Consider the following 144179-nt stretch of genomic DNA (forward strand, 5'->3'; position numbering starts at 1 on the left):
AAAATCAGAAAACAGAACTTGAAAACATCTTAAATTCTAGTTAAATGGTCAAACCCCCTTCACTTTCAAGAGAAGCAGGGTGAATCAAATTGTAGCAAGACTACCTTTTTTCCTGAGGACCATCTGGGTTAGAGGGACTTGCAAATAACTAGAGAGAAACACAAAGTCACTATCTCATTAGTACCTGAAGGATGGATTCAAAAGGTAATTACCATATTCTGCTTTTAGCTGTAAAAATGAAAACACCAAGATGATCAGGGGACTGGAGCATCTTCCTTATGAGGAAAGGCTGTGGGAACTGGGGCTCTTTAGTCTACAGAAGAGGAGACTGAGGGGAGATCTTATTAATATTTACAAATATCTAAAGGGTGGGTGTCAGGAGGTTGGGACATCCCTTTTTTCTATTGTATCTAGCAACAGGACAAGGGGTAATGGGATGAAGCTGGAACACAAAAAGTTCCATTTAAACATAAGAAAAAACTATTTCACTGTTCAGGTGAGGGAGCCCTGGCACAGGCTGCCCAGGGAGGGTGTGGAGTCTCCTTCCTTGGAGGTCTTCAAGACCCACTTGGACATGTTCCTATGCAACCTAGGTGGACCTGCTTCTGCAGGTGGGTTGGACTAGATGATCTCTAAGGGCCCCTTCCAGCCCCTACCATTCTGTGATTCTATGATTTCTATCTCCTTTGTAGACAAGCAGACTAGTGTGAAATGTTAACAGAAGGAAAGCTATTACAGAAGAGTGCTGGACAGTGTCAGAAAGAAGAGCCTAGGACCAATATGACTGTTGTCAGAACATCTTTCTTGGCCATTATACTCCTGATCAAAAGCAGAATCCTGCTTCCATTTCTTTCTGTAGCAGCAGTTTCTACTTGTGAAATACAACACTTCAGAAATGTCTGGAAAAATTCATAAAATCCCTTTGGGGTTCTGAAATGTTGCACAAGAAAAGTCAGGGATGAGAAACTAGCACAGGCTTCTCCAGATCCCGTTTTAATCATCTCTGTTCTCTCTGTAAAAGAAGTTTCATCATCCTTTAGCATCTATAGCCCTAAAGCTTTCTAACACCATGGAAATATGTAATTAGACAAGAAAAAAGAAAATCCAGTTATACAAAGGAATGACTCTTCTACATAATGCAGTACCTACTGATTTGCTTTGGGTCATGCTGAGAAGATCTACTTTAAGGCACTCAATTCTTGCAGCCTCAGGTTTGTTTAGATGAAAGGAACACTTTTTGGCAGCTGCATGAGCAAATGAGTACTGAGTGATCCACCCTCATTTAGGTTATGCAAAACTTGGTGGGTGCAAGCCACACGTGCCTTCCGAAGGCAATGCCTGGGTTGCACTCCCAACGGCTCGCTTGGCTGCCAGCGCTGTTCTCCCTCCCACGTACCTGTGCTGGTAAAGCTCTGTTACAGAAAAACTACTTCACATCACAGGGTGGGACACAGTATAAACACTGTGCAATGATCTAAGCTGCCTCAAGCCATCCTGGCATTCATCCAGCTGTAGTCAAAAAGTATTCTTTACGTTCTAGGCGCTTTTTTTTGGTGTCATCAGCATATTATGCAAATATGGCCTGCTGTTTGAAGCAGAGATGAACATGATCACAGTGGTTTGAAATAGACGAGAGACGAGTAAGGGCCCTTTTATGCAGTGCAACCATTGTGTTGGAGGTCCTGAAGTAAACTCTAAGAGAACTTGCTTGCTCAATGAAGAGCAGTGGCATGCAGAACACCCAAACAAGCTCTGACCAGCCCAGCACTAGAAGCAGAAGCAACATAATCATGTAACTTGAGCTGTGCTATGGGGCTGTGCACTGGAGAGCAGCAAGGGCCAGCCCTGCTCTGAAGGGGAAGTGAGCCAGGAGCCGAGGGGGATGGGCAGGCAAGAGGGGCAACTGACTGACACAGGGTCTGTCCCACAACACCCGAACAGGACAAGAAAGGCAGGTCCAGGTCACCAGACAGGGCTACCGGTGGTGAGGCAGGTCTAAGGTAGAACCAGGAAGCCAAGTCTATAGGTCAGGATCAACTAGGGCACGTGGCCTGATGCAAGTGTGCCTGCAACATAGCTCAGACAGAGACCAAGCACAAGAGCCTCAGTTTAAGTACAGCTCTTCAGAGAGGGTGGCAAGCACATGGCTTCTTCCAGCTTTTTGTTGAGTGGCTGAAAGGCCAGCAGGCACTGAGGCCAGAAGCTGCTGGAGGCCAAAGTACCTCAAAGCTAGATGTCTGCATTATCCAAGTTGCATTGTCTAATTAAGCAACCAAAGCCCCAGAAGAGAAGGGAATGCACTTAGGGCACTGTCACTGTCCAGCTGACTTGGTGTGCTCTGCCATGTTGACTTGACAGGCTGTTTTATTTTGGTTGAACTGCAGCAGTTGGTGTGGTGGACTTGAAGTAAAAAAAAAAAACAAACAAAAAACCAACAAAAAAATAAGAGGATTCATCTCCTTCACTGGACAGTGGAGGAAGATGCCAAAGCAGAAAAATACCAGCTACGCTTACCTCTTTGCTCTGTGTAGATTACTGTCCCTCATGCAGAGTCCTACTAGCTGTAGTTTCAGTACTTTGTCCTACACAGTGGCAATTCTTATCAGAGATTACCACTACTTCTGGAAAAAAAAAACCTGCCAGGAATCTTGGCTGACTGGTGATGTTGTAACTACAGTCCTTGCTACTCAGCATCGCTGGTAGTGCCCCTGCTCCACTGTATCAAGCAAGAGCTGGAGAGTGACAGGTGTCTGGTAAAGGGACAATGTGTTTTAGTTGGACTGTGAGAGTTACTGGGGGGAGGGATGTACAGCTGTCAGGAAAGGACAAGGTTCCAGTGACTGCACTTCCCATTTCACATTGTTTCAGCAGAGCATTGTGTCATTACTGAGTACACATTACAGACCTTCTGGAACAATCCTTCAGACAAGACTCAAGACAGTTTGACTATGACTTAGAAGACCTGGATTTCAGTGCCTGCAACCAGTGAGAAACTGAAATATTTGGTATAAGTCATCGAACTTCTTTGTGACTCAATTCTCACTCTGAACAAGGGAAGACCTGTGTTAAGATGTGCCTTTATGAAAGTGCTATGACATTCCCACATGACAGGCACTGTATCATCATTCACACATTCTGTATTAAGTAATGACCTCTGGAAACAGATAATAGAGTAAAATATAAAAGCAGATCAAACAGCCAAAAGCACAGGCAGTCACAAGCACCTGCCACAAACTACCACTTGCACTAGCTGGAAAAAAAAACATCAGAAAAGTGTGACTGCAGCACACCACAGCAGGTCCTCCAGTTATGAAGTGCTTTCCACTGCTGTGACTGTAGAGGAGTTGCCTTTTTCTTGTTGCGCATGCAACAAGAACAGTGCACTTCTGTGAACATTTCAGGCTAACCTTTCTCTGCACTACTGCATCAACGCACACTTCACACTGCACACATTGCTGCCTTTGCCCTGCACCTTTGGAAGCCCAAGTTCTGCGGACAAGTGAACTCCTTCCATTTTCTTTTTTCCTCTCACTGTTTTTTATTTTCTTCAAAAACTAAGCATCACTCCTGGGGATTTTGACACTAGAGAGGTGAGACTGAGAAACTGATACATCAAATTGCCTTTTCCAAGAGTGGTTCATTTGTGATTCCTGCTGAGGGCCAGCGGATGGCCTACTGTTTTTAGAACATTCTTTGAATTAGACACTAGTGTTCCCACAGAAGACAGTATGTAATGAAAATTGTTAATGCTCAGTTAATAGGAGATCTAATTTCAAACATCCTTAAGGATGCTCAGCTACAGAACGTAGTCAGAGAAGAATGCAAGTATCTGGGACTGGCTCTGGGCTCTATTACTTCTTTCTCACACTTCAGAAGGGAAAAGCCCTAAGTTTTTTACAGAATCACAGAATCTTAAGGGTTGGAAGAGACCTTGAAAATCACCTAGTCCAAACTCCCTGCCAGAGCAGGATCACCTAGAGTAGGTCACACAGGAACTTGTCCAGGTGGGTTTTGAATGTCCCCAGAGGAGACTCAACAACCCATCTGGGCAGCCCGTGCCAGTGCTCCCTCACCCTCACAGTGAAGAAATTCTTCCTATAATTCTTCAGAACCTCTTGTGTTCCAGCTTGTACCCATTGCCCCTTGTCCTATCGTTGGACATCACTGAGAACAGCCTGGTTCCATTCTCCTGACACCCATCCTTTACATATTTGTAAACATTAGTGAGGTCACATCTCAGTCTCCTCCAAGCTGAAGAGCTCCAGCTCCCTCAGCCTTTCATCATAAGGGAGATGCTCCACTCCCTTCATCATCTTGGTGGCCCTGCACTGAACTCTCTCCAGCAGCTCCCTGTCCTTCTTGAACTGAGGAGCCCAGAACTGGACACAATATTCCATTTTCCAAAGTTGGGAACTGGGTGCTATTACCTTCATCTGTACTCTTCCACTTTGGCCCCTTCAGCTGGAGAGGTCTCGTGATAAAAATCAGTACAGGATGGGGAAAGACATCCTAAAGCATCATGCCACAATAACTGCTTCAGTGTAAGCAGTAGAAAGACTGAAACCAACGATTTCATTCCTGTTAAGATCTTGGACCAGTGGTTGGGATGATCCCTCAGTTTGCCAGACATTTGCATATTTAACAAAATCATATTGATTTGAGTATGTACAAATACAAAATTCATTTGTACCCACAGCAAATTCAACACCCTAGTACAATGAAACAATGACATCTATAAAGTCACAGAAGCAAGAAGTTGCCTGTCATTTTATTTAGTATATTTATATATTCTGAGAGCAGTGACTCTGGCTGTCACTTAAGTTTGCTTCCTCCTGGTATTACATAAATCACCAATATCAGGCTTTGGAATAGACACGTATCTAGACTATACTACACTCACTGGCAGAGATGCAAAACATCCCAAAAAGGAAGGCATCTCTGGATGAAATGTACTTCATCTTAGTCAACATATGCAGATGCAAGTCCCAAGATCACAACTGGATCCCCAGCATGTTTAGAAGAGTCTGAGGACTAAGAGTTTTCATTACTAGCCACTGCAGATGGTAGTGTATTTTCAGGGAAAGTCTCACTGTACACGGTTCTGAACTGTCATCCAACGTTTTTGTTTTGAATGTAAAAAAAAAACCAAACACAGAGGTGGGCATAGATTGTTTTTTGGTTTTATTGATCTTGTTAAAAAGTCAGCGTATGAATTATGGCACTATACTGTAAAAATGCAATGTTACTGAGTGCTCTAACAGTATGAGGTCCATTATGACAACATTTTAAACATGAAGCATGAGCTTCAATGTGGATTTCCAAATAAATACAGAAGCCTAAGAGGTAAACGGATTAATAATAACTGATTTATCTGGAATTTAAATACTAGGTGAATACAGAGTGGATTTGCAAGAACCAGATATATTTAAGACATGACAGTCAAACAAATCTTCTAGAAACTGAAGAGTAAATTCTCTTTTTCTTTGTGACCTACTAGAGGTATTTGTTCTGCACAGTAGATGAATGTTACAACTCTCCTAGTAAACTACAACCACAACATATCAGGGGGATTTGCATGAGAAAAGCAAAAAGCAAAACAAACCATTTTCTCCATGGCCAGTCAGAGAAAACTCTGTGCTTTCAAACTGTAAAAATAAAACCACCAAATTAAGAAAAAAATACAATAAATTCACATCTCCTGTGTGAATCTCCACCACAAGAAAACACTGATGACTATCAACTCTGTGCCTGGGGACTGAACAAAACGGTGGCACTATTCTTAATTCTGAAGCAAACCCAAACAACTGGATATCTATGGATATTATTGCACTTGTAGCAGTGGTGCTTTAACTGGCCTGAAAGCTACTTTCATTGTGTTAAGGAAAGTAAGGTGTTTTGGGGGTGGGGGTTGTGTGTTTTTTTTTTCAACATGTGTAACCTTACTCAAAAGATACATTATAAAAAAACCCAAACAGGTGTCCTCACGCAAACTGCCATACCCTTTATACCAAATCTGGCAAAAACATGAAGATCTTGAAATGCCTCCACTAGCTCAGAAAGTCTTAAAGAACAACATTTTCCAGAGGACTGGTAGGTACAGAGTACCAAAGAATGAGGAAAAGAAATGACAGTGGGCATCAGTTTGCCAGCAAAGGTATGTCTTACATCACACAGCAGAGCAGAAATAAATAAGACGAAACTTGAAGAGTCTGAATATAAATCCTTGTATGATGTTGCAAGAGTCACAGGTTTCACCAAACCAACATCAGTGTATTTTGTTAAGCACAATGCAGTTACTATATACAATATGTTTATCAGATAATGCCAACTAACAATACACTAAATTAATGGTTGTTAAAACATATGCTAAAATAATGTACTTATAAAAACAGATGGCAACCCCCCAAATATGTATAGTTACATATGACGAAGTCCTGCTCTCTGGAGTCCAATGGGTTGACCCCTTCAAGCATCAGGAAGCAATTTTCTGAAGTGTAAGATGTAATAAGACCATGTCAAGCTGTAGGGGAATTACTGTGAACAATATATCAAGTTGCACGACCAAACTCTCTGTAAATGTTACCACTGCATGGCTGCAATGGGGCAGGCATCCATTCAAAGCTTTTATGCTGCCACATTTCTTCAAAGGGCCTTCTAAAGGATGTGCTATTTAACATGGTGGTGATCTACACACAAACAAAACCTGTGACAAGCACAAAGCACTTAGGTTTAGAAGCACTTACGGAGGAATCCATGACATCTTTACAGTGTACTGTGTAGGTCTGCACGCACTATCAAGTTTCTCTTGCTTACTATTATGTGGCATCTTACTGTTTGTAGCATCTCTACATACTAAGAAGAGCCTTCTCCCCAAGACATCAGCTTCCCTGATACGGGAAGCCACTGTGCCCACATCTTGCTTTGCTACAGTAAGGCATGTACAGTGAAGGTGACAATGTCAAATCCTCATGGATCATGACAAAAAGACCCAGTTCTTCCCTTTGTTTCTTGCTCAGCTTCTCTGCTCCAGTACAACTGCAAATGTCAGTCAGCATTCACACGTTCTTGTCTAGTAAGCAGAGGCTTCCCATCTACATCACCGATCTTGCTCTGCGCCTCTTCCACTGCTTTCAGCAAAGCTGCTCGCTCCTGCTCAAGAGTGAGGATGGACTGCTTCAATTTGCCTTCATTGGTCAATAAAAGTTCTACTGTGGCCTCCAGGTTTTGGATCTTTCCGTTAGCCACCTTTCAAAGTAAGAAGAAAGGAGGACGCGAGGAGAGGAAGAAAAATAAAGAGAAAATTCATTAATAACTGAAAACAACAAAGCTATTTTTGAGATACATGAATACATATAAAATACTTTCCAAATGATGAAAGAATGAAAAGGTAAATGCAAGTATGAATGTTATCAGATCCACATACTTTAGACTCCAACTATGGTTTTGTCTACAACAAGAAACTTCCTTCTCTCAACTTGATTGCTTTGATTAGTTAAAAATTTAGCTCAGAATATAATGCAAAGTAATGAAATTAGAAAGTAACTAACTCTGCAAATTATATACCAAAGAACTGCAAGTTAAGACAGGCCTGTGTATGGGTCAGTTGGGAAGCATTTTTGGCCAGTCATTTTTGTTGACTTCATGTGCTTTCCAAAGCAAAGACAAACCAGCCTGTTGGTTGCATCCTCATTTCATCGAGGCAAACAAATGTCAGATTTGAAGGCAAATGGGGAGAAGGGGATTTACTGCAGTATGTTTCAGCACTCCATAACATTTGGAGACAAGAGCACTGGATGGTCTTGGCTTTCAGGGAAATAATTGTTTTTCTGATGAGTTCACTGCCCTTCATGTAATTATGGTGGGTTTAAGAGCTCAGACTTTGGGACAAAATATTGCCAAACCATGACTCACATGGTTTGGTGATACATTTTTCTCCCACCAACAAAAGGTCACCTTTCACGATAGGAAAGGAAGGCTGATGAAGCCCACCTCCAAGACAAAGGGATTGCTCTAACACAACAGACACTCATGTTCCTCACTATGATTTTGGGTGCTGACTTGCTGGCACTCAGGCGGAGATGATCTTTTGTAAGAAACTGCTTAGGGTTGCAGAGTCTTTGGGGCAGGAGGGGGTGAAAGATGTGGTGTCTATAAGACATCATGTGTTGAATGTCATGCCAGAAATCCCTCTCCCCTATGCTACATTCAACCATCTCCTTTCCCATGTGCCTGAGGCTTTATGAAAATATCTTGCAAAGGTGTATCTCTTCTTTGGACTTCTCTAAGGCTAACCTTAGAGCCTGATGTCCCTTTCTCCATCAAATCAAGTGCATGGTCAAAAGTTTTATAACAAATGTCATGCTATAAAGCTGCCAGAGAGCTGACATCCTGAACAGTTAAGCAAAGAATGATTCCTACAGAGATCAGGTGTACTGCCTCTGAAAAAGCTGTAGATTGAGCAGGCACCAAGCATCTATTAGAAATTATTATTTCACCTATTGTCTAAACAATCTGGAGAACAGTTAAAAAAATAATCTTGTAAGAAGAAACATATCTTTATCAACCATGTATCCCACGTCTGATGTAGCTCTAAATTGTGACACTGGCATTAGCTTTCCCACCCATGATAGACTAGTATCCCTGCTGTACTAAAGCAGCAACTGAAAATGTAAAAATGAAGCTGAGAAAGCACTTTGTACATTTTTAGTCATCTTCTGCAGTTATGATTTTGATTACAAGGGAAGAGATTGTGTGATGAATCAACTTTTTGCTAATTGCAAGTATATGTTCTATCCACCCCCTCTCAAAATTTCTTCTCCACTTAAAGGCTAAACTAAATAAAATTGCAAGTGGCTATGCTTAAAAGTCACTAGACCAAACACCACTCACTCTCTTCTGGAAAGGGGCACAAATTGGAATATTAATAGAATATAAGTTTTACCTGCAGTTCTTCCAGGAGTTCAAAGTTTTGTTTGCGCAAGCTACTGTTTGCCTTCTCTAATTTATCCAGTCTCTGATTGTCATTTAAAGATGAATCTATAAGCTCATCCTGAAGCACATGATATTCAACTTCATAAGCTTGCAACTGCTTGGCAATATCCATTTCAAACACCTGATGTATATAAAAACATTATTAGGTACTGTGCATATCAAAACCAGAGATCATTCAGTGCTTCAGAATCTATGGGTCTAGACTTAGATAGTCAATCACTGAATAGCAAAAAAGAGGACTTATATTTTGGCATTCCTATTTCCTACCTGAAAATGGCAAGACTGAGGCAATAGACTGCAATACATTAGCATTGGATCTATTTGAAAACTCTGTTACTGATTTGCTGCCTGACTTCAGCAACATCACTTAACACTATAGTTTTCAAGAAGTGTCATCTTTGTAGGGTATTTCCTTTTTTAGCTTTCAAATTTAATGCACCTCCTAGACCTACTCAGAATTAGATATCACTTCAGAAAAATGTGTTCCAAGCTCACGTGCCACACACAGTGTAAGATTAAATAGAATGAAAGCGTTAAATGAAAACCAGGAAACCTTGCTAGGTTTATTTATGATTCTACAGCAGTCTCAGAGAATGAAACAATACAATCTATCACAGAAACTTAAGGATGGGAAGGAATCTTGAAAGATCATCTAGTCCAATCTCCCTGCCAGGACCACCTAGAGTAGGTCACACAGGAACTCGTCCAGGTGGGTTTTGAACGTCCCCAGAGAAGGAGATTCCACAACCCACCCGGGCAGCCTGTGCCAGTGTCCTGTTACCCTCACAGTGAAGAAATTCTTCCTTATATTTCTTTGGAACCTCTTGTGTTCCAGTTTATACCCATTGTCCCTTGTACTATCATTGAACATCATTGAGAAGAGCCTGGCTCCATCCTTACACTAACACACTTACTGGAAACACTATGTAATGTCAAAGCAAATTTCTATTATTATTAACTATCAGAATCACTGAAATGAGTGCTTGGACTTATACATGAATATTAAGAAAACCTTTTATTTCAAAAGCAGATAAATAAATTGAGGTGCAGAGCGTGAGCCAAAGGAAAACAACTGCTATTGTATTTTCCTTTTTTTCTAGGTTTTGGTGAACATCTACCTTTAAATTATTCAGGAAATATGATTCTAATATCCCCAAGCTATTAACCTCCTCTGAAAGCAGTGAAGATGGTAGTAAGTTACAAGAACAAGCGTGACGATCAACAGGACATTGTAGAAATAAAAGTTGATTTAAAAATGCATCTGGAAAAGAGACCAAGAATAGAATTTCGACGGATATTCTTTATTTTTAAGCACCTTGTACTTTAATACTTTTGGAAATTAGTCAAATATCAAATTCTATCTTAAATACCTGTTGAAAAAAAAGAACTCATTCCCATTTTATTCATCTGCTTATCTACAGAAATTTAACTGGTGATTATAGTGCAAGAAAACACTGGTTTCCAGTATGTTTCTGACAGCTGTTACATATGCTATAAAAAAATTCTCATAGTTGTATAGCAGTAGAAACATCCATACTGAGCATCTAAGTACAAAAGGCTGAAATACAACTTTAATTCCAGTTTGATTGCACACATGAACTTCTATTTTCTGTAGATCTGAGCATCTCTTGAGAACACACACTGTTGGAATTTCAATAAAACAAAGTGCAACTCAGCAGGGCAGAATGCTAGTTCCTCTCATGACCTCTGCCACTTCCAGCCTCTGTGCTCTGGAGAAGAGAGGGAAATCCCTGCTGTCATACCCCAAGTATCAAATCTGAAAAGGGGAGTAAACATGAGACAAATCAAAAGCTTGACTTGAAAACTAGCTAACTGAAGGCACGTTAGGGCACGCAAACCAAAGGCCCCGCTGCAGAAGGCGTGAGGAGGATGGGGATTAGCTCAGGAGCTATGTATGGACTGCTCTCTTCAAAGGCAGCCCTGATCAAAGCAAAGGAACTGCTTTCCCTTCAACTCACTTTTACCTACTCACTTTAAATTTAGAGCAGTCAGAGCTGCATAAACAGAGTATCTCTACCTCCTTCTGCCTAAAGCTAATGGTTTTCTGCAGGTTGCCGAAGGACAGCAAATCTCCGCAGAGCTGTGCACTCCAGGCTTTCAGTCTGGCAGATAACATGCAATCCCCTTTGCCTCCTATAAATCACTTGCTTTCCTTTTCCTCACACAGGCTTTCTAGTTCTCCCCTCCTTTGAGATCAAGCCCTAGATGCAATTTTTCTGATCCTAATTTGAGCACATGTTCCCTGAAACCTTCGCTGCCAGGGATCAGAAGGGAGCTCCTCACAAGCACTCTGCTGCCGCCTGCTCTCTTTACCAGGCCACAGGCTTTTCAGATCTCCTGTAGCCCTTGGTGAGCGACAGGCATTTGCAGTTCTGCACAGTACACCCTCCACATCCTGGGACACAAAAGGCCTTCAGAAAACAGGCTAAAACATGCCTTCTGTTTGCCTGCTGCAAATTAGATGTCAAGTGTAACAGTTAAGATTTCTAAACAGGCAAGCCTTAACTGCAATAATATGTGATTTCTTCCACACTCCATAGTGTCTGGAGCTTTCTGCTAGCTTGGCAATAGTGCATCTTCTTCCTTGTCTGTCATTTAGAAAAAAATGGTATACCAAGGATTCCCAGTGTTCGCTGTCTAGAGTCAGTGCAAGAGACTGCACTACGCCACGTACTACTGCCAGAAATACAAAGGTACTGTTGTAACATTCTGCACCACCACCATAAAAGCCAGGACGAAGTCAACATAAGGAGGCTTCTCATTTCATTAAGGTCAACATCCATGAGGCTCTTCTAAGTCAATTTTTGCTTCTGAAAGGAGACTTGGACATCAAGATTCTTTGGAGATAGGAAAAGTTGGGAAGCTTTTAGCCAACCTTGCTGGGGTTTTGTGGAATGCACTGCACATGGACTGTAATATTGCTGCCAGTAACCAAGCGGTGTCCACTTAAACTAATTTTCACTAAAGGCTTCATAAAGTGACCATAACCAATATGCAGATGTATGAATACAGAGGTACTACACAAGTCATATGCTTCCAAAAGTCTTCAACATCTTCAGTACTACAATAACAGAATTCTCAACTTGAAGTCACACAATACACTGTTGTGGGGGTTTTTTTTTCTGTTAAGAACTTGTTAAAAAGAGCATTCCTCTGCACGGTACTCATATGTTCAGATTATTTCATACCTGACTAATGGTCTTTTCCATCTGTACCAAACCCAAGTTGGGAAGCGTGTTTTTAATAAAATCAACAATAGTTTCTAGGTGCTCATGCTGCAGAATCAAGGGCTTGTGGCTTCCCAGAAGGCTTAAAGCCACTTTAAATATAGCCTCTGATCCTTGAAGAAAGAGCATATCTGTGAAAACAAAATAAAAACAGAATACATCAAGCAAGCACATCTTTAGACAATACTATTAAATCAGTAAAATGCCCAAGGATAACAGCTTCTCATAGGCGCAATCTGGAGGCTAGACACACTGTGCCAGATATATGCTCTTGTTACTGTTGCTATGGCTTCAGAAGTTTTGTAGGACTGAGATTATTACTGTGAATAGCATATTTGACTAACACAACCAATTACTAATTTGTTCAGTGAGTTTACACCCAAAAAAATCCAAATCTATTTTAAGATAAGTCACAATAAACCAGTTAGTGAAGTTTGTCAGTGTTGTTACTTTCTGTGCACAACTTTTTTTTTGTAAGACTTTCGTGGGAATCTGAATTTGAACACAATTCTAATTGCAATGTAATTTAAAAATCCTAACACAAGAAAAAAAACTCCAGACCTGAGGGCACAATCAAAGAGCTGCAGTTATGATCTTTTCTCATCTGGTGGAGAAAGCTACAAAAAAAAATCTCACTTTTGAAAGACACTGAGCACATGAGGCTAAATGTGCACTTGCCAGCAGCCTCAAGTTTCATGTGCATGTGCTTATTTTTAGTATGTGTCTCAACCACTTACATTAATATTCTAATGACTACATTAATAAGTACCCTGAAACCTTAGTAATACAGCTTAGGCATTAATATTGCAGGTGGCCCTGCAACAACAGCACCTGGCATACATTCAAACACACTGAAACCACAGTATATAGTGATCTTTCAATGCCACTTCCTTTCTTTTCTTTTCCTTCACAATTTGCCTGTGTCTTTACAGAGGAAAGAAACAGAAGACTGCAATGAAAGCATCAGACAAGAAACCTATCTTCACAAACTCATCTGTCCACAGCGTAAGCATCATTGCCCTGTATTTCACTTTCCAGCTACTATAACTCAGAATCTACTCTTGGTTTTATTGAGGGCAAAAGCATCTAACACATGAAACAGTACTGATGGAGGTGGAAAAGGAAGAAAAGATACCATAGGTTTATTCCATATTTGCTAAATATATTTTTAAAGGGCTTCTCTTTGTTCTTTCCTTCCTCTGTGAAGCTGTGAATGAAGCCACAATCACTTCCAAGCAGCACAGTGACAGAAAATAAGTAGCAGATCTTAATGAAAAAAAAATTAAAAGAAAAAACAGAGAGAAAAAGGCAACACTACACAGTAAGGGAAACAACCACTAGCAAAACACTGGCTAACTGCATTTCCTAGTAAAAGCAACCTCTTTCCAAATTTGTATCACAATGAATTTCCCCCTTGTGCTCTTTTGCTTTTAATGTTGAAGCTGTAACTCATTTCACTACTACTCTCTGAGAAATAAAAGCTCAAGTTAGAACTGAGCTGGCACTTTTGTTGCCATTTGTCCTAAAAAGTAGGGTAAAATTCTTCAATTCTGACTCAATGCTAAGTCCAACAGCAGGAATGATTGAAAAGTGGTAACAGTGCAGACATATGCCTCAACTCTCTATTGAGACTGAAAACCATGGGAAAATGCTTTCAAGGGAAAGGTCTGTATTTAGACAGGGAATGCTGAAGAGCAGCTAGGAAACAAGAAGTCAAAAAACCCATAGAGCTGAAAATAACGCATATTTATGCTTCACCACCTGCCCCATAAAGACACATAGATTAACTCTAGGTGACCTGTAAGTTGTTAAGGAATGTCTGTATGAGCTGAGCTGGTAAAATTCAGCTGAAATGCCCGTCTCAGTTAAAACAGTAAGTACTTAACAAAGACTTGTTTGTTATCCACTCCCTACGCTTCCTGTTAAGTGGGCTGCCAGCCAACAGCAGTATAGTGAAGGCACCCAAATGAATGTCAGCATGACTGGCAGCCTACAGCATTAAAAAAAGTAAAATAAACTCAAGTTTTATCTATGATCCTGAAACTAGATGAACATTATTCTAACAAGTCTCCTCCATTAATAAGAAAATGGGAGTTATTAAAGAGCACATCTTTGTTAACACAGAAATTTCATTAGATTCTGCTCCAGAGAAGTGTCAAAAGTTTGGACAGATAATGAAAATGTTAAAAGGAGTTTTGCTATTTGACTCATAAATCATTCTCTGGGTTAACCTTTTTCTAGCCTACTTTTACAATACTGCTTGTAAGATGCTTCCAAAAAGCACACTCTGTGGAAATCTAAAGGAAGTGATCAGTAACAAATTATTAAATAACAGTGAGACGTCAAATATCAAGGGTCCAGAGATACCACGTTAGAAACCGGCAGCTCAATCTTACAGCCTTAGCAACCTATAGATGAGTTACTTCAACATTAAAAGGCAACAATCCTTCATCCCAAGAGTTTTGGTAAGTGAGCAATGAAAAAGTCACCAAGTTCTGCACAAGTGTGTGAACACATGGGTCACAACTGCTCAGATCCTAACTGGTCACGCTGCTAACGACAGCTTACAGCACAGTGACAACACAAGCCTTTTTTAGGTTGGTGCACTCTGTTCTGTTGCATAGAGAGTAAAATCTTATCTTCACCTAATGTAAAAGAATGTCCAATGTTCTCAACTTACATAGTTCCAGCAAACATTGTTTTAAAGAAATTTCTAAATACCTTGAAAACATAAAAACTGCAAGTGTTGGTCATGCTGGACTTTCTAAATAATATTGGACATCTTTAAGAGCTGATAGTTACAGTCACATCTATTTTTCTGTTCTTGACCTGACATCAGTTCTGTGAAGATCATTTATCTATGCCTTCTATTCTACTGCAAAGTCTGCTTTCTAAAGCCCTACAATCCTCCAGTGACAGATAAAATACTAATCTGTGTATTAGGGCAGCAATCCAAATATCCTGGATACAGAAGGCACTTCTATACCCTCACTGCAGTCAATTGCCCAATTAAAAGACTCTTATGTACAATCCTATGAATGTTTAAGAATAATTGAAAGATGAATTGATTATTAACTCTATACATAACACTTGCATACAGCACTTCCTTTAATTCCTACAGATTATTACTGTCAGCTAGATACTTATCATTGCACATCAGCCTACTTTGAACTCTTCCAGGAGAAATTTAAAAAAGGAAAAAGGCTTTTTCCTGGAGTTAAGATGCTCATCACAGAACATGGAGCTCTACTTAGCTAAATACCACCCTTTTCACTGAGATTTCTTCTAGCAGTACTTTTGTCATGTCCTTAAACAGAAACAGGACAGGATTCTTCTTGGTTCCTCCTGGAATCTACATTCATCATTTGTTAATGTTGTAGACGAGACTATAATTTTTTTAAGTCAGGAAAATATCAACATTAACTCCCTAATAATTACTTCACTACATCTCCTAAGTGAGACCGATTATGGAAAATGAAAACAGCTTCTCACTACAAGAGAGGAAACAGGGGGTGCGGAAGCTCCAGTCCACTCTGCTCATCCTGGATAATCCATTAACACATAATTGAAGTGAAAAAAAACCCAAACAACTGAAAAGGAAATAAAGTATCTTCTCAAATACCAAATAATCCATTAAATACACATCCCTAAGACAGCATCAAGGTGAATTCTTTATTGGAATTTAAAGAACCACAGTTTACTTCAGGAGATTCTAAAAACAGGTAACAGAAGTGACTATGGAGCAAAAACTCCACATTCTTCCCAACATTTCTGGAAAGTGAGATTATCAATCAGGCCAAAATTGTAAGGATAACAAACACTAGTTTAAAAGCCCTGTTTTTCTGCAGACTACACCCATGATTAAACTGCAAGAGCTATCTCTGTGTTTTAAAACGACAATCCTCAGAATCATTTTCTACTGTCATTGTTGGAGACAATGCTAATGGAGCAAATGAGCATCTTTCTCAGGTGATGTCTTCATTACATCTCTTGAAATTCATTAATTATCAGTGTTAAAGTGCCACTGTCATAACACCATACCTTCATGACATCTGAATTTTACATTCTCTATACAAGTGATTACAGAGTGGGAAAAGGTAACAATATGGATAAAAAATCAAGATAGACTGGGACTGTAACAGACTTTCCTTCTCTCTTTCCATTTTACTCTAAATACTGCATGTTCATAAGATAGGATAGTTGATAAGGTTGGGACAAAGGTTGGACTCTGATCTTAAAGGACTCTTCCAGCCAAAATTATTCTATGATTCTATGCCATGTTTTGTTCTTCTGTTCATTACCAGTAAGTAAATGATTTCTCCTGGGTATCTGAAACCTGGTCGGATAACAACACTGTTTCTAATTACAAGATAACAAGACTTCAAAAAGAAGAGACTGAAGTTTTATGAAGCATTACCAAACACTCTGGCCACAAATCCAAGGGGAAACTGGGAGGCAAACATGGTGAGAAACCAAGGAGCAGCATAGAGGCTGGGGCCAATCTCGTGTTCCTCTAGGTGGTTATAGAGATCTCGATGATAGTCATGAAGAAGTCGAGACAGTTGATACATCTGGATCTGCATGGAACAAGAACAATGAGACTAAAGGTAAACAAGTTCCAACACTCACAGCAGCAAATGCCATGCTTCACACTCTGATAAACAGACAGGGAAATACGTTTGTCAGTTGATGTTTGAGTGGAATTGTGTGAAGAAAATAAATACTCAGAAGCCACAAAGATGACCCAGGATGGGTAAGCTGTGAGCCTACTCCAGGCATATTTGCTGGGTATTTTGAACCTCAAACAGCACGTTTATTTATGGCTTTTGTAGTTTCCCCACGAGTCTCTTTAAATACAGTGCATTTAAGAAGATGTATTCTTTTTCCAGACTATCCTTCCTCATTTTTGATAACAGAATTTCAGTTCAAGTCCAGATTTTGACAATACTGCCTATATTGCATCATTGCTTTATCAGGATTTAACATTAGCATCCTTTTATTAGAAAAACTGAAATCATACCTGTAAAATTGTCATGTCAGGACGATATTGTTTTCTCAGGCCCATGTCAAACATGAGAAACTTCAGCATTTCAAAAGCATCTTCTTCACTCATGTGAAGTAGTAAAACTCCTGCTACAAAACTAAGGCCCTGGCAATATCCTACTTCCCGGTCCAGAAGTGAATAAGCCTTCAAAATATTGAAGAGTGAGAGCTGCCCCGTTCCCAGCTGTGCTGAGAAGTACGGATGTGTTGGAAATGTGCGCCCTGTGAAAACAGCTCAGGTTAGCAACTTAAAACTAAAAAAACAAACAACAGAAAAACCTCACCAAAACTTTGGCATGTTATCCAATTAACAGTCTTTCAAAAAGGTATATTTGAGTCAAGCCACAGGAAGACCACCAGAAAATTAACAATACAAACCAATCAACTTCATACTCTACTTCTGGTTTGTTATAGTAGTTCTAAAATTGATCTAGGAGTTGTCAGGGGGATGGGGACAGTCTGTTGTTTGGTTCTTAAGACTGACCCTTGATCAGTTTGGTAAAGGGTTTTTAGGGGCTAGTTGCCTATAATAATGGGAGACTCAATTCAGTGACTTTGATGAGTCACACAGTCCTCTTTCTTGATTAAAAAGTGTTAGCTTTTAGACAACTATTAAGATTCAGGCACAAACTTAGAATATCTGAGCTCTCTGGGTTGAGGTCTTTTCCCTTTCTTGTTTCTTCCTCCAGCAAATGATTCTCTTATCACCCCTCTTCTTGCCTTGGTCTCCCTCAGTTTTATGTCCTTTCTCCTTTCCTGCACCACAAAGCTCAGACTCCTCCATGAGCCAATCCAGTTCACTAACCTGGGAAAAAAATCCCTGTTTTCATGGGGTTAATTGTTCTGTCCTGTGGCTCAGCTGTGTCAATCAGCTTCAGGAGGTGTCCTGTGAGCACCAGCACCAGTGACAAGTGCTTGAAGTGTGTGAGATGGTTGCTGGAGCAAAACTTTCTCTTTGTAGCATGGGGCTGTGGATCTACATATCTCTTTAAATCCCAGCCTAAGGTAAACAACACTAATTGCAGAGCTGTAGGACCACAACTGAGACATTTTCAGTCCTTCAGCTTTAGAACAAGATGATGACTTCCACCCCACACTGGCTTATCTGTAAACTTTCTTACAGAACTGGGACCCACATGTTCTTAAACCAAACCAATCCAGCTAGATAACCTACACAATCAGTTTGACCCACAATATTTACTCAATGATTAAAAACTCCGTTTGTCTCTTTTTTTCTGCATCTGTTACAATACAAAGAATTTGTGTAGCTACATATGTGCTATGGTATATACACTGTGTACGTATTACATGAGAATATATCCAACAGGCAGCCAACAGACACAGTACTTTGTGCAGGAGACTCTGGGTTTTGCTTCTTTGAGCTTTTGAGTATCTGGATACTTTGTGACTGCCAAGTGACTCCTGGCAACCTGAGGGTACTGCTGCTGGCAAGTAAGACTGAGGCTCTGCTAAAGGTAGCTCTGGCAGCTTCTGACCAAGCCCTGTCAGCTCCCCTTGATGACAGGGTGTGTATAGCATTTGTGCTAGCTGACCACTGATTAGGGATGGTCCTTAATGACCTGGATGATGGGGTAGGGCATGACCTCAGAAAGTCTGCAGATGATACAAACCAAAGAGGAGTGGTAGACAGAACAGAGGGTAATGCTGCCATTCTGAGAAACCTCAACAAGCTGTAGGAATGGGCTGACAGGAACCTTCAGTAAAAGGAAGTGCAAAATCCTACACCTGGGAAGGAACAACCTCATGTGTCAGTACATGCCAGGGGCCACCCAGCTGGAAAGCAGCTTTGCAGAAAAAGACCTGGCAGCCCTGGTGGTTGCCAAGTTGAACATGAGCCAGCAATGGGCCCTTACAGCAAAAAAGGGCTAATGGTATCCCAGGCTGCATTAGGAGGACCATTGCCAGCAGGTTGAGCAAGGTGATCCCTCCCCTCTATTCAGCACTAGTGAAGCCACACTTGGAGTACTGTGCCCAGTTCTAGCTCTGCAGTACAAGAGTACAGACATACTGGACAGAGTCCAGCAAAGGGCCTCAAAGATGGTATCAAGAGACTGGAGTGTCTCTCCTGTGAAAAAAGGCTGAGACACCTGGGACTGTTCAATGTGGAGAAGAAAAAGCTCAGGGAGATTTTATCAATGTGCACAAATGCCCAGTGGGAGGGAATGAAGGAGCCAGGTTCTTCTCAGTAGGGCCCACTGACAGGACAAGAGGTAACGGGCACAAACTGAAATACAGGAAATTCTAACTGACTTATGAAAAAAATGATCTTTTTCTATTATAAGGGTGGCCAGACACTGGCTAAGGCTGCCCAGAGAGGCTGAGGAGTCTCCAGCTATGCATGTATGCAAAACCTAAACAAACATGATCCAGGACAACCTGCTTTAGATGACCCTGCTTTGAGCAGGGGGGTTAGACTAGATGACCTCAAGAGCTCCCTTCCAACCTCAACCACTCTGTGATTTTGTGAACACAGACATTAAAGGCATCACTTTTACAGATCTTTTTCAAAAAGGGAATATTTTCATTTTAGGGGAAACCCCCCTCCCCCTATCAGATTTCCCTTGTGAAATATCTTAACAGAGAAGATATTTGAATACTACTTTTGTTCTAGTATTAAGCAGAGCTTGTTTTTCATTTGCCCACTTGCTAAATGCCACCCCACCCTTTAGCTCCTGGAATGCTGCTGTGCTGCCAGATAATATCAGAGCTCCTGTTTCAAGAAGACAAAGCTGGGGGCAGAGTCCTTCTGCCACCTGGTAGCTGCTCTAGCCTGTCACGTGGGACGCTGGCTTTCAGCTCCTGAGCAGGTCTCCTCTGGTCAGGCTGTCAGAGTCGAACATTACATAAGAAATATTTCTAGCTTCCAAATGAGAAGGAGCTTTTGTTCCTTTGCAAAGGAATCCTCTGTTATTACAGCACACAACAAGGCTCCTTTCATGTAGTCATGAAGGTAACTTACAAGCTGAGCAAGAATAAAAATGCAAAGTTCTAAAAAGCAGTAAATGAAGGAGAAGCTTAATTGCTAAACTCACAAGCTGGTTTGCTTCTGAGTAGCCCTATGTAATGACTTAACTAAGAATTTTAGCTTTTACTTGTATGCTAACAACTTTTGGCCTCACTGAAAAGAGACTCTAAATGAACTGTGGTACCTTACAAACGCCAGAATGAGGCAGGTGGGGCCACAAAAGGAAACAGACAAAAGAGCCCTCAGGGAACTGTGGCTTTGCTCTTATCCATATAACAGAATAGTATTGTGACATGTAAATTGAGACAGCAAAGCAGCTGCTGTGCCTTACCTCTGCATCCAGATGTACACTGCTGTGCTCATTCTCAGAAAGCACTATTTACAGATGAATAGGCATGGATTCAACCAAGTGTAAGCAACTACCACTTTAGCTTAATACTGTGTTAGCAAGACCTCTTTAGCTTAATTTGGGAAAGCTTTTTAAAATATAACCATCTGTTGCAAGAACATAATTTTTTTCTCAAGGGAGAAGTAAGTGCTTTCACCTGAAGGATAGCCTTAAGCCTTGAACACAAGTTAGAACAAATTCCTTCTAGCTCCCCATCCAGTTATGCTGTCTGTTGTGCAGTATTATTCTATTTCAGTGTGAATCACTAAGAAACTAAGAAGTCTTCAGCTTCCTAGTTTTATCTTACTGAAATAATAGGGCTCAATCATTCTCTTAGCTAATGGGCTAACAAATAGGTCCCCAGCAAAAACAACACTGCATGAAAACCACCGTGAAGCTACCAATTTGCCAATACACATATGAATATGTTTCTACAAGCAGAGCACACAACTAAGATGAGAAAGTGTTTGTGTGTAGAACTAGGCAGAAAATATGACCAGTTTGCTGAGGCAGCAATCCCAGGCTGCTGTGTGAGCCAACCACAGAGATTGTGCTTCCTGCTGCCCGCAAGTTGTCCTACCCCTCTCTTCTCTGCTGAAAGTGTTCAATTCACTAATCCAGCATGAAACTATTCACCTGTTACCGAGGTACTTCTTTGGCAGGGGTATCAACACCAGCTTTGCTGACTTGACTGATAAGTACTTGCTGGTGAATGAACTCTGGTTGCACATACATGTATCTCAGAAACAAAAGACTGCTTCTGGTGCTATGTGATCCAGGGGAATTCCTGGAATTGATGTGACAAAGTCTGGAGGAAAACAATTTACCTACATTGCAACTGCCTGTTCCCACCTGGCATCAAGGCTCCTTACAGTATCACTTTCCCAGTGCCAAGCCAAAAGCTGACAGGCCTGCCAAACAGGCTAAAGTGAACGTGGCATCAACCACCACTCTCCCTAACTCAGGTCACACCACTTTCTGCAGAAACATGCCTGTCGCACCAGATTCTTGTTTTCTATGCACTGCCTTGATATTTTGATTTATTTTGCCAAGTCTCGCTAAAAAAGGAGAAAATATTTTAATTTACAATATAAAGTTTAGGTGACCATCTAAACTTGACACAGCCTCTCACAGATCAGCACCTGTTGAAGACAGTCTCCACATTCAGTTATTAAGAAACAGGTGCCCCTGGACAGCTCTGGGTACAGGTGATCCCTCATCATGCAGTTCTTCTATGTGGAAGAATGGGGTATAGCCTTTCATTTGGAATGAAAAATATAATTACTCAAATGACATTTGAGTAATTATAAAGAGCAGAAGTGTGACAGGACAACTCTGTAGTACTTTTTTTTTGTAAGTGAAAATAATACAATAGGTATTAATCATTTGGATTAAACTAAGTACAGATTTTCCCATACATTCTTATTGTTCTATCACATGACGTTTGGTTACTTGCACTGCACAACTTCTCCTAATGGAGTGTTTCATATGGCAAATTCATTTAATCAAACTTTGGGATTATGGACCTCTTAAACTGCCCCATACAACTCCTCAGACCCAAACCACAAACCCCACAACACAAGCCTGTTTTAAGTTCCATCATGTTTCTGAAGACATTATTATTTTTTTTACTTTATTAGGAAAAGTACAATGAACACCGAGTTCACTGTGAGATTATCCCCCTCACAAGAGATGGGATCCTCCTGGAAAAACATCAGTTTCTGGTTTCTCAGACAATAAACTGAATTAAAATATCCAAGGAAGAAGACAACAATGTCTTGAAATATATCCACACCTGTATATTCATGAGAATTATTTGTAGATTATCTGTAAAAGATTCCAATTCTAGTATGTACCAGAGATGTATTATAAACTTGAAACAGAGGACACATTCAAACACAAACCCTTTTGCTACGCTAAAGGTTAGGAACGTGAACATCTGACTCAATCACATACATTTGAGTAATTACTGTCAAGTTAGAAATGCTTTAATGACTGAAACAGATTCTACAGAATACTTAACCCAGCTGAGGAGCACCCATGTGCTACTTGGGGACACGAACGGAGAGAAAAAAGGACAGACTTCACAAGGGAAGGTGAAGGAGATGCCAAAAAGTACCTCTGTGAGGTCTACAAAAAAATGGCTCACTTCTGGAAGCTTTTGAGATGGAGAGGTTGCTGGTACTGATACAGATCTTAACAAAACCATTTGGGAGCAGCAGTAACCAGACAGTTTAATAGTGATCCTCACTTTGCAGAGCATACTGACATTTGATCTTATTGAACATTCCTGCGTTTTGTTAAGTGTCTTAGTCTAGCAGTGGCAAAAGCCAACAAATAAAGGACAATCTTACACAAGGAAAATAACAGATAAAGGAAGAATAACAGGAAAAGTAAAAGGAAGGGTTAAGAACAGCATCCTTTTCTTGAGGTATATGAAGACTGCTCTGTTACAATTACCTGAAACAATCTCTTTTGCTCCCACCAAAACACATTTCATACCATTTATATTTCTTTTCTCATGTTTCCTTCTAATACTAGAAAGAACTTTTTTGAGTTTTGAACAATAAATGTGAGGAAAAATGCAAAACTCTACTCAGGAAGACCAAGAACCTGCCTGAAGCCCACCAGTCACTTCAAATGTAAGATCCTTGGTTCCTAACCTCCATCTACTAAACTCAATGGACTATGGTACATGTGCTTTCACAGACCAAGTCACTGCCCCTAAAACAAGAGTCAGTTACTGCTTAAAATTAGTCAATGTGAGTAACCTACCTCAAAGGGAGCTCTTTTAATCATGAAAAAGAGTTTCTTTTGTAATTGCTTTAATACAAGTAAAAATACCAACTGCTAACAACTACCCATTAAAAAAAAGAAAAAAAAGACAAAAAGCAAAACTTCTGCATTATTTCAAGTAAAAGTGTTTAACAGACACAGCAAATACTGGACATCTGGAATCAACAGCATGTGATTCAACAGTTTGCACTTCAATGTTGACTTCCTTTCTTGCCAGTTCATACTTGACTGACCTGTGGAGTTCACTGTCAATATCTGAAATGCAGATGCATTAGTTCCCTCTAACAGCCTCTTATCACCACATACTGCAAAGGACCTCCATGCTTGAAATGCAGATTTTGCATTTTCCTAATAGTGTCAAGTAATAGTTCTCACATCAGATTAAAAGCAATTCTTACCAATAACCTATTATTAAGTGGTGGCAGGCTTTTTGTATTACCCTCTTTTCTTTCTCTTCCAGATATAACAAAAGTATTTGAGACCACTGCTGTACTTACCCAGATCAATTAGTATTGCATGTTGCTGGGAAGTTAGTTGTTTTAGGAGTTCTTTATAAGGCATGTCCTTTGGTGGTTGTTTACTCAGAAACTGATGTTTAAGATGATATTGCTCTGCTAGAAACTTCCAAATCTCCCCACGGTGGTGACGTGGTACTCCTGAGAGAAGGCATTAAAACAGTAATTTGTACTTGTAACAAAGGTTCAGCGTAACAAAGGTTCAGCTGTAGCTGAGCTAACAAGACTGAGGAACCAAAGAGCCCTGTCTGCAAGATCAGTATCTGCTATCTCCAGTAGACCATAGAAACAGACAAACTGCAGTGCTTATACTTCCTCAACCAATAAAAGATGTCAGCATCTTAACAGGAGAAATTTAAAGCAGAAACAGGGTGAGCTGCCTAGGTCTAAAGTTACTGCTTATATTCTGTCTGAGTACTAAAAGAGGCAGCAAAAACTGCAATACTTGTCTTTGAAAAGTTACATGCTTATCTCCCATTTTTCATGAAAGTACACAATAAAACCCTGCAATAGAACTAATCAACATTTTTCACTCATATAGCATGGACACTGATGTTAGGAATAAGTTTTAGGAAGGGAGGATGCAGACATATTGAAAATATGTACGAGTACAACCCGGATGTGATCTAGAGACTACACCAGAAGACACATAATCAGAAAGCAAGTACTGTATTTCCGATTTACTTATTAGTTTGCTGAATGACTGATGCCTGTTAAAGTGTTTTGAAGTCTTAATTTCTCTCTCTGTAAAAAGAGATGACATTACTTAACTATTTCACATAGGTAATGGTAGTCTTCATTTGTACCTATATGCAAAGCTCTGGAAGTAACAGAAAGGTTATTGTCATGCTCACGCTTTATTCAGCAAAATACTGGCACTATTGCATCATCTACACAAAAAAATCAATAGACTCTTCTTTGAGAAAGTATTCTCTCTAATCCATGATGTACTGGAACCAGATATTACAATTTGAAGTCATTGACAGCTTAAAGGTTTTTGGACTTTTTTCTTTTGGTATACACGTAAAATATGGGTAACAACAAGAAGAAGAGAAATAAAAAGTGACTCAAGCATACAACTTACATGGAAAGATAATAAAACAGCAATTTCAGTGCGTTCTCTTACATAAGCAAAAAAGGATATGATTTTTTCTCTGCAGTACTTATTTTACTACATTACCATAATCCAGAGACAATTGCTTAAAAACTAAATGCTAGTACAAACATGTAATATTTGAATTCATGTCACAAGTGTATTTTGAGAAGTTTCTGTAAATTACTTCAGGGAACTTAAACCTAATTATTGAAAAGTCTCCAACAAGAAACAGTGAGGGAAAGTACTATTTCAGACACTGAATGGCCCAGGTTCTCCTGTTTGGATACACATCTAAAACCCCATTAGCTCCAATGTGGTTGAATGTGAGGTAGAATTGGCTTAATGGTGCACATTTACAGCTGCAAAGTGAAAATGGATTATGACTCCCTTGAAGGAAGTAGTCTGACATTAAGTTTAGCTCTGTGTGCTGCTTTGTGCATGTATTTAGTTTACTACTTAAACAAGTACTACTATAGTATACTTTATAGGTTGATGCTACATATTTAGCCTCATACTTACTGTAATCTGCATTTCTTACTTGTTTTTCTGGCTTACTCAAGGTATTTTTAACAGTTTTGGGCTAAACTAGAACTTACTAAACTTAATTTAAATGCATTTTTAATTTCCACATGTGTATCAAATTTGAAATCACTCTGAATTCTTGTCAGAGTTTTGTCAGTTCACACAGGGCTTTAACTGGCCTCCAGAGAACAGAGCACAATTACAGCATCAAGAGCCAGGGATACTTTTCCCATCTATTACTCATATGTGCTTCTTATAATTAAATAAATAAAGTGGATTACTAATTTAGCATCACTCCAAGTTTAAGTTTTATTTTGAACTCCAACACAGACTATCATTTCTGGACTATGAACATAAACCAAGTTTTTCTCATGCTCAAATATTGACTGGACAGAGCCCTTTACCTACATCACTGGAAGGAAATGGTGGGAGAATGAGCCTTCTTTGTGCTGAAGTAATTTGTGCTTGGGGCATTTGGTATTGTTATAAATCTAAACCTACCTGGTTTAATTTGCTTGCATAATTGCATATAGGCAGGTACAATATTTAATATTATAAAACTTCTGTTAGTGGCAAATTCTTGATTCTTCCTTTACACACAACCACAGAATGGTAGAGGTTGGAAGGGACCTCTAGACATTGGAAAGCTTTGTGTAGAACTATGAAAAGCTTCTTGGAGTTTGTCATCTTCACTAGTGGCTACAAACAGCAATCAGCAGAAGGCCTTTGGGTCTAAACATGACACAGATAATGTTGACTAATAAGCCAATTCCTTAGAACACTGGAAAAATATGCTGAGGTTGTATTACTTCTGATGCAGTGGAGAGAAAGGCTGGTTGCTCAGCCCTGCAGTTTTGAGGAAGGCTGTAAGAGGCATTGGCAGGTACGTGTTGCTGAACTCAGAAAAAAGGCAGATCTATAGATATATATATATGCACATATACTGTGTGTATACACACTTACTACCTGGGCTGAAACAGAGAATTTCCAGGTAATAATGCAGGCAGCTTCTGACACAATTCTTTCTTTGGCATTATTCAGGCTTCTTTCTTGTAAACATTCCTTTGTAAACTTTTTGTTCAGAAAACCTGATTGCAACAATTGTAATATACTGAAGCACTGGATAGTTCTCCCCTAAGGACAAATGTTTTTAAAAAATGAATACCAAGTACTGTAACTCCAGTAAGGTAACTGCAGCTACCACTGAAAAGACTGTTATTTGCATAGGCATAACCATGAAGATAGCAAACACTATTCCTCGTTTAATCACCAACCTGAGGAACAGCTCCTAGTGAGAATGTGGCTATAAGGAGTGGTTAAGAGATCACCCTGTTCCTTCTCTAATAAAACTGACATGCATTCCAACAACTCAAAATAACAAGCTGTTCTTACCTTGCCCAACAGCAGAGTGTATTTTTTCCACATCAAATTTTGTAGTTGACCTTCCAGGTGTACTCAACATTTTTTCCCAAATCAAAGTTACATCTTTTAAGCATGGTGTGATTTCTTCATAGTCGAGTTTCAAACGTCTGTTCTGCAAGTTGTTTTCTGAAGCTAGGTAGTGATATAATGAACGCAACAGTTAACATCGTCTACTACTTGTAAAATGGATTATTTTAACCTAGAATTTTATCATGTAATCCACCTAAAAATGAAATCCTATGAATTTTGAAACACCGTATGTCTAAATTTTTGTGCTTCTGGGACACTTCCTGGTTTTTTTTTGTTTGTTTGGTCTGTATGAGAAATAGCATTGTCAGCAGGAGTAGGGAGGTGAGCATTCCCTTGTACTCAGTTTCGGTGAGGCTGCACCTTGAATACTGTGTTCAGTTTTGGGCCCCTCTCTACAAGAAGGACATTGAGGTGCTGGAGAGGATCCAGAGGTGGGCTACTAAGCTAGTAAAGGATTTGGAGCACGTCTCATATGAGAAATGGCTGAGGTATCTGGGGCTGTTTAGCCTGGAGAAAAGAATGCTCTGAGAGACCTTATCGCTCTCTACCAACTGCCTGAAAGGAAGTTGTAGCAAGGTGGGGGTTGGTCTGTTCTCCCTAGTAACAAGCAACAGAACAAGAGGAAATGACCTCAAGTTGTGCCAGGGGAGGTTCAGGCTGGATATTAGGAGGAATTTCTTTCCTGAAGGGGTTGTCAGGCATTGGAACGAGCTGTCCAGGGAGGTAGTAGAGTCACTGTCCCTGGAGGTGTTTAAGAGACAAGTGGATGTTGCACTTAGGAAAATGGTCTAGTGGTTGATAGGGCTAGGACAAAGGCTGGACTCTATCTCAAAGGTCTCTTCCAGCTGAAATGATTCTATGATTCTACATTTTAAAGACATTATATACAGTAGTCATTGTGTTTGGTCTGTTAAATTAAGTTCTACACAATTAGACAACTCTTAAATCTGAAGAAACATGACAGATGATGACTAATTAAATCAACATAAGATTTTCCTAACAGGATTTTTCAATTTCCCACCCCTTAAAAACAGCTAGTGCAGAGGTTCTACGCCAAATAAAAATACAAAGCCAATACAGTAATCTATTTCTTATGCATACAGCTCCATAACAGTAATGACAAAGTTAAACAATTACTTCAGAGGAGATCATTCATAAGATCACTTTTTACAGACTACATAAAATGTTCAAGTACAGAAAATTTCAGAACACTGAACAGAAATAGGACTATAAACACTATATACACATAGGAGTCTCAAGTCTCTACTGAAGAAATAGAACATGAGTCAATGCAAAACACGATCTGAAAAGAGACACTTTAGATCAGAGCTCCCAGAGCAGAGATGCACTGGAGCATCAGTGATTTTTTTCAGATTACAATTTCTTATAACATTGCACTGCATCTTCATGTGTTATCTGTACGGAATTAAAAAGACATAACTACCTGGGAAAGCAAAGAAATATGGCAAAAAAAAGAGGAAATTAATTCTGTAGTTGATTGTTAATTCCCAAGTTTCAAAATAGAGTGAAAATTTCAAACCAACTCCTGGTAAAGTTTTGTTTCTGTAGGGGCTTCTTAGTACAAGTATGTATCTGGAAGGTTTATTAATGGCACTAATGTAAACTAAATAATAAAGCACCTTTTAGCACAGTACATGAATTTGTGCAGGTCAGAAGACTGAAAAAATAGCTAAGATGGAGAAAAAAAGGTACGGTGCAGATGAGAGAGGAAGATGTCAGACATCTACTCCTAAAAGGCATGAATTGCTGAAAGAAAATGCTATCAGGAAACTGGGACAAAGCTACAAAGAGAGCACTAAGGAGCAACATAGTCTGTGGTAAGTCTATGAAGAATTAAACAAAAGGAGTACTTCAGTTTTTTAACTGGGCTGTAAATTTGGCTGAGGACTCCATGCACCTAGTTCCATGACAAGAGTCCTGGGACATGGCCAGCAGCTCTCCTTTTGCCAAAATGAGCAGAGAACAGCTTTAAAAGACATAAAGGACTTACATACTCTGTAGTATTAAAGTAAAAAATATCTCTCCTCAATAACATGCATAGAGAAAGTGACACATAACATGATCTGAGAGCAGGTTTATGAAAGACTGGATGATGAAGTGACCATGGATTTTAATTAAATTTCCGAGACGTACTCACGGTACTTCATTGTTGTGACATGCACTACCGTAATGTTAACCAGACACTCTGATTTTGAGAACATTCTGCTATACATGTAAGCCTACTGCAACTTTTGGTGATTTCATAGGATGAACTCAAAGTCACACTCCTACACAACACATTCTTGAGATATCTAGGTTAAAAGGATGTTAGTTTGTTAGTTTAACGCTCCATTGTTCTCATGTTCAACTTGTTTACATAAATCTACTAGGAAGTTAAAAATCACATGAAATTTACACAGCCCACAATGACACTAAAATAGTCAACACATTAAGCTCATCTTGTTCTGAGAGCTGTTCTGCAATTAAGGTTTTTAGATTATCAGATTGAGAGAGTCACAAGAGGTTAGCTTGTCCTGTACTCGCATTGGCTAAAACAAAACTAGATTTGAAAAACATGAAAAGAACAGTTTACATTTGGGAAGTATCACCTTACCACCTCATCCTGTAGTCTTCACATGTAAATTACTTCCTTCAGTGATGCCACTTAAGTGACTTACAATGCTACCTAAGTGTTTGCAAGATCTGGACCTCATAGCATTTAATTTTGGCATTTTCTAATTTAGTTTTTGGCTTTCCCACTTCAAAGTGGTATATTTCACTTTCAGACATTTTTTAAGAATGTTAAGAATTTTTTATATTTCACTTTAAGACTTTTTTGACTGCATGTGTACTGACACAATCTTTACCTATCCTGATACAGACAACTGTAGCTTAATTTTACTACCTCGCCTTTTTTTTGTTCCTGATTTCTTGTTGCTTTTGATTTTTGCCTGTAGATTATATTCATTGTTTAACCACAGACCCATGTAAATACAAGCACTGATAGCTTTATTATAGCTGTGTGTCCACGCTGAAAGTTATTCTATATATCTAAACTCTTTGTCAACTTCCTCTTATTTTCTTCAGGTCAAATACAGATCACAGCATCTTAAGGGTTGGAAAGGACCTCAAAAAATCATCTAGTCCAACTCCCCTGCCAAAGCAGGACCACCTGGAACTCATCCAGGTGGGTTCTGAGTGTCTCCAGAGAAGTAGTCTGTCTCCACAGCCCATCTGGGCAGTCTGTTCCAGTGCTCTGTCACCTTGACGGTAAAGAAGTTTTTCCTTATGTTTCTTTGGAACCTCTTATGTTCCAGCTTGTACCCATTGCCCCTTGTCCTGTCATCGGACATTAAAAAACCCTTAAAATACAGGTAGCATTGTATGAACATAACTTAAAAATGGCATTTACGTTTCAGCTTATATCACAAACTTGGAGAAATGTTTCAGTCTTCAGTCTTTTGCAAACAAGTGCTTTTGGTACTTGGAAACTTTTCAGACTTCTCATGCCACATGCAAAAATGTGACACTGGGAATGACATGCAAAGACTGAGGAGAAAATGTGTCATTATCAACAAGACTGAGCTACTGACAGTACTCAATTTCCAGTCTCGCACTTAAGCATTATCAGTAAAGATGCAACATACTGTACAATTAATATTTTGTTCAGTATTAAACAGCAGTACTCTGAGAATTACTACTGCATGTAACTTTCATCTTTACAGAGACATAAGTGTCAGAACATGTGACAGTACATTAAAAAGTTGTGCTCACTGCAGCACAGATATGTTTTTTTTCAAGTACTCTCTCACTATTGAGCTCTTCATTCAGCAGCTACCTAGGACAACTTCTTTACTCCATGGTGCGTTCTGCACAGTCTGGGTCTTCAGTCATGCCAATGCCCATTTCTTTCATTCACTAACTACCTTTACACATGCTCATCTTAGTGAATTTGTGATGGTTTTGCAATTGTTTCTCTTGTACAATAAGATGCTCCAATTTTGTCTGCCCTTGTTAAAAGTTCTATGGTTATTAGTGTCCAAAAACTTGCCTGCATGCTGTAGATTCAGATAACTTGAATACAAGAGAATTTTAACATAAATCAAGGGTATAAATATACACAACAGAAAATTTATTTCTAAATGCTAAATCCCATAAAATTCCAAGTTACAGAACTATTTGATAGAATCTCATTGATGAAAGCAATGTTCTAAGCTGAAGGGATTGTATAAATCATTGCTTTCAGTACCTGTTTCTCCAGATGGTCTTGGCCCCTTAGCCAAGATAACTGCATATTTGGTATATATTGCTGTATTTTGTTTTATAGGATACTGACTATTTCACATGTCTGGGACCTTTCTCTATTCAGTTGTTCTTTCTGGAAGACAATCCTTCCTCAAGTTTACACAAAGGCAAAGAGAAATTGCCATTTTCACACCAGGTATCTCACCCCCTGAGGATCCAGGTGCCTACTCCCTTCCTGAACAACCAAAATCAGACAGATAAACATTTCTATTCCCACCACTCATCTTTGAAGAAGCAGCTCTAAAGGGATACAATTTGTGATTCTGTATGCTACAATTAAGTATGTATTCTTAATCCATTGCATTTTATGTGTAAAAATTGCCACCACAAGAGATTTGTTGCAGGTATACCTTCATCCACATAAACATTTTGATTGGGGAAAACTGGAAATTTCAGTTTCTCAAGCTCTTTCTCATCACCCTTCTGACTGATTTGAGTCAACACCGCTCCCTACAAACCTTGCTTGTACAGTGTGTGTACTACTGCAGGCACCCACAGTTTCAAGTCCCCAGCCAGCTCCTTAAGAACTTTAATTCAACTTCAAGAGTGGCTAAACAAAACATTGTTAACAACCAATAGTTAGACAGTGACCTATGAATATGAATGTAGAAATGAACGTGATTGTAACGGTGCTGAATAACTCAGAGCTTCTATACACCAGGCTAAAATGCCACAGCCATGATAAAACTACGAGAGTAGCATTTAAGATCAAGTAAACAAATAATAAGCTGAAACAATAATAAAAAAAAGGCATAAATTATCACCTACACTAATTAATGTTGAGGGAGATGCTGCTAAACTGATATATGTGTACGTTCCTAAAACATTTAATTAAGGCTTGGTCCAATCCACTACCAAGGCCCCAGAGCAAATCAAAAAGTGAACTTGTATTGCAGTACGGTGTAATCAAGAACTTCACCAACCTTGTAACTTCTGGTTCTCTTTCTCCATCCTGAGGAGCAGTATCTGCTGAATAATGGCTTTCTTCCACAACTCACGAAGCTCACGGGGTGTCCGTTTCCTTTCCTCTTTCACTGGCCCAAAGGGGCCATCTTCACACACTGGTTCCAGTGGGGATCTGGGTGGAAGTTCTCCCAGCTCAGAGTAATCTTTAACAGAGAGAAACTGTTAGTGAACTGCTTAGATTTCATGAATAGGTGAATGAAGGGACATATTTTGAAAGACTGTGTATGTACATATCTACATATATACATGCACACACACGTATAAATACATATATAGAAGGCAGCAATATCAAGCAAGGTTTCCCAAATGAAAGTTTCAAGAAGACTCACAAGCTGCTTCTGCATAAGAACCTTATGGAACCTTTTTCTACATAACCTGATAGAAATATTGTACCATACACCAAGACCATGGTTTGCTAATTACAGCTTTACAAGAACAGAACTACAAGAAAAAGGCAAGTTGAGAAACTGCAAAAATACAACCTACAGCTGAAATTGGGCATGACTCAAATAGCAGATCAAATCAAATATAGCACCCAAATAACTTAAAGAATAAGCCTTAAACTATGTTTAACAAAGACAGCACACACCCTTAGCTGCACAAACACAGCACCACCTAAGGGCATATGACAGGATGATTACCAGTTCTTAAAGTAAGCATGAAGAAAGGGAGACAGACACCTGAGATGTTTGCTCTCACTTCCAAATTTTTAACCATATCATAACCTTCTCAACTTTTTCTTTCAGCTTTGACTGGTCTACCACAAAAGATGGCTTTTCATCAAGCCTACAAGATAACTCTAAGAAGACTGAAAAGACTACAAAAGAAAGTGAACATTAAGTAAGTCGCAGCCAAATTGACAACTCCTTTCTTTTTAGGGAAAGGGTTAACAGCATTGTTTTTCAGCAAGTGCTCAGCATAAGAAGTACATGTTCTTTTACTTCTTTTTCTTAATGCCCGCTGTAGTATCACTGAATTTTGTTTTACACAAGCTTCTCTGAAGGTTCAGTAGCCTTTGATATAACCTGTTATCTAGGAGAAAAATTACTCAGTCCACTGCCTTTAAGATGAATGGTCAAACTCACCTGTCTCTTACTACTAAATCCCAAATGCGTAGCCATTGCAACAGCACTTCTTCAGCCAAAAAGAATGCTGTGAAATGTCTTGCAAGGACAAGCTGACTAGTTACACATGCAAGCGAATGTTTACAAATCATGCAACAAATTGCATTTCCTCAGCTCTTCAGCCAAGGACATTTGTGCATGCTATTTGAACAGCTCCTGTAAAAGGGGCATTCCTGAAACAATTATTCTCATGGTTGCTCAATGGTCCTATTCTTTATCATTGCCTAGCATAGTGATAAAGATTTTGAATTAAACATACAGACATTATCTCATCTCTACAAACCAACAAAATAGGACGGTTTTCACCCCTTCAAATTCTGCTCAGACTGCTACCATATATTGATTCATACAGTTCATATGCAGCTATTCTTTGCTTGCTTGTTCAAAGGCACCTGCACAATCCATCTCAGATGACAAAGTAAGAATGGAAACATCCACAGCTGTTGAATTCTGCTTAAATTTCACCCCGTCAATCTTTTCCTCTCAAAGAGACAGAGACAAATAGGGTGTGGGTCCAAATACCTCTTGTTTCCTTATACAACATTTATTCACTTCCACAGTTAAATTCAAGGGATAAAATACACATATAAAAATAAACACAACACTTTCACTTAGCATCTACAAACTTGCATTCTGGATATAAGTGTAGATACCCTAAGTGTGAGTATCTGCAGCATTTCAGAGAACAGTGAACTTCATGGGGATAACAACTAGGCAAAGGAGAAATATTTGACACTTTAATGGCAATCACCATTTGCTGCAAAGAGAAGCAGAAAACACTGGCAGATGCACTCAGAAATACAGCTGATTATGAAAAATACAAATGCAATGAAGAAATAGTCATCCCTTAAAAGAAACTGGGAAAGATTAATTTTTTTCTTTACAAGTAAATAGAGAGACTTCTGTGGGCTAAGAGCTGCAACTATAAAAGTTCAGGTAAATGTCACCTAGTAGAGAAGGAATACACACTTGATAACTCTCAACTTCTGTTGAAAATGACAGGAAAAATTGTTTTGATTGTTGTTTCTGATGCATATACTATCAACAATGTCCTGTACATTTTCAAGTATAATGACTACATATAGTAAATTACATCCCAATTTTTCTTTCTGCATACAAAGTAACATTGTAAGGGAAGTGCTCTTAAGGATAATGACAGTGGAACTACCTTATTTTGCATGAATAAAATAATAAGCTTTTAAAATTAAAACCACCACTTTCAAGGAAAGTTGTTCCTTTCTTCCAAGGCTGCATTATATGCACAAAATATCAGCACCACAAGAAAGAGCATTTAACAAAGATGGTCACAAACATCAATGCAAAAATTAGAGATGACCTAGACAGGAACAGCCTTATCAACTGTATGCTATCCACAGTCTATTCACTTCTTGTTACATTCTCATAGCATCCAACACAGAATGCATGTACATCTTGGGGCAAACAAGTCTCTTCTCAGCCCACACATCCTCAGCAGTTTATGCATCTCCTTTAGGGTCAGATACATATTCTGGTTTTATGTAAGCATGTATAAATACATATATATGTTAGAAAATATCAGACTACCTACAGAGACAGTTTATGTTTACCTACTTGCAAAAAAGAATAGGCTGGCAAAACATGTGCAAGGAAATAAATTAAAAACATCACATTCCTAAAGAAAGAATGAAGATATCCAAGGCCTACGATCTTCCTGTCTTTAACATACATAATCTCTCAAGAGCAAATTTTGTGCATTGGTTTTCAACAAGCAACTTAACAGAAGATCGCTGTGTAATGTATCAGAGATGTTACTCATTTATCATCCTCTAGTGATCAAACTGTGGCAACACCTGAATCACTGCAAAGTGTTAACTAAATACTCAAGACCATGATCCTACTTCCACTTAGGCTGAAAATTTCTTGTCCTTTACTGACTAACCTGATAAGATTAGTATTTAGTGAAACAAATTTAACTCAGAACACTTACGGCTATAAAAGAAAACAGAAAGGTTACAAAATTCTAGAGGCTGAACAGTTATGATTATCAATCTTACCACTTCATTCCTCTGTGCAAGAGTCCTATGCTTGGTTTTTGCCTTCCAAATGGCAGCTCCTTTACTATATTTTATTTCTTTCTTCTTATCACTTGTGGACATTTAAGTCTAAAGTCTACCCTGATAAAGTTCAACATATTCACAACCTGCCTACACTCCCATCTCCATGCTGGCAGGAAGTAGAGAAACCAAAATGAACCTGTTTAACTGCTTGGGTGGCCTGTTTAAAGTTTGCTGAGTTGCATCAGCTGTTCGGCTGCTGAAGGAGGGGTAGGAATGAGGGATTACCTGTGTGTTCTACAAAGTAAAGTAAAAAACCCAGATGTCTAAGTAAGTCAACACTAACCCACACAACAAGGTGATCAACAGATATGCCATCCAGCTTACAAATCCAGAACACTAAGAATAGATACACTATAACCAAGGATCTGAGTATTTAATTGTTATGCACAAATAATTTGGAAGATAGCAGACATAGCAAAGATAAACAGTAGAGCAATTCAACTGAACGTAACTGGAAGCTCACATTCCACTGAATCAAACTGCCAAGTAACGCACAACCTTCAAAATTATAAGATTAGTAAGTGCACTTAAGCAGGATTGGAACACTTCAGAATACACTGAAAGACTGCTTCCCTGTTCATCTGCCAAACTCAACAGCTTTTATTGACTCCTGTTCCATGTTTGACTGTATACCTTTCAAATATGCTGCTCCCTTCCCTGCAACTTCCATATAAAATTCTACCTCCCATGGACATTACTTCTACAAGCCTACCACACTTCTTTTTAGGGTTCAGGACTCAATAATTATTATTGTATTTTATCAACATACAAGTTACTTTCCATTTGAAGTTCAATCTTGCACTACTTTTCAAGATGACTTCTCTGTGCAATGCACTTTTACATGTCTGTGAGTCCAAACTAAGTATTCCTAAAGAAATGGTGTATTTCATTGGCAAAGCCACCAGCTTTCCTATGCTTGTGAGAACTTCTGCAAAGTAATAAACTGCAGATTAAACTGCTCATGAAGCAGATGGAAGCGTTGCACAAATGTCCTAGTGCATCTATATGTACCCCAAAAGCACTGCTCTGATGTTTCTACCACTTACACTACCCAAGAAAAGACAAGGCCAATAGGAACAAAGGGTTGAGATGGAACTTTTACAGCAGATTCATTCATTTATACTCAGAGCTGTTAGACTTCACATGTCAGTCCTTCAATCCAAAGATGCAAAATATCCCTAGACCCCAAAAGGATCAACAAATGCATTACACAAAACTGCCACATGCAAAGATAAACCACAAAACTAAGTAAAAAATGATTATGAAAAAAGCAGCATGGTACATGCCTAACACTAAAGAAAGTTTGTAAATTAAAAGCTAGTAATTCCAATAGACAATATTTGACTGGTAATGACATGAATAGGAAATTTCATTAGCTCCAACAGAAGCTACAATAAATATAGAGCATTTGCTGGGACCTCTGGGAGGACATTAAAATATCCCAACAGTGAGTTATTAAAACTTTTTAGGAGATTTCTTTTGTACTTGACTAGAAAAAAATTAATAGCTTCTTACTCAGTCAACCTCAGTATTACACAAGGCTTTCCAAAACCAAGATGACAAAGGAAACCCCCTAAGAAAAACCACAAAGTGAAAAAAACAACAGAAGTGACAAACCCACCTAAAGCCTTAAAAACATTCTTTCAGAAGCACTTAGTCTAACCTGCCTCAAACATCAAAAACAAGGTAACAAGATTCATCTTTGACTAGAAGTTGCAATAATTGTCACAGAAAAGAAGGGCTTATTTTACTTTCATAGGAAGCTAATAGAAAGGAAGCTCAAATAAACTAAACTATTGCCACCCCATCCTCACTATAGAGCTGTTTACACATGGCTGTCTAAATGCAGTGTTTACCATGCACAGCTTCTCTCTAGAGTTAAGAAATCAGGTAAGATACAGTGAGAATGTGGTCAGAAAGATTCCAACAAGTTTTTCTTCTTCTACAATATACTAATTTTATTTGCTGCATTTTAAACATCCTAAAATTCAGCTTTGCAAACAAAAATAGTCTTCACAGGCGTGTAAGATGAAACTGCCCAGAAGAAAGAATTTTAACATCATCCTCAGTTCTCTTCAGATCTTTCATCCAGGTAATACAACACTTCATTTCATACACAATACAAAACTAAAGAACTGCAAACTTCTATAACCCAGGATATAATATTACTATTATTTTACACAGATGTCTGGCACATTTGACTTCACAATGCAATGCAGTAACAGAAGCCTTCTGTAACCAGAAAGCTTCAGATATGGAACTAAAAGAAGCAAAATGTTCTTTGAGGCTGAAATACAACTTAAGGCAATAGCTGAATAAGGAGTACCTGAAAAATTCTGTATTTCAAAACAGCTGATAAAAACCAGCTCTGAGAGATGCTGTGGAGTTTGATTTTTCTTTTAAAGCCAAGAGCTCCTTAAAAAGTAACCACTACCTCCAAACTTATCCCGTTTATTAATATCAAGCCCTGAGAAATGACTGACCAGACATTGCAAAGGAGACAGCTGTCCCACACTACCTGTGCTACATACTACTTATAGCCAAGTTCCTAAGATGCAAATCAAGATTATGAGCATATATTCGCTCTGAGAGTGACAGAACTGAGTAGTCAATTCTAACAACCTGGCTTTATTACAACATTTACAAAACTAGTCATTACCTGATGAATCATTTTGTTGCTAAAAAGGAACCATTAAAACAGCACTGGAGAACAAATACTTTACACCATGTAAACATTCTAAATACAGAATGCTCAAGCAACAGTTTACACTGCTTGCAACATTACTAGAAAATTATTTTAAAAGTACTTTTGCTTAAATAACAGAAGAGATAACCCTCACCACAAAGCAAATGAACAGACGAGAAGATGCTTCACATCTGATTTTAAGAATAACAGTTCTCCCAATCCAAACTTCTCTTCAGCATTTAGGATTTAAATGTTACCTCTTGTCTGCCAGAGGCTGAAACCCACTTAATTTTAAGGAACAGATCAAGGTGTTTTTTTCCTGTACAAAGATATTTGCACTTCATAAAAGATTGTCGTTCTGCAAGTTGAGTTGCAAAATACTACGTAGCAATTCTGTCCAAAGTTTCTTTTTCTTTAACCTGAGTCTACTTTCTGAGTACTGCTAAGCAATACCAGGCACCTCATTCCTCCAGATTGCAGTTTCTTCACTGTTCAACATGTAACTCGTCACTGCCCACCTTAAAACAAGTCACCTATTGCTCCAACCTAAAACTGGCACAACTACTATAAAAATCTTTCTAACACAAATGTTGCAGCAAGAAAGCTCATGACAAGCACCATCACTTTCCTACCATTTACTTCAGAAAATTGTTCACATCCCTCTCTTAAACCTACCACTTGGTTTTACTCTGCTGGGAGTTTCTAGACAATCTGCAAGCCAGGCCTCCCACTATGACCAATTCCAAACAGTCAGTGTGAAAATTCTAGTGAAAATAGTCCCCTGAGTGGAGATTTGCAGATGCTGAAGATAAGCATGCAAATATCCTGCTGCACTGCAGTGCAAGGTGAAGTTTCACCATCACTCTGCACTGATCTGTGTCCTGCTCCTGAGCAGGGGAAGAGCATTTACCTTCAGCTTCCCGACACATGTCCCTGCCTGCCTCCCTGTGCCTGCTCTAGTGCTTGTGTAATACTGTGAGTGGGACTAAAAAACACCCGATCCAACTGAAAACTAATAATCATCTTTGAGTTACCTTCAGCTATTTTAGGATAATAAACAAGCTGTTCCCTTCAAGTTTCTAACAGCAAACCCAAAGAACTCTGAAGTTCTATGCCATTTGCATAGCCCCAGAATGTGGCTCTAGTTAGGGAGACTCCAGGGAAGGATGAAGGTCTGGCTGCAAGTAGGGTGGGCAGGTATAAAGGTAAAAATCGAAGAACCGAAGAAACACTTCAAATATTTAAGACAGTGAGTGGGAGAGACAGAGACAATTTTATGTACTCATATATAAAAAACAGGCCAAAAAAAGCCTTAGAAAAAGAGAGATTAATGAAAATCTTATTTCAAAAGAAACACAGTATTGTAATAGATCAGAAGTGTGATCCATTTCCTAAGTGACCTGTGCTCCTCTCTTTCCATCTCTCCACTTTGCAGGACACAACACTCATTCCACCTCCACAAATGAATAAAAAAGAAAAATATCCAAGGATAAGATACCAAGTGTGTCTCAAGGTGGCAACGAGAGAAACGCTGCCCTCCAGTGCTCCACACCAACCACAGCAGTACAATCATTCCATGGCAAGCAGCAAACAGCAGATAAAACCAGACATTTGAACTGTAGCTTGCTACAATAGAACTAAGCATAATTCAACTCTGCAAACCTCCAGCCACCAGCTGGAAAACAATAAAGATGTCTACAGATCGTTTAACCTATGCAGAAAATTGTTTCTAGATCTCCAGACTGGAGATCAGCTTCACCTTCAGGCTCACCAGAGATAATCTGGCTGTCTTGCCAGGCAGCAAATCCTACAACGCTTCTCTGATGTGCCTCATCATAAAGTTACGTACAGAACCAGGGGAAAATAGTGAGGGAAGGGGGAAATGGCAGGACCCATGAGCAGAAGGTGGCTGGAAGAGGGCCTGCACTGGGCACATTATTCCCGTAATAACCAAAAGTAACAGTTTCCTGTACCCATGACTTTCTGCTGTCTCAGAGCACCCACCTTGCCTGAGTGTAGCTGGATGGAGTCCAGTTTCCAAGCAAGTCCAGAATCTAAACTGGCATGAAAAAACAGCTTCTTAGTGTACCTATTTGCAGTAATTTTTTTCTAACTCTAGTTATTTAGGACTGCTTTGCATTTTACTCCTCAGCTAGTAAGAAATTAACATCCTCCTTCGTATGTAACAAAAGCCTCCTTTTAAACAATGGCATCTGTAAAACAATGCTCTCTGCCTGTTACTACACAACACAGCCACCAAAGCACGGGTAGCAATCATTTCTCTCCAGCTGAGTTACAAGAAAAGAAGTTTTTGCTCAAACAACTTACGAGGGGTAGAAGTTTAAGACGGTGAGGCACAAAGCGCTGTCTTCACGTCAGCATCACTCAAGCCTATCTTCAGATATCTCTGAAGTTCAGAACTTCAGAAGGTCCAAAATTTCTGCAAAAGCTATGTATCAGTTGTCTGGGTTTCCCTTTCTTTGTTTTTTTTAAACTTGTAGTCGATACAACTTCATATCCTGCTGTGACAATCACACAGAGTGGCAATAAACATGACCAACTTGAGATGCGGCTCACCACTTGACACTTGTGATTTCATTTGTCTAGGCATTGTCTCTGTCTCTATTGCACATGCATACTGTAACTCAAAGAAGTTACAGCCACTGAGCAGTTTCATTTTGTTGACAGTGCCTGCCCAAATGTGGTCAAAGCAATGTGTAGTTCAGGCATACCAGTAAATTTTATGCTTAATACAAAGTTTATTAAGCCTATGCTAAGCTTGAAAAACTTTATAATCTCCAACACAGAGAGATCTGTGTATCTCGGTTGGCTGACTTACTTTTAGGGAATGCCTTTGTTTTTCCTGCTCTCCTGCGGTACCCTGCAGCAGCGTGTGGGCAATTGCAATTGAACAGAGAAACTGGTCAGTTGAAGTCACAGTCCATAAAGAGAAACTTGTGAGTATTTCCTTGTTTCCCTCTTCTCATGCTTACTTTTGATAAACAAGACAAAACATGTTATCTTTAAAACTTTCTTTGCCCCCTGTCCAATCTGGCTGAAACAGATCTTTTGGTGATATATCAGTTGTTTGCATGCATTCTGTTTCCAAAGGAAATCTGTCTAAAAAGAGCAAGAAAGACTTTTGAAAAAAAAAAAAAAGAAGGAAGTACATTTAACTTGGTAAACCCCACTGCATGTGCTGCTTCTCCTTCAGAAAATATGAGAGAAGGAGGAACGAGGTGATGAATGGTAGCTAGTTACATTTACATTGGACTATGGAGGTTATTAACTGTGGTTGTGAGTCTGATGTAAGATTACCTGTATAGCAGCTATCCTAAAGGCTACAAGGGCTGGATCTATTAGATGTGTTCCAGAAGATGCACCAATTTTCCCCCCTCTATTCATAAATTGAGTATGCACTTTGGAACAAAAACGGAAAAAGAAACTAAGAATGAAAAAAGGCCAGTTATTTTAATTTGCTTCTCCTATTAATAGCACTTCCTGTTTTCCATTTTGGCCGTACTTTTTTCTCCAACTATTCTGCTTATCCAGCTGAAGGTTGTTAAGATTTTATCTTGCAGCTATTATGTCTCAGAGGAAATGCTTGGATGGGCAGTTTAGGCTTTTTTTTCCTATTTAATATGGGAAAGTTTTGTGGCTTCCAAAAACAAGTAAGACTATTTCCAGTCACAAAAAGATGCATCAAACCAGTAAAAACAGTACCTTTATAGAACACTTGAGTTTGAACAGCTCCTTCATATGCCTTTAAGTATAGGAGAGCATTTATGTTTACACAACACACTCTTGAGACCACTTTGTTTAGAACTACACTAAACTTGAGAGGCATATGTGCCCATATACAGCTTAGCACATTGTCAAATTACACTGCAAGCAATACACTAATGCCAGAAACACTTGTTATATACTGTGTCCAGTTAATTGAGGTCTCTCTAAGATGCAAGAAAAATGTCTCTGAATGTAAGGTGGTTACTTTCTGCTACACTTATTATAAAGTATAGGTTTTTCCTGTTGTCTTGTACTTTTTCTTATTTCTTACACAATGTCCTTAGATATCAGACCGAAGGTAGAACTTGGAGTACTCAAGCTGTGAAATTCCAACCTTAGTGAGCCATGTCCATTACTTGGGTCACAAGCTTTTCTGATGCATTCTTGGCCTCAGCATGTGCTATGCCATCTGGCTCACATGAAGCAAGATGCATAAAATGATGCACCTGCATGCTCATGTCAGAGAACATTTTTTCTGGTTCCTTAGCTCTAAAGAATTTTAGGAAATAAATATGAGAACAGCAGATAACTATGGTTCAAGTGGAAAATGTCACAGACTGGAGCAGCATACACAAGGTAAAATTCACTCTGGTATGAGGTACAAGCTACAGAACTCAACTGAAGTAATTAAAAAAAAATCTTAACTCCTTATGCTAGGTCTTGATTTTTCTAATCCACAGTTGTATACTCCAGCATGGAAAAATGAAAGAGAAGCATTGCCTTTTCTTCAGAGTGATTTTTTTTTTCCTGCTAAAACTAATAAAAAGGTACACAAAAACTAAAATAGTACTTACTAAAATAGAACACACTTCTCTAGTTAGCTAATCTGACACACTTGGAACTATGTTGCATCTGAAGCTGAAAAATAAAAACTCAACAGCTGATGACCAAAAGTAGGTGTGAAACTGCAAAGACAGTACAAACAAGCAAGTATATTCACTTGGCAGACAAAATGATCCACACTTTACAGACTGCACCCACTAAACAAGGCTCATAGCAAGTAAACGTAGACTTTACCATCATATCGGCTGGGCGAGTCACATGCTTTCTGAGGGGTTGCCACTCGCAGGAATATCTGTTGCCTCCAGGAATGCCGCCGAGTCCTGACAGGGCTGTCGGCACCCACGGTCTGCTGGCTGTGTTTGGAGTCGTAGTCACTGGAATTGCAGAACACAGAATGGCTTGTGAGTAGGCTATCTGAACCTGCTGGTAACAGTCTTCAGTTAATACAACAACATCAACTAAAGAATGCAGTGTGCTGTGCACATGCTGGGTCAAGCTTTTTGTGTTCTGTAGGTGAAGCTGGCTTTGTGGTAGCAGGCTTACACAAGGCTGTAAGCATCACTTAGGTTCATTAAAAGAGGCTGGCTTTGTGGCAGCAAGCTTATACAAGGCTGCAAATGGCACTTAGGTTCACCAAAAGGGGCTGGCAGCTCTGTGCAATCTTTCTCCAGTTTTTACCTCTCTTTGCAGTGCTGTATCAAACACACAAAGCACATTGAAGACATACAAACCATAATGTATCTTTACCATTCTGCTATCTAAATGCCATCCACAAAATCTAGCAATTATTCGTAGAAGACATAAAGAACTGCTGATGCCTTTTATCAGCACACATCAAGGAGCTTTATAAACACCAAGTAAACTTCCAAGCCTCTGTGAACTGGGTATGTAATATATTCCTTCACAGTACACAGCTGAAGCAAAACTTTTAACCATTATGTTCTCAAGTCACTGTGTGAAATAAGCAACAAACCTGGGAACATTGTCTAGGAACCTTGGATATTACTCCTTTGATGTAATCCACAAGCTACATGCAGAGCTTTTCATTCAATAGGGTAAATTAAATAGTGAACAGCAATACTGTTTTCATATTACAAATCCCACTAATAACTTTCACTCATTACATCTTTAAACTAGTTATTGCTCTATTCTAGCCATGGCTAAGCAGTTGTATGAGTTGGTTGAAGCTCAAAAGGATAAATGCAGTTCAAACAGCTTTGGCAGCAGTTATTTTACAGGCCATCTCCAAACTGGAGGACACAGACACTGCTTAGGATGTCCCTTGTACATATTCTTAACTGAAAACTGCTAATACAGTCTTTTGGAAGGAATAATCACAGAAGTACATTGAAGGAAGCTGCATGACCATTAAAAACATCAAAATGGCTAATTCCTGCAATGTTAACAGGAGAGGAGTCTGGGATAGCTCCATCCTTTTGATAGCAATCACATGCAGAATACATGCAAGTGAACTGTTGCACACATCAGTTTTTTCAAGTGTGAGATGCATTTGAATATCTCAGACAAAGAAACTTTTGAAAACACAGTTTTACCTCCAGGCTTTAAGACAGAACCCTACCTTGTTGTGCTCCTAAAGTCAGAGGTGTTATTTTCATCTACAGGAGCCAGAAATTTTAAGAAATTTGGCACAGAAGAGGAAGAATGAAGCTTTTTCCTTAAGGCAGTACGGTAGGAGATGCTGAGAGTGCAGTTGGAAAAAGTATAGTTTAGAATAAAGAGGTATAAATCCATTGAATAAAAAAAAAAAATACACACAGCTAAGCTTCTAACAAAACACAGCTAAAACCTCAAGGCTTGAATATCAAGGAAACAGTCAAAATTGAAACTGCTAACAAAGTGCTACCTTGAAATACATACTTGTTTGGACACACTGTCACAATATAAACAAATTTGTTTCCAGTAAAGTTATTACTTTCTGCTATATCTCAACATTTTTAGTGCATGTTTCGAGTAAAATCCTTTGATTAATAGAGATCATAGCATGTTTACTTAAATATCAGTTTCAATGATTGATTAAGTTTGGGAGGAAAAAGTTAGGAAAAGGTGACACTGACTATCACTGTAAAATAAGATTTTGGCAAAATTCACTCTGTAAAGAATTAACAGGATTTTATTCAGACAAACTAGGAATTTTCAAACTAAAAAGCTGAGTTGATCATTTAGGATTGTGGCTCTGTTTATGCAACAGACAGGAGCACTAATCAAATTTCATCAACAGTCTTTTGGCCAATATAGTTTTGCTCTTTGTTTTAATATAACATGCCCCCAACCTACTCAGAAAAAGGTTAACAGAAGGAAGTGAGAACCACTCAGATAATAAAAGGTTTCTGCATGGAATGAAAGCACAGAAAGTTACTTGGCTGAAGACACTGGAGTACACAAAAACATGTGAGTAGGAGAATTTACTCCTGAAAAACTAAGTTTAAGAAAGAAATGCATCCGATAAACCAGAAAGATATATCTGGATGGCATTTAGTGCTGTCTCCTGAAGATGTCAATGGGATTGGTAGATACTCTCAGATAACCACTAGTATGAAGTGACACTGTTCTTGAGTGGCTGGTATTCCTCATGAAGAAGATAATGCTTCAGCATGGTGTGCCCTGCAAACAGGTTTAACTGGAAATCACACTGTAAATCCATCAAAACTTGTGTTTTCAGTCTTGTTGCTTAGAGGTTCAATATGGTGTAATCTTAAAAGACAAGAAAAAGGCAGAAGTTGCTATGCTTAGGCAGAATCATTACCAAATCTATTTGGAAAGGAAACTCCTGAGAATTTAACCTTCTCAAAATTCAAGGAAGTCTTCCTAAAGTGAAGCGTATAGAGGACAGTGATGATTCCTATTTCCTCCCCTGAGCTATGTACCACACTTCTGAGTTGAAGGTAATTAAAGAGAGATGGCAGTTAGTACTTGGCAAATTCAACTCAAGGAACCAGTGAAATGAACTTCTCAGTTGAGTATTTTCTCAGAACTGGAACAATAAGCACCTTGGAAAAACAGATAAACCTTCACCCAAGAGCACAAATCCAAACAATAGACAGCAACAGCAATAAAAATTGCTTGCCAATGGTCAGTGACTTCTGACAATGCTCACAATGACACTTGTTCTCTTTTGAGCTAAAAGAAGTAGTTTTAGCCGAGATGGTTAAGAAAGGGTTTCAGTTAGGATTTTTAGGGAGCTACTCGTTTCAGGTTCTCAGGAAAACGATGGGTTCAAGTCTTTCGCTTGATGTTCTCTACATGTATTTTTGTTATAAGTAGGAAGACACAAAAATATAATTTTATATTCCTCAAAGTAACCAAGACAAATACATGAGATGGAGGATTGAGTTTTTTCATTTGTTTGTTCTAGGTTTTTGGGGTTGGGGAGACTGTGTGTGGGGGGGTAGTTTGGGGGCTTTTTTGTATTGGCTTTTCACCGTTCTGATATTTCTTGCCTCATTTAAAAGTAAATTGATTAAAGGCATAGAAGAATATTAGTATGTTTCTGTGTTAGCACAAACAAAGCAGAACATAATTAAATGATTCAGGAGGGACAGAGTGACCTCGTTATCCCTCACACAACTTAAGCAGTGCTGCTGTCTGCTGCATAACAAGTTGCTTTGGAGTGGCTCTAAAGAAAAGTCATGTGTCCAGGTGTCTGAAATAACTTTATGTATTAAAACAAAACAAAAATTGGAAGTAGCAGCTCTACATTCAATAGTAGAGCAGTTAGAGAATTCTCTCTCACATAAGAATCTACCACCCTTGGTCCATATTAAACTGTTTTAATTCTTTACACTATAGAGCTTCATATCTATGATGAGGTAAAACAAACGCTACACCAAATTATGTACAGGTGCTAGCTCACCTCTTTTGTGCAAAATGCCCACTTTGTTCTCCACTTGAATTATGCCTTAGATATTTAAAGAAGTTGGGTGAAGAGGCCGAGGGATTAAGACGAGCTAGAGTAGGAGAACGTGCAAGCTGACCAGAACTTTTAGATTCGCTGACAGATGCATTCAAACCGTTTAGTGGGATTCCAACCAGAGCGATGGAGTTGAGGTAGCACAAAGAACAAAACAGAGCAAGAAAGGAAAGAAGGGTGAGAAAAAAAATAAAGTAAAATCTCTTCTCTAATCTTTGAAAGGGATCTGGCATATACAAAGTAACCATTTTCTATATTTTTCCACAGTTAATGAAGTAACTTTAAGAGGCTGAACACTTTCACCCAATCAACAAAATCACACACACACATTTCTAGGCTTCAGCAAGGGATTTCAGCATACAACTAAATTCAAATTCCAAAAAATCTGTCACTGATACACCCTTTTCTTCTTCATGCGTGCTTCCCCGATGAAGTGAAGCGTATGATCCATATGATCAACAGATCGATGAGAAGTGAAATGCTACATGAAAAACTGAAGTGATTTCCACTTCAGAAACAATTTATGAATTAAGGCAAGTTGTTCAAAAACACTCATATAAAGTACAATATTTGTTAAAAGTCTATTATTCCAGTGATTTTTAGAATCATAGAATGGTAGGGGTTGGAAGGGGCCTTTAGAGATCATCTAGTCCAACCCCCCTGCAGAAGCAGGTCAGCCTAAATCAGGTCACATAGGAACATGTCCAGGTGGGTCATGAAGGCCTCCAAGGAAGGAGACTCCACAATTTTTTTTAAGAACTTTAAGTATACTTTTTTCCTTAGCTTTTCATTTCCTCTGTACATTTAGGGCAGCAACAAAAAGGTAACCCAGGTTAGGTTTTTATTCAAATAGTATCATTCTCTATTTTTCAGTGTCATCACCTATTTCAGGCATGTTCATTTACAGCCATGCCTCCTGCCAAGAAAAATAAGCTGGAAAACATACAGATTTCCTACTGTCTAACTTGTGTAAATGTGCAATTTTGGCAGTAAATCAGAAGCCTACAGACAGAAATGTTTCCATGGTAATTGGAAAAAAGTCAGGTAAAGAGAGGGATGAAAATTGCCATTAAGAAGAGACTTTAGAGCTGTAGAGGCAGGCTTCAAAGGAGGATAGTTTGAAGAACATTAGCATGAAGGCAAGCAGTAGCTTGTTTTTGTGAGTCAAATCTACAGAGGCTCATTGAAAAGCTAGATGGGAGCCTTACCTCTATCAGCAATTAGCCAATCTATGTCAGTTTTGTGTATTGAAGTCCCACATGAATTCACTGACTACATAAAGTTTTCAGCATCACAAATGCTACTGGATTTTTCTCTATAAATAGAAACTTGTAAGTAGCATTTATTTATATTGTTCACAGATAAAAACAACTAAAATTAATTAGTATTGCTTGCAAAAATATAACTGAACCTCTTAGGAGCAATTCTGTGTTGTGCTTATACTTAGTTTTGTGACATATACTGTGAAACTACATATCTCATGTTTTCTCTCCCCTGTGGAGTCAAAAGGGATAAAAGTGGTTTTAGACAGAATACCTACACATCTCCAGAATGACACACTGCTGTGAAACATTTCTTATCTATTAAGAGGACATACCTGGTGCACAACTATCATCCCCAAATATGCCCTCAACAAATGGAATCACAGCCTGCTTTTAATAAGTCTTACTTTCTTTTGTGAGGAGTCTCTGTGCTCACTGAGTGATACCTCATAAGTTTCCTCTGGGGAACAGATGGCGATGTTTCAACGGGTACCAGAGATTCCTGGCTTTCCGTTGGTAAATGGCTCAGTGTGTTTGCTCGTCTCCGAAAGCTTTGCTGAGGTAATGCAACAGAATGCTCAACTGGAGAATCATCTGTGTCGCTGAAGAGATCACCCATTGATCCACTAGTCTTGACAGTGCTTTCTGTAGGAAGTCTGTCTTTCTCTTTTTCACACAATGGTGGTTCCTAGCAGTGCAAAAAATAAAGTTTTCAGTACATGCATTTAGAATAAACCTGTGAGGCTGCAGTCCCATCTAACTATTAACACCTTAGAGAGACCTACTTCAAACTTGAACGCTTTGTCATGGTAACTCAAAGAAAGAATCTTTGATGTTTTAAGTCTTTGTTATTAAACATTTAGGTCAGTAAATCACAGTCTCCATTTTAAGGAAGAAAAAGTAACTTTGATGGTTAATTGTATTTTACAGTACATTGAATACAACTCCGAAGAAATCGGGTCAGAATGGATGGGTCCGGTCTGGGTAACAGTATCAGCAATGAAAAGGGTGTGGCATTTTAGAGTACTGTATATTTAGCACCCTATCTAAAAATATTCCTCATTTACCTGAAGATTCACCTAAAAGATTTTAAGTCCTACGACTAGATGCCTGTTTCAGACCAGACTCGTGCATTTTTCTTCATTCCCCACTTCACTTGTTTCCTACAGAGTTGGCCACTCTCAAAAATATAAGCAGAAAGAGCAGAATCTTGATTCCTGAAGTCAGAGGTCCATAGGCAACTAGGCACTAGAGCAGAATCAACAGGTGTATCCAAGTGTGCTGAGTGCTAGGTTGCTTCCAGAGAAGACTTCCTGCTTCTATGCTGTTTGTTTATATTGTTTTATTCAGACTAAAAGCTCTCTAACCACACAAAGGGGAAAAATCACTTGCCTTGTTTTAGTTTTACGTGCCTTGGGAATGTAATCCTGCACTCACAGTATGCACTTTCAGAGCTGAAACCAACCAGATTAGGATCAGCAGTATGGTAACTATTGCATTTGTTTTGCTGCACACTGGGGCAAGGTTCAGATAATGTTATATAATATTTTACTTCACATAGATAGACTTGCATGGTAAGATACATAAACACAAAATGTGTTTATATACAGTACAAGGAGTTTCTAACTTACATAGAGACCCAATTGCATGGCTCTTTTTTATAACATAGGAAACAGAATGAAAGGCCTGAAAGTGACTTGAAACTTTTGGAGAACTGAAACACAGATTTACTATGAGTGCCATCTTGTCAAAAAACATGGAAATCTCTAGGGAAATGCTACACATTGCAGTATCTTGCATTTCACCGTTGTATTGATAGGTGGCTGCTATTTTTCAGCCTGAAACTCTGCTACTAGAGTAAAACTAGGAAATTACTTCGTTCAAGCTGTCACTCAGAGGTCACACACATTCTAATATGTTACACATATGAATAATGATTTGGGTAATCAACTTCCAAATTCTAACAAATCTCTCTCCAAGCTGGATTGGCAAGTGGCAGCGGGACTCTCACAGGTGGGAAGAAGAGGACATATCTACCCTCACTACTCCACGATACTGTTTTTAATCACACTGGTTGCTCTGGGGTTTATTTCTTTTCACACTTGATCAGTTAGCTGATCTAATCTCAAAACGTAATCAAAACCAAAATACAAGATGTTAGAACAGAACCATTATATAAGCAGTTGATAACCGCATTTCACATCTGACTAGCTGTTTCAGGGAATATTATCTAAATTCTCGAAACACTTACACTGACCTTACTTACTTTACTTGTGCTGCTTATGGTACTGGACATAGAGCTGTCCAAATCCACAGCACCAGAACTGTCCAGCGGACCTCTGGCTTTATTGCCCTGCAGAGATAAAGCACACCGGCAGTTAAAGATATGATATATGGGGAAATAGCAAAAAGAGATTTGTCTAGCACAGTCAGAATCTGTAATTTTAAAAGAGTATCAAATTTGATTTCCTGAAATGCCTAAGAATAGCCTTTGCACCTGTGAGAAACAGAGACTTCATTCAGGACAGTCACTAACATTTTGAAGGATCCTATGGAATTAAGGAATTCTTATGGGCAATGACATGCTTTCCATGATAAGTACTTAACAACATACTGCACATGTGTACAATAACTGTTGTTAAAATACATTCTGTATTCCAAAAGAAGAAATCTTCTTACCAAAACACAAAAAACCAAAAAGGATGTCTATTAGGAAAAATCTGTATGTATTTAAGTATAATACACTGGAAAACATAATTACTGGTATTACCATTTCAGTGCCTACAAATCAGAAAGCACAAATATCCTGGTATCATCTGTTCAACAGTACTTCTGTATCATTTTTTCAGCTAACAGTTTTATGTAATAAAGAGAATTACAAAGAAACCTACTGATCACAGAAAGGTCAGGGCTTGAAAGGGACCTCTGAAGATCATCTAGTCCAACTCCCCTTGCTACAGCAGGTCCACCTAGATCAGGTCACTCAGGAACGTGTTCAGGCGGGTTTTAAAAACTTCCCAAGAAGGAGACTCCACACCCTCCCTGGGCAGCCTGTGCCAGGGCTCCCTCACCCTCAACAGTAAAGAAGTTTTTCCTTAAGTGGAACTTCTTGTGTTCCAGCTTTTGTCCATTACCCCTAGTCCAAGGGATTCTTCTGTGTTAACACAATTACAGAACTTGTATCTTCCCAACCTTAAATGGTATAATTTTTTCAAGTTCTGAAATTAAGGTTTATGCTCTCTTTGAACTGTTATTCCAGGTAAATTGCAGTGTTATGAAATACTCACAATAGTGACTATTCTCTCCATGAAGCTCAGACAAAATGTTTTGGCTCAAACCTGACTGAAAATAAATTTCCATCAAAACAGCCATGACAGTGAAAATGCAACAATATATATACAGCTGTGCTTACATGAAGACAGTCAGGACAAACTGGTGAAAATTAAACAGCAACTACTACAGTTAGTGAAACAACACAAACATTTTCCCAACAGGTCTTGTTCATGAACATTACCTCATAAGAGATCAAGTTTTTTACACTACTAAGTATTGCCTGACACTGTTTATAAAGATATGGACATAATTTATGACCTTTGGAAGAAGGGTCATGAAGCTCAGGAGGACTACAAGGAGGCTCTGAGGTTATGCAGGGAGAAAATTAGAAGGGCCAAATCACAATTAGAACTTAAGCTGGCCACTGCTGTAAAAGACAACAGGAAAACAGTTTCTATAAATGTATCAGCAACAAAAGGACGGCTAAATGGAATTTTAATGGATGCAGGGGAAAGCAGGGTGACAAAGGATGAGGAAAAGGCTGAGTTACTTAATGCCTTCTTCATTTCAGTCTTCAATGGTAAAACCAGTTGTTCTCCGGACACCCAGCCCTAAGCCAGAAGGCATGGGCAGAGGACAGAATGAAGGCCCCTTAGTCCAAGGGGAAATGTGACCTGCTGCTCCACTCTGACATGCACAAGTCTACAGGACCAGATGGAATCCATCTGAAGTGGAAGTGCTTGCCAAGTCACTCTCCATCATCTACCAGCAGTTCTGGCTCATCCAGGATGTCTCAGGACTGGAGACATCCTCTCCAGTCCTGGCTAATGTGACACCCATCCACAAGAAGGGCTGGAAAGAGGATCATGGAAACTACAGGCCTGTCAGTCTGACCTTAGTGCCAGGAAAGGTTATGGAACACATCACCCCAAGCGTTATTATGAGGCATATACAGGACAACCAGGGTTCAGGCCCAGTCAGCATAGCTTTATGAAAGGCAGGTCCAGCATGACTAACCTGATCTCCTATAACAATGTAACCTGCTCAGTGGGTGAAGAAAAAACTGTGGATATGGTCTTCCTGGACTTTAGCAAAGCTTTCGACACAGTCTCCCAGCATCCTCCTGGAGAAACTGGCTGCTCATGGCTTGGATGAACACTCTGTGATGGGTGGAAAATTGGCTGGATAGTGAACAGAGTTAAATCCAGTTGGCAGCTGATCACCAGTGGTGTTTCCAAGGGCTCAGTGCTGAGGCCTGTTTTGTTTAATGTCTTTATCAGTGATCTGGATGAGGGGATTGAGTGCACGCTCAGTAATTTCACTGATGACACAAAGTTGGGCAGATGTCACCTTTAGGGCAAGAAGGCTCTACAGAGGGATCCATAAAGGCTGGATAGCTGGGCCAAGGGCAACTGTACAGGTTCAACAAGGCCAAGTGCCTTGGGCCACAAAACTCCCATGCAATGCTACAGGCTTGGGGCAGAGTGGCCGGAAATCTGCTCAGATGAAAAAGACCTGGGGGTTTTAATCGACAGCTGGCTGAATACGAGCCAGCAGTGTGCCCAGGTGGCCAAAGCAGCCAATGGCATCTTGGCTTGTATCAGAAACAGTAGGATTAGGGAAGTGATTATCTTCCTGTACTCAGCACTGGTGAGGCTGCATCTCAAATATCGTGTCCAGTTCTGGGCCCCTCACTACAACAAAGACATTGAGGTGCTGGAACGTGTCCAGAGATGGGCAACAAAACTGGTGAAGGGTCTGGAGAACAAGTCTGATAAGGAGTGGCTGAGGCAACTGGGAATGTTTACACTGGAGGAGGCTGAAGGGAGACATCATCACTCTTCACAACTACCTGAAAGAAGGTTGTAGCGAGGCGGGGATTGGCCTCTTGTCCCAAGTAATGAATGACAGAACCAGAGGAAATGGCCTCAAGTTTCATCAGTGGAGGTTTAGATTGCACGTTAGGGTTGTTAAATATTGACACAGGCTGTCCAGGGAGGTGATGGAGTCACCATCCCTGGAGACATTTAAAAGACATATAAGTGAGGTGCTGAAGGACATGGCTTAATGATGGGTTTGGCAGTATGAGGTTAGTGGTTGGACTCGATGACTTTAAGAGTCTTTTCCCACCTAAATAATTCCACGATTCTAAGAATTTTACTTGATGTAATACTGAGTAAATGTCTTCATATCTTTAGTACCTTCTGAAGTTACTTATAGTCCTTACCTTCAAATGATCTCTAGCATTTAAAAGTTCATATGTCCCAATCAGTTCTGTGTCACTATTAAGTACTATCTCATTAGGAATGCTTAGTCAGTTCCCTAATCATTTCCTTCTACATAAAGAGAAGTGAACAATTATAATTAATTTTTCTAAATCTGAAAAAGAAACAAACCAAGGGTCACTTCTAATAAGCTTTCATGCTCAATTTCATATTTATTTTTTTAAATGCCTACATATCCTATTTCTTATCTAGCAATTAGTTCTCTTCTTCTGGAACTTGATATTCTCTATACCAAAGTCCTGCCTTGTTTTGTCTTCCTCCAACACATACACTTACATATTTTTGTCATCGTGCCTTTAATAAACAGTTGTCTACAACCTGGAAGTGTAAAAAGTACGACTTTTATATGGTTCAAATAAATAAAACAATGAAATTACGTTCAGAACAATAAGCATGAAGATACTTACACGTGACAAAATACTTTCAAATGATTCAGTCAGAGATCTTTTTGCTTTGTTCTTTAACATATCTAATCTGAATCTTGGAGCACTGCTGGGCACTTCACTTACAGTATTCTCAGCAGGGGGCTGTGAAGCCTGCAAGTGTTTAAAAATAGAAATGTGAAAACAGCATGGAGCAGAACCTCAATGAATGGTATGAAGACTTCTATAACCTCAATCAATACTTTTTCCTGGACTCCTTGGCTTTTTCATGTCTTTCTCTCTGCTGATACTTATATTGAAGTTGAACAAACTATTGTAACATAGGACCGGGAAATCTCTTAAAAGCAATACGAAGCTTCAGCAGAATTGCCATTTTGACAGGGATTTATGTCTGTGTTGACAAGCTTTCTTCGACAGCAAAGTACAATTGTACAAGTTCTAAATGTTTAAATGTAAAAGATTAGAGATTTTTGATGGATTTACTTTTCTATAGCAAATAAATCAGTCAAAACTAATGCAGTTCATAACTAACCAGAACTCTCGAGTGTCTCCATGATATTAAAATGGGGCTATGGGCCAGGAAGATACGTAACAATCTTACTCTTCTATATATTTCATCAGTAGAAGTACTTACAGTGTTAAGCTAACAGCCTATTGAGAGTTTTGCTTTTGAAATAAAGATTTCAGTCCATTTTTAGTGCTTGCCAAGTCTGGTGCAGTAAATACCAAAAAAAACCCATAAGATACTGCAATGCAAATATTACCACCCAAACCTAACACCTGCAGTAGAAACAAGGACACAGTTTTCAGTGTTATTTTAGGGGGTTCCCCTTGAGGCTGCCAAGTGCCACAGCCCTCTTAACCTGGTCCTAATTTCAGAGATCTGAGTGCTTCATCTATATAACTATCAGTATGTGGACAGCTGAATAGCACATCGTCACCATTACCAAATAGTTCTGTCATATGTAATTTTAGAGCATCCTGTTTCCAGTATAAAGTTACAGGCTTCTGGATTTTCTTTTTACCTTTGCCTATCATATCCTCCCAAGACAAATCAGATCCTACCTGCTATTATGTTCGTATGAAAAGACACTTATCTGGAATGTTACCTCAAAGTAAAGGGAACAAGGACAACAGGATGTCATGGGTTAATGATTGTCAAGACAAATAACACTGCCATATATGTGTTCAAAGGTACCTGTTATTACACAGTTCTGAAGATAAATTATCAGAGTAAATATGAAATGTTATGCTAAGACAAATGATGGACTGAGGGCAAGTCAACTCTGTTCTTAGAGCACAGGCATCTCCCCAAGTGTCAGATTAACCAATTTTGATTCCAGGAAGCAAGCAAACAGACTGCAGCAGGCCTTAAGGATTTCCAAATCACACTCAAGACATATTAAGATACTATCTTGCTTCGTACATGCCCATTTCCAAGCCATTCATGACTGATGACTATTTGATAGTCATCTGGTATTAGACAAAACAAAAGTATTTTAGGTATGATGATAGAGGACCTCAGGCAATGTTTCTTCCTGACATCCCATAACTACAATGTGGTTTATGTTTTTTTAAAGCCCCATATTTCTAGGAAGATGCTCAAGACAAGAAATTAAACAAAGAAATGCACAAAGTTTTCTTCCTGCTTTCCCAGGGAGGTCAATGATCAGTCAGTAAGCCATAAAAGTAGAAGATGCTAACAAAGTGAACAAACAGTAAATAAAGGTTTGCTGCTATTTCTCCAATTTCTTCAAGGGTCTGACTATTTCATGTATGTTCATTTACTAGTTGATATCATAAATGGCTAACAGCAGTCATCACAATGGAATTAACAGCCAGCAGTGGTGAGACAGGTGAGATTTAAAGAGGTCAAATAATTGAAAATAAAAGTTTCCAAAAAATGGGTGCTGATGCTCTTTTAAATATCGAGCTTGTTGAGATTTCTCAAATTCATTAGTCACAAACTAAGGCATCCAAAATTATTAATCCTTTAAAAAAAAAAAATCTGAACTGGGCTATATAAATAGCTAGTTAAACAGTACTGATGCAACCTGATACAGAATGAAAGGGAGCTCAGGCCTTTGGAAATGAATGACAGTCTGCAGCTGTTTCTGCAGCAATCCTCCTCAGCTACTCCTCCTTGAGGCCACTTCAAATGGTGGTTTGCACACTAGAAGACTTCCAGCTACTGAGTAAATCTAATAGCTTTTATCAAGGATCGAATCCAATGCGTTGTCAGGACACTGACTCACACAGACAACAGGATGGAAAATGCCACAGACTGGCCAAAAGCAATTATAAATTCATTATATATTCTCTCACATACATTAAATTTTCATTGCAGTGGAGGAGAAAGAAAGAAACAACCAAATTAGTGGTCTATCTTGTTTGCATCTTGGGCTCCTAGGCCTGAAATAGGACTGTATTGGGTACCTCAAAATATGAGATATGCCTCTTGACACATGCCAATAGCCTATAAGTCATAAGCAAAACCAGTGTTCGTAACTGCCTATGGTTTGAAGTTCAAAATTCCATGCCTTTAAGAAAACATAAAATATAGAATGGAATCTCCATCTCCTCCTTACAGGAATTAAAACTGAACGATTACTTACCTGTTTTGCTTCTCCAACATGAACATGGTCCTTCTGTTTTTCTTCATACATGTTTCTCAAAATGGAGATAATAAACTCATTCTCTTTTTGTTCATTTCTTGGCCTTAATTTCTGTAATTGAAAACACCACAACACAGTAATTATACAACTGTGTAACAGTCAATATTTACTCTTTTCATTTTGTCACTATCGATAGGTCGTTAGTGTAAAAAAGAAAGTTTAACTTGGTTAATGCTACTACTCCAGTCCACCAGAGGCCACCAGCGTCCCAGGCAAAGCAGCTCCACAGCCAGAGAAACATTTGGCCTCACTTAATAGGTGACAGAATTCACATGAACAATAAAGGGCAACTGTACGCATATCAAATAGCCACAAGCAAATGAAGACTTAAAAATATTTTTGCCAATATGCTTTTGAGGCAAAGGAAACCAAAACACTGTAGTTATGAGCTTGTAGCATACATGAAGTATGTCTTGCGATTATGATGCACAGCCCCTCTCCTAGAAATCCTTCTCACTGGACATTTAATTTTTGGGAAATGATATAGGTATTTTTTAAATAAGTGCACAAGGTGAACATAGTTGTGTCTGCTGCATTCTATTTAGATCTGAACTATTGTGAGAGAAAGTGCTTTCAAGACATTTTACCCCAGATATTTAATCCCAGAAGCCTAACATTGGAAAAGCACAGGCCATTCATTCTAAGCCTAGTGATGTAACACAGAGTATGCATGCCGTAATGCTGTATGAATTAGTTAGTGCCAGGGTAGTGCATCAGATGAATCCTTAGAAAGGCAGTTACCTAAAAATGCAAATTGTGGCTACAACATATGGAGGTGTAAGGATGTGACAACTAAAATGTCAGGCAGCTCAACTCAAAAAAATCAGTTGAAAAATATAGGCAGGAGAGATGTACTTTACCTTTGTTTTTCCCAAGTTTCCTGTTTGCAGGATCTCACCACAAGCAATTAACAGTTTCCTGTGACGACTAGACGCTTTAGACCACTAGAAATGCGTGCAGAATACTAAAAGGCAACAGTGCCAGCTAGCTACTGTATGCTAAGAAATTACTTAGCCCATGGAATTGCTCCCACAAACTAACTTCCAAATTTGGTACTGGATGATAAACTGCCACATGAAAGCACACAAAGAAACTGAAATGACTTAAGACAGGAAGGAAACAGTGCTTTTAAAAAAAGCCTGAAATTTCCTCATCTTCAATAGTGCACCAAGCTCAATGACATTCCCTTCAATATTCATCATCTGTCTTAAGTCCAGCTATGCTTTCCTCTGTGCAATCCAGCCATGCCTTCCTCTGTGCTCTCCTCTGTGCAATCCAGCTATGCTTTCCTCTGTGCTAAAAGGGACTTTTTTTTAATAGAAAATATTTTTTTTTAGTTACTTTAACAGGTATTAAGATCTAGGATAAATTTTAGGCAGGAAATTTGCCAGCTTGGGAATTTTACCATAAGCTGGTTTGGTCAAAGTAACAGTTGAATGTTGTCAGAGTACAATTTACTGCCTTCATCCGTAGGAAAAAAAAAAAAGCTGTGCAGTTTTCTTCAGTGAGAAGTCAACATTTTCATGGAAAACGTGTAGCATTAGGGGGAAAAAAAAAAAGTGAGTAAAATAAGTCATTTTCATCAAAAGACAAGCTTTTGGTGCTTCACACTGATGTGAGTGAAAAAATAACAACTGCCTTAAAATCTTGGAGGAAACAGAGAGCTTACCTTAACCTCTTCAAAAATAGAGGCCTGCTCCTGGTTATTTAGTGTTGTTATATGCTTTTGTAGTTCTAGTTTAGTCTTAGAAGGGTGTAACCCTAACAAAGGAAACAAAAAAGAACAAATCACAGGGTCAAATTTGTCAGGATAAATCCATCACGTAAATATGCACATAATTTAAGCCACAGCTCATCAGTTACTTGAGCTGACCCGTTGCCCTGATTTCATAATATGGCATTACAAATAACTCTAGGTTAAAGCTACTGCTGCACTCGTCTTTAAAATGAAGGACACGAACTCTGCAACGAGGAGATTTACTCAGCACAGACCAGGATTACACTCTTAGCTGAAGATTCCATTATCACACAAGACAAAATAAACCCACAATCTACCGCATTTTGGCAGACTGCTTTGTTGGTGTTTTTGCTTGTGGTATAAACATATTTTTAATAGTTTTTTTCTCCCCAATTTCTATGCTTTGCCCTCTTCTGAAAAAGAGTAAATGTATTGCACATTACTGAAGTTCTTGCTTTGTCCCTTGCTGAAAACATTTACTTACAGTCTAAAGCATAAAGCAGACTACCCTCTCATTCAGATTATTTTTTGGTTTTTTGCTCTCATCCTGGATTAAATTCCTTTCCTCTGTTTTCTGTGGAAATCAGCAAACGTTAACAGTATTCTGTACTTCAGTTTCTGATCATGGCATTTCTCCTTCAGAAGCAGATGATAAAATAAACCAGATGGCACGATTAAAGGCATTAAGAATCATTTGCCTTCAAAAAATTTCTCAAAAACCATAGCCTGCTGAAGATCAAAATAGAGTGAAAAGTAGTTCTGGAAGTTCTCCAGTTTCATCAAATTAATACTAGATAGGTTTTAGTCCAACAAGCTACTGTCACATGACCTGACAAGCTGCTGTTGCCCTTTATTCACCCCAGATATTACTTAAATGAACAAAACCTAACTGAAATCTACTGAAATGCAAAGAGGGTCTTTTTGTCTCGAACTTGCTTTCTGGGCAACAACTACAATTCTCACCGCTGCATTTTCATGAAGGAGCACAGATCAACGTCACAAACATGAACAGCACATTGTTTGGTTGATGTTCAGTAGCAGTTTAACGCCAGTGTCCTAGTGTATTCCGCAGGACAGCAAACCATATAGCTACTGCAGTATATATTCTTGAGAAATTCCTTATATACAAGCCTCTGTATCTATGCACCTAATAGAGCCAGGATAGCTGTACATTTACTAATATTTAGACTCTTAATTAGTTTTTAAAAATTCAACTAAAATATGAGAAAGGAACTTAACTTTTGTTAGAAAATTCTCATGACCTTTCAAATAACTTGAAACTGCAGTCCTTTATATAAAAAGACTGGCCTTCAACCTCCACGCCAAATACCAAGCTCTTCTTAAGCACTTATTCCCTTAGAGTTTCAGATGTCAAATTATCCCAAATAAAATGGTTAGGGAAAAAAAATCTATTGACCAGAAAGTTATTTAAATCTCACCTTCTATCTTTTCACAGAGTTTGTGCAAGCTTTGCATAGGACATCCTTCACAGAGCTGGGGCTGTGCCTTGGAAGTCTGTTGCACGGCAGCTACAGTGAAAGCCTGTTTCAATGTCATCATGATTTCATCAACCTGAAGAGTGTGCAAAAGAACAGAATTTAACTTCTTCTCTGAGCCTCTGTTTTCTGTAACACAAACACAACTGTCCTTTAGAATGATACTGCTGCTTGTTTGGGAATATGGTTATGATTTAAAAAAAGCAGCTATCCCCATGCCATTTCTATGCACAAACACACAAACACGACAAAACTCATTCTGATGTCCTATCTCTTCCAGGCCACTCTGTTTTAGTACTGTGGTCTAATAAAAGATAATCTAGAAACCTCTTCTTATTTGTAATAAAAAAGTTTAGTGCAGTCATGATGCACTGTTCTGACCTGGAGCACAGTAGTGTAGTGCTGATTTTCTGAACCCACAGACTAAGAAAAAGCTCTTCCAAAAACGCAGTATACAGACTAATTTAGTTTGTGCAATGAAAGGTAATTTTATTGGATTTTAGAGGGGATTTTAACTTCAGCCTTCAAAAGTAAATTACAAGTTTCTTTGCAGGCTGCTACATTAATTACATTTCTGAAATAATTATATTTCTGAGTGGGATTTGAAGACATTCAGCAAACACAGAGAATGGAGCAACAGAAGACTTTTAGGGTCTAATATTCTAATACCGCTTTCTTTCACTTACCAGTGCTTCATCTGTACACTGAAACACGTAGCAAACAAAGTGAAAGCCTCCATTTTCTGAGGACTCTCTGCAGATGAATCCAAAGTGATCCACATGTCTAATTCCCTAGAACAAAAACAACAGTAACTAAGCAGTTTTTGCTTTCAATTTTTTGTACCTGTATTTACTCCAGCAACAAAAGCATGAAAGGCCCAACAGCACTGCTGACAGGACATGTGTCTTTTACAGCTACATTGAAGTCATCTGGCCATTAAAAATCTATTCTGTTACAGAACCTATTACTTCAGTCTTCAGATTTCACTCAAGTCAGAGGCTGTTTGTTGGTTTTGTGGTTTTTATTTTAATGACTGAATTATAATATATCCATTGGAAAAACACAGGTAAGAACAAATACTGCTCAAGACTTACCTTTTGCTTAAGTGGTCAACAATTGCTTTACATTTCTATGAGCAAATCAAAGCACAGTGAAAAACAGATTAAAAAATTTCAATTTTTTTAATCTAAAAACAAGTATGGCTAGTTATAAAATGAAAACTGTAAAATTTATTAGTTGAAGATGAATCATAGGAGCATTTATGTCTCCTAAAAGCATGCAAATCCAATGCTAAGAAGGTTTTTTAATTGCTGGGATTTTTTTTCCTTAATGAAAGACTTTCAGATGAGTAGAGTCCTCAGTACACCATTCTTGATTAAAAATACATAAACAAGTTATGGTGATGAATTATATGCACAGCGGTAGAGCCTGTTTATAAATGTAATTACAGCCAGCACCATTTTACTACCTTCTAGCCATCATGACATAACAATATTTGAGTAAAGAGAGCCAATAAACTGTTTTATCAAAAATTATGATGAAACATAGTATATGAGAAAGCTCAGTCAAACTTAAAAAATCTGAACATGCCAAGCAGAACTTTGTGTTGGGTTGGTTCTGGTAGGTTTTTGGGTTTTTCTCCCTTGTTAATATGGCAAGAGTTACTAAATACTCCTTTTCTTTTTATTGTGAAAACCACGAACAAGAAACATTTACAAAAAAGAGTTTCCAGGTGTCCCAAAAAAGAACATGTTATAGCATCATTTATCCTGTTATGTCAGTTGGGTTAATATTGGTATTGGGGTACAAAGGGCTTTTACCCCAAGTATACACAATTTGGAAGGCTTGATGGTACATTCTCCAGACGGGAGCAGAGAATTCATTCAGAATCTCACTCCTGCTGCTCTGAGAAGCACAACTGTCTACTGATCTTCAGGGCAAGTCAAAGTCTACCTAACTAGTTCCTGCCTAAGAAGCTGGCCTAAGGGAATATGGGGATAAAGACTTCTCTGTGATAAAGGTGCTCTCTTTAAAGCTCTTGATCTGACAACATGCAAACAAGTTATGTTTACTCAGAAACGTTCAGAACAGGTACCTGTATTTTTCATGACGAAAGCTATCCTCAAATTAAAACCCAAAGGAATTTATTAAATAAAAAAAAAAACCCTAAAAGCTAGAACCAAATACTAGCAAATAATATTCCTTATTTTTAAAAATGGACAAATAAGCCTACCAAAAAAGAAAAACAAATGCCTCAGTATCATTAAGACCAGAAAGTGTGATGCATTGAGCAGACCTGTGCTATGCAAATAAGCCAAGTGCAAAATAGTTCCCAGTGCAAGAAAGAGTGGTAAAGTCCACCTTGTGGTACACTACTTATTCCCAAGCCCGACAGTACACACAAGCAATGCATTGGTTTAATTCAAGGTGAATTATTTTAACTATTAAGAACATCCATTCCTCAATAAATATCAGTTTCTTTATATAATTGTAGTTGAGGTTAATTTCTGAAGTTAACGGTCTACAACATGTTGTAAAGGAAGTGTTCTGTAAGGACTCCATCCTAGTTCAACGAATTAAATTCCATTTCCCCTTCCACTTAAACTAAATCAAATGTGGTACACAAACAAACCACATGCAAATAATGTCCTGCTGGACAGAAAACAGCTAGTGAAAGACAAATCCCTACAGCATGACACTGGGTAGTTAACAAAAGCAACTGGTCTCTGAATGTCTTCATGAACAGTCATTTCAGTCTGAGCAAGTCTTGAAGAAGAGATCTCTGCTCCTTTGCATCAGACCCATGAGCAGTTAGTGCAGCTGCCCATACAGGAATGCTGTAATTGCCCAATAGTCCCATGTGTCTGATGGGATGGTGGCTACTCTGCCTTCACACAGCTGAGCTGCTGCAGCAGCCAAATGTGAATCACACACCTGTGTAACCTACACAATGTCATTACTGCATCTTCACACATCTAACTTGTATCTCTTTCAAAACATCACCACTTGAAATAAGTGATTGGATAAATTGCATTCTCACAAAATTCATGTAAAATCCATGTCAGAGCCATGAAAATGAGGCAGAAGGACAGGGAAGCAAACTCTGTGGTGTAAGGAAAAGGGATTAATAGTGAATGAGGAGGCTCTGAAACATGCTTGCCCTTATCCATCACACACATTACCTCTGTGTGGCAGATAGTTGTCTTCCTTTATATATATGCAATTCATACTCTTTGAGGTACTTTGAGGTATTTGTCAGATAACCTTTACATATATCCTTCCCCCTTCAATTAACAATTCTTGAAAAATCTGTCTCGGAGAATTCCAGACTTGCACAACTGTGAATCATACCTGCTGGAATCTCAAACCAGAGCTGATCAGAATGTTCCTTTTGGCTCATATTATTAACCCAATGCACACGGAAGAGAGTCTTTATCTCTTCATAACTATCTCAGAAACGACAATGCAAAGCATGAGGAAAGAATGACAGGTTTACAACATGAATGATTAACGAGCAATTTGTCAATAGCAATTACTGAAACCACTGGAATGAGAACTCATTTGGAATGCTAAGAGAAAGGAGTACATGAGCTTTCGGAAGTGGAGAATATTTAAACAAAGTAAGAGAAAAAGAATACACTACAGTCTTACCTGAGAACAAAAGGATATTTCTTTAAAGCTTTTTTCAATTGCTACTTTTTTAGTGTCAGGACTGATAAGGTAAACTTCAGACTGGCCAATCTGAAAAGAACAAAATAGCAAGATGATAACAGGTACTAGGAAACTATCTTTTGTCTTGCTATAAAAATGCTTCCTGAATTGTAAATATCACTTTTTTTTTCTACCTGTTAGTGTATATTTAGACCTATTAGTGTATTATTAACAGAGAAACAGAGAAACAGAGAATACTGAAACACTGATTTGGCATTCCAAACTCTGCACACTACTAAAGTGAGATTTAGTTTCACATTTGAGACAAAAGACTGAGAATAGTGTTTAATTAGATGAGAGTAATATTACACCACAAGTAACTTACTTTGCACTAAGAAAATATACTCGATACTCCCTTTCCTTATTTTCTGCAGACTTGGCACATATCCCATTCCCAAAAGCTACTTAATGAAATTGTGCTAAACTTAAATCCAAGTGTGTGCCTCTACCTGTATTTCAGCTAATTATTTTTTAGGATTTAAGACACACACAGTACTTAATTTAAAGGCTTTAACTCAAACTATATAAATGAGCCTATTGGAGTACATTTTCTGACTTAATCTGTAGGTCATTTGTACAGCAGTGCCACAAAAGCTGTTAACTTTTGATGGACAAAGGAGACTGCAGGAGGAATCTCATTACTATTTTAAAAATACCTAAATGGTGGATGTCAGGAGGTTGGGACATCACTTTTTCCTGTTGTATCCAGTAACAGAACTAGGGGTAATGGGATGAAGCTGGAGCACAAAAAGTTCCATTTAAACTAAGAAAAAACTGTTCCACTGTGAGGGTGAGGGAGCCCTGGCAAAGGCTGTCCTGAGAGGGTGTAGAGTCTCCTTCTCAGAGGTTTTCAAAACCTGACTGGATGTCTTCCTGTGTGACCTGATCTAGGGGAACCGACTTTAGCAGGAAGGTTCGACTAGATGATCTAAGGGTCTCTTCCTACCCCTACCATTCATTCTATGATTCTGTGTGAATGGGCATTTTAAATATTGTTTTCAATTTCTCAGCTTCTGACAACAGCTTTGTAACATTTCAACAGATTAAATACTCATGGTTTCCAGCACACTGGAAAGTCTTCTAGGGACAAGGTTCATATCAAATTTTAGGGAAAGCAGGTAGAATCTGTTTCGACTCATGAGCATGACTTAGACAAACCTGCTGAAGCTTCGACCACTACCAAATCCCCAAAGGCACACACAGAAACATGACCAGCACCAATATACTTGTAATTCTTAAGGAAAGGGGGAGAACCTTGTGTGTGAATGGATCAAGGGAGATATGACACCTGTGTGTGTCTAAAAAATGGTCCTATACATTCATCTTTCCTTCTTCCACTTCAATCAGTCACAATGACTCTCCTCAACTCCCTGGTCCTTTCCTTGTATTGTCCCCAGGAATGTCGTCGTATCAATTCATGGAGTTATCCTTTCCAACAATACTCAGTAGCTTCCTCCTGCTCACTGCTCTCTTCCCCACCTCTGCAGTGAGGGGCTCCTTAGCTTAGCCCCACAGTGGCCTTTCACACTTGGTCCAAGGACAGCAAGGATCACTCAAAGCCAACAGAATCAGGGGAAAAAAACTCAACCCAATACACCCCTCTTTCCCCCTGTGAATAAAGCCAGGAGCAAAGTTCAAAAATAAATTAAAAAAACCCGCTAAAATTCTAAGAAACTGGCTAGGAAAACAGTTCTTCAAGAAGAGATCCAAAAACAGGACTGTCTGAATCCCATGAGGAGAGCCAGGAGAGAACTCATTTTAAGGTTTTTCATACCTCATTCACCAACCAACTTCTGCTGCAGATAGAGTTAGGGGGAAATCCAAGTAAGATCTTAAACTGGGCAAACACAGACCAATTTTTTCCTCTGACTATAAAGTTACACTTCAGCATTTCATATATAGCCACATAAAAACTGATGAGCAAAGGTGAAGATCTGTGCATGCTGCATGCACACCGTTACTCAGAACTTGCTGAACACGGGGGACAGCAAACAAAAAATCTCAGCTCAGCCATGAACTGCTGCCTTGTGGATACTGGAGGCACAAACCACAGTTACTTCACTTCCTTATGTTCAGCTGAATTTACACTGGCTAAATGGCAAAAGAAAATAGCTGTGCATTCTAAACAGTGTTTTTCCAGGCAAAAAGCAACCCAAGATCAAAAGCCAGATATGGAGAGCTCCACAATTTGGCAATGAGCTGATCAGCAGGTGACTTGATATATTCAGGCTGAAACCCCACGTGTCTTTGAGAACTGTTGCCCCTATTTAATATATGTGAAAAATGCATGAAAAGTGAAATGTAAAAAAAGATAATCTAGAACTAAGCAGTCAATCTGTACCTCCCCATCTCCAAAACATGTGCCATGAATTAATAAAGGAGTCAGGATTTGTTTAAAAATCAGGCATTATTGTAAAGGGTGTCTATATTTTCTATGTGAAACGCATGCTCAGTGGAATAAGTTAAATACGCTATTGTTTTAACCAAGGCACAAAATTTCTCTCCACCTTCTTCCACTTCTTTCTGATGTCAGCCTGACACAACCTAAAAGAAGTTTTACATAAGGTATAGCTAACTACACCTCTTTCTGCATGTTACTCAGACAGACAGAACACTTCAGCAATCCTTCTTAAAGCAGCACTTCTCTCTCCTCTCTCCAAAAAACCCACTGTTAACTGCACTCATTCCATCCTGTTACTGTCCTTAAAAACTCCCAGGCTCAACAGCAGCTGACAGATCCAAGATGACTTTATAATAGCCAGCAGTCACAATATCAGCTCCAGGTTTGCATTATGTTCATAAGACACAAGACATAAAATGTTATGACTTATCTGAGGATTATAAGAGGAGCAAAAAAACCACAATCATTACTTGTTTCTCAGGTGCTGAAAACCTGTTTTGTTGTTCACCTATCAAAGCAAAGGCATTGCTAGCCACATAAGAGCAAGTCCTTGAGTGGAGGCAGGTGTGGAGTGGCCTAGGAAGTTACCACACTACTCCATCCTTACACAGATATGTTGGCAGCAGGAATACCTTCACAAATTTGGTCCTTCTGCTCTAGTTAACTAATTCATGTGGAAATTTATTTCTGGTGTTACTAATTAACGTAATTGTACATACCATTTTATAGTTGTGTAACTACTCACTTACTGTAACTTTCTAAAAGCTGTGTTCAGGAGCCCAACATTGCAGACAGTGCTGTTTTAAACTATTTAATATAAACTTATTTTGACTACGTAAAACAATTTACACTGACTAGTAATGTTTTAAGTTAAGCTCTGGCAATTGCAATTAAGTTACTAAAGAAGTAACTGCCATCTGGCAGAACATCTGTTTTGTTGTTTGTCACTCCAAACTCCAAGATGTGAAAATGTCACCAAGAGATGCAAATCTTGCTTTACCGTAAACAACATCGTCCGGTTTTCTGCAATGTCTGTTGGCTGCACAACACTGTGTCCATATATAAGTTGGCTTTTTAGGTTGAGTGAAATTGCATCTTCTTCAAAAGATCTGGCAAAACTCTTACTCCTATGGCTTCCCTCTTGCAAATCCTTCTTAAAAGCAAAGGAACGAAGCCCAGGCTGAGAAAAGGATTTCCTAATGGGCCTTTTCTCCTCCTCTTCACTGACCAAGGGCTGGAAGACAGATCGAAATTTATTGCTGAAAGAGAAGCCTCCCAAGTTATTGGCAGTTTCATGTTGTTGGGACGATGAGTTGGAATCTGTTTTCTTTGTACAACTTGCACGATTAAATTTCTCAATGCATTCATCTATGAGTGCTGGAGGTGCATTTTTATGTGCTACTGTCACCCGTCCACAGAACAGCACCTCAAACTTTTTGGCAAAAGGGTCTTCAACATCTGACAAATTATTCTGAAACTCTTCCTGACGAGCAATTTTTCCAGCTTGTCGAATAGAGCTTATTATCTCAGGCACCTACAGGAGGGGGAAAAAAAAAATAAACACACAATGTTAGCATCTGGTGCTTCATGACAAACAAGTTGCAACACTGAGAGGTGCTCCCTGCTGTTATTTTTCTGGAACAGCTGTTTTGGTTTTGTGTTCTGAAAGATCAGTGGAAGTGATCATCTTGTATGTGTTCAACAGACACACTATAATAGTTCTGAACAGACAAATTGTTCATTTGCTTCCCTACCAGGAGTTTATCATCATCAACACTTTCACAGAAGAGCTTTGTCTCTTGGAATGCTCCATGTTCTCAGTAAAACTTCTGCACCTCAAGGAACCAGTATAATGTGATAAATTCAACTTTACAGTGAAAGATAAAAATATTTAAGAAAGTGTAAGAGAAGCCTTATTAATTAACTGGGAAAGGTATTTAATCTCTGTTGTTCTTCACTCCCTTCTCTTACTCAACCATCCACATCATATAGCCTAACGAGTCTCTTGTAAATTTGCTTTTACCTACATAATAGCCAATAACACTGTTAAGTCAGTTTGGTGTTTGTGGTTTTTTTAACTGTAAATAGCTGTGGTTTATACATACAGTATTTTAGATGTTAATTTTTATTCTACCATCCTAGATGACATTCTCAAGTAACATTACTTCCACATACAGTACCACTCTCAGAGCGCATCTGTATGAGAGCAGTCTGCTACAGCCCACAGATGTTGTAATTACAAACAAAAACTGCCATCTGCTTTATTTTTAGTAACAGTAAATGGTCACAGTTTCTGACCTGGTAGGAACAGGCATATGCTATCTGCCAGGTTGCTCCAAAGCCAATGCTTCGTCACATCCCACTGCTTTGACTGGCCTCAGAGATTATGGAAACAGCACAGGCAGAAGAACTTGAATGACAAATGTGGGGCTATCATCTATGATAACAGATAATTCTGCCAATTTTTAAAGTTACTCAAATTACTTTGAGAAAATCCATGCTAAGTGTGCCAGTTTCCTGACAAAAGAAATTTCCTCTGTCAAGCCTCTGTTGGAGCTTGCTTACTTAAAGTATTTGTTTGCAGACCGTACAGAGACAAGTCTAGGAGCAGCAGACTAAAATAGCAGCCCAAAAGAACCAATCTGCCCTATGGAGAAAATGCGTCTCAATCTAAAGAATGCTTCAGAGACATGACCTCTGTCTTTTTCAGACATTTCTCTGGTTATCTAACACTTAAGCATTATGCAATAGAGTACATAAACCAATGCAGGAAACAGCAAAAGACTCCAAGGAAAAAAAAGAAAAAGGCAGAAGAGTGAAAAATGAAAGCTTATATTCCTTGGTGCTCAGAAAGACCTCAGAAGGATTCTTTTCATAGACATGAAAACACAGATTTATTGATATAGGTAGACAGACACACAACTACACACACAACTACTGGATTTAAGATAAGTAACAGCTTACAAAATGAAACAAAAACAGACCACTCAGGAAGCATTACTTCACCCTCAAGCACAAGGCATGAGTCACCAGCTAATCACTCAGCAAAGACAGTGGGAGAGAGGTAAGAAAAGTAGGGTCACGTCTTCAGAAGTCTGTTCTCAGCTATCTCATGAACCAGTTGGAAATCCCTGGGCTTGGACATCACGTTTAACTTCACAATCATTCCTAAGAAGAATATACGGTTATAATGAATCCTTATTACCTGAAACAATATGCTTTTGCTCCACAGTGAGCTCCACGTTCACTTTCATTTTTACCCAATACTCCTTCAGAGAAGCCATTTTTAGTTGCATACCATATCAGGATGACAGTGAAACAAAACTTTCTTCTACCTACATTTTAAGCTGCAACTGCTTAAGCATTTTCTAATAAGTATATTTTATTCTTGTGGGAGTGTCTGGACTCACCAGCCATTGGCAATTTTACTTCTGAGTTGCCCAGAAGACACAAAGACCTACGATCCCATCTCTGCCTTTACTGAGGCTGCACAGGTGATGGTAAAGGAATTAGGTATATTCTGGAAAACACTAACTTTATTAAAAGGCAGGAACATCAGCTCTCACACAGGCAAAGAGGTTAATCAACCTCAATCTGAACCAGGGTTAATGTACCCCAGCACCATCCATGCCGACAACTATAAGGATAGTTTCTGGCAGTACAAGGTGCTGCAAGGACTTGTAGCTAAGTTAGAGCCCAGATAAGACATTAAGGATCCATCACTGTTGTGTGGTTATTGAATTTGATTTCTTCAGTGTTTCCAGCTATCAAATTCTTTGGCTATTGACAAAATTGTTCTTCAGCAGTGGCTGGGCTTCACACGCAGACAGGAGAGAGGGCCACTACATCACATATACAATGACTTTGCAGTAGTTAATCTACTTCATGTTTGAGGAGACCTAGAGGGCCTACTGTTGAAAGGCAAGGGGAGTATTCCTTTCTTTGTTTTCATACATGCAAAGGCTTGAATTATGTAATTTATAAGTAACAGATGGTTTCCATGCTACACTTGATGAAAGACACGGACTCCTCCGTTCCTGCTTGCCAACCTAAGAAAGTTCACAGGCTGTTAATATCATTTCAATACTTCCGATTAGGCAACTGACACAGCATTTCCAGCAGAAGCAGCAACTAGCTACTTCACTTTCCCGTGACCTTTAAATGCATCAAACATTCACGTCTTTTCATTAGTTAAGACAAGATGCCACAAGGAATTAGAAAAGCACAAAATACATATTTCCCTGGAGCTGTTCTTGGCCTGATCAAGACTGGTCCTCTTCTCATCCACCTGTTCCATTCCTAGCCTCGTACACAAGTATCTAGAAATGAAGAATCCACACATTCCTGTGTGTCCTCTGACTCCACTCCCAGGTGACAAAGATCAAATAAGCACTCATTTAAAAATAAAAAATAATCTGTGGTATGTAAATTAATATAGAAATAGATAATAATTACTGCAAATTATTCAAATAAACAATGTACGCTCTATCCTGGCAAATATTATTAACCACAGTTTACATTCTTCCAGGTTAAGCAGCATGCCACTAGGCGAACAGTAACCACATCTCTTGCAAACCTCCAGCAATTCACAAAGATGTAAACTCAATCAGGTTTTATGGCTCTGCAGTTTGTATCAAAAAGCAGCCTGGATCAAGCTGCTTCCGAATTAAATTCATGTTACTTGAAGGTTTTTAAAAGTTGTGTGGTTCTTTCTAAATGTATGTAAAAGTCTTTTTTTATTGTCAGGGTGGCCACATGCTGTCAAAGATTGCCCAGAGAAGTTGCAAGGTCTCTGAACTTACAGATATGCAAACTTTGACTAGAAGTAGCCCTGAGCAACCTGCTGCAAGCGAACCTGCTTTGAGCAAGGTGCTGATCTAAGCTTCCAGAGGTCTCATCCTGTCCCACATTGGTGACTTAAATGCCTATATGGAGGTTACATCTACTCATCTGAACTAAGACAGTGTGGGGAGGACTGTTGCACATACGTATTATTTCTTCCTGTCACACAAATTCTCTTTTCTAGCGTACTTCTATTCTTGTTTTCTGACTTGGTTCTCAGTACAAGTATGTAATTAGTGGATTAAGGTGATTTCTGTAATCCCAAAAACAACTGCTGACTATATGCAATTATTTCCCTAAAACCAAAATACTACGTATAGAACAACAGTGTTAGCAGCCATAAAACTTGACCAAACACAGAACATTACTTTCTCATCACCCAATCCAGGCCAAACAGGACTGGTGAACAGAAGACACAACTGAAATGTATTAAGAAAAGTTTTTGCTTTTAAAGTGTCTGAATTAGATAGAGAAAAAGAAGTTGTTTCTATAACCATTTAGACTAACACTGGACTGTTGTGATTTTGTTTGTTTGGGTTTTTTTAAGTATACCATGTTATTTCTGCTATGATGAGAATGTTTGTTTTACAGAGATGAAGCAGTGAATCGAAATGCTGAGTATTCTTGTGGCTTGACTCTTGGGGAATAATGCAAAATACAAACCAACACCTAAAACTTCCTGATGTCTCTCACTAGACACACAGCTGTAGCTTTTACACTGTGCACCAAATCATGACAGAAGGTTGTAATTTTTAAGCACGCATAGGTTTGCTGCATCTGAAGAACAAAGGACAGCTCTTTCCCTCCACAGAAACCACAGTTGCAACCAGAAGTCGCCCTCTAAGTTTATATACAAGCATGCAGTAAGATCGGTGGATTTAAGAAAGAGTGAGAAACTATTTTAGCCAATAAAGCCCAGTAACAGCTGAACACAACAGCTGCCTTCTGGTAAACAAGACCAGACTGAAAAAAAAAGATTCCCTGTTTCTTTAATACACAGTGGGTAAGAAAGCAGAGAATGCCACAGAAAAGAAACTGTTAACACATCAGCTGTCCAGAAATAGGTGGGAGGGGAAGAAAAAACCCCACAAACCAAAACTGAGAAGACTTACCATTTTAGATGTGACACATTGTTTATATCTACAGTATAAACCTACCCATCCCCTCATAAGGCTTCAGGTGAGCAGAGGCCTCAAGCACAGGCTTAATTATTTCAAGGGAGTAGGTAGTTTTGTTTCATGTGAGACAGACTTATGTGTCAAGAACTGGTTTTATAGAATAGACTCCATAAATTCTTGGAGATTGAAAAACAGTAGGGTCAGTAGGGTTTGGATTGGTAAAACAGTTGAGTCAAACTACAGAAGGTTTCACACCACCTCGGCTGGAAAAGAGCCTTAACAATCACAAAACTCTTAGAAGCAGATGTTTTGACTGAGTTTCACCTGTCTACTCAGGTATGAGAGTACATCTGAATTACTTCTAAGTGTTTATACTTGCCTTTTATTCTGAGAACAGTAGGCTCAACCAAAGATGTCAAAAAATCTAACATACTGTTTGCTGTTAACACTTTCCTTCTATATGTTACTCCAGAGTGCCGTGACAGGAAAAAGAGGGTCCACAGCTGTATCTTAGGAGAAGCCACCTAGTTGTATCAGGATAGACAGCAATATTTTTGCCACTCAAAAGGCATTTATAAGCATGGAGTTTTTTGTAACAGTAATAGATGAAAAGGAAAATAGTTTGAGACATACAAAACATACACTAAAAGACGATTTGCATTTTTAAAAGACTGCATAAAATGATTGATTTCAGTACTTTGATACATACTAAAGAGCACTCGATCCCTTTTCAGCACGTTCCTAGCAGAACTGCTGTGCAGTAATAAAACAGATCAATGCTTCCTGTCCTTACCAGGCCTTAAAATCCACACTGGTGAAGGGTTTTCCATACAATGGATTTAAAGTTTGGCTTTTTTGGATCTAAAGCATTTAATTTAGATTTGAATAGTATTTTTTCCATTATTTTTAATTGAGCTACTGTACAATTTGTCCTTTCAGAATTACTGAGTACTTAGGATATAACTGCTGAAGGTGAAAGCCCCCACATAAAGTAAGGCGAACTTTTAAGTTAGATACGACTTCAGAAACTTATATGAAGCACTGGGAGTCACATCCAGCTCAGTACCAAAGTAACCCTCATAACAGCGACCCTATAGCCTCCAGGAAACCTACAGCTGCCAGAAAAAGAAAGGCAAGACACAATATGCTGAGGTTTCTTTTGTGAAAAGTCTTGCTCACTAGTTTAACCAAAGAACAAACTAAAACTCTCTAGCACAGAACCACAATCTCGAGTCTCACGCAAAAGTAAAAAGGTTTAAAAGTGACAGAATTTCTTCATTCCTCAGCATTAGGAGAAAGTCAAGGTAGAAGATGGTGGCAAACTTTTCAAGTTTATTTCCATTTCAGTGAGAGACTTTTTATATCCAGGTCTTACTTCAAGTGTCTTTATGGAGTTCTGTTGTTTTACTTAGCAACTGCTCTTACAGCCTCCTACACCTCTCACTGACTTGTTTCAGTCATTCATTTCAATTATTGTTTTCCAAATTTTCACCCCTCGACTCCTACTCAACAGGTCTATGGAGTACTTATTAGCTTTCCTCCTTTTCTGTTTGTTGACTTGTATTCCTCCCACAAAGTCACTTTCAAACTAAGATTTAATTCAGAAAGGGAGGCAGCAAGTTCCACATGTCTCTGGGTGACAACCATTTTCTAAAATTCCCCATCAGGTTTTTTTGTTCATAACAAATGCATCACAGCTAGAGACAAAGGGAGAGCCTTCCCAACACCTCCCTAAGTACTTAGGATTAGTGAGTGCACAGACAGAAGACAGTTCAGTTTTGCTTCATGAGTTCACATCTCAATGCATACATCCCAAAACCTTGCTGCTGTATCCTCACTGCTTAAAACACAACTATGAACTATGCCACTCTTGCAGCTTCGCTGTCTGCACGCATTGGTCTAGCTCATTTCTCTTCATTTAAAACACATTAAGTATCTCCTCTAACCAGGGAACTCGGGGATGTCTTTTGAGAAAGAAGAACAAGTCAGAGCACAACCAGAGAGCTGTGAAGGGTAGCCAGACAAGCAGCCAGCAGGGCTAAACCACCAGCACAGACGTGCTGCTCGGGATGGACTATGAAACCAGACAGACCCACGAAGGTAAGACAGAGGTGCTGTTTCAGCCCTGATATGGGAAAGCTCAATGGACAAATAATATTGCCATAGAACTATGAAAGGAAAAGCCATCGCACACGTGTCTATTTCTGGGTATGGTTTGCTTAGCTAGATTTGAACTGGCATTATACAGAGAATGGGATAAGTGAGGGTGAAAGAGCTAAGGCTCAAATTTTGCAGGGATGTATATAAGAAGCCAAATGACAAGACTGCACTAGAATTCAGCAGATGTTCTGTGCAGGGCAGAAGAGAGTCATCTGTTTAAATACAGTTCTTTTAACTCATAATATAGTGGATAAGTGATACTAGTGTTCTTTGACATGACTCTTAACACAGTAAGCACTGAGAGTGGAGTCCCACATTGCCATATACTCTTACAGCTTACACATTATCATAAAAAGCCATAAAGGTGACTATACTTGTCACGTTTGTCAACTTCTGCCTCCAGAAGACTGCTAAGTAATGCAGATGGATGCCACCAGTACCGTATGCCACTTTCACAGTATCACATTCCTTTTAACACTTCAGAAAAATCTCAGCTCAAGAACCAGATAAAATAGGTTACACTTTTTGTGAACTCATATGAGTTGGAGAACACTCCATGCAATTTCAAGAGGCACAAAAAGGTTTTTTCTTTCCTTTCTGAAAACAAACAAACAAAAGGCAGAATCTGTTTATAGATTATTGTAAACAAGCTCAGAAATAGAACATAATTGTACTCAGTGTTCTAGTTAAACTGGACTGCTCTATTTTGTGGTGATGCTTCCTCCCTGAGATGCATCAGGTTGCTGATATACTTTTTCTTTCACCTACTCTCAATACATACCTTACTTGAAGTCCAAAAATACAACAGAATCTGGTTACTGGCTATAAGCAAACTGCTGCTTACTTTTGGACTCTTTCCCATGAAAATAAATGCACGATCCAAAAACTGCAAGTGACAGAAGGCCTCCCTGGGCTTTTAGTGCACCTCCAACTGCAATGGTACTTGAAGTTCTACAGGGGAGATTCCTACAAAATTTACTTTTGGCAGCCTTTTAGTAGACTCTGCCTTGTATCTGGAGGGCTTATCACATGGTGTTCTCTAATGGCTTCTTCCTCAATTCACTTCTGCCCCTCCTACACAAGCCACTGTACTGCTTCATGAGGTCCTTCACCCAGTACTACAAATTTTAAGCAACAAATGTGAAATAAAGTCAACAGGCATTTCAAACAGTAACATCTTTACAATGTTATCTTCTCCATCTTTTTTTTCCCCCAAAAGTTTTCTTTTCACACAATTTCACAAACGAAAACAGCACTTGAAGATGTAACAGCAGTTGCTGGTCATAGCTGCAAGACTCCTGGATCACATTTAAATGGAACTATTTACTTTGTGATGTATTTCAGAAAGCAACACTTGTAATAGATATAAACGTCTTTGCTCATTCATTATTAACAGAGGTTATATCTTTTTTGGGGGGGAAATGGAATTGCAAGTAGCTCCTTTCACAGGGTTGAGACTGGCCCAGGGCAGAACTGGAGGCTATGGGGTGGGAAATAGAAAGAAGCCTATTCTTACAGCCTTACAAATGGAAAGACACAGCAATGGTGTTTGAAAGCTTCCAGGACAAGGCTGGGTTGGCTGTTTTGCAGGGGATATGAGTTTGGGGTTTGTTTGTTTTGTTTTGTTTTAATACTGAAAGGCAACTACAGGATTTAACACTGGAAATAAGTTACTAAGAACATTTTTGGGAAAAAAGTTATTTCTCAAATAAATTCCATTTATTCAATAGATGACAGGGTCTCTCCTGGTCTCTTTTGATCTCGGGTTTCTGTCATTTATCAAAACTGGTACAAGTGGCAAAATAGGGGCTAGCAAAACAGAATTTATTTTCAAATGATATTAAGCCTGAAAGTCTCTGTCTTCCTTAGCAACATTTCACAAAGACAGGGAGGTAAACTCCATTTATTATATGTTACAATTTAAGTTTTAGACAGTTGATTCAAATGCATGTCAAAATCCTGCTCCCCTCAAAATTTATTTTGAGGTTTTCACAAGGCCAGATGATTCTATGAATGCTTTTGATTCATGTGATGAGTAAGTTTTCTCTATTTGCAAGAGTAAACCATCTCCCTTACTCTTACAATATAGTAAGTCTTCCTAAAGTGACAGCCCCATGGTCCCTCTTCCTAGAACTGCTAGGGGAGAGCAGGGGGACAGACAACCTTTTTCATTGGAAGAACATCAAGACAACTGGAGCTATGAGACCACTCCTGCAAGCCATCCCAGAGCCAAGCCAAGCTGCTACCCCAGAAATACCTCAGAACAAGAAGTCAGAAAGTTTTATCAGTGCCTCCAGATTATAAAAACGCAATGATGATTATCCCTGCTGATAAAAAAAAAAAATCTCTTTTTTATGTTCTGTACTAAATTCACTACTGACCTATGCTGGCTGATCTCTAGATCTGCAGCCTGTGCCAGTAACTTAATTTTCGTCATCTGAGTTCAGCACTGTTACCTGGCCTATGCAGACAGTACTCATTGACGTCAGAAGCAGCATCCATCTAGAAAAACCCTAGTTACTTAAGAGTAACAGATGAAATTCATCTTTCTGTTCCCCATTAGCCATATTACAGTATTATCAACAATTCTCTTAAACCGCTATCAGCTCATTTACCTGCATCAGCTGATTCATTTAAATAAATGCCATAATAACAGCAACTAATATTCAAGTCCTACGTGAGGAGTGATAGGACTTTGGAAATACTAACGATGCCATTGATGAACAAGAAAAGGCATTCAGGGAATTTCACTAATTTGATTTCTTACTCCTACGTGAGAAAGAAACGCAGAAGAAAAAAAAAAAAGAAATGAAAATTCACAGCATGGAAAAGACACTGTGCCAGAATGAAAATGGAAGATATTCAAGATATTTGCTAAAATAATAGTGAAGGGAGAGCTTCATTATAGTCAGAGCAAGATAGCTGTACTGATGGGAAACAAAAAATCATAAGTCACCAAATAGACCTCAGTGTCTTTCCAAACAAAGTGTCTGCATGACAGCACAATACAAAGGAAACCATCATCAATTACAAAAAGATAACAAGTAAGAGTGTATACAAAGACTTTCACTAACACATGTTGGTGCATGAACATGAGCATTTCTGTACTGTTATCATTATTTGTATTATATCATTTGTATTATCAAATTTGATCCACATGATGTTTTATTCAGCCACAAATTATAACAATACATGCACACAAATTCAAAATCTGTTCTCTTTTAAGTATTATGAGATTGCTATTTTAAGCCTACCCAGTATTTTCCAACAGTAAATTTTCCATTATGCCTTTTTGTTCTTCTACTCTCCCCCACGAGGGTTTCTCTTGAAAATGGTAAACCAGTCTGAAAACTACTGAACACCAAATCGCATCTAAGCTAGACAGTGCATGCTGCCACTCCTCTTTCAGAGTGACTGAATTCTGACCTGCACAATTTTTCCTAAGCATTCTATATTTAAACCCTTACTCACCAAGGAAACCCAAAAGGGAGTGGTAAGTATCCAACATTTCTAAATCACAGATGTCACAGACTTACAGGATCTCCATGAGAAGCTGGACAGGGATACAAAGATGATGCTCTGCACTAACAGACTAGCTGAGAGCAAGCAGTGAGAAAGAAAAAAAAAAAAAAAAAAAAAGAAAAGATTTCAATAAGATTCCTTTCAATGCCAACTTCAGCCACACCTAGAAGTGGACTGGTCCTTTTCATGTTTATTTTTTTAAAACATACATGAAAATATTATCAAAAAAAAGCAGCTACCTAAATTACACCAAATTAAAATAAATTTGTATATGATTCTGCATTTCATAAACAAAACATAACATCAGCTCCGTGAACTGTGTTTGCATATAAAAGAACATTTTTCTTAAGTTTACATAAGTCAGCCTCTGATGATTGACTGGCAATCACTTTCATAGAATACTAAATCCTACAGGTTATAATACAGCAGGATTTATCCAATATCTGAAATTCCAGCATGTATTTTTTGTTCAGGTTCTAGGTAACTACAACAAGAGTTTTAAAGACGGGCCTCTTGTACATAATCGTCTAAAACTCCAAAGCACTTCTACAAATCTCCTTTTCCATGGCTTGCATTTTCAGGGGATTGGAAGCTACAAAAAGGTCCAAAGAAACAAAACCAGCATGAACTATTTAGTGTTAATTATCCAAATTCCCATGATAACGCTTCAGTAAACTCATCTCATTGGTACTATAGCAGCAAACCGGTCCAATAATGTAGAGGCAACTGTTAAGATCTAACAGAAGACATTTGTTTACAGAGCATCTTGAAATAAACACACAAAACTCTCAAAATGTTTGGCTGAAGAAGGGGCTGTTTAGTTTACTTCAGCTCTGCCATTTTCAGTAGCTGTGAGCATGCCTTCATAACTATGCTCTCCTTTCTCCCCAAACCTGCAATTTCACAGGATATCTGTACCTGAAAATCCTGTTTGGTTACTGCATATCAAAGGTTTCCCCTGGAAAAACCATATGTTTTTGATTACAGTGATGATGATGCAAAGGCACAATAAGAAGCATTCACATGTCCAAAGCCAGTAACTTCTGAGTTGGGAAAAAGCTTACAGATACTTCAGCCAAGATGAATTTTTGTTTTTCAAACGTGACCATCAATATGCAAGCTTACATCCACACTGCTCAGTGAGTGGCAGGCAATACTTGTTTTTTACTCTCTTCACAGTGCTTCACTTAAGTGACAGAAGTCTAGCTCACGGAAACTCTGAACCACCTCTTCAGATTGGCAGTAGCCAAAAGGTTATCACAATGAAACAAAAATTATCTGATGGGCCCTCATTCCTTGCATCAGAGTCAGTTAATGGAAAACCATGCATATGCTGTTTGTCCAGCTTTACTAACTGGATTCTCAGGTATTGTGCAGGTGCAAATACTCTATTGTTTTAATTTGGAGCAGATACATGTTTGAGGTCTTTAGAAGCCCCTTCCAGCCCATGAGATTCTGTAAGATCCTGTGAAAGTGGATTATCCCAGCCAACCTCTTGCACAATGGACTGACTGCATTGTGAAGCAGTTTTAAAATGCCTGAACTGATGAGATCCATTTAAATGGAACTATTTACTTTGTGATGTATTTCACTGTAAACACGTGCCTCGTCCAAAGTAAAACCCCCTCCCCTGAAACAGGTATACAAACTGTCCTCAGCACTAGCTGTTTCCCTTGTGCAATGTGTTGCTGTGTGCTACTTACTAACACAGATGCAATGTCATGGAGGCAAATAACTGCAGCTTTCACACACCTAGTCAGCCAATCTGACTGGCCTGGCCTTTCAGCAACTTGCAGACACGAGAGAAGAGAGGTAGCAGAAACCTGGCTGTTTACCTCAACAGGGTGAAGGTGCCAGAACATTCCTCTTGCTTTTCAGTAAGCAAACAATTTTTTTCAGAAATATTTTACTTAAAATATGTCCTATTAATTTTTTTGTATTCATTAATTTATGCATCTCAGGGTGTTACTGTAACTTGGTTTAAAAATGACCAAAACCAAGTCAGATGCAACTCAGTAAGATAACTCAGTGATAAAACCAACACAGAGCAGTTAATGTTATTCCCTGCCTCAGCTGCTGCTCTCAAGATTTTGTATATCTTTACAGATATGTAAAATACTAACAAAATCAAGGCTGAGAGATTTTCCCCCCCACTCATTGCTATTCATGAGTATTTCAGCTTGAACAGCTAGGCTGTAAAGGCTTCTAATTAAAAACATGAAAATTTATAGCCAAGCTGTAATTCAATTAACACTATTTCTATAGAAGATTTACTTGCTAAGTCACTTGTCAACTTCTGTACACCATAAAAAAACTCAGCTTCTTCAACTTTAAAAGTTTTTTAAGCCCTTTTATTTTAAAATCTTAAGTGTCTATTAGTTGTCACAATAAAATGATCCAACATCTCCTTAAAGCTGAGCTTTCTCAGAAGTGCTTCACCTTCTACATTCAGGACGATGGTAAACTGCAAACTGAAATTGTCTTGCAGCTCTGTAAAGGTGATCTCTGATGAAAGAGAACTATCTTTCTCTAAAAATATTTCTACCCAGACTGCTGCTTTTGTGTTCTCAGAAACACCTCTAGTGCATATAAAAGACTGCTTCATTATAGTAGCATTCAAAAATAGCAGGCTATGGTGTGAAATATTAATTTAGATAATCAAATGTAAGGCAAATAAAATTAAATTGCATTGCCACACACACATACATATATATGTATGTATGACAAAGCTAAACAAACCCCTCATTGTACCATCTGTCTCTGACAGGACCTGGAGTTTTCCCTGATCATGAAGGATTTAGTAATATTTTTGCTATTGGTTTGGCCCAAAACATATTAACCACATGCAGACAGCATACACTTCCAGAGAGCTTTTCAGCAAAGGAAAGCAAAGAGTTCTTGACTGGAGCCTGTAAGTTCAGTTTTGAATTGCAGAGGGCAGGACCTGTACAAAACAGCGAGCACAGCTACCTCATCAGGCTTGGCTCGTTGTTAAATCTGAAGGTCAACATGAATCTGAAAGTAGATACTCATAAGAAATTAATTAGAACGGCATAAATGATTCAAGAAAAAAATCGTGGTAAGTTGCAATCTACATGGCCAGGAGTACCACTATGTAAAGCCCTACTCCTTACTAAGCATACATAACATCTATTACAAATGCAGAGGACACTGCGCTACTACATCTGCCCAGCCACATAAAAGCTGTGTGAGCCAGACTGTATTCTGGCCCTTGCCCATTGAATCAGGAGCATCTAGGCAGAGCAGGTACAAGTCAGGCCTGGTACACATAAAAAGAAGTGCAAGGACGAAGAATAAAAGTGAACAACTCCAAAGGGAATGTAACTGCTGAGTTAACAGAGGGGTTTCACCACAGGACAGACTTAATTTCAAATGCTGAGCGCATATTCCTCAGCCACTGCCCAGACCCCTGTGGGGGAAGGTGGGGAGTGACTGGCATACAGAAACCAGAGCATTTGAACTGCTGGCATTTTGTCATAATCTGCTAACTTATCTGAAAGCTATCAATTGGTAACAACACTTGCCACCTAACAAACACTGCGCTGGAGAAACACACTGAGCAGCAACCTAGTGTTCTCTGACAGAGGCATTGTGTGAACTTGGGCACCAAACCCCAGCTCTGGCAGAAATCTGAACTTTCTCTCTGCTGCATTGCCGGCATCCGGCCCGAGAGACAAGCGAGGGTCTGTCCCTCCAGCCCTGCCTGCAGCGTTAACTGCTCCAAGGGGATTCTTCCACAAGTGAAGCTGTGCCGTTTAAAAGCCTCCTCTCCCTAATGATCCACTGACATTAGTTCTCTATTAAACTCTGATTGTTGATATAGTATCCAAGTACTCAAATTCACTTATAAAAAGGGTTACTGGGGGTAAATGCACTAGCACAAACAAGGGTTGTACACCATAGGATACCACAACCATTTATTCACCTCTCCAAATGACTAACCATCTTAGAAGTAAGACAGGATTAATATGCTTCAAGGTTTATTGGGTTAGTGTTAAAATGCCTGGTTATGAGAGTGCCTTAAGACCCCAAATCCAGATTAAGTTGTCTAAAATTCCAGCCACTCTATGAGGGACTGAAGACACCTAAAGGTACTCAACTTGGCTGGAAGCTGCGAGAAATAAAGGAAAGAGGCATGCCAGTACAGCTGGAATAAAACATCGTCATAAGTGACTGTGATAACAGACCAGGAATAAAAGCCAAGACTGCCCTTTCAGAACACTTTAAAAGCAGGATGTCTTTCTCAGGCTTTGTGATTTTCAGCCTCTCATTCCTTCTCTCTTCCAGAAGGCAAATCAATTTCATTTGTAGCTTCCGACCTATACTAAGTAGACTGTTACTTCCATAAATTCTCTTACAGAGGTCTACTAGACAATCTCTTATTTAGAAAATAGCAGAAATAACAGCAAATCATCAGAAAGATAAATTCTAGCGTGTTATTATTATTAGGATTCCAAGAAAAATAGGTGTCGTTTCCATTAGTAATTACTACTTCAGCAATGTCTCAAGGGACAAACCAAGTAACCAAGCCGTGCTGTACCAAATAGCATAAAAACTTTTCTTTGATGCCTTGAGAGCTCCCCAAACTGAAGAAAGACTAAAGGCAATTCTGACTCTACAGTCCTTGGGAAAAAACAGAACTAACTACCTTGTTCTTGTTTTGCTGTCGGGAATTTCAGAGCATCCATTATGAATATACCATAAAATCTGATCTTCAAAGGAGACGAAATCCAAGGACCAGTTTCTCAGTTCAAGGTCCAAGATCAGCCAAGCCAAGCTGCACTGTAAACCCACCCTCTTCTGCCAGTGATGGTGGCCCAACAAGGAGGTTCCGTGAGCTGCAGCAAGAAACCCTACTGCTCTCAGCTTCCCTCAGGAGGGAACTGGGAACATCCCCTCCTCATCTGTTGTCCTGCAGGTTGGAGGCAGCTGACCAGGGCTAATCAATCCCTACCAGCAAGTTCATTATAGGAGAAGCCTTGATTCAAGTAATAGAAAATAACTTTGCGTTTTAGCTTTTTTATTGGTTCCTTGTTGGTTCATAATCATTTAGACAAAATAAGCTGAAGCTAAACACAACTTTCATGTTTTATATTCCACTTTTGTAACTAGAAAGACACACTGTGTATAAATTGGACTAGCTGAGAATCTGGGGGTGCATTTACTTAAATTTTCTATGCATTTTGTAACACTAAACTGTTTCTTTCTTTCCATTTCTTCATCAATAAAGTTTTAATTCTGGTTTCTGTCAAGATGCTTCTGAATAAAAATTGGGATTATAAAAATATTGTTGTAGACAACCAACACAACTTCTTTTTCTTACTTAAACTAAGGCTGTGTTAAATGATGGAAACAGAAATAAAATTATTCTTCACAACTACTACCGTATTATTATCCTCTACTCATAAATTCATGGTGTTCAAGTACACTATAATCCAGGAAACATCTGCATTTCTATCTATTTTTTTAATTTGCAGACTGAGAGCTTTGACATTTTTCAACTCTAAAATTATTTCTTCACTTTTGACAACAGTTAGTTCAGTGAACTAAACTGAATATACATTAAAAGAGCTCCGTGTATCTACAAAAGTGACTGTGTTGTCTTCCCACAATAGTGCAAAGTTCAACAAATTATGTTTAATGTGCTTAGTCAAAGGTTGCCTTCAAGTCTAAAAAAACCCCATTGTCTAGGACAAACAGGTATAACCATTCTTTTTCATTTAAATAATTTTAGGAGACTAAAACAAGTCAGTACTTAAGAACTTGTTATTCACCAAGCCATCATTCAAGTGGTTTAGCCAGCATCCGTATACCCAACGTGGGCAACACCAACCCACACAAGATGCAAGCAGGGCTTTATCCTCCTGCCCAGAACACACCCCACAATCCAGCCTTGCAGCACTGCAAAACTCATCCCCAAGGACCCTGCATGTAGATAGGAGACATGCTGAGTTAAACAATACATAAAAACCTGAAATGAAGACATGTTAAAAAGTAATGTTTATACAAACACTAGGGATCAATTTTATAGCACGTGGGAGTAAATTAAAGTATCTGCAAGCCTAGGAACTTTAGGAACTTAAATGGTAACATTAAACACTCATGTTACTGGATGGGGGGTTTTAATAATTTTTAGTAATAGGTGAAGGAGGACAGCTTTGTTTTGAGAGGGCAGTTTCCTCCCCAGACACTCAACAGTCCTTCCCTGTTCTAGAACAGGCCACCATCTTACAAAAACTGCATTTGTGTTGAAAGCCTGCAGCAGTAATTCCTACATTTTTACTGATCAGATTTTGGCAGGCAGGAAAGCCTTCTCGATTAGTAAGTCTCATTATATATTTCTAAATACCCCGCTTTACTTTCTCTCCCAAATTAATGGACATTAAAGGAATAAAACTAAACACTTGCAAGGAACCAGCACTGCAATAACTAGTTCTGAAAGCCCAGAAAGCACTCCTGAAAGCAGTTAGTGAGCTTCTGCAACTGCTTCTGTTACTCTCTCTAGAAATGTGGCCAAGTCTGCACACTACAAGTTTTGCCTTGTATCTCCTCCAAGACTAACTTCTCTCTGACTAGCTGCTTTGTCCAGCTGACAAGTGAATAAGAAGGGGGGGGGAAACAGACCACCCCTCAGTGGCATCCTGAAGTATTCACTCAACAGCTTTGCTCATTTTTTGACAGCAACCACCTGTACAGAAGACTGGCATATATTTAAGACCTGGTATGGAAATTAGCTGCTATCATTCCCTCAGATAACACAGCAAATCAAGCCTTACATCACCCTCGAGACACAGACACAGTGATGACAGGAGAGGGAACTACTTTAACACCAGACTCACCTGAGAGCTATTTAAACAAAGGAAAAAAGCCAAGTGGGAAGAGGAAAGGATAAATCTGTATTTTTCATGGCAGGGCTTAAACTAAGCAGACTCTTTGTACGATAGAATAGAGCAAATACTTCTAATTGAGAATCTGAATGAAGGTTAACAGTCATACATCACACATTTCCCTCTTACCATCTTCCCAGGGTAGTTTTTTCACTTGTTACATATTCAGGAAGAGGGATGAATAACAGTGGTTAAACAACTGGCCATTTATGCTGGGCAAAACAAAAGTGAGAAACAGGTTTTTTGCCCTGTGCTTAGTAGGCTAGGCTGTCTGTTAGTTTAACTTCAAGACACAGTCCTCTTTTTTTGTTTGTTTTCCAGGCCATTCCTCCAATTCTTGTCTGTCATACACATCTGCTTCATCCACTTGTCCTATCCTGTGTTTTCTCTTGTACCCCATGACAGAATATCATATACAGGCCATTTTAAATTCAGAATGACAGTTTGGAAAAAAAGTAATTGGTTTTTGAAACATCAGCTCAGAACTACACTCCAGATTTCTTTGACCAGTGCTGCTGTTTTGCCTCCAAATGCAGTTTCATAGTTACAGTGCAAGATCCCACTGAAGCTCTACACATACATAGAACCCAGCACATGACATGCATTGCCATACTTAAAAATACAAGCTCCCTATCATAAGCTACTTCAGAGTATAAGAAAAACCAGGAAAAAAGTCCAGAACAAGCAGTGGGAGTGCTGTTACACATTCTCCAGAGCACACAGTGTTAGACTTGAGCAGGCAGCATGACCACACCTTCTGTGCAGTTTTAATTACAGCTCTCTCCTCCTACAGATCCACAGCAAGGTAGAACAGACGGCCAGAACCGCAGCTTTGTTTTTAACCCCTCAACCCAAGCCCTGAATTACATCAATTTTGTTGTACTGTTCCCTTCGAATGCTTCTCCTTTTCCCCAGCTGAACAATACCGCGCAGGTCCGCTCCCTTCGCAGAGACGGCTGACCGGTCTTGAAATGCAAAGCTAACGCCCGCAAACTCTTCGGATAGACTTTATTTGCCTGGCGCGGCGCCGCGTACCTTAGCCACCCAGCTGAACAATGGTGACATCCTACGAGCTCCGGCGCGGCGGCCGCCGGCGGTCCCCGGCTCCGGCCGCTCCTCTCCGTCTCCGTCTCCGCCTCTGCGCTGTGCCTCCCGACTGCCGCTCCCGCCGCCTCATGCGCCGGGAGGGGAGTCCCGCCCGGCCTCGTAAAGTTTCCCTGTCGTCGCCTCCGGGGGCCGGGCACCGGCTAGCGGGGCCGTGAGCTCGCCGCGCCGAAGACTGCCCGCCGCGGCGCCGATTGCTTCTTTGGGGCGGGAAAGAGGAGAGGAGTGCCGGGGCCGCGTCCCGCCTCCGCCGCGCTCCGCCTCCGCCGGGGCGCCCGGGCCGGGGCGGGTGGGAAGGCGGGAAGGCCGGGAGCTGGCCCTCTGGCACCACACCTCACGGCCGTGCCCTTTCACGTCATTCTGCGCTAAAGGCAGAACTCGCGACTGTCAAAAAAAACCCCAAACCAGATCCCCGTCGATCTCTGTAACTTATGGGAATACGCTGGCATCGAAGTCACACGGGATCGAGCAAAAAATCGTCTATTTGAAACCACTGTGAAATGTAATGCTTCCAGTCAGGCTTGCCATTCATATTGGCTAATGGCATTTGACATCACACACTAGTAGTTGCACTACTTCCATAAATAAGCTGTTAAAGAAGAGGAAAAAACCAGAAGGAGGGCAGAAGTCAACAGCATGCATGCTTCCGTCTGGTCAAGGGCTGTTAGCTGCCATCCAGCCAGAAAAGGTGTTCATTCTTGTTGCTCTGGCTACACGGCCTGTGACACATATCCCTACTCTAGCTGTCGGGCTGCCTGAAAACAACTCATTTGCCTTAGTTTGGAGGAAGGGTGCAGAACTAAGTGTGTGTGTGTGGGGGGGGGAGGTGTCTTGGAGTTCACAGGTAATGATCGACTGGGCCCAAAACAAAAAGCCCTTTATTTTCCATCACCCCACAGAAACAAAGAAAATAATGAGATTTGCAAATGGTAACAGGAAAACATAGGGGTCTGTTGTGCACTTCTTCCCAATAAAATTTAACTGCTCAAAGTTAGACACTGAAGTGCCAAATGCAGCTTTTTGCTTTGCCCAGCAACACTTGCTGACAGTCACCTCACTAGGTGAGTGTCCTGCATGTGCTTGCACTTGCATGCTCAGGGCCAAGGGAATAATCTCAAAGTTTACAGCTGACACTGACCTGCTTGTCCAAGTTATTAAACGACATGAGCAAAAGACTGACACCCATGCAGAAAGGCTGGGGAGAGAGGCAAAAAAGAGACAGTTTTGGCCCCTGCTCCAGACAGCATGATCCTGCAGCCTTGGGTTTGGGTCATACAAAGCAAATGAGGGAGCTGGTGGATGAGCTGTATCACGTCCTAATGCTGCACCTGTCAGCACAGCAGTGCTACCTGTGTGTGTAAAATAGGCCACAGGGGGCTGAGGGCACAACACAAAAGCAATTCTTCTCTGGTTGTACCTGCAGCATCCACAATACCTAAGCATGACCCTTCCATCCACTTACATGTAAGGAACGGAGAATCCCAAAACAACAAAAAAAAATGCTGATGCAGAACAGTAACACCTACCCTGAAAAGGTGGCATGAAAACAAAGGACTGCGACAGTGAAGCGTGATGTCTGACATGGCTTAACACATCACTGGTAGCTCAAGAATGGAGGTATCTGACTGTGGAGGATGCACAAGATTGTACATAGAAGCCCACAGATAGACCTGGTACAACCCAGCAGCACTGCAGCCCAGCTGAGCTGGTGGTGGTGGGACTGGAGAAATCTGCTGCCACTGGATGTTAGCACTCTCTAGCAAAATATTAATTTACCCTTCAGTAAAATTAAATCTCGAACAGTTTCATTGGCTTGCTCAAGGGGATTAAAATTGATACAGGAACTTGAAATCCTTTCCCTGAGAAACATTTGACAGGGAGACACAAATTAGTAACCAATATGAGCTAATAAACCAGCATGCAACTTACAGTGACTTTCTCATGGTTGGAGAGCCCAGAGTTTGCCTGGAGCTCATTTTTAATCAACTTGAAACCTACACTGCAGTTTCGGGAATTAAAACCTTGACAAATACATTTAATATTTTCTTTAAAAAAGAGATCCATTTTCTAATAGTTTTACATGTTAAATTAGAGGTGATTCACAAGTATTGACAGTGACTCATTCAGTTATTATGACAGTGGTAATAGTGGCCACTGACAGTTTGATTGCACACGTGTTCTTAGCTGTAAGGCTGATAAATTACCAAATATGACTGACTCTCCTTCTGGTGGTGATCCCTAAAGGTTTATGGGCATGATAAACCAAGAAATTTTCCCTGCTTCTATTGTTCGTGATGTACAGAGCACATACATGAATAAAGTGCATCTGTTCTCAGGGCTTAAAACTAGGCACCTTACAAGAACATGAGAAGTATTACCACCTAAGTACAGTACAGAACTAGGTCTGCTTTTATCTCATAGAGCAGCTGAAGGCAAGAGCAAAGCAGAATATTCCACTTTTGGTGTCAGCATTAGTTTAATTTCTCTAACACTAAGTGTGAACTACATTATTTCTAAGTAATTATTTTTTCCCCTTTCTCTGAGGAGATCCTGTCTCCTTGGAACAGGCTTTCCTGACTGGCATCCCTCCATAGTTTTGAACTAACAATATACAGATCTCCTCTAAGTCCATATTAAATACTGATGTCATCCACGAGATCTGGCTTATCACCCTGACTGCAACTGGCTCAAAGAGACATTCCCAGTATGTCACTTCAACACTACACAGCTTCTAAACCTGTTGCATTCAATTGTTAGACAGATGTATGACTTGAAATGCACTCTGAAACCTTCTACATGCTTCTGTTGAACTGGGAGAAAGTGTAGTCTCGTGGTAAAGACACAATTAGGAGATAGTCAATTAATTTTCTCTGCTTTAGTTCATCTGTTAAGTGGAGATGATATCTGCCAGCCTTGAAGGAAGACGGAGTGGGCACTCTGGCATTTGGGAAACTGCTGGCAGCTACACCTAAATGTTCTGATGTAAAAACATTTGGTAATGCACAAAATTTTTCAGTGTAAATTAAAAGGTCACTTCCAAAAAAGGTTCACCTTCCAAAAAAGATAGATTCAGTAATGTGGTAGGAACAATAACTGCATTCATTTTTCAGGATGTTCAACTTTCTAAAAACAGAGTAGCTGTATTTTTTCTATTTTAAGTTTGGCTTGTGCAAATAACTGTCTCTCCAAAAATACTATACATCCATTTTAAGTAAATGGAAAAAATTCAGGGACAGGGAATAACATCTGTATTGCATAAACAGCAAGTAGCACTTGACACCATCTTATCAAGTGTATAATCTTTGAAAAAACAAAACAAAATCCTCATTCTTATGAACTATTCCACGTTATCATGGAAAGTATTAGCAAGATATTTGTGTCTGTTTTTAAAAATAGTAGCAATTAAAATACGTCAAAGGCACAACTTGAAGCTTACACTGTTAAAGATGATCTATCAGTTTTACAGATGTCCTTCATAAATGTACACATACACAAACACTCCCATTACTTCTCGTCCACAGAGCTCTATATTAAAGGAGAAGATGTGTGAGATATAAGGAAACAGGAAGAAGAACGGAGGCTGTGGTCAACCTTTTAATTCCAAAGAGGATTCTCCTCAGTTTTCAGGCATAAATTATCTTAGCATTTGATTCAGAAATTCAGAGTAGAAAGGTTTTGGTAAAGTCCTTAAACAAAGGACTGGAAGAAATACTATTCATGAGATATGTAACCCATCATCCCATAAGGGACCTCTTTTTACATGAGTGTTATAGAGAATCTAAATCCAAAGAGAAGTAGTTTTATCTTCAACACCTGAAATGCGCTACAGGAGGAGAAGCTGGTAAAAGGACACTTTCAGATGTACAGCATCTGACCAACAAACATGACACATGCCAAAGGTACTAACAAAATCTCTGTACAGAGAGGAAAGAGAAAGAAAGAGAGGTAACTATGGCTATACATAATAGATGTTAAAACAAACACAATCTAGCTTTAGGGTCCTAGTGTCCATTCATAAACATCAAGGATGTCTGATAAAAAGTGCTCCTCTGGACTGAAATCATCTTGCCAATGCAAACACAAAAACATTGATGAGTAAACTTTGGATTGGCAAGGTTTATTCTGGATTAAGTATTTTTTGGCTTCACACAGACAGAAAAAAAAAAGAAAAGAAAAAAAGCAGAAAGCTTAAAGTTGTCAGGAGCTTTGCCATGGGTTCTGACTAACTCCACTCAGGCATGATCAGATGTCTGCATTTGACCGAGATCAAATGTGTGGTGCTGAGTGATCCAATAATGATCAGTCCATCAGATCTCTAGAAATGAGAAAGAAATCCACAGTTAAATCCAGATAGACTTCTGAAGAGATAATTTAGATCTGAATATTTGGATGAAAAAACCTCACAAGGATAGTGTGGCAAATGAGCAATGGAGGAAACTCAGTGCATGGTGGGGAACTTCTGCATGGAGACGTCAGAGGTTCCACACATTTATTTTGTTCTGTGGGGCAGGGTTTTCTGGCAGCTATCAAAACTGGAGCAGGAAAAGTAGAGCATGGGCAGAGCAAAGCTGCAAACTGCAGAAGGAGATGACTGCAAAACAAATGGTGATGCTCCCAGTGTGCAGTGACAAAGACACTGGTCAAGCCCTTGAGATCATCAGCTAGGTCTTGACTGTGGCAGTGGGAAACCTCCAGTTCTTCTCCCTGCAGGGCAATATTTTTTTGCCTTCTCTGTGTCACCAAGCTGAAAGACAACTAGCTGAGCTCTCCAGACTGCTGAGATGTCTCTGGGCAAGAGTGGCAGCTGCCACAGGGATGATACACACCTGCACACACACCTGACACAACTGGATAAACCATAAGATATTAATGATGCAAGAGTGCTTATTTTAAAAATCTCCCTGACAATGGGATGTGAGGGATGTGAGAATTAAATAGGAATTACTGTACCTTGGCACTAGATACATGCTCATGAGGGGACTTTGCACCCTTTTCCTCCAGCCTCCCAGTGCTTCCTTGTGGCGAGCACTGAAGCGTCTAAGGGGGAAAAAAACCTCTCAAATTTTAAGAAGTATTTTCTGAAATGCAATTAATCAGAGTTTATACTTTAAGTGTTCCGTGATCTTGAAACTTCTCTGATTAACTCAAGTTACTCAGATGAGAAGAAAGATACCTAATTTGAAAGTATGTCTCATTTCCTTTGTGGAGAAGCACTCCCTCACAATGGAAAAAAAAACCCCGTAAATACTAAACTCTTCTGTGTCCAATAATGGATGAGTTACATAGAAAAAAAAGTCTAGAAAGCATTGAGGAGAACCAGACTATGAATGAAAAATTACAAGTTTCACTTGACTGCTTAAAATCAAGCCATAATTAAAAAACTTACCGATTCCCCATGTGCTATGAGATACATACACTGTGAATGCCTATTTCCATTACATGGGACTTCATGTTAAGATGTCCATATTCACTTTATCAGAACATTCCAGTAATGAATAAAACTGATTTTTGTACATAATTTTACAGAGTTACAGCCTAGCTCTTTGCTCACATCATTCACTATGAAAACAAAAATAGTCCCACTGCCCTAAGCATATTATTTTGTGTACTCCAGTTCCAACAGTAGGAGACTAGGAACGTATATTGAGTTCCACCGTATGGAGAGCCATGCAAACCAGACAGTCTTCTCAGTTTACTTCATAATTTGTCAATGCTATTAGATTTATTTTCTCAAAAATTAGTTCAGCTGCAACCCCCATAGAGAGTATACAGATTCTACTGGACTTTTACTTAGTTCAGATAGTCTTAGAGCAACATACACTTCAGTAAATTGAAAAAAACCCGACAGAATAAAACTCCAAGTGCTAACCATTCCACTACCAACCCACAATGTTCTTGGTTTTGCTGGAAAAAGCTTAACAATAAAAAAAATCAGTTCAGGTTTAGCTCAGCAGGTGTAGGGTCCAGAACTTTCCTACAGTCAACAGAGTTTATTTCAATTTACATATGATGAACATTTGGTTGTAAAAGCTATTCATTTGAGAAGGATCCAATTCTGCCCCTACTAAAATCACAGACCAAGTTGCTACTATATCTTTAAGCATCTTAAACATAGATAACAAAAAGAGGAAATAAATACCATATTGTCCTGTTCTTTTCCAGAGTCAAGCTGAAAAAATTTTAGTTTCTGTAATGTTGCCCTCATATCATAAGCCTCCCTGCTCCGGTGCTCTTGGACAAAACCTTTGGAGGAGAACTGCAGCAGCCCCTCACAGCTGAATAAGAAGTGCACCCAGCAACTCGCTCAGCCCTCGCTCCACATAGCTTCTCATCACCAGACTTATATTTGATTACAAGCTGCAGCACAGTCCTTCCCTAGGTATTTCCTGTGTAATATGGAATTGAGAACACCACTGGAACCTACTGACTAATTGTACTGAATAATTGTACATGTATGGTAATTTGATATACTGTACATAAATCTGCCTTTTAATGAAATTATCTGTGATTTCTATTTTCTCATGTTTTGCTGTTGATTATATTCCTTCTCAGCAGTCTTGAAAATGGAAAAATTTTATCAGCAATGTTCCCTTGCACACATTTTTAACTTACTGTTTCTTATCTCTCCCCTTCCTGCTCTGTTCTTCTCAGGGCTTTTTAACCCATCAAGTGTAACTTTGGCAGTGATGTGGACTCTCTTGCACTTGTGATTTTATATCTTTTTGGCTAAGCCACGCTCTCTTTCAATTACAGCAAAGCTACAAAATGGCAATAAACCATTTTTCAAAACCAACAGAATAAAACTATTTACAATTAAAAAAAAGGAAACAAAACAATCCAAACCAAACACTTTCACCACAATTCAGTTAGCTTTTCATTCATAAGTTTGCAGCTCTTGGTTTCATTACGAACAACATTCCACATTTAGCTATTTTAAGCCAATTGTGTTTTGACTCCTGAACACACGCTGGAAAACACTTGTGAAATATAACACACAATACAGAGATTTTTAAAACATAGCAACAGGATCTGTCGTTATAGCTTTCTTGTGGTTTTGATAAAGCTGCATCACTTCAAAGGGCGCAGGATATGTTACTGTAAAAGACCACTGCACATTTTGGCCACATGTGCTGACTGCACTTCCGCTTCTCTGCCAGAACAATGGAAGCCTTCATGTGCTGAGTCAGCTGTCCTACAGCCACAGATCCACACTGAATGAACGCCTTCCCTCACTACAGGTTTCTTTAACCATGTCTTTGCACTGAGAATGCTAATAGCTAGCTGTATCATTTCATGTTAAGACTCCTGTAATAGGTAAAATTTAGGAAATGTGTACATATTTTCAGCAATAAAGCCCAAATTATTATTTGATGTGTGGTGCACTACTGAAATAGATGTTACAATAAAACAATCCTGGATCAATTCTGCTGTTTCCTCCCTTCTGGGCATTTCGAGTACCAACTGAGAAGTCTGGCATTCCAGGAGAAAGCAACACACAGCTGAACAGATGGGCTGGGCAGCTGAACTCTTCACTGAAGTTTATCTGGCAAGTTTAGATAGCACTGCAACTCGTGAGTCTGAGCTCACGTATTTGAATGTGCTCACAGACTCTAAGACCCAAATGAGTAAGTCTTTTACCCCGGGATGTAATAAATGCTCAAGTCTCCTGTCAATTTCAATCATAGTTTATGAGTAGAATGTAGGCCAGCTTTAATTAGTTTTCCCAGTTTGTTTCTAACATGCAAACAGCTGTAATATGCAGCCAAATGGAAAGAGATAAAAAATAAATAATCAAGTATTACATTCTCTCATTGTAGATCCATACTGTCATCACCATATGTGTACTTTCACTCTCAACCCAGTTGGGACTGAACTGTAGTTAAGCCTACCACCTGGAAGTCTAATTCAGCTGACATCTCAAGTTGGCATGAAGACTTTCCAAACCGACTGACATGCCTGTGCATACATATGTGTGTAAAAGTCAGGTGACTGAGGGTTACCCAGGTAAGGAAAAATTGTCACATAGGTAGCTTTTATACGGCTTGTTGGAAGTGCAGAGTCTCAACTTGTGTCGAGGGACTTATCCCAAGACCTCGACAGCTTGTGTTCTGTGACTTTAACAAGGAATATATCTAATAATCAGAAACCTATGCCTTGCTTATTTGAGGTTCCTGAGAACTTATCTAATTTTTTCCCATCCTAGCTTGCATATGCATAGTCTATTAAAACACAAAAACTGAAAAAGAAGGGGAATAAAGAAGACTTTAAGGAAAAACTTGAAGCATGCCTTCTGCTGAAAGCCCGCTGAAAACTTCTTCCCAGCAAAAAAGGAAATCTGCACAAAAGCAATGCACAAGTTTATTGTCCCCTGTATCTATCTAGTTCATTATGGAACTAGTAACATTAATGTAAAGAATATTCTGAAGTCCTGCAAGTTTCTAGAAGAAAAACTTTGTCCCTTATCCAGATACAAGCATATTACAGCTCAGAACATGACTGAGAGCTAATGTTTTCACATCTATCAGATATTCTGAGGGGGAACAGAGACATCCCAGCTGATGCCAAAATCTAACCCCAGTTAAGCACATCTTGTTTTGTGATTTTTAATGCCTAAGAATAAACTCCAGACACACTAGTATTTCGGTTATAGACAGCCTCTTTACTTACTGTTGGTTCTTGTGCTAGCTCACTGCATAGAAAAATAGCTACTGATTACAATACCTTTACAGGAATATTTATTGCACACACACACACCGCGCTCACCGCCCCAAGGAGAATCCAAACAGAATTTCAAAAGGACAATCTGGAAAACAAAAGTGTAACAGTAGAATGGCAGAGAATGGCAGTACTGAAATTCTTATCAAAAGCCCAGCAGGGTTTTTAAATTTATTTCAACCAGTCTTGGATTAAGCCTTCAGTATCTCTAAGATAAGGTGAGGAATTCTCCCGGAGGTGGGAAGCAACAGCAGGAGAGATGAAAACTGCCAGAGCTTTCACAGTATCTTACATTTGCTGTGGACAGCCACTAAGTGGCACCTGAACACCTCATCTTACACCATGGTAAATCTATAAACTGTTGTGATGGGGAGGGTGGGGAAGGAGTTATGTACTCTGAGGAGTAATCTCTTAAGAACAATGAAGTTCACTTCCTGCAATTACAGAAACTTTCTAAGGACCTGACAATGTATGAAAATGTTACCAGCAGGAATGTACAGTGTGTTGCAGAAGCAGAAATACCACACAGAGCTCTGCAGAAGTAACTGTTTCCCCTGCTTCCTAAATCCCAGACCCTCTTTGGGAATCTGAATGCTTGATTCCAGCAGATCCTTACTCACTATTGTGCCATTTTAAAATATGCACTTAAACCAGGAAAACTGAAGTGTCTCGTTGCTGCTGGACTGCAGGTCAAACTGATGGCTCTCTAATGTCTTAACATAAATTCTAGAAATTCCTCTGAGTTCAGTTTCAGCTAGAGATCTCTGCAGGGACTGATGTTATTTGTACTTGCAAGAGGCACATTAGAACAGCATTTTAGTAATCATCAGAAAATCACAAGTAATGAATGGGGTTTTGCTTTTCTTAAGACTTTAGCACATTATTATTCCCTAGACATCTTGTACTTTCATTTGCATTTTTAATCAAAGAAAGAAACTATTGTTTTTCTAGTAGTGGTGGTGAATCAACTGTTAATCATCCTGAACATGTTTATGCATTATAGCTATTTTTATCTGGTTTTAAAAGTGCTTCTGTTTCATGTAAAATCTTTCTAAATTAATTAATTACAGAAATCAGAAACCATTTTTTTCCTTATATGAACAACACAGTTATCATTGAAAACAATCTGAAGATAAAAATGAAGTATAATATAATGTGTTTTAGGTGATAACTAAGCATCTACAAGCGTGTTCCATGTCATTGCAAGCATTTCTGTTGCCCTCAATGAACTAGCTGGAATTTAAAGTGCATACAGGTTTTCAGCATCAAAGACTCGGAAGATTTATGTACTATTTGCTTTTTAGACTCTCAAAGGGTAACACCTCCAATTCAGTTATCCACAGGTTTAGATGTAAAATACGCCACCAGGTACTAGATGCAAGTTCCATGTTTCACCTCTGTGCTGAATGTGCCCTCCAGAAATCTCAATACTGCCTTTTATTCTCTTGTCAAGTTCTTTACATTATGATTAGAAGCAACAAAGCAACTCAACAAGTCACAGTACCATCATGATTACTAAGAATACATTTTTAAGCACATTCTCCATGTATGAAGCTAGTTTTGTGGGACTCTCAAAGGCTGAAACAAGCAGCTTGCAAATGAAAAGCATTCATAGAATCATAGAATGGTAGGGTTGGAAGGGACCTTTAGAGATCATCTAGTCCAACCCGCTGCAGAAGCAGGTTCACCTAGATCAGGTCACATTCAATCAGTTATGCAAAAGGATCAAACTTAACCCAGTGCAAGAGCAATCACCAGCAGGGAAGCTGTTTTTATGACCAGCCATAGATCTCAATTATTGTCACTGTGGGAAAAGTGGGAGGAGGGTGGGAAAAAAAGAAAGAATTCCACATCAACTGGCACTTTCATAGGAAGGACAAACCAACTATAAACTGGCATTATTCACTCAGTCCTTGTATCAGATCCTCACTGATCAACCTTTAGGGCAGATACACATATCCGTTTAAGCCTTTATTTGTCCAGTCATACAAATCATTCTTTAGGAAAATATTTCCCACAGCCCTTCCCATAACTTGACGTCCACAGAGAGGGTAAAAAAACAGAAATATAGAACAACTGTGTCTATGCCGAGCAAGGGAAAGCACTGATTTTGCAACAGTGATTTGTTACCATTATTCACTGTGACATACAAGAGGATGGGAGACTGTGCTGCTAAAGTAAATATACTGGTTATATATGCCTCCTCTGCTTTGGTTTTCTGCTCCACTACAGTTAAAAGAGCCCACATCTGATGACCTTAAGGGCACAGCATAAATGTCAGCCTGATGCAGGCAAAACTCTAAATGAAAAGCTGATTGCAGCAAAAATAAGGAGCTATTCCAGGAGGATGATTTACTCAGTATTACAATTTATGAATTGGCATCTTCATATTTTAACATGGATGGCTTGAATTTGTCTATTGGGGCCATTTTAGAATCTAAACAAAAAGAAAACAGAATTGTCTGAACATGAATGTCCATGTTTCACTAGCTTCAAGTGAGCTAAAGCCCAAGCTTTTCAGAGAAATGTGAAGCAGAGAAAATTGAAAGGTTTTGGTATTACCGGTCTTGAGGAAACATCACTGACCCATTCCTACAACCTGATTCACACCACAACCACCTTTAAGTCTGTCTAGAGAGACCATAGAACCTACATGACAGATATGGCCTTTGTCTATTTATATATTTGACAAAAGTTATCTTCCCACATATTTAAACAAAGATGCTACACACTCTGAATATTGTGTTGTACTAACTAGATTACACTGTCCTCAATATGTTATTGTACTGTGTGCTATGAAAACAAACATAGTAGTGGGTAAGACTGATTTTTTATTAAAACTGTTCTTTTTCAAAGCAGGGGTTTTTTTTCCCCTCCAAAATATAGTTTCTGGCTTTAAATTGCATACAACTGTCACTGCACCATGTACCCACAAAATTAATTTAAAAACATCACAACTGTACATACTTTTTATTCCTTAAGATAGTTTATTAATTCAATGAAAAATAAAAACCATTTTCTGAATCTAGATTAGACTTTCTGACTTATGTTTAGAGGTCAACAGGGTGGCATTCTTCCAGAAACTCTTGTCTTAAATTAACTTCAGCAAGCCACAGCAGTGAGTAACTGCACAAAATACATTAGAGTCACTTTATAATCAATTATTCCTCTTTCTAGTATCATACGTTCAGCTTCATATTTAATGTTGCTATAGCTCAAACTGTATTTTCTGATCTCTAAATTTTCTGTATGCAAACTTTTCCACAGGTGTAACTCATATCTTCTTTTTTTTATTTAGCCAAAATTTTCTGCTGTCTGTGAGCTGGTTTGAAGTGGTAGGTTTACTAGGCTGCAAGACGATGAGGAGACCCATTCACTTACTGTGTGTATGTTCCATCTAACACCTTGTCAGAAGGCAGACTTTACAACACCACAGTAAGGTGAGCTGAATAACTTTGCTGTTACCTATTCTGTTATTGTAACCGCTTCTGAAGCTGGGAACACGATTAGTGCTGTGGCAACACGTGGGCAAACACAGCCTTACAACTGAAGACCTACACTGTAGTTTGAGAACTGTGTGGATTCAATAAATTCCCAAATTTTCACATTCATCTTCCACACTAAGTTATCATCAAGCTTTTAAATCAAATTTGAAGACTACAACATCACCAAACTCTTGCAAAGTTTACGAAGTTGCATAGGGTTAACTTATTTCTTGGTGAGAGTATTGCTATTGCTCAGCAAAGCAGAAAGAAATCACTTCAGCAGATATAAGATAAATAAGGTTAAGAGCAGGCTTCTCTTTGGTGTGATATGTGAGATATATAAGGAAACTCCTCTGTGTGAAGAGGAAGTTTCTGAAGGAAACTCTACTATAACTCTGGATGATGTCTGGATGTTACGGTTCCTACTGCCTGTACTGGACTTGATAGGCCACAAGCAACACACCTTGTAAGCCAAAAGAAATGGTTACTAGTCAGATGAGAAGCCATCACAAATTCACTAATTATGTTTTAGCTGCAGTTCTATTGTTTTTTATTTTTGCTACAATCCCTGGAACAATTAATCATCTTGACATGAACTTCGTCTCTAAAATGAAGTGCACATGACAGCACAGTCACACCCCATTACTTTCAATATTATTTAAGTTGAAAAATACTCTAACAATGTTCATCTAACATAGAATACTGTTGAAGTCACAGTAAGAGTTCTTATTAGTCATTCTGCTGTAGAATTTCTGTATGATTTAAGAGACTGAAGAATCTCACAAGAGGTTATTTTTTTAATGTTACTGCCACTGCAAGAGTGGGAATTGGCATCTCCTTTTATAAACCAAGTGATTAACTTCATCTTACTTGGTAAGACATAATTTCTGACTTTAAGTCAGGATTGGTCACTGGTATTGCACAAATTACTTCCTCCATGTGGCAATCACACATAAAGTTGAGGGAAATCACACAATATTTATTATAAAATGAGGGTGAATACAGGAGCACTTAGCTGAGTCAGGATGTCACAAAGTCACTCTAGGTTCTGACGAGCCCCACAAGGCTTGGGATAATAGTGCTAGGGACTGGGTCACTGGCCACTGAAGCTCCCTGAAAGGATTTACACACATGAATCATTTGAATGGATCCCAGGAGAGCTGGTGTAGTCACAGTTATGCTTTAGGCTCATGATAAGGATAAAGCCTGATTAAATGCGAGAGTGTTCAAAGCACAGCTGGTTGTTTGCATTACACAGGACACTCTATTAAGATTTACACAGCTAAACTTTGACCTACTTTATAGACTGGACTATATATGTACATAAATATGTATTTCATTTTTCATTTGTTCTATTGGACTTTTTTATTTCTGGTTTTTGTGTTAATTTCTCCAGTTAGCATCTGGGAGACAAGAGAGACTTTCTAAACCAAAAAGCAGTGCTAGCAGTTTGCACTTATGTAGATGGCACCAAAAAAAGACAAAGTTGCATATGAATATGAGGCAGAAAACAATCAAGTTAAGGTCTCTGTTGTACTGAAATAAGTCCAGTGACCTCATTTTCTTTCAGTGTTTTCTGCTTTTTGCAAAAGAACCACATTTTAGTCTCCCCAGATTCATCAAGCAGTATAATACAGTAGAAAAAGATCACCTCTATCTTTTGAATTATCTTGCCTGAATTATTTTAAGAAAGAGAAATGGTGCTACTAAAAACTGAGATACAGAGCGAGGCTGTATCTTAAGAGTCTACTGTGAGAACGAGTTGTGCAAGTATCATCAGTCACGAAGCCAAGCCTCACAACAACTGTTTTGGAGTTCACTGGGCCTCTGCCGTTCCTTTTATAGATGAATAATGTGAAGTTCACTCACAACATCATCTCTGTGCAGCCACACAGTATGCTAAATGTCGATCATCTGAAACCGGCTTCTGCAGCACATAATCAGATCACAAAGAACATGTAACAGAGAGTACTGCATTCCAGGTAATACAGCATGAGCTACTTAAGTGCATAAGCTATTGTAATTCATAGAAGTAGGTGAAGGTTGTTTAAAAATATAATAGCTGTTAAAGTAATTGTCACACCAAAAAATTGAAGACATCTGACAAAAAGGAAAGATCACTGTTGTAACCAAACAGCTCAACAGCAGGGAAGGTGATATATTCTTTAAAGTGTATCAGCATACAGAGATATGGCTTATCTGTGTGTCTGCTATGGGGCAGATTTGGCACAAAGTCAATGAGTCTCAAGCAGGTGTCCAGTCTGCGGCAACCATATGGGCACTGCAACTCTCATGGCAACAATACTGCAGCTGCCAGAAGCCCAGTTCCTGGGCCAAAAGCTGTCCCTGATTTATGATGTGACAGCACAAAGATTTAGAAGAAGCAAGCAGTCTTGTGTATGTCTTGTGCAGCTGCAATCCTGCTTAAATCACAAGCAACATTTCTCTATAAAACAGGAAAAAAACAGATCTATCCAGTGTTTTCCTATTATAGCATTAACATCTCTAGTAAACACAATTATATATCACAGGCTGTTTTGACAACTTGTGTCCAGACTCTTGGGGGAAAAATAAAAAGAACTAAATGTAACCATTTCAAAATCTGAGTGGAACATTTTAATTCTTTTCATACTCTTAATCCTGCCTGTCATTGATAATGTCACTGAAGTATTTCTTCTTACAAGACATCATGGTCAAGTTCCTAGGCTCTCCCTCAAATCCTCTAAACCTCCAGTTCATATCACAGAAAGAAAAAAGGAAACTTTCATTCTGAGTATCTGCATCACTTTAAATAAATGGCAGTACTGCCTATTACCATTTACTCTGCATATGGAATTTCTTTCAGCCCTGTGACCAGGAGGAACAGGTGGATGAAGCACTCTACAGACAGCTAGAAGTAGCCTCACATTTGCAGACCCTAGTCCTGATGGGAGACTTTAGCCACTCACTTATCTGCAGAAGAAACAACACAGCAGGGCACAATCAATCCAGCAAGGTCCCAGAGAGCATTGACAACTTCCTGAGCCAAGTGACAGAGAAAGTGATGACAAGAGTGCTCTCTTGGACCTCATACCAACATGGAAGGGCTTGTTGGGGATATGAAGGTCAAAGACAGCTTTGGCTTCAGTGACCACGAGATGGTAGAGTTCGGGATCCTGAGAAGCAGGGCAAAAAGCAAGATCCCAGCCTTGGACTTCAGAAGATGAGATTTTGGCCTCTTCAGGGATCTACTCTGTGGTGGTTTTGTCTGGGCCAGGTTTTGGTAGCAGGGAGCTACAGGGATGGCTTCTTTAAACAAAGAGCTGCCAGAAGCTTCCCCTGTAGTTGACAGGGCTAATGCCAGTCAGTTCTATGATGGACCTGCTGCTGATCCAGGCCTGGCCCGTTAGCGATGGAAGTAACAGTTCTGTGATTAACATATTTGAGAACGGGAAGAAGTTGCTGCACAGATGTTAAACTGCAGCAGAAGCAGAAGGGAGTGAGAATGAGAGAATGACATCTCCACAGGCACCAAGGTCAATGGAGAAGGAGGGGGAGGAGGTGCCCACGCAATGGAAAAAAAGACTCCCCTGTGACCTGGGGCGAAGACCACGGTCAGGCAGCTGTGCCCCTGCAGTCCATGGAGGCCACCGAGGAACAGAGATCCACTCATGGGAGGACCCCACACCGGAGTGGGTGGATGCCTGAAGTAGGCTTGCTCACCCTGGAGCAAGTTCCTGGCAGGATCTGGGAGTCTGTGGGGAGAGAGGAGCCCACACCAGAGCACGTTTGTTGTCAGGACTTGTGATTCCATGGTGAACCCACGCTGCAGCAGACCATTCCTCTTCCTGCCAGTGTATGACTCACACTGGGGTAGTGTGTGAATAGATACCCCCAAGGGAAGGACCCATGCTGGAGTAGTTCATGAAGAACTGTAGCCTGTGGGAAGGACTCATGTTGGAGAAGTTCATGAAGGACTGTCTCTTGTGGGAGGGACCCCACACTGTAGCAGTGAGAAGTGTGAGAAGTCACACTTGGGAAGAAGCAGCAGCAAAGTCCATCTGTAATGAATTGACCACAATGCCCTTTCTCCATTCCCCTGAGCCGCTGGAGGAGAAGACAGGAGAGTTCTGGAGAGAGGGAGGGCTGGGGGGAGGTGTTTCAAGTTTCAGTTTTATTTCTAATTTCTCTACTCTGTTCTGATTGTTCACTAATAAATCAAACCATTTCTCCAGAAGTTGAGTCTGTTTTGCCTGTGACGCTAATTGCTGAGTGATCTCCCTGTCCTTAGCTCAACTCACAAGCCTCTTGTTTTATTTTCTCTCTCCCCTGTCCAGGTTAGGAGGAGGAGTGATAGAATGACTTGGTGGGTATCTGGCACCCACCCAGGGCTAAAGCACCACACACTTGAAAAACTGCCATGGAATAAAGGCCCTGGAGGTAAGAGAGTCTAAGAAAGCTGGTTGTTATTCAGAGACCACCTCTTTCGTGCTCAAGAGCAGTCCATCCAAATGACCAAGAAAAAATACCTGCATGGATAAGGAGCTCCTGGCAAAACTCAAGGCAAGGACAGGTAATGTGAGAGGAATATAGACACTGTCAAAGTATGTAGAGACATGATTAAGGAAGCTAAAGCCCACCCAGAGCTGAGTCTGGCATGGGATGTGAAAGGCAATAAGAAGGGCTTCTATAGCTACATAGGTGTCAAAAGGAAGACTAGGAAATATGTGGGCCTGCTGCTGACTGGAGCACAGGACTTGGAAAATGCTGAGGTAGCAAATGCCCTTTCACCCAGACTTCTGCGAAACCATTAAGTTTAAAACTGTTTTTCTTTATTTACAATAAATGATCTTTAGAGGTCCCTTTCAACCCCTACCATTCTGTGATTGTGTGATTCTGTGTGACAGTACAACCTTCACTTGTCTTAAATCTAAACTAGCTCCAGGGCATTATCAGGTAACTAGTGTCCAGTATTCTATTTGCCAGCCAAAACACCCATGAAACAAGATTAAACATACCTAAGTAAACCAAATCCTTTGATATACCAATGAAAGAACAACGTAATAGCACACAAATTTGTCTTCCAAACTGTCGTGGTTTGGCCCAGCTAGCACAACAGCACCACGACAGTTTCTTGCTCGATGCCCCCATTCACCCCCACCCTCGTTAAGATGGCGGAGGACCCAGTGAAATGGGAGTAAAAAGATAAGCAAGATTGTTGTGGATTGAGACAAGGGCAGGGAGGGCTCACTGCCAATTATGGTTCTGGGCAAAACAGACTCCAGTACTCGACTTAGAGAGGAAAGTAGGAAAGTTTATTCTACAAGAAACAGAACGGAATAAAAGCAAAAAGGGAGTAGGATGATGAGAAAATTACAACCAGCACTTTAAGATCTCCCTCCCCCATCCCTCCTTTCTTCCTGGGCCCAGCTCACTGCTCCCGATATCTCTACCTCCTCCCCCCGCAACAGCTCAGGGGGGCAGGGAGTGGGGGATGTGGTCAGTCTCTCACAGATGGGCTTTGCCGCTTCTGTCTTCTCAGATGAGGATGACTCCTGGCATTCTTCCGCTGCTCCAACACGGGGTTCCTCCCCCGGAACACAGTCCTTAACAAACTTCTCTGGTGTGGGTTGTTCCCAGCAGCTGTGGCTTCTGCCGATACAGGTTCCCTCACACGGGACACAGTCCTTGGTGAATATCTCTGGCGTGGATTCTTCACCGCGGTTGCAGTTTCTGCAGTTGCAAGGTCCCTCTCTTGGGACAAGGCCTCTTCTGGGCATAAGTTTAATGAGCTGCTTTGTCGTGGGTTCCTCCCCACAGTTGCAGCTGTGGATATTGGGTCCCTTCCTCGGGACAGGGCCTGCTCCGGCCATAGTGATAAAGGGCCCCTCCTTCGGGACAAGGCCTCCTCCGGCCAAAATCACTGTCCCTGGCTTGGGGCCTTTAATGAAGTGAATCGCTGCCACTGGTCCGGGGTCAGCTTTAGCAAAATGAGTTTCTGCCCCTGATGCGGGCTCATTATCAGAATGAGTCTGTACCGCTGATGCGGGGTCTTTAAAGAAATGAAAATAAATCTCAGCTTCACCAGTTCTCTCCATAGAATGCAGGGGAGTCTCTGCTACAGTACACCTCCTCCCTTTCATCACTGACCTTGGAGTCCGCATGGTTGTTTCTCTCACCGTTCCTACTCCTTGCACCACCACCAGCCAGAAGAAGAGAAGAAGGGGCAGAAGAAAGAAAGAAGATGGAGAAAGACACCTCCCCTTCCGGCTTCTTCTTAAAAAGTGATCGTGGAGGCGTCTAATTGGCTCAGCCCCAGAAGTGGGTCTGGCTCAGAGCTGGGGAGAGTTGTGAGCAACTTCTTACAGGAGCCATCTTTGCAGCCCCTTCCCCCTTACCAGAAAAGGCTGTCATGTCAAACCATGACATTCCACCCCTCGCCTTCACGAATTGCTTTTTAAGGAGGTGTTAAAAATCCACCCCTCGTCCCTTCACCAAAGGTAGAACCACTTAAAACCTCAATAGTCAGCAGTACAGTTCATGTTTTGCCCGTTACCACTCCCAATTAGTATCCTTGTCTCAAATTTAATCTGTAATGCTCCAAGTCCCACAGACTCGGGGCCCCACGTTGGGCGCCAATAATGTCGTGGTTTGGCCCAGCTAGCACAACAGCACCACGACAGTTTCTTGCTCGATGCCCCCATTCACCCCCACCCTCGTTAAGATGGCGGAGGACCCAGTGAAATGGGAGTAAAAAGATAAGCAAGATTGTTGTGGATTGAGACAAGGGCAGGGAGGGCTCACTGCCAATTATGGTTCTGGGCAAAACAGACTCCAGTACTCGACTTAGAGAGGAAAGTAGGAAAGTTTATTCTACAAGAAACAGAACGGAATAAAAGCAAAAAGGGAGTAGGATGATGAGAAAATTACAACCAGCACTTTAAGATCTCCCTCCCCCATCCCTCCTTTCTTCCTGGGCCCAGCTCACTGCTCCCGATATCTCTACCTCCTCCCCCCGCAACAGCTCAGGGGGGCAGGGAGTGGGGGATGTGGTCAGTCTCTCACAGATGGGCTTTGCCGCTTCTGTCTTCTCAGATGAGGATGACTCCTGGCATTCTTCCCCTGCTCCAACACGGGGTTCCTCCCCCGGAACACAGTCCTTAACAAACTTCTCTGGTGTGGGTTGTTCCCAGCAGCTGTGGCTTCTGCCGATACAGGTTCCCTCACACGGGACACAGTCCTTGGTGAATATCTCTGGCGTGGATTCTTCACCGCGGTTGCAGTTTCTGCAGTTGCAAGGTCCCTCTCTTGGGACAAGGCCTCTTCTGGGCATAAGTTTAATGAGCTGCTTTGTCGTGGGTTCCTCCCCACAGTTGCAGCTGTGGATATTGGGTCCCTTCCTCGGGACAGGGCCTGCTCCGGCCATAGTGATAAAGGGCCCCTCCTTCGGGACAAGGCCTCCTCCGGCCAAAATCACTGTCCCTGGCTTGGGGCCTTTAATGAAGTGAATCGCTGCCACTGGTCCGGGGTCAGCTTTAGCAAAATGAGTTTCTGCCCCTGATGCGGGCTCATTATCAGAATGAGTCTGTACCGCTGATGCGGGGTCTTTAAAGAAATGAAAATAAATCTCAGCTTCACCAGTTCTCTCCATAGAATGCAGGGGAGTCTCTGCTACAGTACACCTCCTCCCTTTCATCACTGACCTTGGAGTCCGCATGGTTGTTTCTCTCACCGTTCCTACTCCTTGCACCACCACCAGCCAGAAGAAGAGAAGAAGGGGCAGAAGAAAGAAAGAAGATGGAGAAAGACACCTCCCCTTCCGGCTTCTTCTTAAAAAGTGATCGTGGAGGCGTCTAATTGGCTCAGCCCCAGAAGTGGGTCTGGCTCAGAGCTGGGGAGAGTTGTGAGCAACTTCTTACAGGAGCCATCTTTGCAGCCCCTTCCCCCTTACCAGAAAAGGCTGTCATGTCAAACCATGACAAATAAGAAACCATGAAAATAAGAACTGAAATTATTCTTCCTTTATAATGTTTTGGCTATTTTGTATCTGCTGGAGAAGCATATCCTGTGACAGTATGCCCTTAGCTTCTCATTATCTCTCTCTTTCATTCCTCAGAGTGAACAACAGACTAAAGCGAGGTGTCCTACAAGAGGAGAGCAGTGCTGTGTTTGTGGAGAATGAACTCGTGAAGAAAACAGCAGACCTCACCTGCAGTTCTAAACACTTTCAAACTACGCAGACTACAAAAATGCCAATAATTTGTCGTGTAGGTAGTTTTCAACAACAGCGATAGCATCGCAGTTCTATACAATGTAAGCAAGTGTAAGCAAGGTAAGAGGCCCCTGGGAAGACACATAGGCTGGTAGCATGTATATTTTGATTTAAGCTATTGTACTCCTACAATATCCAAGCACCCTGGCCAAGCTGTTCATCTAAGTTGTGTTCTTAAGACAAAGGTACTATCCTGCAAGCACAGATTTACTGCAGAGTTAATTTTTCCTCAGCTTCCACCATTACTCAACACAGCATGTATAATCCCCACGTGTGACCTATTAGTAAGCTCCCTGCAGGCGACAGAATTGAATCAGCTCCATTCCTGAGCACCTATGAGGAATATGCATTAATGTTCCAGCCCCATCCTCAGGCAGAAATTAATCATGAGGCCGCATCAGAATTTTCACAGAATGAGGGTGAAGAGATAAGAAACTCCACTGTCTGTAACTAATGGAAACTTACTGTGGTTACAAATGAAAAGAAGGAAGGAAGGCTCCAGAATCCATATCCCACAGATCTGCTTAGAGAGGGAACTCTAATCCATAAGAGAAGCTCTCCCTAGGCAAAGTAAACCTATGCTTTTAGTACTAAGTGGAGCAGGATGATATCTGTATGCACATGCTTGTTTTCAAGTAATGTGACGAGAAGCACTTTGCCAGGAAAGCTTCTCTCATCCTTCCTTACTTAGTGCTACACCAGCAAGGACGTGGTCCATGTACTGCCATCATGATGCACGTATTTATCAAGATCTTACAGACTGAAGACAAAGATCACAAAAGGGTGCTGCCTTTTCTCTCACTTCTGAAGTGAAGCAGAACAAAGAACTCCTTGCAAAGAATCCCGACATTATTTAGTATTAGTTACCTGTCTATTAATTTCTTCCCTAAAGTGAGTATGTTAGTAATGGAGCAACAATGAACCAACTGCCCTGTAGTCATACACAGGAAAAACACTGCATGAGTTTCCAATTCTAGATTGAGTTCATCAATTCAAGATTTCAGCTAAACATCATCCAGCAAAAAAAACTTCATCTCCCATTAATAAAATACTTTTATATTAAACAGTAAAATAAACCCTCACTAATCAAGTGTATGTTCTTGCTCAATTTCTATATATAAAGGAGTTCTATATATAAGGAGTTAACTACAGTTAATAGACTGCAGGTATCAGCAATGCTGATGCTAAAAGCCCAACCATTCCTCATTTTCTGTACTTTCTACCACCTCCTGTGCTATATTTGTTACAAGGTATAGGTATACAGTACACTTGTGTGCTTTCAAGATGGACATCTGCAAAACAGGTAATATCAGTTCACTCCTCTTGATAAATACACAAACACCAGTTAGCTAAAAGGCACTATATGACAATTATCAGGGCAGAGTAACAACACTTTATAAAACATAAGGGACAAAAGGTAAATCAATCAGAAATTACACTGAATTTAAGTAAAGGGCTTCAGTTTGGAAGATAAGAACACTTAGCATTTCCATTATTCCTTTGTTAAAATTTAGGGCCAATCAAATTTAGATCAATCAGAAATTACATTGAATTTAAATAAAGGGCTTCAGTTGCAAGATAAGAAGACCTGGCATTTCCATTATCCCTTTGATAAAATATAGGGCTCATTAAATGTCTAATGGTTATTAAATGTCTACTTCTTAAACCGCAAAAAAGTCAAGCAAAACAACCCTTGGAATGAAGGGAAGTTAAGAGATTGGGTGGAGGGTAGTTCTTGAAAGGACAGATAGCTGTGTGAGTCTCAGGTTAAGTAAAGTAGGCATCCAAAAATTCAGGGTGTTACCTCCAAAAACATGCAGACATAGCTGCAAATTTAATTTAAAACTTATTTTGTTCACTTTAACTTAAAAAATGTCAAGGAATTTGATAAAACATGAGGAAAAAGTTCTTCAATCTTTTGCTGCAAAAGAAATGCAAAAAAAATGTACTGGAGGTGATCGGTACTGTGTACTCACCATCATCCTGTGAAATCACAAGCAAAAGTAAGTGCAGAAGTAAACTGCAAAATGCATCTACCAAATTCTAGTTAATCCCAGGTTCTGGAACATCTATTCCTTATTTCTGCTCCTTTACATACATAAATTTGGTACTCTACATTTTAACTTGATGGGATTTCTTAGTTGAATGTTTGTGATTTACAAGACATTTGTCTTCTAATTTACCGGAACTGCCTTTTTATCTGGGGGGGAATTTAACTAAAGCTGTTTCCGTATGTTTTGAGCTCTAAGCCTGAGACCATGGATTTGGAACTGCACGACGTTCTGCTATTGGGCAGGTTGGCAGAAATGCCCCATGTGATGTATACTCACATAACACCTCCAAGGTACTTCAGTAGGACAACTATGAGTCAAACATGCAGCTTGTAGAAAGATGTTATTTTCCAACACTATAACTAGAGTTTACAATCAAGAAGTGAAGAATATGTTGCTATTTTGTCCCCAGTAGATCACAGTAACTTTGTGCCCAACCCTACTCACTTTATTCATTCATGAGAGTTATTGTCGCACGTTACTTGCAAACAAAAGAAGAGACTGACTGTTTTTAATGCTTCCACCTTTTCAGCAAGGACACAACCTGCTCCTAGGAAACACAGACTGAGCCAGATCTCACCCACCACGAAACATGCATACCTAGCTCCTGTCTTAGGCCATGCAGCAGCAAGCCTGCATGTCAGAGTCCCACTGTGGCCTCTCTCCCTTCCTCTGTCACCATCTTCCTGTGGATTACAGAGCTAGGGACAGGTTTCCACCATGTTCAGTGGTTGGAGATATGCTACATATGGAGGCTCCACTCTACCCACTCCTTCTGAGAAAGGAGGTGTCTCTATTTCTCAGTCACATAGCCCTCAACTCAGGAAAACAGAAACCTGAGAGGTCCGACTGTAGGATTAGATAAAGTTCACTGTGACTCAAGGGTGAAATCCTAGCCCTAGTAACATCAACATAAAAACTCTCACTGACTTGAGGGCTAAGATTTCAGACCATATCTCAAACTGAAGTGTTTTTAAAGCCAAAAAAATTCAGGCTCTGATTGTGCAGAAGATTTACACACTCTTCACTTCACATACTGAGCAGTTCAAATTCCACTGAACCATTAACATCAAGTAAAGTGACGCTTGTCGGCAAGTTTTAGTGAGATCCAGTCTCTAATTGCAAATACAACCTTAAGATCTTACACTGCAGTGAAAGGTTTCAGACAGCACAAAAGCAGCTCCAGGGTTACTTGCTTTTTTTGGTTTTTTTTGGTTTTTTTTTACTTACTTTTGTCTGATCATCAGCTTTAAATACATAGCAGATACTTTGCTGATTTGCAGCTCCATCCTTTATCAGACAAGCAAAGTAGCTTGGATCGTGGCTGTTGTGAATCAGTTTGTGGACATGCTGTGGCTTGTATTCAAACAAACTGGAACAAATCAAAGGATCCCAGAGCTGGATTTTCCCTGTGTCTGGTTCACATCGCAGACTCGCTGGTGAAACATGAAGTCGGATTTGGCTGAAGCTAGGCTCTTCTTTGGAAGACTTTGTACTGAGCGTCCGGATCTCTGCCACAATCCAAGGCAGCATTGACATGGTGGTTAGGGAATGCACTGGCAGAGAACCAACAAGCTGGAGACTGAAACTTGCTGAGAAATCACTAGGTGTTTGATACTTTTTAACTTTGAATGTTATTGGCTCCATTTTACAGTCCTTCAGGCAACCGAACTACTTCACCAGTCTTTTAGTTCCATGGAATGATGATGTCTGGACGGTTCCTTTACTTAGGAACAGAAAAGTTCTGCAAGGAAAAGAAATAGTTATGTAGGAGCTGGAACCCTATTAAAAATGAACTGTCAGTAACACAAATAACAGCAGAAGAGGCATACCACCACGACCTAATCTAGCACATTTCCCCTACATTAGGCCTTACTATTTCAGGTCCAACAAACATTACTGTACTAAATGCACTGCTTGGAAAAACGTCAGTACTAATTTAAAAATTGTTTTACAAGTACCCTTGCTGAACCATCTAATGAGCAACTAAATTCAAAAATGTGTGTTCATTTTAGCCTGTGTCTGTTCCGTGGGCAGGCATGTGTGGATCACACTGGCATATTTCAATCCTATTATCATAGAAAGAACCCACCTGAGCTATTCTGACCTTCATGACAGGTAAGTCAGTGCTTGCTGAAACACTTTCACATTTGGGAAGAAAAAAAAAGGTCACCTTTCCTGTTCATAAGTGGACAACTTTAAATTTGGCTACTAACATGGAGCTATTTCTCTGAGTACAGTTTGACAAGTGATCACGAGCTGTTACCAACCAGACTTTTTCATTAAATAACACACCAAAAATCATTGTCATATGAAAAAGCTAGCAGCGGTCAGCCGACTGATCACTGATAAAGCTGTCAGATAGCAGAGATGAGCAACAATCCCGACAGCATCCCACTTTTTTTAAAAAGCAGATCATGGTTCACGATTCCTGATGACATTTTAAGGAATACTTTCTGTTTGCCACATTGATATTGTACTATTTTCATTTGTTAAAATATCAAATGCAACCAAGTTACATGCAACCCAGTTATAACCAGCACTGCTACCACTACTACTACAACATATTAGTAGTTTTAGTAACAAAATCCAGTAATTGCATTTATCTATCCATTTTGGTTTGCAAAATATAGCCTATGAAAACACACAGATTGGCATTTGTTATACCACCATGTTTTAACTCCTCATCAATTGACCTTGGTTTCAGCTGTCACATGATTTTGTGCGAGACTGATGAGAAGCTGACAGGCCTATAATTGCCTGTGTTTAAATACCATGACACTAGTTTACTGTCAGCCTTCTGAGTTTCCCATGAAAAGACCTATTAAAAACAATATAATCAGTCCAAAGAATTCCTTACAAAACATTTTTAATTATATTTGAACAAGTATTTAATTAATAGCATCTGTTTACTCTGGCAACAATATTTCATGTCTTTGTTAATCCACAAACATAATCAAAAATAGCAGGATTTTTCTCATGAGTTTTCATTAAACTTTGTCCTTTAGTTGTCCTTGTAAATATAATTTCAAGCTAAGTTTCTAACAGTGTTTCACCTTGTTGAAAATGAAAGGAAATCTTACGATTAAAACAAAAAAACCCTTTAAAAACACACTTTAAAAAATCAAGATAGAAATTGATTTTGTACTAAACAAGTGTTTTAAAATACAACCAATTTTCAGATGGCTGAGTGGGGAGAAATGTGGCAAACTGTGAAAACGAGAAAACAGCAGAAACCACATGTTTGGGTACATCTACTTTTTTTTTTTTTTGGAACTTCTGCATCTTTTGATAAATGAATTCTGTGGCAACATTACCGGTTCCAAGGATACAAAATTTAACAAGAGATTCCAACAATACAGGTTTTATAGACAATACATGAAGAAATGATCATAAGCAGCATCCTAAATGCGTAGAACAATTTTTTTAAAACCCTTTTTATAAAGCAGGGCAAGGGAGAGGTATGGGAAAAAGAGCAATGAAAATCCAGAATTTGTATGCCTTGTTTCAACTACACTCCAATTCTTTTTCAATCTTATTTTGTTTGTTTGTTTGTTTCACAAACAAGCAAGAAAACAACCATCTTTAATAAAATAGCATTGCATTGTGTGGGATAGCAGCTTCAGGAAACATTTTGATATCTTACCAGTGCAGACTGCTAAGCATATTTATCATTATAGTTTTACATCTGTCAGGAATCAAACTGGTCTCTTCTTCTTTCGCAAAGTATTACAATTTTTTTCTCCTGAGCTGTAACAACGAAAAATTAGTTCATCAGCTGCAGGGAAGAAGACTGGATTTATTTGTAAGTACAACGGTGTGTAGTCTGAGACACATAAAAATTGAGCTTTTACCTTTCAGCACTCCTGGCGTTTAGTGGCTTACAGAATGATCTTAGGATATGAAAGCCTAAGAAAACTCCATTCTAAGTTGAAAACAGGAGAACAAAGTACTGCACGGGTGACGATCTATTAGCCACGTACCTTCTGTAACCATATTTCTCAACTGTGTTTTCTCAGAACTCTTTTAAACAAAATGCAACTAAATAAAATGCATGTAAAAAATACAACAGTCACCCTAATTTAAATCAACTTTCCAAGGAAGGTAAGTTTCCTTTGGATTACAACCATCTACCATGCTCTTTTATCTCTGACATACAAGGCACTGCAGGCTCAAGTAGAAATAAATATCACAATGCAAAGCAGTATTTGCATGCTAACTCTAAGGTCTGAACAGTATGTATAAAAAAACCCCCGATGAGTTGATACTCTGTCATGTTTCAACAAACACTGTACTGCTGGAATGTATTTAATGTAAATGCAAAGTCAACACCATAAATACTTCAATGTCTATCTTTGTTACTTCTAAAGAAAAGACAGTTAATACTAAATCAAAACAATTGACTAGAAGTCACAATGCTAAGTTTTTTTCCCTACTGTTAAGAGGGGCTAAAAGTGCAGTTTCTCAGAGCACAAATTTAGCACTATCAGAAAGTCTCCTTATCTAACTTGTATTGCTCTGTATATTACTGTTCTGCATGTTTCATCTCCCTTTTCCAGCCATTCTTTCTTTGTTTTCTCCTCATATCATCTTAATTTACATGACAGTCCCACCAGAAATTATATTGATTTCATGCTGCTGGCATTAATGTCCTTTAAATTTATACCAAAGACTAAGTTTTACTTCAAGACTACGAAGTATTTACACACATGCTTAATTTAGACCTAAAAATAGTTTTGTTCATCTCAGCAGACCTACTCCCAGACATAAATTTGGCATACATTATGGCCAAAAGGTGTCATGCCCTGAGCCCACCCATGCCTGCCCTTACTCCACCACTTGGAATTTTGGCACCTCGCTGGTTGCCACCACTCAGTTCATCACCACTTGGCTCTACAGGTGCAGTACCCATTTACCACCCATATTAGCAGAGTAGGCTCAAACAAGTTTCCTCTTCCTCTTAAGTGTCTGACCAATTAACTAACCAGCAGCTTCTTCAGAGCAAAAGTTTATTTCCCCTTTAATCCAACACAGAACAGAAGAGGTTGTTTCCTTTCACCTAAACCTTGATCTTCACTTGACAGCTTTAAGTGCTGTTCAGCTGGGTTACTCTGGGCTGGGAGAAGACTGCCAGGCATTGCTTGGCACATAGGCTGAATGCTGTGCTCATGGACATAACTGGGGCAGCTTCTCTTTCTCCCCTCCATCAACATCTTCTGAAAGACTTCCATTGTTGCTGCACTTAAGAGCTGAGAGGAGCCTGAGTGGCACTCCTCAGCTAACAGCTTTGCTGCTGTCTGAGAAATGTTAATATTCTCCAAATTCTATGTGAATTTGGTCACTGTTTAACCTGCTTTGATTTAGCTCCATTTGCTCCACTGGCATAAAAACAGACAGGCACACTGTAGTACATATGATATTTACACAAACCACACTAACAAATCTAACCCCTCTTCCTACACTATGAGAGACTGACTCACTAATGTGAAAGACAGTTAGGGTGACTGACATACATGAACTCTCTGTCCTCAACTTCTCTTTCATTGTGATCAACCCAGTCACTTTGCACAAGCAAAGAAAATGCTTAGAAAGCATGCAAAACTACACTGACAGTCCTGTTCTAGCAGAATTTGACACTGGTTTCTTTTTAAAATACAAAAATACTCTCTCTCAAGCTCCTGTTCTCCCAAATTAATCTGTATTCTTATCATGTCATCAGAAGCTAAAAGGGATGCCTTCAGAGAGAAGTTGGGGTGATGGTAGGATATCACGACGGGGACTGCTACAAAAATTAATTCTACAGCCACTCTGGACCCTGGGTTCTCCCTGCATGAAGGCACATGTCTACATACAAGGTACAAGCAGTTGTGCATCATGTAGGACAACATTCCTCAAAACTCAACATCTCTCAAGAAAGCAAAGATTTCATCATAAGGACACAGTACAGGCCCTGGGTGTCATTTGGTTAGATGGGTCTGAGTCAGCTCTGAAGTAAGGAAGGAGAATCTTCATAGGGATATAAAGAATAGGCTGTGTTATTAACTGGGAGAGTAGGGCCCTGGAAATCAGGTTTTGGTAGTTGGGTGAAAACCAAGCAGATTTGGGATGGACTCAAACTAATACAGAAAAAAAGGCAAAGAAGGGAGAGAGATTGTTGTAAACCTGAAGAACATTTTTTTAAAAAAACCAAAAGAAACGGCAGAAATGACAACAGTGGTGAAGAGTTATCCTCTGTTGTTTCTTCTGGACTGGACTAAATTCCATGCAGACAAGAGGCCAAAAGTTTCAGATCTTTATTCAGAATACAAGTAACTGTTGACCTAAGCAATCCTTCACTCCCTTCCAGCTCTTCCCCTTGTTTGGTAGCAACTGGAGTGCAAGGAACACCGCAAAACTGACAAGTTTAGAAGATACATCAAGCAAGGAAGCTAGTCAGAGCTTCCACAAATCAATGATCAAATGAGGAGTTTGACCTGAGTTGTTGAACAGAAAGATTCCAGCTTCCTCAGCCTTTGCAGTTCATCCAAGACAACTGTGCAGTTACTCCACATCAGGCTGCTGACAACAGGCTTTTTTCTGTAAATCAGTTTTCTTTCTCCCCTCCAAGAGGCCAAGCAAAACTTCCAACCATATAGCAAAGTCTTATGAAAAACAGATGGTCTTAAAGAGCACAAATTTGTTCAGCTCTTTTCTGCATAGCATTAGCCCTGCTGACAAATGGAACCAGAGGCACTGGTACTGACTGCACTTCACTGCCGACTATTTTAGCAGAAATATCATACTACTTAAGGATTATGAGGAGCCGTGGCTGGCTGCCAGAGCTCTGGAACGCAAGCCAGAACTAAATACCACTCCTCTCCCTCTCTGTCTGATCCCTGACTGAGATTTACATTGTCTTCACTCATGCTGACAGACTTCTCTATCCACCTAGCAGGATATATTCAAAAACACAAATGGAAGTATGTATTTGGCCTGTCACACAGTCACTGCTGAGGTGAGGTCCTTTTCTGTTTCCATCAATATGCATGAAATGACTCTCTTCTCTGGTACCACAACATAGCATCCATTGGATCACTCCGTGGGGCAGCTAGTTGCAACCTTTATCTTTTGTTCTTGAGGCTTCAAACAACATTTTTGCCCTGTTTTTTGTAGCTAAGATTGTTTAGATATACCTCAGGTTATTCTTAGTTTTAAAATAGTTTTAACCTAACTCAAACTGGCACTTGCAATCATGATTTGCCTTTCTATTGCAAGGGTGTACCTCATAGCTACTTGTTACCTGCTGTTTCCTTCTAGAGCTATTGGCAACAGCATGTGCAAATCCAGAAGTCCATTCACCTCAGAAGTTATTTTTACTTTCCACTCTTTTTTCACTCTTTTTAACAGTACTGACTGTTAAAAGATTCCTTTCAGTGCCATCATCAGCTTCAGACATGGCCCTGAATAATGTGCAAAATCATTTGGTTTTGTGTTTAAAATCACACCTGAAATATTTACCAATACTGACAGCATTCGTATCACTCCTCAAATAGGCTAAAAAAATGTAAATAGACTATTAATTTCAAAATATTCTGGCAATATCGTAATATTGTAAACATATAGGTTTACAGTCACCTATCAAATGAAGTAAATAGCTCAGTGCTCCTGCCCTTGATGCCTGTTCCTATTTCCTTAATAGAGTCCACATAAATTAATACACCAACGATTGAGGTCTTCTGAGTCAGCCTCATAGAAACTTGGGTCGTTCTACCACCACAGTGCACCGAAAAAAGGATCTTTGTAAAAGATTGCTCACAAAGTAAATTACATTCTTAATGCCATTCCTTTTTATTCAATTGCATATCCACAGCCAAAATATTTGCTTCCAACTTTTCAGTTAACCAAATTATCAAGTGAAAAAAGTGTCAAGTCATCAACAGATCATTGAGTTAATTCAGTTTCACATTCCTTCCAGCCTGTCATTTTTCTCACCTACAGGCATTTCTACTTTTGCATATCACCTGTGACTTTCCACATTTCCATAAAACAAGCTGTGACAAATTCCTCTTTCAGCACTTGCAAATGTTAAAAGTATAAACGTATCCAGCTCAGATGTATTTGCTATTCAGGAGATGTATATTTTTATTAATTTTGACCCACAATGTTCTATTCAATCTCTGGGCTTAAGGGCAAGCACAAATCCCACCATCTGTACTACTAAAGGTTGTTACAGCAGATCTGCCATATTTGTCTGTTTCCCAAATACAACGAGCGTATGAAGGTCTCAATCTTTTCAAACTGCGCTATAAATAACCACATGTGTTTCATACCTTTCACGAAGAAGGTTTCAAGCGATCGTTCCCCTGTTAATTTAGTCCACAAAGTTAAAGGGACATAACAATACTGTGCCTGTGTGTGCGGATTTTCACGTTAAACTCAATTCTCCTGCTGTACAAAAGGTCAGTCTTACCCCTATGGGAAGAGTCGTGCTGCTCTAAAAAGGAGGAGGTTCTCTGAGAAGAGCTACGCCGAGCGATTTTGCATTGGTGGGTGAGGAAAGTGCAGGCAAGAGTGAGAAAACGAACTAAAAGCACATCAGGTCAATCGCAGACGAAATTCAAGCAGGTCTTTCGGTTACTCTGAAGAGCAGCCAGCTCTCCCAGGACCCTGCGAGCAGAGAAGCGCGGCCCCGCTGTCCCGCCGTCCCCGCTCCGCTCCGCTCCCGCCCGGCCGCGCCGTCCCGTCCCGCTGCCCCACAAGAGCACTCCTACAGCAAGTGCCAGGACCCCGCCGTGGGCTCCGTGCCGCCCGGCAGCGCGGCCCTGCCCGGAGGGGAGGCGGCAGCCCGCCCTAATCGCGCCACGGGCACGGAGCGGGACCCCGGGCCTGACCCGCCTCACGGCAGTTTTGCTCTCAGCCGGCTGGAGGCTTCAGCCGCCTCCGAGCTTGGGCACAGCGCAGCCCCGCCGCCGCCACCCCTGCCGGGGTGCTTCATTTCTTGCCTCAACTCCTTCACTTCCTCAAAGCTAAAACCGCTCTTCCTCCATCCCCCTCCCCTCCAAAAACGCAGCTCGACCCCTCCAGCGCCGCTGCTCCGGACCGGCCCGCAGCGGGGCTACAGCCGCCCGCACCGCCGCCCCCGCGGGGCCTGCGGCGGGGGCCGGGGCTGACCGGCCGCCGCCACCACCGCTTACCGCCGCCTCGCCGGCGCAGGACGTGCTCGCTCAAGGAAGTGCCTTCGGCGGGCTGCGGCCACGGGCTCCCGGGCGCCGCCTGCCCCGCGGTCCGCTGAGGGGAGAGGGGCAGACACACGGTAATAGATGCCGGGCCGGGAGCCAGGGAGGAGCACGCCCGCGCTCCGGACACCAGCAGCGCGGGCGAAGGGGCTGCTCGCCGCCTCCTCTGGTCGCCCGCGCCGTCTCGCCCCGCCCCGCCCCTACCTGCCGACGGTCCAGGCGGGGGAAGCGCAGCCGCCACGCTCCGGGGCCGCCGCTCGCCGCCTCCCTCCTCCCGCACCGCCGGCGCGGGCAAAAATAGCAACAGGCGGCGGGTCCCCGGCCCGGCGAGGGCGGAGAGGGACAAACGCCCGGCAGAGGCGGCTGGCGGCAGACCGGAGCCCATGCGACAGCGGCAGCGGCAGCTGAACCCCCGCCTCCCGGACCGCTTCGTCCGTCGCGTGGACCATTTCGGCGGCGCTGCCCCATATGTCTGTCACGACGTCTTCTCTCCTCTCACAAGTCTTTGCCGTGGTGAGTCCGGCTGGTCCGCGAGGCTAGCTGAAGCTGCGGACCACTCTCTGGGAGAAGATTGCTCCCAAAACTGGAACTAGCCCGGCACCTGGAATCTGAAGCGGTGAAGTCTCTCCTCGGGTCTGGGCCCTGCCCTGGCCGCGGGGCAGCCTTCTGCAGGCTCACCGTCTCTGAATCACATTTCCACCTTCCTCCCACTTCCTCTATACACAGAAGCCACGCGTGTTTATATACATATGTACATATAATCACCGTAGGAGTGGGCACTAGTTGGGCTTTCAGTTGTCAGAGAGGATAAGGAATGAAGGCTGATAACTTTCTACAAATAACTGAAAGGAGGTTGTAGTGGGATGGGAGTAAGTTTATTATCCCAAGTAATGAATGATAGGACAAGAGGAAATGACCTGAAGTTGCACCAGAGGAGGTTTACGTTGGAGATTGGGAATAACTTTTTCACTGGAAGGGTTGTAAAATGCTGGAACAGGCTGCCCAGGTAGGTGTTGGAGTCACTGTCCCTGGAGAAATTTGAAGGACATGTAGATGAGGTGCAGAGACACGGTTTAGTGATGGGTTTGGCAGTGTGAGGTTAGTGGTTCGACTCTATGATCTTAAAGGTCTTTTCCAACCAAAACGATTCTGTGATCTGCAGTCTTAGTTACACTCCTCTGCAAGTGCTCTTTTCAGATGATCAAGGCACCCTACACACTGATTCTGCAAACCACTTCTGCACTCAATTAATTTTGAGTCTTGGCAGCAAGATCACCAATTTACTTAATCCTAAATCTGTGTGCATTTGTAGAATCAGAGCTTTATTAAGGAAATTTGCTCTGCTGCTGCATGCATGCTGTGCTGGGAAGGAAACAGTCAAGTAAGCCATCAAATGCAAGCACAATGTTGGTCCAGATTATGAAAAACAAGTTACATTTTGGTATGGAGGCTCTTGTAGAGTGTATGGTGGTAGTATCTACACAGCTTTTGCTTGTGAGGTGTGCTTTCATAGGACCGCTGACATGTGAATCAAAGCAGGAAAGCAGCAGTTCCCTCAGAGCACTTGTTCCCAGTCTGTACTCAGTACATGGTTTGCTGCTTCTCCTTCAGACATAGGAATAGCTACAACTGCTTCTTTTCAGTGACAACCCTTACCTTCCTTGAGAAAAAGCATGGCACCTTTTGGCAAACCCCACCTGTCTTATGTTTTTTAAACCATCACAGGTAATGCCCTTAGGCCAGTCATTACCCACCAACCTCAGTATCTGAGACAAGTGTGTCCTTTGCTCATTTTAAGCCTGTTGCCTGAGCATCACTTGCCTCATAATCATGTTCTAGAAGGTTGTGAACTGTAATCCCCACCCAGAAGGCTCCAGGACTTCAGTCAAGGCTCATGCTTTCCCAGATTACCAACCAATGATCTTGGGAGACTTTTTTTACTGCTTCACTGTTGCCCTTCAGAAGGTGATAATGAAACAGTCTTGTAGGATCCTACAAGACCATTTCCTGCTGCTTGGAAAATCCTTGAACAACAACAGAAGTCAATACTACAGCTTCACAAATACAAATCCTTCCTTCCTTGTCCTCTTTGATAGCTGGGAAAGAAACCATTCTGTGCTTGAACTCATTCACAGGGCCCTCTATCATTTTTCCTGTTTGTCATGGTTTAAAATTAACTCTATCCCAGCTGAAACCAGGACACTGTTGTCCTGCTCATATGTTTTAATTCTTTGCCTAGCAGAGGAGGTTTTTTTGTCAAACTACTCATGTTCTGATACAACATTTTATAATCAAAGTGAAATACTTTGGATAAAAACTACACTTATATTAATAGTTCCTTCTGCTCTCCTTTTGAAAAAGTTGCCTTAAAAAAAAGTTGAAATATTTCCTTACAGTTAATAAGAGAGAAGACAAACCCGAAGTGTTTATATTTGGTAAACACCTTGAAAAACTTTTCAGGAACAGTAACTCATTATCTGTTTTAATCCAGCCAGTTTCTATAGTTCTTATTGGTAAGGTGTAGTAAAAATACACCGAGTGCCACAAAAAGAAACCAACTCGACAACAGATTAAAAAGTCATAATAGGAACAATGTATTACCAATGAAATAGAGTGGAGAAATGCAGAGGTCACAGTAAGCATCTGGAGCAAACTCCTCCGTGTTCCACAAGGTCTGGATAAGTGACCATTGATGTCAGTGCTGGCACTATGGACTTAAAACAGTGCTATGACAGACATAAAGCTGTTTGCAGAGAAATAATACACTAGGAAGAGTTTGTCAAAGTTTAAAGCTGTATTGTATGAAACAAAGAACATTTAGATACTAACACCCTTTGGTGTGAGTGGTGATGACAAGGGGAAAAGAAACAACTCACATGGGACAAAAGAGTGCTTCGGAAGAGCCATGTAAAAAGTAAAGCTGCAACTGCTCCTTACGATCTGTCCTTGCAGTAGAAGGGTATTTGAACCTTACATAGCTCATAAGCTGCATAAGGTGTAACAGAAATGTAGAAAATGGGATTGTGCATAAAGTCACCTTATCTTTCTGGACTTGGCACCCATCAGGTCTGTAAGCTGCAGTCCCTCATTCTCATGATCCAACATCCATGCTTTCCTGAAGACAGGTATTTAGGCATTTTATCTGAAGAACAAAAATGTCCCTCTGTCTTTTATGTCTGTTTATCCAGGATACAGGAAGATCAGTTTGTTTTCTATGCAGGTTGTGTTCAGCTTGCCTCTCATGAAAGTTACCTTATCATCAGCCTCCAGGCTGCACTGGATAGTGTTCCTTCCCTTTGCTTCCTGATTAAACTGTTACATATGTAGTGGGGAGGAAAAAAGTTTAATTTATGAAAACAAAGAGAACCAGAATGGAAGTGATATGTTCCAGTCCCTAATAAGTAAACACTTTCATGTGTTCCAGGGACTGGAATCTCTTTATTCAGGGGAAAGCCCTCATAATTTTCAGTTTTCTGAAACGGTGAATTTCCTTCACAGGCTAGTTATTCTTTACAGTAGCCTATTAACTAGGACATACTACCATCACATTAAGTTCTTCAGACTGAGGAGGAAAATCAGTCTGAGTTTCCCATATCTTGCAAACTTGATCTAGAAACACCAGTTTAGTCATTATCCTTTTGTCCAAGTATTCTGAAAAAATCAAAAGAAAAGCATACCACTGCCTTTTGTACAGAACCTGAATGTATAGGCTTGCTATGAGGCACACTGCAGGAACACGGAGGCAATGAAGCTTCTCTTCCAGGCTAAGGAGGAGAAGCTTCCATTCACTTGATCCCAGTTGGTGTGAAATTGTAGATCGGTACAAGTTTGGTCTGAATGTGTCTGCCCATGGGTGAGGGCAAAACTTGGGGCTGCTGTGACTGCCTTCACCCTTTGAGGCAAGAGGGGAGTTTTAAGTCTCCACACAAGATGCTTTGAGTTCAAATTGCTTCACAGTCAAGCGCAGGTAACATTCTGAATTATGAATTTGAATGGAGGCACCCACATTGTGCTTCAGTTGCATTATAAGCCTCTGTGCTTTTCCCCTTGGATTACCCATAACCATGAATTTCTGTTACTTTTATATAAACCAGTCTAAGTCTTTATTTGTGATTTGTTTCATGTAAGTCTGTTCAGTACCTTATTCAGGGCATGATACTAACTGCTTTGCAGTCCTTTGACTTAAGGGAGCTCTGGATGAAGTACTACATTCTTATCCAATGACATTGTCTCTCCAGATGCTATTTATATATAGTTCCAGACATTTCATAAACAAAATTTGAATGATAACTGTTACTATAGCACGTTTGCCTACTTCATATGCTGTAGGAATGCATGCCAGCGACGTTAGCTAGTGATTATCTTTGTAGACACAAGGCTTTCTGTTATCACTGATCATGAGTAAAGAATAAAGAGTTGAGCTACTGTTGCAGATCTGCTGCTGTCTGTGTGTTTTTGCACATTTCAGATGTCATGATTAATCCCCCCGCCGTCTCTTCATTCCCATAAACACATTTGAAAATTACTTAGAGAGATTGTGCAAGTATTTTAAGCTTTTCCTGTCATTTCGAAGCTGCTGTTCCTATGCCATCATTTATATTACATTTCATTTAGGTGGGTGTTAGGATATGATTGGACAGTTTAAATAGGCTCATCCCATTACGCACAGTGTCCTGATGGTGCATGACCTTGTTTCAGTTACCTGGTGATTGCCATACAAAACAGGAATGTCAGCTGTCACTTGGAAGTTTAACATAAATACTCTCTGAAAGTTTCTGTGCTTATGTATTGCAAAAAATCCTACTATGAAGGAAAGCAATTCATCTGAGTTTCATTACTGTTGACTACTGTTGTACTTATGTGCACAGAACAATGTTGTTGGTGATTATTTTTATTTACAATTAATTTTTAGAATTTTATATTTATGTATGGCATTGAGGTGCCTTCAGCCACAGAATCCTAAAAGTCCCTGATCTTGTAAAAGCTGGTGCTTAACAAATGTTGATTTAATATAATTTAAATCACAGAATGACAGAATCACAAAATGGCAGGGGTTGGAAGGGACCTTTAGAGATCATCTAGTCCAACCCCCCTGCAGAAGCAGGGTCACCTAGATCAGGTCGCGTAGGAACACGTCCAGGCGGGTCTTGAAGACCTCCAAGGAAGGAGACTCCACACCCTCCCCGGGCAGCCTGTGCCAGGGCTCCCTCACCCTCACGGTGAAATAGTTTTTTCTTATAAGTGAAACTTTTTGTGTTCCAGCTTCACCCCATTACCCCTCGTCCTGTTGCTAGATACTATAGAAAAAAGGGATGTCCCAACCTCCTGACACCCACCATTTAGATATTTGTTAATGTTATAAGATCCCCCCTCAGTCTCCTTAAGACTAAAGAGCCCCAGTTCATGCAGCCCTTCCTCATATGAAAGATGTTCCAGTCCCCTGATCATCTTGGTGGATCTGCACTGGACTCTAGAAGTTCTCTGTCCCTCGAGCTGGGGAGCCCAGAACTGGACACAGGACTTCAGATGAGGCCTCACTAGGGCAGAGTAGTGGGGGAGAAGAATCTCCCTTGACCTGCTGGCCACACTCTTCTTGATGCATCCCAGGATGCCAGTGGCCTCTTGGCGACGAGGGCACATTGCTGGCTCCTGGTTAGTTTATTATCAATCAGGACTCCCAGGTCTCTCTCTGCAGAGCTGCTCTTCAGCAAGTCAATCCACAGCCTGTACTAGTGCATGAGGCTGTTCCTTCCCAGATGCAGGACTCTGCACTTGTTGTTCAACCACCTCATCCTGCTGGATGGCAGCACAGCCTTCTGGGAAATGTTGCTATTAACAGTGTCTGTTAAGCAAGGATACAAGGTTTGCTTATTGTTAGTGTGTCAATAAACCTCACAGCTACTGGAACTTCAAAAAGTAATAGCGATCTGGAAACTTTATTTACAGAAACTTTGTAGGTGTATTATTTAAAGATTTAAGCATACACCTGTACAATATAAAAATAATTGCTTATATAGTAAATATTATTTTATAGTGAATTCCAATTATCCTTGTAAGATTTGCTGTTATACAGCAAAAGTCTCAAATACATCCTCCTGCAGCTCAAGTACAATACTTGTGGGTTTTGTAATACACTGTGGACTGAGGGAAGTGAAATGTATTGATTTCTAGCTAAACTTTTTCATAAAGTTTACTGAAAAAAAATGAAATTCATAGGTGGATTTAAGTTGTGACTAGTAAATAAACGAATAATCTTCAAATGAAGTCCATAGGTCTACTCTTAAAGCCTAACCAAGTTTTGGGCAGAGTTTTTATCTTTACTACTCAGCTAATAGTGGCATTTACCCCCTAGCCCTGTAGGATTTGATCCCAATAGGATCAAATGTTTACAACTTTCACTGATTTATGGGTATTCCTCTGTTATTAAAAAACCCATAAACCTTTTACATGGGTTTGGTAACTTAGATATGTGTCCTTCTCTATGAACAGCCAGGGATTCCCTTACACTTGAGTTCAGTCCAAGCTGCAAGCAGTCTCTACTCTAGCTGCAGCAATGTCCATTTCTGGATAAAATATTAGTGCCTCTGCTCCCAGTTCAAGGCTGGTTATTCACAAATTACATTTGTCCAGTTTTTTAATGTCTCTCCTAGGACTAATAATCTCTAAATTGGCTTCACTGTCTTACACAACATTTTGATGGAGGAATTAGGCCAGTGAGAAGAAGCTATAGCTTAACACCCATTCCAATTTGCAATACTAACTTCTCTTTTTGCTATACTCCTACCGTCTTTGTTTCGGTTCTTTATTTCTGTTCTAGATCCTCCTTCTGTGATGCAAGACAAGTCTCTAGCAACAACAAGTTACATCTTGTAATTCTGTAGTTTGTCGTAATTGTTCAATCAGCTTGATACACCACTGTGGGGTTCTTTTGTTTACCCCACCCAAAGTTGTGAACTTCTGTTTGGAAGAGAACATGGAATGGAGCAAGTAGATTCTTTGTCCCTGGGAAGACAGAATGATACATGAGACACATGTGGAACATGAGAGGGGGATGAGGAGATTACCACTAAACAAGGAGAGTGGTGAAGACAGTAACAACAGGGGCAGCAACGTCATAGTGGCTCTACTATCAGCACGTTGGCAGAACCAGTCAGAGAAGCACCCATGCACCCCAGCACTACCAGGGACTGCCTGCTCCAAGGAGAGATGACATCCTTTGGAGATCTCCAGGCAGGACAGAAATAGTAATTAACACATGTACATGATCTGCAAGTAACAGCAACAGCTCAGCAGAAATCCAGCCTGTCACAGGAATCTAAGGAACAGACCAGGCCATCTGGTTTTCCTTAGTATCCCTCAACAGTGAAAACACCTTGACAGAATGGCCAAGGCTGAACACAGATAGCTTTCCTAGAGAGAGGAAACATTTGCAAAATCCAGATCCAGGCTTGCCATATAGAGGCAGATGTAAAATAAACATGCCTCTCTAGCCTGTGGAGATGCTCAGATAACAGAAAACAGTAACAAAAATTCAGGACGTGTAACTCTACAGTCTTTAGACCTTCCCCATGAATTCAGTAAGACATCCTTTACCACATTGTGTAACAAAAGAAATATGAGACTTCCTAATCTACAAATGAAAATAATCAGTGAACTGTTTGGGTTGGAAGGGACCTTTTTAAGATCATCTAGTCCAAGTCTTCTGCAATGAGCAGGGACACCTTCCACTAGACCAGGCTGCAAAGTCCCATGCAACCTGGCCTTGAACACTTCCAGAGAGGGGACATCCACAAGCTCTCTGGGCAACCTGTTCCAGTATTTCATAACTGGAACTGTTACCTTTGTCATAAAAATCTCTTCTTCATATTCGATCTTCATCTATCTTCTTTCAGTTTAAAACCATCACCTCTTGTCCTGCCACTACACACCCTGGTAAAAGTGTCTTTCTTATGAGTCTCCTTTATATATTGAATGGCTATAACAAGGTGTTCCCAGAGTCCTCTCATCTCTAGGCTCAACAATCCCAACCCTGTCAGCCTTTAGTCAGAGTAGATGTGTTCCAGCCCTCTGACCATTTTTATGGCCCCCCTCTGCTCTAACAGGTCCATGTCTAGGCACCACAAAGCTGAATGCAGCACTGTAGGTACTCTCACAAGAGCATACTGGAGGTGGAGAATCACCTTCCTAGACAAAGCCCGGGACTGCAGTCTTGTAGAGGTGCACAAAGCCTCTCCTGCCCGGGGTACAGCTCATCAGCACACAGCCTGAAGGCACTGCCCCTGTCTGCCTCCTGCAAAACTGCTGCTCTATCGGGACTCTTCAGCCTGGGGCCCCATACACCAACGATCTCGGCAGTAAAGTAACACGGCTGGCGCAAACAGCTGAAGAAGTGCATCCACCCACATTGCAGTTAAAGGTCAAATACAACTGTGGCCACAGTTGGAGGCTGCAGTGCCCAGACTACGTGCCATGGGTTTGTGGCACCACTCATTCTCTGCCTACTTAAGCTGCTGAGGGAGTGTTTTAGGTATCGTATGTGGAATACAGCTCTTGCTTCAGCATTTTCCTTTTAAGACGCATACCCTAGATTGGTATGCTCCTGCTGCTGTGTCTTCTGGTAAAGGTGGGCTGCTGGGTGGCCTGTCTTAATCTTGGCTCTCAGTCCAAGGTGATCAAGCAGAGTCTGGATTCCAAAAACAAGTCAGTCCCAGAAGCACTGACCAGTATGTTCTGACCAGACAATAAGCAGTCTGGGTTGGGAGCTTGTGAAAAGCCATATGCTTTGAAGCTCAAGATGCAATGCAGTGCAGGAAACCATGTTTTGCAAGGGTGCCTGTGACTTAACCACAGGCCACATGTTCAACTCCACCAAGAATGAAATTCAGGCCCCAAAATAGGCCCGTTATTCAGTGAGTACCTTGAAATAAGGCCCTTTGCTCTGTTCTGGGGACCATGTACCTGTGTTCCCCCTCTTCTTCACAGTCCTGATATTGGGCTAGAAACAGGCACCTTCTTTTCATGTCTCACTCCTCCTTCCATAAATGCCCCTTCATAAATGAAGGAAAGCAGGACTTCATGCGCTGAGGGGCAGCAGGGAAAGAAGGAAAGAGGAACTTTTGCAATAGAAAGGTTAGGGAGCATTGGGTAAGGTTCCTGCTTAAGTTCTCTTCTCAATTCTTGCCACGTTGAAACACATCACAGAAATCTCAGAGATTGTTTATATTCTGGTGTCACGAACTTGTACCACACACCTATTACTTCCAGGTCTCAGGCAGCTGGGGATCCAGCATCACAGATACTGAGGAAGCAGAAGAAATGGAACAAGGCAACATCTACTATTGAGATGCACTTTCAGATGTGGACTATGTCAAAAGCTAAAGTTGTTAATTCATTAATGGATTCGTTAACAACTTTTCGTTAATGGATCCATGTTTTGATACCCCTCTCTTATGGATGGTCCTGAAATCTCATCTCAGTTGTAGATGCTAAGGCATGAGTTGGACTTGGAAATCTCCAAATACTTACAGAGACAAAAAAAAAGATGACAAACCCCAACATTTTAGGAGACTGGTCATGTTGCTTTCAGATTTCATGAGCAAAAAGTTTCTTTAATCGGAGAAAACCCAGATTAATGAGACTTTTCTTCCACAAGATCAAACAGAAAGGTCAACAGGTGGTCAACCTGTCTCAGTGTCTTAAGGAGTTCTACTTACCTTTTGAGAATTAGTTCAGATTTACAGTATGCCAAATGCACTGCTTTAGCACATTTAACACGCATGAAAAAAAATCTAAAATACTATATATTTATTTTAAGCCTTTAATTCGTCCTTAGGTTTATTTTCAGAAGGAAAGGACAGTGAGTTGGTATGTGCAGAAGTTTCACGTAGTGTGATGAAGCTGATCCCACTGAAGTCAATATTGAGATTCCTTTTACAGTTCTTACTACATTCAGTAGCCCCTAGGCTGCTATTTAAGATGGACTGGATGGATGCATTATTCCAAGTGCCAAATAAACATGTATCAATAAAAACATGTCTCATGTTTGGTTAAGTATAAGAGAAATGGAAACAGAAAAGTGGAGGGTGTGAACAAGCACTTTCTGCACAAATAACCTATGTTCTAGCCTTCTGCTCTCAAGGACTAGGATTAACAGCACACTCACTTCCCTCAGTAGCTTTTTTATTACTTTATTTATTTTTTTGTGCCAGACAGATAGACCTCAACACGAAGGATTCCGATCCTACCTTTGACTGCACAGCCAACAAAACGCAATGTGACAGCCATAGAATGTAGGGGCTACTCCTTTCTTAGTGTTCTTTGATGGTAACTGTAAGGTACACACAGGCATCTGGTGTTCTCTGCTAACCCTCTTAGCTAACAAGGTAGGCTAACCTTGAGAAGAGAAGACTGAGGGGGAATCCCATTAATATTTACAAATATCTAAATGGTGAGTGTCAGGAGGTTGGGACATCCCTTTTTTCTACTGTAATTAGCAACAGGACAAGGGGTAATGTGACAAAGCTGGAACACAACAAGTTCCATTTAAACATAAGAAAAAACTATTTTACTGTGAGGGTGAGGGAGCCCTGGCACAGGCTGCCTGGGGAGGGTGTGGAGTCTCCTTCCTTGGAGGTCTTCAAGACCTGCCTGGACATGTTCCTACGCGACCTGATCTAGGTGACCCTGCTTCTGCAGGGGGGTTGGACTAGATGATCTCTAAAGGTCCCTTCCAACCCTACCATTCTATGATTCTAACTATTTACTGGAGATGAAATGGCATGTTTGTTCTTTTATGATGAATTTGCTAAATTCGATCCACGCTTGGTCTGGCAACTAGCCATTCTCCATGGAATACCAGAAGTACTTCTGGCAGAGAGGTTTCTTTACCCAAGAAGTACTGGGGCTGTTAGAGCTACATTGACAGCCAAAACAAGTACTGAAAACACAGAAAATCCTTCTACCAGATTCAGCCTGGTAACCTCCAAATAACTCTCTCTGGCCTGCAAGTGCAGACAACAACATGTAATCAAATGGAAACTTCAGCTCTAAATCGGATATACAGACTTATGCAGCAAGTCACAGTAGCACACAGTGTGATGGGCTCTGAGACTGGGGTGTGCAATGAGCTATTTATGCTTAGGTCAATGAGGCAACAGAAATGTGCTGTATGTAGATATATTATCTTAATATGTTCATGGTATCAAAAGGCAGTTTGGTAAACAATAATTGAATTTAATGTATAGTCTCATAACATATAGCTCTTCAGAAAATTCACTGTGACTTCCTTGTTTATTTGGGCCAAATTCCCCAAGAAAGATCACTGTTTCTGAAACATTCGCCCTGAGTTTGTCAAAGTCTCACTGCAAGCTTTCAGTACTTCTGTGTTAACAGAAGAATCTGCTTTGCAAATCCAGGCCTAGATAAAGTTGCACACTATTACCAGAATATACAGAAGAAATAAGTCCCCACAAAACAGGTTGTATTTCAGAAACCTGGATTTTACTTATACTATTTAATTAAAACAAGTTCTCACTGAAATACATTTGCAGTTAACTTTTGATTCTTAAAACTTTCAGTTCAACTGATTAGGCTTTTTTGGTCCTTTAAGCATGAAGGTACATTCCTTCCAACATAAGATACTACATTCAAGAGTAACAAGAATAACTCTTAATAAAAGTGGAAGTCTGTTTAGTCTGAGTTCTCAGATATTTGGTCCTAAGATTTCTTACTTCTTCAATAATACAACTCTAATGTTGCAAAACCCAATTAAAGTATTAATTTTGCTATTTTACTCAGCCTTTCGTTGAAGATTATTTTTTTCTGGTTGAAAGAAGTGTTTTTCAAGAGCGCTGACCAGTTCATCTAGCTCCTTCTTCAGTTGCTCAACATCACTAAGAAACAAAATCCACACAAATACAGAAAACGGTGTCACAGTGGAAAAGCTCAAAAGGACATTTTCAGTCTGAGGAATTTTTAACTGTGTTGCATTGGTTTAGACAAACATTTTCCATGAATGCTAAAAGTGTATACACTTGATTTCTTCTGGTAATGCACTGATGTTCACTTGCAACTGATGTGCATGAAGGCACTTAAGACAATGGAGAAATATAAACCCACAATATAATCTAAACCAGAACTGATAGTTTGACTTCAGATGATCTTCTATTGCAAAATGTATGCAATTAGTAATGTAACTTTGATACTTTTAACAGTATTTTCAGATGAATTTTCATCTGTGAGAAAGCATTATTTTCATTAAATAAGTTAGTAATTGAGTATTTCTATGGACTCTAGATCATGAAGAGCTCCTTCCCAAAACAGTACCATAAAGTCACACTGCCCCTATTACACAGCATTAACTACTCTAAGTGACAATACCTGTTTCCAGGAGGCGCACAAAGCTCAGAATAGTATTTGATCTTTGGTTCCGTCCCACTGGTTCTCATTGTGGCCACTCCTCCATTAGCAAAGGTGAAGGTTATCATTTGGCTACTTTTACTAGTGGGAAGTATCTAGAAGTAGTAAGAATAATTTTGTAGCAGCTTGGAAAGTGATGTATGTAATGAATTCAAGACAAAACAAATGACTTAACGTCATACAATATACCTAAAGGATCAGCTAAAATTAAGCTTTGTTCTGTTTTCTTCATCATTGTGGTCTTGAGACCACAACAGGCCAATGATCTCAACCTAGAACCTGGTAGCAGTACACTACTGCTAGGCAGTTATCTTCAAGTTTAGTCAACGTTTTTACTGCAACAGAAATTGCTCTGCGATGGCAATTCCCAGGAGGAAATGTAACATGACTGTGGTAAACAGAAGAACCCAAAGTCACATCTCAGTAGGCAGTTTAGTTTACACTTACAATAAAATAATGCAATATTGCTGTAGGAAGACAGTAAGATCCTCCCATCTCCCTTTACAGACTGTCATCTTGGAGAGAAAAAACACCACAAAACCTCAACCTTTCCCCTGCCCCAACCTTCATTTCCTCCCACCGAGGCAAAACAATCACCTCCAATATAGCTCATTTTAAGGCTTAGGGTGTGACATCATGTTTAGAGTGTTTCTCCACAGAATATTTAATACATGTGTATATACATACTTATATGATTTATACGTAATTAAAAAAATGTACTTACAGCCTTTTGATCTGGCTGGCTGCTGTCATATCCAGTTGTTAGATCTCTTATTCCAGAAACTTTAAATCTACCACAAGTTTTTGGGTATGTGTTTTTTCCATCGAAATTTCTCAGGTTGTCAAAAAGCTGTTGAATAACTTGAGGATCATGGCAGATGAAATATGAAGCTTTGGTAATATGGAAGCCATACCTGTTAAGATACAATATTAATTAATTGAAGACATGGTGCTCTTCTTAGGGTTGTGCATCATACACATTACACAGTCTTCTATAAAGCAAAGTGTGTACTTATGGTCACCCAGCTGTAGTGTAAGTTCATCCCTTTACAATTCTAGGCCCCAACAGCTTAACTGTCCTATTTTATGTACTTTAAAGAAACTTCTGTGCACACACCTTCTCCTTTAAAGGATGAAAAATGAGAAAGGTAAACCAGAAGAAAAAAAGATGTCATTACTGCCTTGAAGAGATGTAACCATCATAGGAAAAGAACAAACTACATCTAAACAGCTTCTTTGACTGGATTCCAGCTGACCTTTTCTGAGTAAAACAAATTCCAGACTGTTTTTTCCAACCACACTTCAGAAACTGCTCTCCCATTAAAGTGTTTCCAGTAAACTAAACTGTTCCAAATATCATCTCTTTACCTTAGCTGTTTGCTGCCAGGTAATATGATGCAGAATCTGCATCAAATGACCTGCTAACAATTTCCCAAACAACATGTTGTTGAAAAGCATACAAGCCTGGAATGGTTGTTTAAGTGAGCTCTTACTAAGGATCAACATTCGATGAATACCAAGGAAAATCTGAAGGGCAAAATCTTTCACTATTACTAAGATATTTATGCTAGAAACCTAAATGATTTCTTAAATAGAGTCACGTTTATACCTAAATGGACATCTCTAAGGTCAACAGTTGTTAAATCTGTCTTCAGAATCCAGCAAAGGAATTTACAAAACCAATTCTATATTCAAAAGAAGCGATGAGCCTGCCAGGATTATGTCCTTCTCCTGATCTGCATTTAGTTCTTTGAGAACAGATCCCCACTCTATACCTCTAAAATACAGAGTAGAGCTTCTTCTGCTTCAACAGCAACTCATGAGACAAATCCGATGAGAATAAAATAATGAATAGAAAACCGCAATTCTGTATTAGCCACAAATACCAAAAATCCCACATACAGAATGACCCCACAAAACAAGAACATCTCCTTCAGTTCTAGTTATCAAGCATTAGTTTAACAAGGCAGGTTTGTATCCTTCCCTGTATCCATAACTTCTTCACAAACAGTGGCTGCGTGCAGTGACATCTGTCTTTGAGGTGCATCTACAGGCTGCTTTTCTACTAAATGAGCTCTGACTTTTAGAGTCCTCTGCAGTGGCTATGTACACAGCAGCTCAGCTAAGTTACACTCAATTAAATATTGTGTTTCTGGGGGCACTCTGAAGCAGGTGTTTACTGAATGAATATTAAAAAATAAAAAAAGCAAGCACACAGCAGAAGAGGATAATTTTTCAATATACTCCTACAGCTATTAGTAATTAAGGGAATTCTCATGTCAGATGCTGTATTTGCAGCTCTAGGCATGAATTCCTCTTCCATGCATTTGCATTACTGTTTGCTTATGCCATGTACAATAGCTGATAAATTGCACAATTTATTTATGCAGTGTGTTAGCACATTTTTGCCGCTTGATTCCCTCTTACACAGTGGATGAAACAAGCATGGCCAGTGCTGCACACAAATGAGAGATCTGAGGATTGGAAAAGAAGAAGCACCGAGGCTGTAGTTTTCCATAAGTTACTTTGCAGGTTCCACCATTCCTTTGTTAGTGTCTTATGAGACACAAAGAGGTGGAGAGTGTTTGCCAGCCTGTGCTGCTCCCTCCTTTAAAATCAACAATCCTAAATCCCCCCGCCAAAACACTTCCCTGTCTCATGAAATTCAATAGTCATCTTTGCTATTGATTTCTGTAAGTCTTTGAACACATTAAAGAAGAACAAAGGAAAAATTGTGCCTCACTTTAAAAGGTCTCAAAGGCATACCCAGCTGTATACAGCCAATACTCTTGGTAAGTCACAGCACCTCTGCATAACTGGCTCAAATCTCAGTATTCAGGAACCAAAGGAGAAACCAACATATACTATCCATCAAAAGAAGACAGAATAATATCTAAAAAGCCTAACTTCAGAGCCAACAAGAATTACTTTAATCACAGGTAGCCCTACACGTGGGACAGGAGCAAGTTGGCCTCTAGTGAGTAACGTAACTATGCCAGAGCTGCTTGAATCCATTCTGTCATCAGTGTTTTTGTGCATCTGCCACATTGAAGATGCAAGATGTGCTACACTCTCTGCAGCAATGCTGCTGGCCAAAAAACAGGCCAATCTTCTGTAAAGGGACTGAAGAGCAGAACTTCTCAAAAGCAAGAAACCTTTTAGATAAGCAAACAAAAACACCTCAAAAATCTCAGTAATTAGTAGAGAATTCATAAGGTAGTAGTACTTTTACAATACCTTAAAATGATACAAAACCAAATCCGAGTCTCTATTAATCCTAGTATATGGAACAGAGAAAATTTGAAAATTAAGCAATTACAGTTGAACTCACTCATCATAGACAGCTTTCAGCTGCTGAGACAAAGACAAATTCCTGGTTGCCAAAAAGCTGGCCATCTCCGCAGTTATAACAGCAGCACTGACACCGTCTTTGTCCAGAACAGCAGGACAGCACATGTACCCTAAACAAGAAATTGGTATCTGCTTGATATGGTTTTATAAGGAAACAAGACAAAATGGACAGGAGGGGGTAAGTTAGTCAAACCAATATCTTTTTAAGGAGAAATGCACACTACCATAGTACAGACATTTTGAAGTTAAACCAAAAAAAATCATCTTCTAATGAATGTTAATCTTTATCAGCAAAGTATTTCATGGAATTTCAAGATCGAAACAAGACTTGTATGGTGACAGTGACACATGCTCCAGAGTGCTTTTGGACCTCTCATGAAACAGAAATTACACACTGCAGGAACAATGCAAGTATAAGCACTTTATCTCAAATGTGATTACCATACATAGTGGTATATGGTAACTCTGACAATTATCCATAAAATTAGACACATTTTCTCTGGTTTTCAGGTACTGAGATACTCAAGAAATAGCATTATAGCTTTACAGTTTTCTTCTCACAAATTCATAGCTTTTATTCATGGCTTTCCAGTTTACAAGTATAATTTGAGGAGTTCTTATTTTATTTTATTCACACTTAAACTTAGTTTAAAACTGTCAGTTAAACATAACTCAGTTTGAAATCTGAAAAAAGTATGTTTTTTTAAAATAGCTGGTACAGAATTTGCAGTCCAAGTCCACATAGCCATGCTACTGAAAATATAAACACCAAGCTTACATGATTGTACTCTGTGCTAAGCAGAGATACAAAAAGAATAAAACTAATTATAACAATCATCCAAATGGATTCCATGAATTACTCACTGGAAATACACTCACTCACTGGGAACTGTATTTAGGACACCTTTATATTGCTATTTTTTGCAAAATTCATACTTTTACTACGCTACAGAATATTACAATATAATGTTCTGTTTCTTACCTATAGCCTCCTCAAACGCAAAAAGAACAGCTTTTCCCTGATCCATGAGCTGTTTGGCACGGTTGCCCATCCACTTGAAACCTGTCAGTGTTTCCTACAGCAGTGAGGAGAAATAAAGGTATTAAAAATAAAAGCAATGTTTTACAAAGTGTAGTGGTTTTGCCTAGTCCAGGTTTTGGTAGCGTGGAGGCTACAGGGGTAGCTTCTTTAAATAAAGATCTGCCAGAAGTTTCCCCTGTAGCTGCCAGGGTCATTGCCTGTCAATTTTAAGATGGACCCATTGCTGACTCATGCCTGTCCAATTAGTGACTGAGGTAACTCCTCTGTGATTAACGTATTTGGGAAGGGGAAGAAGTTGCTCCACAGATGTTAAACTGCAGCCGCAACAGGGAGTAACACCACCTCAGCAGACACCAAGGTCAACGGGGAAGGAAGGGTGAGGAGGCCCTGAAAGAAAGACTCCCCTGTGACCTGTGGTGAAAACCGTGAGGTGGCAGGTTGTCCTCCTGCAGTCCATGGAGACGACTTAGGAGCAGAGATCCACTCGCAGCCTGTGGACGACCTCATGCCGGAGTGAGTGGATACCTGAAGGAGGCTGTGACTCTGTGGGAAGCCCATGCTGGACCAAGTACCTGGCAGGACCTGGAAACCCGTTGGGAGAGAGGAGCCCACACCAGAGCAGGTTTGCTGTCAGGACTTGTGATCCTGTGAAGGACTCAGGCTGGAGCAGGCAGTACCTGAAAGACTGTTCTCCCATGGGATGACCCACGTTGGGGCAGGGTGTGAGGAGCTGCCCCCGCGGGAGACCCCATGCTAGAGCAGTTCATAAAGAGCTGTATCCCATGGGAAGGACTCATACTGGAGAAATCTGTGAGGGACCATCTCCCATGGGAGAGACCTCACACTGTAGCAGCGGGAAGTGTGATGAGGCCTCCCACTGAGAAGGAGCAGCAGCAAAGTCCATCTGTAATGAACTGACCATAGCCCTCATCTGCCATCCCCTGCACCGCTGCAGAAGGAGTTCTGGAGAGAGGGAGGGCTGGGGGGAGGTGTTTCAAGTTTCAGTTTTATTTCTAATTTCCCTACTCTGTTCTGATTGTTCACTAATAAATCAAACCATTTCTGCAGAAGTTGAGTCTGTTTTGCCCGTGCCCGTGATGCTAATTGCTGAGTGATCTCCCTGTCCTTAGCTCGACCCACAAGCCTCTCGTTATATTTTCTCTCTCCCCTGTCCAGTTTAGGACAGAATTACTTGGTGGCCATCTGGTACCCAGTCAGGGTTAAAAACACCACACAAGTAAAGGAACATGGAATAACATGTAACAGCTTACCTCAAAGTGAAAACCTTCCTTTAGTGCAATTGCTCTCAAGATTTTGGAAGAAACAGTACTGGATAGCATGTAGACATCTTTAATGGCACAAGTATCCCTATTTTGATTTTTCCAGCAAGTGAAGATCCACCAGCCTAAAAGAGCTCCGAGCTCATTTCCGGAAAACACTTTCCATTCACCACTGGATGGGAAAAAACAATAGGAAAAAAAGCAAAAAAACAAAGTGTATAAATTCAAAAGATAATATTGTTAAAAAAAAAAATACCCTACCACTTCTTCCATGCTTGAACATGAGCAAATAAAACCGCAGCATCTAGATCCCAAGTTAACAGTAACAATACTACGCGTTTACGAAAAAAATATTCTCTGCCAAAGAATTCTGAAGTGGTTATCTTCCTCCTCCATCATATATACCAGAGTTTTTGAGTGCATCCAAAGATGAAACAGAGCTATTTTCAGCATATTTTAAAGTAAAACAAAACTATTAAGCAGATAAATTATAAAATTAATGATAAGACAAGCACAGAGACACAAAAATACAAGTGATCAGTATTTTTAGTTTACTCAGTGACAAACACATTTATTTCATCACACCAACTGGTCACTGAGGAAGATAGAAAAAAATATCCAACAGGTAAAAAAAGATTAACGTTGATATATTGCTAGAACGAGAAAAAAAAAATTAAGGGAAAAGGGAAAGACGGATGTCAAAATTGCTCAAATATTCCCAGTCAAAAAAGGGACAAAGACACTGCCAAATTGACAAAAGTCAAGACCTACAGAAACAGTACCTGTTGTGAAAGAGAAGCAGACTCAGTCTCCTGCATTTATTGATGCCAACAGGCACAAAGCAATGTACAGCGACAACTTAAGTCTAAGAGCGCTGAGAGAGTGTGCTCTAGCAGGAGTTTCTGTCAAAGAAGAAGTACAGACACTGTAGAAGCCTGAATTAATATTTGATTAGTGTCTGAATAGCAGAAGTCTGAGAGAGGACGTAGGACTGAAAGTAAGGAGACAACTTTGACTGTCTAAACGATTAGCAGAGGTAACAGTTCAACAGCACCATGCTCTCCATGGAGATAAACACAGTAAGCTAACACTCCCTTTCAAGTCTGATAGGTATCAGTTTTAGACAAAACACAAGTGATTGTGGCGTTCTTGTTTAACCCATCATACTTATCACAAACCGGGGCTTTTAATGCTTTTTCCTCAATACTGAATCCCTACCTGAGGCTGCCATTGTCCAAAAGCATTAAAATAAGGACATTCCAGCTAACACTGTCTAAGATAGAGTAGATAGTGCCAGTTAGCCCATCCTTCATCTAAAGGCAGAGAAGTTCACATTGTGAGGCTAATGAGTTAAAAAGAACCCCAAAAAAACCACTGCTAAAAAGCATCTCAAAACCCCAAAGGAAACACTGCCACCTTTGAAGCTGCAACAAAATCAAACAAGATCTTCTGGCAAGCAAAATGGGCATTTGCACCATCTCCTTTTACTAGGTTTTTGAAATTTGCTTAACTGATAAATGTTCAAGTATCTGCATCACCCACAATCACTGAGCACATCTAGCAGGTGCCCATCACACCTCCTGGATACTAAGGGATGCTGCTGCCGTGATTTCATATCTCTTTTTGGGCTCTCAGGCACACTGTTTCTTCTCCTGGCACAGCAACAGATTTTTTTCTGCTCCTCTCTGAGCTGAAAAACTTGTTTGCTATTATTATAGAGTTACGGTTTCTGACTGCTCCAATTAGTTTCTGTTTTATCAGGGTAGATGAAAGAGAAACTGCCATTTGTAGATCCGCAATTGCGGAAAAACTTATCTACACAGGAATGCAGATAGCAGGCACTTCTTTATTATGCATCTCTGGGAAAACACTGGGGATAGCTCCTCCTGCGTTGTTAGTTACCATTTTCAGGGGTTTTATACACCTCAAACAAAAGAATCACATTTGCCAACACAAGCATGCATAAAATGTCCATCTATCAATTTAGCCCTTCACCTTGACTGGTTCCCAACAAACACAAAATTTCCAAACTCACAGTGATTGGTCAAAAAAGATATCAGTCCCTTTTAGTAACAACTAAGGTAACAGCCAAGGTAACCTAACGAATACATATACCAGGGTCTTGTGACTAAGGTAACCTAACAAATACATTCACCAGGGTCTCCTAGCTAAGGTAACAGGTCCCTATCAGGTGTGGTATGTAACTCTTGCAGTTTGATCCTTATGTGATTCAAATGAATACTTACTTAACTAACAGGTGTTTGAGTGACTTGCAAATGCTTAGCTAATTGACTGAATTATTACTAAGTGATTAACAAGTGCTTCACAAGTGCTTGACTACTTGCTGTGATGGTAAGTTGTTAACTAAAATAACTGTGTATTTGCAACAGATATACCAATAGAGAGTAGGGCACTTCAGCTTATTTTTGCTCATCAAATAAAACCACACTACAGAAATGCAAACAACGGTAGAAGTATGGGATATCAGGGGGCATAAAATCAGGTTGGCAATATTGGGTCAGAACTATAGGTTACACATTCCATTCACATGAAACATTTATGAGAAGCCCGTTTGAGCAAATTTACCTCTTGTGATCCCATTCTTTGACAGGATATACATAGACAGACAAATAACGCATATATAGTTAGCTGGTCCTTAACAGAGAGGGTACAGGGAGGTTGTGGAGTCTCCTTCCTTGGAGCTCAAGACCCACCTGGACATGTTCCTATGTGACCTGATCTAGGTGGACCTGCTTCAGTAGGGCAGTTGGACTAGATGATCTCTAGAGGTCCCTTCCAACCCTACCATTCTATGACTCTATGATTCTATACAAACAACTATACTGAGAACTACCAACCACTGACAAAGCTTGAGGTGAAATGCAGGTTTATTATGCATGGAAGTGGGGAACTGAGCTAGAGAGGCCCAAATCACCTAGTGATTGGTAAAATCTTGTCTAACAGTATTTGAGAAAGAAGGAATTCATACTAAAGAACAGGGATGTTCCCTGTTCCTGAGAGTATCAGGGAGCTATAAAGGTTCTCCTGAATATTCAAATTATTCAATAAGCATAGTATAAAAGAATGTTTATCAGTTTTCTGTGAAAAATTTCTAACTGAAAATCTACCTTTAAAAAGGTATAGCACAAGCACAACTCACATGCTCATGCTTCTGTGCAGTCCTCAAGTGTAGCAAGTGTCAAGTATAAAATCAGGCTTCTGTACAGTATCTAACGTTAATCATGATTTCACTTACTGCCCCCACTATGGCCTGCTTCATATGGCCCTCACATCTGTTTTCAGCACAAAAACAACTACTGTGACTATTCTATCTTCCTCTGCAATACAGGTAGCAAGAACATGTAAACAGTGTGTATTTCTTTATTACCTCTCTTGTTTCTCTGCCACCGCAAGTCGATCAGCATCAGGATCATTTGCTAAAATTATTTTTGCCCCATCTTTTTCAGCCAAAGCAAAAGACAGTGTCTGGAAAAGCAGTAAGCAGGAACAGTGCAGTGTTAATAATCCCAAACAGTATTTTTACTTTCTTTATCGGTCTTAAACAATCTTCACAATTTATTTACATCTCAAACACCAAAATTACGACAAAAATAAACTTCAAGTCTGGCAGCGGTAGAGCATACTCAGGATATTTAACTTCAACTACATTACTCCACTTCTGAAGCTTGAGTCAAACGCCACTTGGATTTAACAGGATCCTTCAGTAATTAAGTGTAGCAGAAATACCTGTGGCAGAAACTCTAAACATCCGTCAAGGCCTTCCCCTCCTTCTGTTCAGGAATAACTCCCTCCTATTTCAGACATCAACTGTAGAAACTTCACAAAACCAACTGTGAAGATTGTTTAGCTACTATTTTACTCTATTATTTTAAAAGGTATGTATCATTTTGTTCCTTGTGCAGATGCTGCCCATTCTGTTAGAGCACAGAACAAAGTAGTTTAATCAATGAAAACTCCTCACTAACTCTTCACTAAATATAAGTTTATGAAAATAGAAACAAAGCAGACCTTCAGCTAACATTTCTGGACACTACTACTGGCATGAAAGACATTGTAACTATTAAAACAAAAAACCCCCCTATTTACCAGGACACCTTTGCCTTCTTCAGGATTTGGATACTTCACTGTGGGAAATTCTGGATCAGGATCCTTCTGCTCCGGAACGGCAAAAGGAGGACTAAGGTCAAACGCCTTGAAGGCCAACTGCACAAATTTATGACCTACGCCATGCACAGAGGTGTGAACAAATTTCAGGTTTGTTTCCTTGTTTATATTCCTGAAATAAACCAGATTAACAGTAAACTTGATGTGGAAGAATATTCTGCACAAAACCAACTATGTTCAGAAACAGAGAGATCAGATTTTAAAGATATTGGCTTGCAAATTGTTATTTTTTTCTGCAATATGAGTCACTCTTGATATCTAATGTCCTGGTATGTGCAAATCACCAATATATGAATGACAGTGCACACTGCGCACCACACAGTAGGCAAGTGGAAAACAAATACGATTAAGACTCTTCATCCCCAACTCTTCATTTAAACCAGCTCCAAAGACTGTGAAGACAGTGAACTGATAGCAGCATGTCTCATTTCAGCACTCTCATTTTCATCAAGTGCGTTTTATGCTTTCAGTAAATGCATGCAAAGTCCCAAGGAGGAATTTAACTTCCATTCTGAAAAAAGCAGCATAATTTCCTCACACAGCCCCAAGTTTCTAGTAATTCTGATTTCATTTTCAGCAAGAGTAATAACATGGTTACTGGTGGTAAGAATTTTGATGTAAGTAAGCAGACCTTGTAGGTTGCCACTCATTTAATCCATAAATCAATTCTACTCGTTAAACACAAAGAGAAACATCCACTTGATTTTGTTGAGTAAAGTCTTTACCGAGCAAGTGACAGGAACAGGCTTGTCCAAAGTGCCCAAGGCCACTAGGAGCACATGCAAGCTAGAATAACAAGACGTCCTTCTTCCAGAAGTGGCTTAACAGTCGGCTTCATCTCTCTTAAAAGCCCATTTTAAGGCTGTTGAACCATCAGTGTCAGCTCACCCCCAGCTTCACAGGACAGGCCCAGTCTTGCTGTTGCATATGGTTGATGTGTGGTCATGTGAATACAGACAGATAATATAACTGGACATCTATTTCTTGTTTTTATGGGTTAAACTTCTGCCAGACATCAGAAGATGGCTTACTACATCATCACACAGCTGTCAGTGCTACCACATGAGGTGACAAGAAGGTGCAGACAGAACTAGATGCTGGCAGTATCATGGCCACCCCATAAGAAAGTTAATAGCAGTTACCTGTGAAAGCACTGTTTCTGTATGTCTTTGAAATACTCCTTATTGACTGTGGCATATGGATCATGGAGCAGAATGCTGCTGTCAATCAGTTTGTCATCCCAAGCCTGAGGCCATGGCTCTTGGTTCTCCTCAATAGCCTGAGAAATTCCTTTGTCATGAGGAGAAATGATCTGAGCACCATTTTCCCAGTAAACCTAAACAATAAATAGGGTATTTCATCATTAATACTGTAGGATAGCTTTGTTACTTTTTTGTTGGTTAAGGTACACTACATTCACTAGAGTATTACAGTAATTGAGGCTTAAGTATACCCAGAGTATTCTCCTGCTCATATTCTGTGTTTCCTCTCACAATCCACTTTGTTCTATAAAAAAGCTGTTTAATTTTATTAAAATATATAAAAATCCACAATGAAACACAAAAGAAAACCCAGCTCGTTAATTGAGAAGATTCAAGTATCAGCCTGTCTGCCAGTCTTGGGACTGACAAATTGCCCATGCTATTCCTCCAGATTTTTAGGTATAATTGTTATATATAGAAGAATTCTTAAGAGGGAAAAAAAGTGTGCAGAAGTGAAACATATTTATCACAAAAAACTTGGAAGGAGAAAGTCACAAACATTTTGCAACTGCCTAGAGAAGCACCCTTGCCACAACAGCAAAAATAAATTCAACTAAGTTTCAAGATGTTCATTACTTGTAGTCTTTTTTTTTGTTGATTGTTTAGACACCCATAATGGGGTATAATCACTATGGTTTACTTTTTAACAGTTATTTGCACATTTCCTTCTACTCATGGTTTACAGATCACAAGTTTAAGGAAAGACACCTAACAGCACCTGGGCCATGGACATCCGTAGTCCAAATAACAAATCATTAAACAAAAAACGAAGTCAATTAAAAAAGTAACTGATAAGATATTCAAACAAGTCACTAAAATCAATACACGAAATACTTCAAAAACAACATTTTGAAGAGATATGAAGTTATGGAGGGGGAGACAGCAAGAAATCATCCTTGTTAATGGCTTATTTTTTTCTATTCACACAAAAAACATCTCCCAATTTCCATTTTTGTATCTTGGAAACAGTCTGTGCATGACTAGTCCAGCTGTGGGATGACTAGCAGAGAGGTAGCTCAGCCATGTTTTTTCAGCGGAAAGCAGATTTCTGTCACAGGAAGAAGTCACATTGATAACTGTCACTTAGAAAAAGAAAAATATACTAAAAGAAATCAATGTAATTTATGCAAAATGTTTTGTACAAGCTTCTTGTTAGGTTTAACATATTTTTAATTATCTGGGTTTGTACAACTACATGGAGAAATGAAAAATTAAACAATTGACTTTCAAAAAAAGGTAGCTAGCACTTTAAATTTTTCCAACGCATGCAATGGTATTACTTATCTTCCTGCATTTTAGAGTTAAGATTTTACTGATGTTATACTAATAACATGTCACTAGCTTTACATACATACATCTAGAAGAGATCAAGCTATCAATTAATTTGGTCTACACCATAATAGGAACTATACACAATAGTATTGCTGTCTCTTCGTTAAAAAAAAAGAGTTTTAAACAAGCCAGAAAATGTATTTAAGAATACCTTGTAGCCATTATCTTGTTTTGGGTTATGTGAAGCTGTTATCATAATTCCAGCACAAAGCTTCAGATGAGTTACTGTGTATGGCTGTAACAAGAGAAAGTTTTCTGAAGTGGAATGTGAATAACATTATATTATTTATTCTCATGCATATGCAACACTCCCAGAATTCTGAAGGAAAAGAAAGCAGAACGCCAGTCCTACAGCCTGATTCTAAAGCAGAAGGTAAGCAGCACTTGCTCCACTAGACCCTACGTGGCATAACTTCAGCCCTTGATTTTTCTTGTGCATTTTATCATTTATATATTCTTAGTGTTGTTTCACATGCTCTGTGGATCTCTAGAGTAGTGTTTTTATAGAAGGGAAATGAAGGCATGTGTGGCCTTCTGCAGAATGACTGGAGATAACTGGAGGCCCTTCAGGACACAAAGTCTGTCAGAGCAATGACAGAAGTCTGCATAGGGTAGACAATTACAAGTGGAGCAGTCTCATCCCTACCACCTTTTGAGAGCAGCCCATGGAGCAACTACACCCTTGTGGTTCAGAACAGAATGGTTTTGGAAAGAGTACTTATAAATTAGTTCAAAACAGATGGAATGAATTAAAAGTAAAGCATTATTTGTGTCCGCATGTCCAGTTCAAGTTTACCCCTGGCTCTTTATTTAACAGTGAATGCAATCAACTGCAGTTCTTGCAACACTGCTTTAAGCTGCACTATGAAGAACTTGACCCTAAATCTACCAAAATTTCTATGAGTACAAGAGCACTACACACAGTCTTCATCCCACTATGTTCTGTTTACAGTGGTCACTGGAGCAACCGGTATCAGCAGAAAATGTTGCTTTTAGTGCAAAGTAGAGGTTTTCTTCATTGCTCTAGAGGACTGACATCTAGTGATTTGATGGTGAAAATGCACACATATTCAACAACCCTCCCAGCATTAACATTCCTGCACACCAGCAAACTGCTATTTAAAAAAGCTACTTTGGATTCACTACCCACCCTCTTCCGAGAAAAAAGATAAAAAGTTTAAAACCCACGAACAAATCAACCAGCAATCACAAAACTAAATGTGTGTTGCAGACTCCACAGCAATCTAGAAATGACAACTTTTTACAAGAAATCTGCCTGAAAGCTGGAATGAATAAAACATGTCCTACTGTCACTGATATTCCACTAAATTTCTTCCTTCTCTTGCTGTAAACTAAATATACCAAAACAAGTATAAGACTAACTGGAGGTAGAGCTTAAAAAGTTAAAAGTGGCTTGTTTAGTTTTCCTTAATGAAAGTAACGCAAGACATTTGACAGAATTTGTGTGTATATAAAAAGATATAATAGAGAAACCTACCACAAATGGAGTTGGTGTTATATCAGAGAACAGATAAACTGGAACTCCTTGACTGACAAAGGTAGTAGCCGCAAGTCTTGCAAACCTAAACAGGAAGAAAAGAATCCTATTAATTTCCTCACCCATTCATTTCCCAGAATCCACAGCTTCCCCTGCCACCCTCCAATTTAAAAGACACAAACAAAACCCTATATAAATAAATTCCAAATTATTATGCAGGTTCAATTTACATGTGCTCCCTCACTATTTCCAACAGATGAAGCACAACTATAGGAACTGCTTTGGCATTCACTCCACAGAGAGAGAGCTGAAGCAGATAGAAATCCATAATGTATGGCACTTAAAACCCAAAAGGTACCTTTTACTGCTACCTCCACTGGAAAAATGGGCACGAGCATCAAAACCAATCACAACTCCTCTCTTTTTCAGATCACTGAAATTCTTCTCAAGGTATCTGCAAAATCCCTGAAGACAACAACATGAACCCAATCTTAATATTTAATTCA

At 39.9% G+C, this 144179-nt stretch overlaps 2 protein-coding genes across 11 annotated transcripts in view; both read right to left on the bottom strand.

Moving 5' to 3' along the window:
• Positions 1-5164: 5164 nt before the first annotated feature.
• On the bottom strand, positions 5165-117642 carry TBC1D1 (TBC1 domain family member 1). 10 transcript variants are annotated; one of them, XM_061992440.1, is made up of 22 exons: positions 117511-117642; positions 109322-109835; positions 66936-67469; positions 63475-63564; positions 60510-60614; positions 59767-59899; positions 58259-58350; positions 56530-56640; positions 53939-54067; positions 50231-50326; positions 48420-48661; positions 46655-46792; positions 44363-44482; positions 43018-43157; positions 32266-32451; positions 26978-27139; positions 23950-24108; positions 17260-17504; positions 16657-16816; positions 12201-12370; positions 8942-9112; positions 5165-7245 (listed from the first exon to the last, which is right to left on the bottom strand). In XM_061992440.1, the coding sequence occupies exons 2-22, from the start codon at positions 109736-109738 to the stop codon at positions 7045-7047; spliced, it is 3801 nt and encodes a 1266-aa protein (XP_061848424.1). In that variant the 5' UTR covers positions 109739-109835; positions 117511-117642; the 3' UTR covers positions 5165-7044. The 10 variants fall into 10 exon arrangements, with proteins under 10 accessions (XP_061848424.1, XP_061848425.1, XP_061848422.1 ...); XM_061992441.1 differs by lacking the exon at positions 117511-117642 and adding an exon at positions 117265-117499 and having other exon boundaries at positions 50240-50326; XM_061992438.1 differs by lacking the exon at positions 117511-117642 and adding an exon at positions 117265-117499.
• Positions 117643-127135: 9493 nt separating this feature from the next.
• Positions 127136-144179, bottom strand: part of PGM2 (phosphoglucomutase 2) — a 22236-nt gene continuing 5192 nt past the window's right edge. Inside the window, exons 3-14 of the mRNA XM_061993977.1 lie at positions 144032-144138; positions 143674-143758; positions 142327-142410; positions 140724-140917; positions 139504-139693; positions 138785-138882; positions 135388-135568; positions 134057-134150; positions 133055-133184; positions 130448-130637; positions 129685-129818; positions 127136-129197 (exon numbers count right to left, since the gene is read on the bottom strand). Coding sequence (XP_061849961.1) covers positions 129095-129197; positions 129685-129818; positions 130448-130637; positions 133055-133184; positions 134057-134150; positions 135388-135568; positions 138785-138882; positions 139504-139693; positions 140724-140917; positions 142327-142410; positions 143674-143758; positions 144032-144138 — 1590 coding nt within the window. The 3' untranslated portion in view covers positions 127136-129094. The remainder of the gene's footprint in view (positions 129198-129684; positions 129819-130447; positions 130638-133054; positions 133185-134056; positions 134151-135387; positions 135569-138784; positions 138883-139503; positions 139694-140723; positions 140918-142326; positions 142411-143673; positions 143759-144031; positions 144139-144179) is intronic.

The sequence above is a fragment of the Colius striatus genome, chromosome 3 (assembly GCF_028858725.1).
Source record: "Colius striatus isolate bColStr4 chromosome 3, bColStr4.1.hap1, whole genome shotgun sequence".
Taxonomy (NCBI): domain Eukaryota; kingdom Metazoa; phylum Chordata; class Aves; order Coliiformes; family Coliidae; genus Colius; species Colius striatus.

Coding starts and splice junctions, on each gene's coding strand:
- TBC1D1 (XM_061992440.1), bottom strand. CDS start 109,738: ATGGAGCCAATAACATTCAAAGTTAAAAAGTATCAAACACCTAGTGAT. Junction 63,565..66,935: donor ACCGGACGATGTTGTTTACG/GTAAAGCAAGAT, acceptor TGTTCTTTTCAG/ATTGGCCAGTCTGAAGTTTA. Junction 43,158..44,362: donor GACTTTAGGAGCACAACAAG/GTAGGGTTCTGT, acceptor CTGCAATTCCAG/TGACTACGACTCCAAACACA.